At 44.6% G+C, this 144,179-nt stretch overlaps 2 protein-coding genes and 1 long non-coding RNA gene across 4 annotated transcripts; 1 reads left to right on the top strand and 2 right to left on the bottom strand.

The window, feature by feature from the left end:
- Positions 1-10,589: 10,589 nt before the first annotated feature.
- On the bottom strand, positions 10,590-47,058 carry LOC142059776 (uncharacterized). The gene is made up of 2 exons (XR_012661513.1): positions 46,680-47,058; positions 10,590-14,699 (listed from the first exon to the last, which is right to left on the bottom strand). It is a non-coding gene; the product is annotated as an uncharacterized LOC142059776 (long non-coding RNA).
- A 35,454-nt stretch (positions 47,059-82,512) lies between these two features.
- HSF2BP (heat shock transcription factor 2 binding protein) lies at positions 82,513-116,202 on the bottom strand. 2 transcript variants are annotated; one of them, XM_075098823.1, is made up of 8 exons: positions 116,113-116,202; positions 113,701-113,851; positions 108,839-108,942; positions 104,587-104,736; positions 100,769-100,907; positions 98,531-98,648; positions 91,632-91,735; positions 82,513-83,231 (listed from the first exon to the last, which is right to left on the bottom strand). In XM_075098823.1, exons 1-8 carry the CDS (start codon positions 116,146-116,148, stop codon positions 83,023-83,025), a joined length of 1,011 nt encoding a protein of 336 aa, XP_074954924.1. In that variant the 5' UTR covers positions 116,149-116,202; the 3' UTR covers positions 82,513-83,022. The 2 variants fall into 2 exon arrangements, with proteins under 2 accessions (XP_074954924.1, XP_074954932.1); XM_075098831.1 differs by having other exon boundaries at positions 113,701-113,848; positions 116,113-116,200.
- A 71-nt stretch (positions 116,203-116,273) lies between these two features.
- Positions 116,274-141,234, top strand: RRP1B (ribosomal RNA processing 1B). The gene is made up of 16 exons (XM_075098809.1): positions 116,274-116,630; positions 121,119-121,201; positions 122,206-122,263; positions 122,988-123,073; positions 124,101-124,162; positions 126,377-126,506; positions 127,971-128,035; positions 128,580-128,743; positions 129,323-129,417; positions 130,243-130,340; positions 130,864-130,883; positions 131,323-131,448; positions 132,248-132,984; positions 135,774-135,920; positions 136,673-136,739; positions 137,869-141,234. Exons 1-16 carry the CDS (start codon positions 116,498-116,500, stop codon positions 138,057-138,059), a joined length of 2,262 nt encoding a protein of 753 aa, XP_074954910.1. The 5' UTR covers positions 116,274-116,497; the 3' UTR covers positions 138,060-141,234.
- Positions 141,235-144,179: the final 2,945 nt, after the last annotated feature.

Genomic DNA, 144,179 nt, shown 5'->3' with positions numbered 1-144,179 from the left:
GGCGAGAACATCTATTACTGCATCTTCACAAGACAGAAAGGCATTATGGAGGAGCCTACAGCGGGTTCCTCTGCTTTCAGAATCTCCAATTTTTTCGTTGTTTTTCATAAACAGGAGGCTTGTTAAATAACGCAGCAGCCACATAAGTGTTTAGAGAGAATGTACTCATGCAACAACCTTTATGAAAAGGAGATATTGGTTTGGGAATTGGGGGTTAGAAAAAAATGCCAAGACCAAACCCACAGAATGAGGAATGAGTACTGAAGGCATGAAAGGCAGCACAGTTCACCAGGTGATCCAGTGCCGCTCACTGAAGCCATTCACTGAGGAATTGCCAGTGATAACGAGCTCCCAAGAATATGCATCTAGCTTCATAAACAGAAAGACAATTTCTCTTGATCACGTTAATGGTAAACTGTTTGCCTGCATCAGACAAGAGCAGAGTGGGAATACGTGGCTGATCACCCTCAAGAGCCTGGGGCTTGAGGTCTCTGACTGCTCACTGCATTTTGAGGAAAACCTGGGAATGCCTGAAGGTGAACTGGAGGAGGTTATCCCTGGAGCCTGGGTGGTGGAGATGCAGTGTCTGAAGACACTGCAATACTGGACAGGTACTACAGACTGCGGGACGTCACATCCTCCTGAGCGGAAAGAAACTTGCAAAACTTTGCTGCCTCTCACCAGAGAGGTGGCTACTGAGGAGTGATGCTATTTGCAGTGATGAAGGAGCACCTTTTCCCAACAAATGAGTCAAGGATCCACAAGAACTTGGCATTCTCTGTAGGATGGGCTACTCCAGCTGGAAGCACCACCCTGAATCACCACCAGCTTTCTTCACCCAGGGCTTTGCTCTCAGGCCTACCACATGCAAATAACATGTGTGCAGACACACACCTGCATCTGGAAGATGAATCCCCTCTCAGTCAGCTTGCTGCTGTACGTGGAGGCAAAGCACCCAACGCCTGGCATTACCTACGCCTAGCAGGGGGGAGGATGAGCTACGAGGAGACAGGTGCAGACGCCCCATGTACGGAGGATTTCCACATTTTGTCAGTTCACATTTCCATTTGGAATGAACACTCGGAGGATATGTCCTTGCCAACTGCACCAGCGTATCATCATGTCCTGACACAGAGGGACCAGCAGTTCTGCACTGCCCCAGCAAATGTCACTGGAAAGGACAGGGAAACTGCAGAAATATCGTTCGCGTAGGCTGGTGGCCTTTTCAGTCTCATCGGTGAATCGTTTTACATAAAAGCCATTAGTGGACACAGTAAAAACACAGCGAGTCATAAACCAGTCATCTTAATAAACCTAAGACAAAAAAGGCTAGGTCCCAGCCTGGAGTAATGGTGGCAGTTTTTTGTCACTAGAGTCGCATGAGAAAGCTGGAAGACTCGTGCTGGATACGCGTCAAGGAATATGCTGGAGCAGGGAGCAGCTGAGCCATCTTGGGGAGGGAAAACACAGCCAGGCTGTGCCCCAGTCCTGAAGCTGTGGGTGCCAGCCATTCCCCCAACAGATTGGAAAGACCGAGGAGGGACAGACTAAAGCACACAAGGATGCGTTGCAGCTCTGCTTCCTGCGCACCAGTCTGCCCTCCTCCAGCACCTGGCTGACGCGGCCGTGATCACAGCCTGTCCTGGCATCAGTGCCTGGTGCTCAGCGTGCTGCTGGTTAGTTATCTTCCCCTGACCTGTATCTCTCCCAGCCTGCCCTTGCACCTGCCCAGGTAGGAGACTACACATGTGCATCGTCCCTACCCCTCAGGCAGAGGGGAGCCACATATTCCCCATAGCCAGGATCACCCCAGACCTCTTTGGCAGCCACAACTTTACAGCAAATGTAATGAGATCTTACCTATGTTTCTGTAACCTACAGTCCCCAAGAAAGATGGGAGGAGATCCTATGTTTGTTTTTCAGAGACATTCCTTCATTCTTGCCCCATCTGGAAGCTGAGCTGGCAGGAAAGAAAGGAGATCAAGCGCTCATGCAAGCAGTGAAGAGCAAGCCATCCGCACTGGAATATCTTGTTTGGATAGGACCTTCACAGCCATAGCTGGTCCACTGGCCATGAGCTTTGCTGTAACTACTGCACCAGTGTAAGGGATGTTGCGCTTGATCAACCCTCCTGCATCTGTCCCACCAGTGCTGGCCCACTGCGGGCAGTGCGGCTTAAGGCACCCTTGCCTTAGAGAGAGGACATTTCCCCCTACTCTTAGTTTGCTCCAACAGTGCATTCCTACCCACAACATAGATGCTGTCTTGGGATGGCAGACACCCCAATAAAAGAAGGAAAAGAAAAAAACAGCTTTAAAAAGTTTAAAAGAAAGAATATCGTCAGTGACCCCTGCTGGACACAGACACAGGTAGTCCTCTTGGGCTTCCCACAATAACAAGAGTTAAACCAGAATAATAAAAAAAAAAAGCGGAAGAAACAAAAATCGCAATGTTTCCCCTTCTTCCTGTGTATGTTTCAATGCTTTATGGAAGCCTGCATTTTTCTCTCTGCCTCAGTTGCCAATTGCCCCTTGTTGCAAGCTTTTCCCCTTCATCACCTTTCTCTCTCTGCCTTTTTTCCCCCATCTGTAAGGTGTTAATGGATCTGTCCCTCCTGGCAGGAACAGCATGTCTGTATGGCACAGGGAGAAGTGTGGACATGTGTAAAGCACCACTGTGCGCTGTTGGCACAGCCCCTCGTTGGGGAGGTGAGCGGAAAGGCTCTGTGGCTGCTTAGGTTTGCTCCGCACAGCAGTCCTGCAGGCACACTACAACAAAATTGCCTTCTGCCATTTGCCAGCAAGCACGCTCTGCCCAGCAGCAGTGACCTGCTCTGGAGGGGCCCTTTCCTGGCAGCCTTGACCTTTCCCTTGCTGCCGGCTGTCTCTGTGGTCTCCATGTAGCTCCTGCCAGGGCCAAGCTCAGGAAGCTTTATATACCTTGCCACCTCCTTCTCCCAGGAAAAGTCCTGGTCCCTTACCCTCTGCTGTTGGATCTCCTGACAGTGAAAGTCTTTGCATAGGCATACAGGGTGCACACCTGAGCCAGGAGGGACCCCGTACTCTCCTTCCTGCCTTTTAAAGCCAGCTCTCGATGTCCAGGCAGGAGCAAGCCAGGCTGACAGTGCGTTCCACCCTCCATCCTTCCTGGCCCCGGGGGCAGTCTAAGGGGAAGGGTTGCTCCTGGGGTTCCCAAATGGCTCGGCTTTGTCTCTCAGTTACTCCCTGGCCAACGCAGTTGGTTATCCTTGAAAGCACTTGCAGCTGTCAAGTCTTTCATTAGCTCTTGAGCCAGGATAATTGGTGTGCTCCAGGTTCAAAATAGTTTAAGACAACTGCATCCTGTCCACCTAAAAGTCACCCTGCAGGTTCTTGCAGACAGCCCCCGGCAGCTGGTTAATGTTTACATGTGCTGTTTAACAGCTGTATTTTGGAAAGGGAGAGGGGACTCCTGTAACCTGTAAGCTTTTCTCGACTGCCTTGGAAAAAAAGCAGCATGCTGTCTGTCCTGGCTTGACTGAAAATGCCCTCAGCCAGTGCTAACTGTGCCAAAACCATAATTATCTCGTCTTCCTTGTTCTTCTGGGATAACCGAGAGCTGGTTTTTATAGGCGATAATAGCAGTGCTGCTTCTTTCCCTAACAAGCTTGTGTGAGCTGCTTCTGACGTCTCCATTTCTTGAATCCATGCTCACAAACAAAAGAAATCCCCTACCTGCTCCATAATTACGTGGTAACCGCTGAGCAGAGAGGCGGTATATTCTGCCTGCTTGGAGGCCGATGGGCTTTTGGCTATAGCATCGCCTGCTGTTCAGAGGTAATGGAAGAAGGTGCATACTGCTGCCAGAACACAGATCATGGTGGTGCGGTCTTCAGTTTCCAAAGCTACAGTGCCTTTCTGCGTAAGCAACCCCATGCAGTCAGTAGATCAGTGCATCCTCATTATTCACCCTGCAAAAAATATGAAGTGTCTGCAAAATTTGGCTGAGTGCGTACAAAGGATTTGGACAAGTTCCGGTAGCGGTCCGGGTACCCCCACAGACTGGATGTGGTGAGTCTGGCAGGGTTGACTGCCCACCCACTACGTTAGATTTTCTGCTCAGTGACCAGCATTAAGTTTTGACTTTAATTAATCTATGCACAAGAAGAAAAGAAAAAAAAAAAGGGGCACTTCTTTTCTTTCTCACTGCTGTGATCTAGCATTCACCTTCCTCTCTCCTAGCTCCTGGGGAAATAGCCTTTATATCAAACAGTCGTGTCAGCACAAAGATGTGTTTGCCAGGTCAGTAAACAGCAGTTACATGTGAAGCTGCAAACAGTCTGAACTTCTGTTTTAATGACTACAGAGTTTGAACAAATATAGGCAAAGAAGAGTGCGACCCCTCTGCTTCCACTGTCACCCCCAACATCAAAGGCCCTGCTGAGTCAAGACCGACACAGATGTCTGTGGATAGGAACATCCTTTTTGCCACTAGACCATGAAGCAGTAAGTCATGAAGGAGACTGATTCATGAAGAAGACTTCCCTAACACACAGTCTTTGGAGCAGGACCAAGCCCCTTGGTCCTTGGTTGTGTGGAGGAGCCCCATGCAGTAAATGAGCCACAGATAGTCACTTACAAGTAACCTGCATTAATAAACAAAGGAGGACACGTAACCCTTCTTGCCCATGCTGCTTAACTGCTAGCTCACTCTGTGGGTCTGTTTTGGACTGCCCCAGCTGGCTCTCTCCAACACAAGTCTGCTTGGAAGGGGCCTAATCCTGCACAGTGGAAAAGGGAGTGAGCAAGTGGCAAGTGCTGCATGGGGTCAGTCTCTGGCTTTTTTTGTTTTTTTTTCTTGACTAGTGGGAGTGAGTGCCAGAGGGGCTGAGGTGCTTTTACAGCTGAAATCAGTGAGCTGCTCCCCAGTTTTCAGGATCTGGCCCCTAGGATCTGATGCACAGCCCAGAGCATGTACACTGATTCAATGGGCCCTGGACAAACAATGCTGATTCCCCCCTCCCTGCACACGTGGCATTTTTAATGTCTACATTGTGTTAAATGGTGAAAATGAATGCTCCCCTAATAACTGCTCGCAGGAAAAAGTAACATTATAGTCAAGGTGTCCTGCAGAAATACCATGAGTCACAGGAGGGGTAATTCCAAGACAATCTTGCTGTTAGCTGGGGTCTGAGCTATGAAGAGTTTGTGCAGCTCTCTGAAAACAGATCCTGGCAGGACTCTAAGAGTCTAATGTCCTTTATTTTCCCTTTTTTCTACAAAGATGTGCCTGCCTTGAACCCCAGGCCAGCTTTATTGCATTGCCTGAGTTTGCAGGGGTAGAAGTACCCTTTGGATACGTGGCTTGCATCATTAGTCACAGACTTTGAACCTTCTGCTCCCATTTCCTCTGTGGCAAGAGCCCAATCTCTTTCTTTCTGTCACTACTCTGCAGGGCTCAGTCCTTTTGCCACTGCACTGAACAGCACTGCAGCACTGTTTTCAATAGCTCGTCAGGAATCCAGTGACCCGGCTGCAGATGGAAATGCCCAAACTATTCCAGTACATACGTGTTAATAACATCCAAACAGTGTTGAGCAATAAAATGCAGTGGGGCTAGTGCCATACTCCTGGAGGACTGCAGAGCCCTGTCTGGGGGGTAGGCACGTGAAATGGCCAGCTCTCTATACCATGCGAGCTTCACTGATGGGTTGGACATGTCGGACAGATGGGCCAGGCACCAAGCCTCATGCATTTAATCTGTCTCTTGGATTGGAAACTTCCTGCGCCAGGGGTTGTGTCACACAGGCAAAAAGTTAAGCATGCCATTGGCTCTTTGTAAATACCACATCAGCAGCTGGCATTGTCAGTGGCCAGAACTTCAAAAGCACAAGCCAAGGGATTGGAGTTCTCTGGGCATGGGGGGGGGGGGGTGGAAACAGACAGGGACAGGATGAGAGGCAACAGAACTGGGTTGGAAGAGGGAAATTATGATTAGGAACTAAAAAAATTTCTTTCCCTGTGAGGGTGGTCATGCACTAGACCAGGCTGACCACGGACACTGTAACCTGCAGCCTTGGAGATACTCAGAGCTCACCTGGATGAGTCCCTGAGTCTCTTGATCTATGTTGGCCATGCTTTGAGCAGGGACTGGGACCAGGCGTCACCCAAGGTCCTGCCTGACCTGCACTTGTCAGTGGTTTTATGACTCTGGCCAGTGCTGGCCAAGACACAGTGATTCAAGAAGACATCCCAAGGATGGAGACTGAGCTAAATTCTCCTCTGCTTTATAACTATTAAATGAGAAGGTACAAAAATCATCTTGCTCACCTCGGGGACTGTGGGGAGCTACTCTGCATCAGGGGTTGTATCTGCTATTGCTTGTCTCTAAGCTACAACTTTAGTAAGGCAGGATTTCTCTTCTGGCTGATAGCTTATTCACAAGAAACATGGTTCCAATCAGCCGTGGAGCATGCAGTTCCTGTTCAGCAGCTGACATTTCAGAAGGGATCACATAAAGCCGTTGGGACCCTGCAGCAGCAGCATTTTGTGGTCAGGGCACAGAGCTGAGCTGTGGGAAACCCGTCTGCCTCTTTCAGACCGAGCAGTGCTGCGGGATGTCCCATCACACAAGGAAGTCTCTTAACTCCTAGGTCATCCTCTCTTTGGTTCCTGGCTATTTAAAGAGCCTGTGGAAAGTGGAACAACTCCAGCAGGAGGGCCTGAGAGCAACCCGCTCCCAGAGAGGGCAGAGAAGCAGTCAGGACGCTGTGGAGGAGGCTGGAGACGTGGATTTCCCTCAAGGGGTGAAGCAGTTGGCTCTGCATCGCCCACATCCTGTGTGAGAGCCCTCAGCCCGGGGACATGGAGGCACCGGCATCTTCACGCATCCTGCACCATGTCCTGCCGCTTCTGCAGGGAGCACCCACAGCAGGAGGGGAACGGGCACCTGGGGGTGTTTGCTGAGAATCAGATGAGGGGCTCCATCCCAAGCAAAACTTAGTGTTCATTTTTGCTGCCAGAAGGACAAACCAAACAGCCCCCCCAGCAGGAAGGGGGGGGGCACAGTGATGCCCGACACACCTTAGCCAGAGAGCAAACAAAAGAGGGAGAGGTGATCAGGATTTATGACTGTGACCCTTGAAGCTTTCAGCACGTCTTACTCTATATAATGGGTAATTTTCTTTGAATGAATTGCAACACCCTAACAACCTCCTGCACTCATTAATGGGGTGGATGGGGGTGTGCCTGTGCATCTGAAAATAAAAATCAAGGATTAAACTGGTGAAAATTATTTTAAAAAAATATGTAGAAGAAAAGCAATAATATGAGAACTGAGCACCAGCATTTTCACAGGAACCGTCTGCTCTTTCCCTTTGGGTCAGTATATTTGCCCAGCACATAAACAACATTGCTCACACAACTCACAAGGAAATCTGACCGGCAGTGCGGGCTGCCTGGGAAGGGAGATATTTTTGTCCTAAGGCCCAAAAGAGGAACAAACAATATTGAACAGAAAGCATAGGTGAAATGCAAAGCAAAGGAAGGCAGCTCCGGGGCAGCGCGGGGAAGATGGGTACATTGCTCAGCGGATGAAAGCAAGACCCCTCACGTTCAGAGGGAGCAGCCTGGAGAGATGGGAAGTGCGAGGCAGGAGCGGGAGCCAGAGGTGGGGAGAGTTGAAGAAGAGATGAGCCCCACAGGAAGGCGAAGAGTAGGAGGAAAGTTGAGCAGAGTTGTGGGCAGAAGCTGCTCAGCCCAGAGATTTAAAAGTCAGGATGAAGAGCTTGACCAAATGTGGAAGGGAACCAGATGGCAGAGGAGGAAAGGGGCGGCCCCGCAGGTAGGGAGGGCACCAGCACTGCTGGACGTTGCCGGGGGACCTGCCATGCCCAGCACAGGGTGAGCACAGAGAGAGAGGGGAGGAGAGGCAGCAGAGCAGTGCTCCCATGGAGGTGGGAGACCTCCTGACATCCCCAAGAAGTGCTGGGTGCTGTGGTGGTGGGAACAAACAGCCCTTTCAGGGACCTCCGCAGTAAACAGGAAGGAGGAGATAAAGCTGCAGCTGGAGAGTCTGCTTCGTTTTGAGGGAGATTTCCTCTGTCTTAGAAAGACCAAGCCATGCTTGCAGCTCAGTGGCTGGGCCTGAGGGACACACAGCCTATGGATGGAGGGGAGAGCCCCGCTGGCCCCTCGCAGGCAGGCCTGCACTGAGGTGCTTTGTGGTAGAGTGATGAAGGGTGTGGGTGCAGCTGCCCTCCCTAATAACAGCTTCACCCTATCTGTCGTGTTGGCACCTTCTCCATGCTCAGACCCCACCATCACAAGCCACCCTGATTTCACCTCCCAGGAAGAGCCCCCTCAGCATTTTGAGATCAGCTTCACACATCCCAGCCACCAGAGGAGAAAGTTTGCCTGCAGTGGCCTCCACCAGGGCTGCTGCCCAGATGCAGTGGCTCAGCCTTGCTGGGTGGCTGCTGGCAGTGCTACTCATACCTTGGGCTGCCTTCCCCTGCATGCTCAACCCTTGTCCCATCCAATCCCATCCCATCCCATACTATCTTACTTCATCCTATCCCATCCTCAGGATAGGAGCAGGAGCTGTGGGAAGAGCTGGCTGTACAGAAGCAGCAGCAATGCAAAAGGAGAAGCAGAAAAATATAAACTGAAGACCCACTATGAAAGTACCAATAGATGGGGCTGTAAACGTCTGGCCCCAGGGAGCACACCTCTGCTGGATCACATCTCTCACCCTGTCTCCTAGTGCCTCTGTGTATGGAGCCAGGTAAGGAGCAGTAAACGGTGCTACATGACCCAGGGAAGCCACGCTTTAATGGTTTTGAAGAACTCTCACACATGGGCTTTCTTTGAATTCTCACCCAGATTTGTTCTTTGATCCTCCCCAGCGATGGCTGCTGTCAGCATGTATGTCCTGGGCGGCACAGGCAGGGAAGACAGGGCTGCGGGTGCCTTCCTTACTCCGCGATGTAACCTGACCTGGTGGGAGTAGGGGAAGTCCTCCTGCAGCCTTTCCTGCCATACTGCGCTCACCCTTGCTATCAACAAGCAGTGGTAATGGAGGGGAAGTGTTGGTTTTCCAGCAAGGATTATTTTCCTAAGGATTCCCATCCCTTGTGAATCACTGGAGTTTTTTCCACTGACTGCAAGGAATGAAATCCTAGCACTGAGGTATTAAAAATTGTGTGCAGTGGTCAGGAATGCTGCTTTATTAGCTTTTAGGACACCATTTGGTTATAAGACCACTTTGATTAGAGTGGAGATACAGCTAATTACAATTTAAAGGGCACATCTTCAAGTGAAACACATGGGCACAGTTTTCTCTTTCCGAAAGCTCTGCACTACCCCAAAACAAAGTGCTAAGCTGGTATATATTCAGGCCACTGTGGGCTTAATTAAATCTTTTTGTCCATGAGAAGAATTTAAAGTTGGGCTTCAGTGCTAGATGACCATGATCCCACTATGAGTTTTGTACACAGAGGCGCTTTGCCCTTTCCCAGAGCTCACCGTGATGGGGTGATGCCAGTCACGGCACAGAGTGCAGCACAATTTCGTAGCGCAGTCCCTTCCTCCCAGCTTCCCCAGATGTCAGCAGTCGAGCACTTCCATCCCACACTGTCAGAATGACATGTCAAAGTATTCTCAAACAAATAGACACCAAGTAAAAGTTCAGGGTTTAAAAAACCAACAGTTTGTGTGCAGCTGAAGAAATTCTCTGGGTGGTTACTGCATATCTTTAAAATACCTACTCTGGAGGAAAGGGCTGCATTTACCTACAAACATTCCTTTTCCTGCAAAGAGAGTGCTTTTTCTCTGCATTCTTGGAAAGAGCCCTCCAGATGGGATCATCCTAGCCATCACATGGGAAGGATTTTCAAACCACACTAATGTGTGGCAAGATGGAGACTCTAAGTGCTGGTTTAGACATTCTGGAGAAGGTCAAGACCCTGTTTAACTTCCATTAGCGTCACTCCAGTCACTTTTGATCATACTGAATAGCAAAGGAAAAAAGAGAAGGATAAAAATAATCTTAAAGGCTTTTAAAAAAATACCAACTTCTTAAAGAAAGCAGCATTTGCTTTAAAGTGGTGTTAAAGGGAAAGAAAGTGTGAAAGAACAAACATTTCTTCACTGATTCCCAGACTATGGTCTGGGTACAGGGACGACTGAGGTGTGGTTCAGTACTTGTTGGATACTGGGACCGACTGAGAGCTGCCCTTAGCACTGCTGACGTGGCCGAAAGAGATGGTCAGATACCAGTGGGGAGGTTGGGGTGGGAAATGCCCCGTGGTCCCCCTGCACTTCTGGAGTAGCACAGAGTAAGCAGAACGAAAGTCAGGCTCTGTACTGCATAGCAAAACAAAGGGTTGGAGAGAAAGGCCGTAAGAAATGTTTTCTGTCCAGAAGGAAGAGAAACAGCGGTCGCAAACTCAGAGAGACCACAACAGCTTTGTGCAATGCATAAATGTCACATTGCATTTAAAATACTTGATCATCAGCCTTGTTCAACCAGCAATAAATGCACTGTACTACTTTTTCATATGTTTCCCTCAAATGATCATCTAGCAACAAACACTGTGTTCAAAAAAGCTCCACAGTTGCAGTTCGAGATTTATTTTAACTTTTCAGAAAAACAAAACCTCAGAATCAAAACAAAAAGATCCAGAAGGGACTGTGGGAAACTTTTTCCTAGATAAACGTGAAGTTATATTATTTTGCTCTTTTCACCCTGGCAGTGCTGTTGGGATGCCACCCGGAGAGGATAGAGGATTGTGTGGTCTAATGAATAACAAGGCCGGAGGACCTGAGTCCAGACATTGCCAACATACAGAAGCACCTCAGACAAATTGCTAATTTCCTGTGACTTATTTGCGTTTATTCAAGGGACAGCAGCTCAGTCCCGGGAATGTGGTGAGCATTTAATCAATTAAGGCTTGATTGCTGCTTCGAAATCCTGGCTTCCAAAATGGAACATGTGGGGTAATTGCAGAAAGTCCTTTATTCTTCCCATCAGCAGGGACCACACCGCACTTGCACACATGGCTCAGATGCTTCCCAAGCCTGGTCGGTCCCCCTACCCGTCTGGGTGACCTACTGATGTGATGGTTCATGGCTAGAAGAGATCGGTGTGCTGCCCATCACTAGCTGGAGATTTCTCTGAACCCCGCCAGATGGGGCTGTGAGAGGGGGGCCACAAGCAAGCTGAGGACATGCAACCAGAGGAACAGTTTGCAACCCCATCCCTGAGGGGTAGCACTGAAAGGAAGCAGAGGACATGGCTGTTTTCCTGGAAGGAAGGAAGGGACTTGACTTAGAGATAGAGATGGAGGTCAAGATGGAGCAGTCTGCAGTGACTACAATCAATGGAAATGTCAGTGGCCTTTAACAAAAGTCCCCCTTCGCTTTGCAGACCATATAGCCAAAACACTCAGCTGGATGGCGAGCGGAGGCAGCAGCAAGCTCTGTGCTGCCCTCATGCCCCTGTCAGCACTCATCCTGTCAGCTCCCCAGCGGGGGAAGCAGGACCACCCGCAGGGACCCTGGCTGCTGTCCTGGGCCGCAGAGGGGTGAGCCCATGCCCCCCACACAGCGCCCATGATGGGAGGCAGCGCAGCCAGCACGCAGCCACAGGGCTGGAATGGGGTCGTCAGTCAGCTGTGTGGAAGGAAGCCAAGTGAAACTTTTTTAGGCGTCTCAGACGAGAAGAAGGTTAACTATTAATACTAGATAAAGCATTTTCCATCTAAGTAGAACATTTTTAAATGCCCCATTCCCAAACAAGCATTTCTGAGAAATCTGAGCAAAAACGGAGTGTCAGAACCTGTTCAAGCTCCTCCTGCCTCTGTTTTGACCCCCCTAGGCCTCACTTCCCCCTTTGCCTTCTTTCAAGGAAGAAAGGAAAATGTTGAAATTGGAAGGCTGCCAGCAGGACTGAAATTTCATTTTCCAGCAGCCTCAGCAGCCACACCAAACCCCGCAGGGCCCTAGTGCCGGGTGAGGGTGTGACCTGCGCGGACGGTCCTGAGGCACCACGGGCCTGGCGGCTGCAGCCACTGCTGGGCTCTGCTGGGGACCCCGGGGCTCCTGGAGGTGGCATCAAGTTGGGTGGCATTTCTACCCACCCACAAAGTGGTGGGAGCTGTGGGGACTGGGAGCACTTGCAGGCACCAGCCTCTTCCTCTGGTGGTTGCTCGTCCACAGGGTGTTAGAAGTGAGCTGATGGCTCCAGAGGGGCTCGATCCTTTTTCCCTGCCAGCTTTGTGCAATCTGCTGTTGAAATCAATGCTCCTGGCTATGGTTTCCCTTCTTCTGCGGGACTGTTGCCCACCTTCAAAGCTAGCACCCATGTGCCTGATCTGCCTGGGGTGGCCTCATTTTGGAAGGTGCCCAAGGAGGACAACCCATCTATCTACTACAAAATGTCCTATGTGACATTTCACCATGGCCCACCATGTCCAGATGAGACAGGCGGGTTTGGAGCCCGTGCTGGTAACTCAGTTCCTCGCTGCAAAATCCCTGCGGCCAAAGCTCTTGCTACACTCTGTATTGAAGTGAGGAGCTGAGCTTGCGATGGAAGTCTCCAGACCAGATAGCATCCACTCTCCACTGAGCACAGCTGGGGTCAGCATAAATCATCCTTTCCTGGGAAGCTGTTGAGCCAGAAGAAAATTGTGCCTCCTGAGTGCAGGAATAAAGCCTCTCCCCTTGCAGGCGAGGCAAGACGATGTGGCAGAGGTCAGGTGAAGCAAACGCCCTGTTGCTGCTGGCAGCTTTATGACAGCAACACCTCTTAGGCTTCCAGGCAGCGCTGAAACAGTGTATGCCTTTGAAATGCCGTAAAGGCCAGGGCCGCCTTCTCCACCTTTGCTGGGCAAGATGCGTGAGTGCAATGACTTCCCGTATTACAGCACTGTCTTCCTGCCAATCCTTGCTCCTGCTGACGTCTGACGAAAGGCTTGTCAGATAACCTCAGGGGTCAGCCTATGGCCAGGGAGGAAAAGACCAGCAGGGCGAGCGCTTGTTCGCTCCACCACCACAGGCCTCAGTGCGTACAAGAGCAGGAGTGGGGAGAAGCCGGTTGAGAAATACGAGGCCTCATGGAGAATGCAACAGCTCCCCGGGAAATGCCATCAATTCATGTTTCCTAATGAATGTCATTGTCACATGACTGAAAAAAGGAGAAGTGGGTCAGTGTAGAGGCTCTCTCATTACCTTCTCCCTGTCTCTCCTCTTCCCCCACTCTCTTGCTCGTCCAAGGTCCTGTCAGCTGGGATTCACTTACTTGTCCCTCTTACCAGGCTGTGGCTGCCACTGTTTCTCATGGTGGAAGAGGTACGTTTTAAGGTACCATTTACTCCCTGTTAGCTTTAGCAATGATTCCCAAAGTACAGAGGAACTTTCTCTGATAATACTCTTTTTTCCAGCAGCTGAGCCAGGACCCCTTCACAACCATGGAGCACCAGAACCTGTCAGAGGCCTGTGACCATTTTGTGCCATTCCCTCTCCCTTGGCAGACATGTGCCTTGCTGGAGCCTGGCACCAAGGCCTGGGGCTGCCCAGGGCAGTGGCTGTGCTATGCTGCCCTGGGAAGAGGCTCAGCTCCTACATGAGCAGATGACACCAAGCTGGGTGGAAGTGTCGATCTGCTGAAGGGCAGGAAGGCCCTACAGAGGGACCTGGACAGGCTGGGTCATGGGGCCGGAGCCAACGGTATGAGATTCAAAAAGGCTCAGTGCCAAGTCCTGCACTTGGGTCACAACAACCCCATGCAACGTTACGGGCTTGGGGAGGAGTGGCTGGAGAGCTGCCTGGAGGAAAAGGACCTGGGGGTGTTGGTTGACAGCCGGCTGAACATGAGCCGGCAGTGTGCCCAGGTGGCCAAGAAGGCCAACAGCATCCTGGCTTGTATCAGGAATAGTGTGGCCAGCAGGAGCAGGGAGGTGATCGTGCCCCTGTACTTGGCACTGGTGAGGCCGCACCTTGAGTACTGTGTGCAGTTTTGGGCCCCTCACTAACAAGGAGGACATCGAGATGCTGGAGCATGTCCATAGAAGGGCAACGAAGTTGGTGAAGGGTCTAGAGAACAAGTCTTATGAGGAGCGGCTGAGGGAGCTGGGGTTGTTTAGTCTGGAGAAGAGGAGGCTGAGGGGAGACCTTATCGCTCTCTACAACTACCTGAAAGGAGGCTGTAGCGAGGCAGGGGTCGGTCTCTTCTCCTTAATAACAAGTGATAGGACGAGAGGAAACAGCCTCAAGCTGCGCCAGGGGAAGTTTAGGTTGGATACTAGGAAAAACTTCTTCACCGAAAGGGTTGTCAAACATTGGAACAGGCTGCCCAGGGAGGTGGTTGAGTCTCCATCCCTGGAGGTATTTAAAAGAAAGGTAGATGTGGTGCTTGAGGATATGGTTTAGTGGTGGACTTGGCAGTGATGGGTTAGCGGTTGGACTCGATGATCTTAAGGGTCTTTTCCAACTTTAATGATTCTATGATTCTATGATCCTACGATTCTATGAGGGTGGAGGTAGCTGGATTGTCTGGAACACAGCTAGGGGGTTGAACTTCTTCAAAAGGTTGACTTATTCTGAGAGCTCAAGGCTGCCTCCAGTCATCTGCAGCCTCTTGGGCGACCCCCACGTACTCCAAAGCATCTCCAATTGCTGTCCATCAAAGGGGATGATGCAGCCCGGGCATATTCAACATGACTGAGTGAGAAAATGGGAAAAATAGTTCAGTGACAGGCAGCAGTTATTGGTATGAGTACCTCTAACAAAAATATCCCAGTGCTACTGCAGTTCTTAAATTCTTAATCCCTGTCCTACCTTGCAGCTCTGTGCTAAAAAAACAGCCCACTTCTGTTTCCTCCTGAAGATCATTGGCTGCCTCAGTGGAGAGAGGATTTGGCAGATTATTCTTCTGGAAGAATACTTTCACTTTTATAGGGACACACCGCAGACACAAACATATACATGCCATGCATATGTATATTGGATAGTCATGCATGCAGCTGCCCTTTTGTTTCAGCTGTAAGCACACTTCTCCCACAGAGTGCTTCCTCCCACAGCTTGTGTCACAGCCTTTATCCCAACTCACTGTCTCCACAGGGCTTCCCTCATGCCTCTCTTAGCCTCAGGCTGAAATGCACAGGAGCTCCCGCACACCTCCTGTCCCTGCCATGGTCTGCACAGACCACCGTGTGCAGCATCCCACAGCTTGCCTTCTGAGATGTTCAGCAGGCTCCAGTAAGACGGAACTGAAATGCCTTTAAAAGCATTTAAGGGGTATCACCCTACAGCCTGCAGCAGAAGCACAGTCTGTGGGGCTAAGGAGCCAAAGTCCCTCACCTGTGACCCCCCCACGTAGGTAAGCAGACAACAGAGAGTTGAAAAAGTGGTCAGGAAAAGCCCCCTCACAAAACCTGAGGCACTGAACTGTGTTATATTCCATCAGGAAAAGTGCTGCCAGCCCGCTAACTGGGGAGGAGGCATTTACCACCCGCAGCAGAAAGCGTGGCTGCCACCCCGTGCTGGAGGCATCCTCCCCCAAACAGCACTAAAAGTCACGTACTGCCCCCTTGGATAACCTGCCTGGGACATACTGAGCTCCACTGTGATCCCGCCAGGAGATACTGTGGGTAGGAGCCCACCGCTGTTGCTGGGAAGAGGCCATGTTCCCACAGTGCCCAAGTCAGCACTGGAAAGCCACTCCTTAGGGAAGATTAATAATTCAGGAATAAACTGAAGCCTCTATTGTGTTCTGAGTAGGCTGTCGTATTTATTTATCATGACAATGTCTGAGCCCCTTCCGGTAATGCACTCAGCTATCTGATGAATGTTCAGCATGTTTGTCCTCTTATCCTCCTCTCAAAAAGAGAAGTGCCAGCCTGCCCAATTGCTTGGACAGTGGGAAGCACTCGCTTAAGTGCTGGACACCATTTATCAGATAACAAGGTAGTCGTATTATAGGCATTTAGAACAGGGTCTAACAACCCAAGGTAGTCATGAACAGGCACCACTCATGGTCCATTGAAAGCTTAGAAACACAAGCCCTTAAAGAAGGAACACAAGTCCTTGAAGAAGGATTCCCAGTTGGTTTGGTAGCTCCCTCTGAAATCTGGTGTAGCTGTTGAACACACATAGACTATTGGGACCAATTTAGGCTCTTCAGTTTTCCTCAGTGATTCCTGGAACTGTTCTGGGATAGCTTTTTCTGGATAAGCCTGCCAGCACCCCTGTCCCAGAATACACATGTGACTCAGCTCATCCATTTCGGCTGAGGTGCCCAAGAGGAGGTACTGTGCTTTAAATTCACAGCTGTCACTAATACCAGAGAGATGTTACATATGGACAGGCCCCTGTGAAAAACAGAGTGTCCTGGAAACGTTCATGGTCATCTCCTATTGCAGGCAAAGGGGTAATAAGGCACACCACATTTCAGGAGCAGGACCCAAGCTATAAACAGAGGAACAGGCAGAAGTTAAGGGTGAGGCATGCTTACCTCCCCATCAGCTAAACCAAGGGGCTGCAACTCCTATGGAAAGTGCTTAATGAGAAAGGAAAGAGTGACTGAAATATAACATAATCCACATTCAGGATATTTTGTGAAACCAGCACACTGAGAGATCCCTTCTGAGAAGCCTTGAAATGGGATGACCTGAAGGCGGCTGGTTTACAGGAATACGCAGCACGTAGCATGGTCTCTCCATTAGCTGGATGGAGGGAACGGCTTAGTCACTGTTAGGGGAACCATTCACAGAGAGCTGAAACCTTCACCCCCTGTTGCAACAGAGGAGCTGTTGTTTTTTTCTTGCCCACCGCTTATGTCACCATTTGTCCGTGGCAGACAACTCTCCCCCACTTCCCAGCAAGCTTTCTGTGTCACTGAGTCACACCGTTCACGTCCCTGCAGGGAGGTGCCCAAAAATTAATATCTCACGGGGAACATTGCAAATACCTTGGCTGAACAGCTGCTGCGGCACAAGGGAGTACATATTCATGGGGGCTGATATTTGGGTAACGCTGCAGCCTCTTGCTGAAATTACAGCTCTTTATAAGAAGCAACAAGGGTCCTCCAGGGGCTTGACTCAGTGGCCATGAGGTAAATGCCTTTCATCAGAGGCCAGCCGAAAAGCTTGCTGAGATCAAAGGAGACTCATGCTGATCCCAGTGGGTTTTTACACAGGGATTAAGGGTCTGGGCTTAGGTTTGAAGAGGAATTAAGATGTTACTTCTGTTCGTGAGCTAACAGTGGGTCCATCATGTCAAAGTCTTCCTGGCAGCAGTACCCTTGCAGCTAAGGGTTTGAGAATTAAAACCTCTGAGTAAAAGGATTTAAACCCACATTTCCCATCCCATGTGACACTGCATAGTGCGCTAGGGTCGGAAGAGATGATCTCATTCCCTCCTGCTGAAGCCGTTCCACTTGACGTAGATAAATTAAGTATTGATGCAAGTATTGATTACTGTTGTGCTACATATTGGAAAACCTGTCCTCATCTTTAGTGGACATTTTTCCATTTCACTATAATTAGATATATCCAGGCAGATATTCCTCCCACTGAGGAGGCGAGGCTGGATTGTCACAAAGTCCTATAGATCAAGACTAGGGCTGGTGGGGAAGGCGGTAGAAGAAGGCACCACTGCCTTGGTAGGCAGGAGAAGAGCACTGCCCAGGACACACAGGGGCTGGCAGCGAGAGCAGTGCCACCAGCAGAGCCCACGCCTGAGGACTTGCAGCTGCCAGTTTGAAGAGCAGGGTGAGCGCAAGGGGGGAGATCCTCTGAGAGGGTAACAGTGCATGGGAAATCACTGGTTGGGACGAGGAGGACCCCAAGTAGGATGTTTCTAAGGAAAACGCTCCTCTGGCACTGTGCCTCTGACTGTGACTTTTCTATTAAACAGCATTTATGAAGCCACTATATGAGGCCATGTCTGCAATGGGAGTATTTTACCAACATGGGTTCAACTATACTGGCAAGGCAGATGGTTTTTATTGTTCTATGGGTCAACATATTATAGCTACATGCATCTCCTCGAGCAAAGCCGGGCAAACTATTGCAGCAAACTGGTGGTCACTGTGATTTTGTCAGGGAGTTTTCAAACTGCCTTGGTGAGGATCACACCTCTTCATACCACAGCTTAACCCAGCACGTCTGTAGTATAGACTTGGTCTGCATTAATCACATCCTCTACCTGCGCACAGACGCCTTTTGAAAACACCTTAATTCTTTTACGTTTTGGAAGCTCTTCATTTACAGGATGCAAACAAAGTGGAGTCAAAGAGTTTTACAAATACTAAAGCCCTGAAAACAGAGCAGGGCAAAACAGTTCCTCCCACTGTGCAGTTTGATCTATGACCCTTTCAGATTTTGCACTGAAACCCAAGGTTAATACAGGTCTTACAGCACTGAGCCATTTTCAGCAGAAACTGAGTGGTTTCAGTTAAACACATGCTAAAGTGATATACAAACACAACAGTTTCATCTCTATGAGGCAAAATTAGAAGGAAATGTACTTTTGGTCAAAATAGCTGATGGATCTTTTGATCAGAACTAGATTTTCCAATGAGACTGCAATTAAGGTACACCTACATCAGAGGTCAATCTGCCTGGGCCACTCACAAAGCGTAGCAGCAATCTACCCTGTGGTTCTGGCCTGGTATCATTGATAATCTCTGGGCTTTTTGAGATAAGTCATGGAGCTGTGTGCCAATGCTGTTCACTGGCATAGGGTGCATTCACTTCAGAATTAGGAAGTAAACAATAGGTAAGATAAGAAATGTCACGTTATTCACAAACAGTGAAAACAAAAATTAAATAGGCCAGTTTTTCATAAGATCACATAAGCTAGAGCTCCACTGTTTGTCAATAAAGGCATCCTCGAGCATTTACTGGCACTGAGGGAGACAACTGAAATGTTGCAATTTCTGCCTCTCTGTAGGGTGAATACTTGCACACAGTAGAGCTTTTTGCTGTTCTTATTCTTCTTTCCTGAAATCAACTGAGAAGTGCATGATTTCTCACTGAAAACATCACCAGTTTCTGCGATTCTGCCAGAATCAATAGATTCCAGCAATGCCTTTGATGTGGAGATGTGTTAGTGAAACAAACTCACCACAGTCTGTTTTTAATGCTTTCGGCATGTATGGTCTCATTGGAGAAGAGTGGAGAGAGGGAAATGAAACAAAAACACAAAATGCATTTTACATGACACCTTATCCCACCCAGAAGCAGAGAAGCACTTAAATCTCACAGTTCCTCTCTGAATGGTGCTTCTGTCAACAGTTTAAAGCAACATTGCCTAAAGTGGCATTTATCTTTGGGGCTATCTATCAGATTCCTTTCTAATTTTGTTATGTGCATGCTCCTCGCTATTCACGCCATACATGGCTAAAGGGAATCTTTGTTGCTTCTCCACAGGTTATGGAAAGGTTAGGACTGAGCACTGTACATCCTTTTGCTTCCTAAATATCAGACACTTAATCCCAAAGGCTCTGTCATGGAGGCAGAAATACACCTACAAGGATACCTTCTCTCCAGTCTGCCTGTAAGCTTACCTCTGCATGCAAAACCTGGTGGCTGCATGAGAAGCCTTTTCTGGAAGCCTGCCCTGAGGTCTGCAGTGTAAGGATGAGCTTATGCAGGATTTCAGGCAGAAGTGAGCCAGTTTCTTCCTGCTTTAGGTTTGTGTTTAAAGCTTGGCAAGAGGGATTTATCTTTGCACTGACTTGTCACCAGGTATTCTGAGACAGGCAAATGAAATCAGGTCCTGGAGTGACCTGGGTGGTGCTTCCAGTTCTGGCCAGGTGTCCTTTTCAACTCGTTGCCCTGCTCCCATTCCCCTAGGTGTACGGAGTTGTCTCTTTTGGTGGACGTTTTGAGAACAACCACACAGCCCTTAACACATAATTAATCTTAAGTCCATTAAAACTGGAAGGCAAATCTCTGCTGCCTTTGGCTCATCAGTGGACAAGTGTTGGCTTACCTAAGGTGGCAGAGGGACATGTTCAATAGTTTCTTCACTGTGGCCTATCAGACAAAAATTAGGGCCTTGGTGAACAACATCAACCATTTCTAGTGCGTTACAGGTGTTTGCATGCCAAGGAGGCGACACGTCTGTTCCCTCCACTGCCCCCAAGGAAGAAGGTCCAAGTGCTGCACGGTGCCACAGCACTATCAGTAAGGTGCCTTAGGAGGCAAGGCCCCGTCTGCCACTGCTGTTTGAAAGGGACTGCCTTAGTAAGCAGAGCCCCAGCTAGCCTGGGGAAGGACTTGGCAAAGATGGAGCAAACCCATCCTTTACACCAGCACACACAGAGCTGAGTCTCCATGGTCAGTTCAACCCCAGGAAACCCACTGTCCTCTGCCACTGAGGGGCAGAAAACCAAAGAATTGAGCAGGACAAGTGGTAGCTTCCTTCTTTAATGACCTGATGGGAATTGCTTGCACAGAGAATAACCATTTGATGTTGAATGCCATCCCAGGCCTCTTAACCATGATACACAGATGCACAGAGAATCCCTTCTGTAAGGATACCTGTGCACATGTCCCACTCACCATGCAAAAGCTCAGGCTACAATGAATTGTCAGGATGGAGGAACTGAGCCTGGACTTTGGGACAAAAGTAACTCTTACGATCCTTCAGATGAGGAGACAGAGGAATAACCTGCATCGACAAAAGATCTGAAGAAACAAACTAAGAGAAAAGGAAAACACCACATGTGGTGAAAAGCCTGCATGTTCCTCAGCTCTCAGAGCTTCTCCACCTCCTTGAGAGAACACGAGAGCTTGATTGATTCTTCCGACTACAGGAGAGGAGGCGACCAGGGAACACTATTAATACCTCCGACTCCAAGGAGTGAGCAGTCATGGTTTGCATCTCATGAATTTCAGTAGGAGTCTGACCGAAACAGAAGGCTCCTTTGCTCTTTATGGCGCACAAACAGCTGTTCGAGAAGAGAAAGATCTCTGCAGTGGATGAGTCTGCCGTAAAAGTCATCCCTAGATTTTCGGGAATTTCAGGCAGTTGGATCCCTTCTATACCACAGCTGTCCAAGCAAAGCCGAGTGCAAACACACACACCCCCTCTCAGACAGACGCCAGTAAATCTGATAGAGAAGGCAAAGTTAACACCAGGCTAACTAAATTAACTTAATGAAGTTACTTCTGATTCACACCTGCGCGCCCAGGAGAAGAATCAAGACCTGCACGCTCAATCTATTTCACTGTGTCATGGTGTTGCAACGCTAGAGCAGATTAACGAATACATGCTAAACCAGGGACAAATGTCTAGGAACAACTTCACAGATAAATGGTTAAATTCTGGGCTGTTTTACAGTGGTGTAAGTCAAGAGAGACAACATTACCATTGGTGGCACCTCTCTGGTGGAGATGCGCTGGTCTGACACACAATTCATACTCACACCAAGGTAAGCAGGAGTAAAAAACGGCCAGCACCATTGGCCAAACAGCACATGAGCTCAGATGTCCCTGCTCCATACCTGCTCGCAGCAGATAACATTTCCAGCAGTTCCATTTACTCACTCCTGTGCAATAGACTCCAAAATCTTGTAAGAGCCATTGAAATCTGGTAATGGGCAGTTAAAAGCCAGCAACAAAATGGGATGACTGCTATTTTGCATTTAACAATTAGGAGAACTATTAATCCACACATGTCACGGGGAGAAATAGCAGCCTTTCTCCTACATGAACAGTCTCACGGGGTTTTTCTCAGCCCTTTGAAATGTCTGTACGCACGCTGATGTGCCTATGTGGGTGTGTAATCGTGCCTCTGTGCAGAGTGGGACATACAGTGAGACACGTCTTCATTGAAGACAGGGTCACTTATGAAGGGGTTGGGGTTTTTTTAATCTTTCCCTGACCACAGCGAACGTTTAAGGGCTGTGAGAACTTCCTTTGCTACTTGTGTGCCTGGTAAGGACACACTTCTGAAATAAAAACTGGAAAGGAGAATTGCTCCACCAGCGCTCCTTCCTCCTGCCCCACCAGGGCAGCCTCTGCTGCAGCACTTTTTGATGACTGGCTTTTGCTACCTCATCCTCCAGTAAAGCCAAGGCAGCATTTTACTGCAAAGCCCTGTGTGTGCCTGTGCATGCGTGCAGCTGAAGGGGACTTCTCTCTGGTGGGAACTCAGAGTAGGATGGGCACAAAAGCTGCACAGCCACGTGCTTGGGGATTATGGGAAGGAGAGCGGTGGGCATTATTAAACAGGAGGATGAATGTATGTGTCCACGCTCCCTGGAAATCCCCAGGCTGCCACTGCAGCCTGCCTAGGGAAGGGTTAAAAGCAGAGCTCTGGAAAGTTTGGCCAGATGACTTCCTGATGGAGTTTATACAAGTATAGCGTGCGCAAGGACGTATGTGCCTACGTGCCACTTCTCCCGAAGCAGCCTGAGCTGAGCAGGGGGAGGAAAAAAAATAATAAAAACATCACAGATGGGACGAGGCTGAAAACAAGCGCCTGATGAATGTGCAGGGTCATGACACCCCTCTCATTACAAACCTGCCAGACAAATCTCTGTGATGCCTCCTCTGCCGTGTAGCCCCCTTGCAGCGGAGCAAGGGCACAGAGGGCAGAGGCTGGGGTGAGGCAGGGCAGGGGGAGGCAGAAGAGGACATTACCATGGGTAATTCACAATTTCCCAAAACAGCTGCCAGTTGTCCAGCTCTCAGGACATCCCCAGCAGCCAGGGGCATAATGCAGTCATCTGCAATCACTGGGATGCCAGGGTGATGCAGGGGTGATGCAGAGGTGATGTCAGGATGATGCCAAGATGATTCCAGAGACATACCGGGGTGATGCTGGGGTGATGCCTACAGGTGCAGTCAGGAGGTGTGTTGGTATGTAGGTACATACACACAAGTTGGTGTTGTAAGACCTAGCCTGGTTAAAAATATCAGCGAAGCACTAACACAGGCTTGTTAGCACGGCTTGTAGAAACCTGTGCAGGGCTTTGGTACTCAAGCTGTCCCCTCTTCCCTGCTAGCTGTGTGTGTGCTGCCTAGATGGCAAGCCCACAGGGTTACCTTAATACACTCTTATGCATATCCTATTGTGGAGTTGTGGTAGTCAGAGCTGCTAACCATGAGGGAAGTGGGCTTGCATATACACAGAAACTTAATTCTCACTACTATGATTTCTTCCAGGGAAGGCTTTGCAAAGATGGCTAATGACGGCTTTAGTCTTCCTGTAGCTGGCTACCCTGCACGCCTTTCATCCTGGGCTGTACCTAGTACTCTCTGAAGCAGCAGGAATTAGTTGTTGCACCCAAGAGGTCAGTAGTTCATGCAGTAATTTAAAACAAGCTTATCTTCTAACTCTTTACTCCAACTTTGTTTTAGAGTGAACACTTCAGTATGACAGCTATATGGAAGTGGAGGTATCTCCTAAGACTTCTCAGCATGTGTAAGAATAGGGGAGTGCAGAGCTGGCACAGGACCCAAAGCAACACTTGAGGTTAGCTTCAGCTGCCTTGAGACTGTGAGCCATGTGCTGAGTAGGAGCCCTCGCTGGCCTCCCAAAAGAGAGGAGGGGGACAAGGAGGTAGAGACAAATCAAGGACTATGTAGAGTGGCAAGAAACTCCGTATTGCTCATATTTAACAGTAGATCAACCTTACTCTCAATTATGTCATTTCTCTAGAGGACATTTGCCGCCTCCTCCTTCAAAGCAGGGTGAGAGGGCACCATCTATGAAAGGATTAAGCATCAGTCCCTTTAGGGATGCTTAGTCAGTGAACCCATGCTTCTCATTACATACTTTCAACCTGCTGTCATCTGATAATCTTGTGGAAGGGTTTACAAGTCTGTGCTGTCTTAGAAATTCCTGCTTGTTCATTGCAGCTGTACTCAGAGGGGATGCTCTGTGCACAATAAGTCTTCAGTGAGACCATGGCTAATTGCCTCAGGAGGTCAAAAGGAAGGTCTTCTAAAGTGCTACCATTGCAAATCCTGCCTGCATTCCCGGAGTCAAGCCAGGTTGCTTACAGATCCATCACTAGCACCAATAATTTACACAAGGTGAAGCAAAAATAAAAAAAAATACAATTCTTTTCCCAATAGTTGTGCTGACATTAGAAAATAAGACATGTAAATAGTAGAAATTTGCCATCTAAGTAAAATGTGCATTTTATTAATTGATTTCTTTCAGATCAAAATCCTAACACTGAATACTATCATTTGACTATCCAGATTCGAAAAGTCACATTCTTTTATTCAGCTGGTCCCTATTATTTTTTTATTGAGCCCTCAAACTTATCTTTGACTAGAACAACTACAAATACTAAATTCTTGAGTGCAATTCTCTGGAAGGCAGTTTTGAATTTTGACTTACTCTGTCCCTTTTCTGGATATTCCCACCTTTATATTTCTATCAAAGATCTCTGTCATTTCTATCTTGTTTCTCTAATGCCCAAAGCAAAACTATTGCGTTAGTCCAGTGCAGCGCAAGTAGGGGAATTAGGAGGAAGATATGTTACATTTTGCACTGGTATCAAGAAGTCTGCTGAAAATAAGAAGCCAGGGAGTTGATTTTTGCAATGGCAGATTCAGAACGATTTTCTACCTCTTTGCATTTTACCCTTTCTACAGGATAGCACAGGATCAAGCCAGGATGATTAGCACGAGGATGAAGTGAGATAGCGGAAAAGAAGTGACTTCATCTCAATGCAAGCATTTCATACCGGATTGTCTCACGCTTGAGCTGATGTGTTAAAGAACAGAGCTGTTTACCTGTGTGTGGTAAACTTAATTTACACTGGTACACAGCCTGCATTGCACTGTAACCAGAAGTGTCCCTGCTCCTGGATCGCTGCCTGAAACACAGTCAGCGAGCACAGGGCATGGTTCGGACTCCCTACCTGAACGACAGACATCTAATGCCAGCAACTACAGTAGTTTCCCTGTTTGGTTGAAAAGGACGAGCAGCATCGAACAATGGGCGGATTCATACCAGATTTATTCCAAAACCTAAGAATGAAATCCATCTTTCCTAAGAAACAAGCTCCCTTTTCAAAAAGAAGAGTAATTTAAGGTCAAATACTTTCATCCTAAGCAACATAAAATGAAGAATAGCAAAATTTGGTTGGCATCCTGTGTGGTTTACCAGTGGTCCCTCAGTTAGGGGGAGGAATGCAACGTCCCGCCTGCACAATGCAAAGGCCAGCAAGCCCTGTCGCAACACCGCGTGGCAGCAGAATGACATCAGGTCACATTACATGGGAGCGTGCCACGCAGAAAAGGTCATACCCTGGGCTCCAACCCAGCCTGCCCCACTTGGAAAGAGGGTTTCTGTACCCAGCGCTGGCTGCCTTGTTCTGGAAAATGCCTGCTCAGGCTCAGCTTCCCACAGGGCTGTGGGCAGATGCCACCCAAGCCCCCGACAGCAGCTGATCCCTGGCAGGGAAGCTCTGAGCAGGCACAAGCAGTAGGGAAAAATAAAGGAGTCAAAAGAGAGGGCTCATTTCTTAGAAGGAGAAGAATAATGGGTCACTCTGGGTCTGGCCAGCCAGTACAAGATGTCTCACAAACACCAGACCTACCTGAACTGAAGTGGCTGCCGAGAGCTGCCCAGAAATGAGCTTGACCCTCTTAGGACAACCACAGCTGACAGAATCCATTGCAGGACAACTTCTCCCTCTCTTTCTTTTGTTTGGGGCAGTGCCTGAACCACTGCAAGCTAAATGTAGACCCAGAGAGGCAGGCAGATACCAACAATGTCAGGCAATGCCCCCATGGAATATAAACAGTCACATCTGTGTCTTCCCCACCTGGTACAAATTGCTGTGTATCACCTGTCACCACGTTATAAAGCAGCGAGCTGTGCCCTTGCAGGTGCCAGCTCCCCGTGAGACAGCTCCATGACCCTTGCCTATCCATTAACCTCTTTGCAACAGCAGTGAGGCTGGTGTCTGCCCAGTACCATGGACCCCTGGGGAATGGTGGGCAACATGGACCCCAAAGCATGGCTGCGGGGCATGGGCCAGCATTGCCAACCCAGAATGATCTCACGTAGTCTTGAAGTGAAAACCAACCTTCTTAGGCAGGAACTGCTTGATTTCACATGAAATATCCAGGCACCCTCCAGCACCTGTGGCAGTGACCACCACTGGAAGCTGAGCTGGTGTCCCCTGTTGGTGCCACACTGTGCCTTACTCTCCCACCCATGCAACTATCGGTACCCAGAGGAGTGTGTTTCCAACCTCACAGGGACTGTGCCGTACCTAATTTGTTAGTTTTGTGCCTTCCAGTTTCGATGCTTGTGGACCTGATGGTCTCACTGCTGCGGCAGGTTGAAAAGGGAAGGACATCCTAAATTCCCCTGGTTTTGTGGACATAACAGGGCTCATGTGGCTGGTAATGAGGTCTGGTACATCCAAGGCATGGTTCAGCGCTCATGCTGAAACACTCAAAGCCTGGCTTAGGGCAGGAAAATAAAACGAAGATGCTAAACCACTTCCACTCCCCATCTTTAAAAATACCCCATGGCTTTCTTCCCTACATAAGGTGCAACACAGTCATTTGCATCTGTTAGGCAGAGAGGCAGAGAGGGAGGGCACTCAAACAGCTCACAATGTTTCTTATCCATTTGGCACCCGTGCAAATGGTGATACCCTGGCAGAGTGCCAGGCTCAGTGAACAACCCTTCAAAGAGATACATTGTCAGGTGTTGGGACCCTAAAATTAATGGAACAGAACAGATTAGGATAGGATAGGATAGGTTATTTCAGTTGAAAGGTACCTAAAACAATCATCTAGTCCAACTGCCTGACCACTTCAGGGCTGACCAAAAGTTCAAGCATAGAATCATAGAATCATAGAATGGTTTGGGTTGGAAGGGACCTTTAAAGGTCACCTAGTCCAACCCCCCTGCCATGAGCAGGGACGTCTTCAACTAGATCAGGTTGCTCAGAGCCCCGTCCAACCCAACCTTGAATGTTTCCAGGGATGGGGCATCTACCACCTCTCTGGGCAACCTGTGCCAGTGTTTCACCACCCTCATTGTAAAAAATTTCTTCCTTAGACCTCCTTTAGTTTAAAACCATTACCCCTTGTCCTATCACAACAGGCCCTGCTAAAAAGTTTGTCCCCATCTATCTTATAAGCCCCCTTTAAGTACTAAAAGGCTGCTATAAGGTCTTCCCAGAGCCTTCTCTTCTCCAGGCTGAACAACCCCAGCTCTCTCAGCCTGTCCTCGCAGCAGAGGTGCTCCAGACCTCTGATAGTGGCTCTCTTATGGACCCACTCCAACAAGTCCACATCCTTCCTGTGCTGAGGGCTCCAGAGCTGGACACAGCACTCCAGGTGGGGTCTCAGCAGAGCAGAGTAGAAGGGCAGAATCATTTCCCTTGAGGTGTTATTAAGGGCATTGTCCAAATGTCTCTTAAACACTGAGAGGCATGGGGCATTGACCACCTCTCCAGGAAGCCAGTTCCAAGCTTCCTAGATATCAGCTCTGTATGGGCCACGAAATCTAGCCCCTGCTTACACACACAAGCATCTTTCACATCCTTTCTCATGCCTTCCTGTGGCCAGCATAGCACCTGCACCTCAGCATCCAAAGTACATCTGCCTTCCCCATACTGGACATTTAGATAGGATACTTGGCTCAAAGCTTAGGCTGCTTAAGCTGGGCTGCAGATAAAGACCTGTCTCTACTGACGTCCATGTCAGTCTTAACTTTGGCTTCAATGAGGAGTTAACATTGCCCTATACATTGATGACTTGCTGTTTGGCAGCAACCATGCAGGACATCAGGCAGAGGCCACAGCCATTCTTGTCCTTATACTGCTCTGACAAGCAATTTGCTGTGTGACTCTCAGTCACACCACTTTTTCATGCCTCAGTTTCCCCCTCTGTATCTAAAAGGAAGCCCAAGTTGAAAAATGCACCTTCCCCTTCTTTATGAAGTCCTTTGATACAGACATCTAAGTACAACATAAGAGCTAACATTGACCTTCACTTTCCTTTACTGTGTCCAGACCTATTTAGTGCCTATTTATGGCAACCTGGTCATTAGCACTATAAGAACAAATTCAGCACAAAGAAAGCTTTAAACCACTCAAGTGGGGTGTGCCGGGCTCTTAGAACAGCTATTGTACAGTACTTTCCTCTTTGCCCTATCAAAAGACAAAAGCTGCATTTGATGATTGAAGACACAGAAACCAGAATAGCAACGGGAGGTCCTCCTGCAAGAAAGGAATTCCATATTCCTAAACCCCACATTTCTCCTTTCCTCCTTGGACCTCCCCACAGGGGGATCGGTGCAGGACTTTTCCCCCAGCTTCCAGCTCACTCCTTTCAGCCCCTCAAATCAGTCCTGGGCTAAGCTATTCCAGCATTGTCAAAGAGCTTGTGATTTGCACATTTTTTTTGTCGGTCTGTTTTCAGATAAACAATGGAGCAGGCAACTGATGTGAGATGTGGACAGTCTCTTTGTCAGGCAGGGAGCTGCTGCCACTTGCTGGCATCCTGTCATGTACAAGTGAAAAGGTTTTTCCTTCTGCAATTCTTCCCATGGAAGGTTTCATGGGTGAAAACACATTGAAAGGAAGTGATGCACTTTGTGCTGAGCCTGGAGGAATTTTTCATGTGTGGTTTCAGGTTCCCTTATAGCTCTCTTAGTACCCGTGGGCCTTACTATTGCAGTTTTCCTTTTATTTTCTCTCTGTCCCTCTTCCTGGAGCCGGCCTGCTCAGCTCTGGCTCTAAAGCCAGGGGAAGACCAGAGGCCTTTGCTTCACTGAAACTCAGAGACAATGAGAGGACCTGAGTTAACCAGATCTTCCACAGCTCTCAGGCTGAACTAAAATCAGGCTGGAGTGGGATATTCATGTTCAGATGCGAACAACAGTGAGATTGCTTCAGAGAGAAAGCCACCTAAGAATCCTATTGTGAAAACATAATGTCCTGGTGGGTTTAATTTTAATGAAAACAATTGTGGTAGCAGCTTGATATCCCTTGAAAACCCATGCACAGGTGTTGCTGTACGCTTCTATGGGAGAACTTATCTTGGGCCGCATATCTCCGGGACACAGGGCTCTACCCACCCTGGGGACAGTGATGCACAGACATCAATATGATGGATACAAAATGTCCGTTTATTTAGCTGCGTCACATGCTTATATAGCTCTTGCGCTTCCTGTTCCTGCCACTCCTATGGGGAGGAGTCTATCTTTCCGTCACATCCCGTGATCTTCCGGTCGCCGATCCCTGTCTATTCCCCTACACACAGGCACCCACTGTACGTACACTATCTATATATTTTGTCACTCAGTCATTTCTTGTCTTTCATTCAATTCCATTTCAAAATGCCCATCTGGCCTATGTTTCCAGCAACATAGCAAACTAACTCCAGTCTTGATCAGTCCTAGGGATGCACCCACAATTCTGTGTAAACAATGCTGCGGGAGACATGGGTTTAGTAATATTTTCCAACTCAGCTATGATGGGAATGGAAATCCATACCCTCCTCAAAGAGGCACTAGGTTGGGCAAGTAGATGCAGCGAGGAGGGAAATATAAAAGCGCAAAGACTAGGTCTTACAAAATGGGCACTTTACTCCAGGTGTCAGACCCCGTTGATGCTTGGAGGATGCTGTGTTCTCTGAACAGACCTCTTCTGGCACCCATGTTTCCTGGGAGAAGAGGCTTAGAGGTATTTTATGGTTGACACAAGCTGTAAAGAGGGGATTCATTCCTCCCAGAAAGTGAACCCCAAAATGACTGGGGAACACCTTTCTTCCCAGGAGGTGAAACTATGCTGTGGATCATGTAAACGCAGAGAAAGCTCCATTTGTTTGTTGACTGTTGGTTTAGCTGGAGATTAGATAAAGCTTAATTAATGCAGTCCAGTTATGCTTTCTAGGTTAAATTCTCGACACACAGATAAAAATTATTACAGAAAGTCACAGGCTTACTCCAGCAGAAGTCAAAGGAAGAGAGGGCCTTTTTACAAAACAAACCTTATTAGCGAGTTGTTATCTGGTCCATGCTCACAGCCTCCTTTGCTTAGCAGACCAAGAGTATCACCCTGGGAAAAGCCCCAGAAACAATCTCTCAGGCATGCCCTTTTATGACCCCAGATATCTATTTTCTACATTCATTTGCAAATATTCTGCAGTATGTTGGAGTTGATCTTTTATCATTAGGAAAACATCAATTCATTTACATGTATGTTCACAGAATCACAATGACTTTGCAACTGTCTTATCAGAAACCTTCAGGGTCACAGTGACCTGTAAGTACGTATTAACAGCAGCCTCATTCACAAAAATCTTACCAAAACCTCATTACCTTCCAAGCAGATTCTGATCAAACAAATTAACGCACCACGAGCCCTTCTTGCCTTTCACCTGATTTACAAACACAATGCCATCTTCTGGGTCAGATCAAATCACTCCTGTTTCTGTTACACTGATCAACCAAGTTCCCAAAGAAACTGGAGTCAATTCTTTCCAAAGCCTTTTTAGGAGTCTAATTCCTGCCTGGTTATGCCACTACAGCTACCCAAAACATCTGTATGGTCAAGTGGCAGCCAAATGGAAAAGAAATGGACTGAAGCCAGTATGGTGACCAAAGGAGAGAATAATACTAAGCAGTAGCATGACTGCCTCAAGCTCCCCAAAACACCTCTGGAAACAGGACTAAATAACAAAAAAGTACCTTGAAGTTTGAAACACCTCAAGATTATGAACCAAAGTAGGCAACACAAGGGAGAGGAAGGGAGCCAGGTGTAACAAAGGCAGAAGAAGTTTTCTGAGCCCTTCCCCAGAGAAAACAAAGCCTGCAACCCAGGGCTGAGGATAGCAAAATGCAGCGGAAAGACGATGAGAGAAGGGAGCAGCTGAGGCCAGCTGATATCCAGAGCTATGGCCACAACATCAGTGGGAGCACAGCCAAAATGACATGAAATCTGCAGCAGCATTGCCAAAATAGCATCCCCCTGGCTGAAACGCCACGAGCCTCTGGGTCAGCTACAGGCCAGCTACCGCAACCGAGTCAGGCAGTTCCCAGGGGCTATGCCTCCTGTTATCATGCTCAGTGCTATGTCAAACCATTTGACGGGTCCATAGCACCTTTCAGCAGGACAAGAGGGTCACTAGAAGAGCACGGCTTGTGCAGCGCAAGCCAGGGGGCATGGTGAACAACCTGGTGAACAACCCCTGCTCTAACTCTGCTGCATTTGTAGCTGAGGAGCCAAGCGTGTGCTCCCAGCACAGTGAGGACGGGCCTCCTGAGGAGAAGAAGCAGCTGAGAAGAGGAAGGCATTCAAACCAACCAGAGGAGGCTGTCAGTGCTGCCTGTGGAGCTTGCCAAAGGAGCAGAAAGGGTAAATGGGAAGAAATAATGATCAGTCAAAATATTTGTATTACACGTGGAAGAGAAGAAAATGGAAAGGGAGGTAAAGTATAGCATGCTAAGACTCCAAATAGGTATTTCCATTTTTCCTCTATAACACATCCCCACCCTTTCTGCCCATTTTCGTATGGAAGCCAAACACTCCAATTCCCGATCCCACCGACTTTAATAACTTTCAAACTTATTGGCCAATTTTGATTAAATTTACTGAGACACAATGATATCAAGGATGATTTCATTCCCATATGAGTTGCCGTGGTCAGGCAGAAAAGATAATGTATCCTATTTGAGAGACCAGTATAAACTCACCATTTACCAAGCATCCGAGAATCCATGTGTGCACGTGCCTCTGCAGGGGTGTGGAAGAAAGAGGACGAGAGAGGTGTCCAAATGCCAGTAACAGCTCTGGTCAAGTTCATACGGTCGTAGATGTTGAGGCCAGTCAAGCTCTAGACACTGTCTTGCTGATGATGTGTTTGGGAGGCACGCTACTTGCAGCGGCACAAAACAAGCTCTCCTTTTGCTTGCATGTGCATCACACATTTCAGATTATGCCCTCAAGTGCTAAGGTTGGGGAAGCACTGCCCTAACCCCTAACCACACACCTGCAGACACCTGCCTGCCCTTTCTATGTGGGGGAAGAGCCCTTTCCTGTCTCCAAAGCACAAGCAAGAAGCTCCCACCTACAGGCAAGTGGGAGGCGACTTGACACAGGTGTTCTCCTCCTGCTGTTTGGCTATATACAGGCAGTGCTAAAAACCAACCTGCATAAACCACCGGAATAGGAACAGAAAGCATAACAGAATGATCATATGCCTGGTAGGAGGCCAAATGCTGACAGTAAAGCAGCCTATACGGGCTTGTTAACCTACTAAAATAACATAACTCTTTTCCCACCAGCACATTCATCCATGACTTCTGCCACAACAGGTCAGTAAAGATTTATTTACCAGGTCTGCGGCACAAAGGGTAGGAAATGCTAGCTGGACCCTGCTGGGAGGCTGGAGAAAAACGCAGCAAACAGCAGCAAACTGTTGTGCTGGTGGTGAGCATAAGTGCTTCAGTGCTTTTCCTCTTGCTGAAACCTCCGATGGTGGCTATAAATCTTTTGCTGCCACTTGCAGTGGGTATTTACTAAGTACAGCATCAGCACATGTTGTACTAGTCTGTCAGTCCTCAGGATAGCCTAGCAAAGGAGCAGAAATAGTTTTGCAACAAAGGCAGGTTCAAGGAATGAATGCCTCAGCACTGATGTCTCCACTGCACTGGCTGCCTGTGGAGTTGGAAAACTAGGAAACTAAGGATCACAATACAGAGAACAAGGACATTAATTCTGCCTAAATAACAGACTGCATTTCCTCTACCCGGCTGTTCTGGGGAGCTAATTACACAGATTCCCAAATCAAAGAAATATAAAACAGTCTGCAAACGATTGCAATGTTGATGTGTTGGCAGTCCAAACCATGACATATGGTCCTTCAGTATGCCATCCTAGAGAACAGGCTCACGAGCAACGCTCATTACGCAAAATAATGTCGTAAATAACAGAAAGAGGCTGATTTTAGAAATGTACTTGAGGTGGCCTCCCTGCTTAGCCCCACAAGAAGACAGACAGTGTTTCACAGAGCTGCTGCCAGCCTGGTGATAGGTTCCCAAATGTACCTCCCTTGAGGGGGAAGGAAGGTGAATCATATCCAGACAGGATCCCAGCTCAGTCAATACCCACACACAACCTTTGCTAAAACAGCACTAAGGTTGCAAAGTCAAGATTTCAGCACTAACGCTCGCTGAGTACCGTGTGGATGTGTGTGCCACCAGCCCTGTTTCAGGAGCTCCCCATGGCAGTGTGCGAGCCCTCACACCACTCATCAGCAGGATCCAGACCTCAAAGTTCACCACCTGGACCCCGGCTGTGGACCTTGTGGAGTAAGGGATGTCTGCACAGACCACCTGTAGGCCAGGAGGGGAGAGGGGTAAGGCATGAGCGCCTGAAGGGCTTTCACATACCTTCGCCCACAGCAGCCGCATGGAGGTTTGGTCATCTGCGATCCCAGCTGAGGAGGTGAGCATCGCTCCTGGTGACACAGGGCTTGCGCCATTCCCCAAAAGTGAGACCCTTCCTCTCTCCTCCTCCTTCATGCTGCCCTTGCCTGAGCTCTTCCTCTTCATCCCAGCAGCACCTCACTTTGTACCTTTGCCACCTGACCCACCGCCATCACCCCACCTCGGCCCCTGGTCAGCCCCTCAGTTTGTATATACCCTCCACGGGCACCCTGGTACTAGCCCAGCCAGCATGCCTGGCTTCGAGCAGAAACCCCGAGGACCAGACCAGCACTCCTCCCTGGCAAGAGCAGAAGTGAATTTCCCTGGGCAAAGGTTAAGGACAGAACTGATTTATTTTCTCCTTCCCCTTGGGGCTACAAAGTTCAGCTGCACAGAGCAGCATCTGCACATCGAGCAGCTTGGGGAACTGAGATCAAAATTTCGGCCCAGATGACAGGTAACCTGGGCTCCCATTCCTGCATCCTCAACCCACCCTCCTGCCCCATCAGAACCACAGGGTGGTAGGGAAAAGGCATGGGGGAGTGCAACCCACCACACCACTCCTCCCTTAAGGTCATAATTTTGCTGCTTGTAGCCCTGGGCGATGGATTATTTTTACGTGCCCGACACTTGCTCTGGACGCAAGCAATTTGCTGTGGAGTTTATTATTCCAGGAGAGGCTAAAGGGGCACAGTGCCATTGCACTTGCCTGCCTTACTGCACACTGAAATCCCAAATTCTGGCACGCCGAGGGCCCCAGGGTGCCCTCCTCCACACTGCCTGTGTCTGGGCTTCAAACAGGCAAACATAACTCTGGTAATGCAGAGGAAAGCTTGAAGAGACCACAGGAGCCTTGTCCCTCTTGGGAAGGAGGCAGCAGATAAACAGGATTAGGGAATTTTGCATAGCTCAACCTGCCAATTTCTGCAAAAAGGAAACGTAGGCAGTGCCTGCAGCCCTGATTCAGAGAAGCCTTTGAAATGCCTGCCAGGCAAAACACGTTAAGATACGAGCTGCCTTTCCTCCATAACAGGGTGCAGTGGAGGGAACAGCCCTCCTCTGTGGAGCCCACCCAGCGCCAGGCACAGTTTGTGGTGTGTAGCTGGACGGTGAGAGCCCTGGGAGCCAGGCAAGGCAGGCCTGATCCTGCGTCACTAGCTCCAACTACTGCCGGGATTCAAACAGGGAGGTCAGCTGCAAGATGTTCTGTTATGGGCCGAACCTAAAAATGTCACTAAGAATTGGTTTCACAGGGAAATCTTGAAATTTTTTCACTTGTTGGTTTTGGTTTTTTTTAAAGAGCAGACCTGAAAACTAAAATATTTGAAATGGGGTAGGAAGGGGTTGGATTTGGGGTTTTCTTTGGAGAACGTGTTTAGATCTCCAGGTGAAAATGGTTAGTTTTCAACTTTCCATCAGAAAGGCAGCTATTCCATGGGGAAATACTGGCCTGCACCTGCTAGCTCTGACACCTAGTCTCACAGCAGCCTGCATATTCTGCAGTGGTTTGGACTTTGTCCTGCAGGAACATGGTATTAGAGGGGCCACCCTAGCATCACATAACTCCGACCTCAGGAGTCTCGCACCCCCAGGATGAGAGGACATGTCTGTAACTTGCCTCTGCTCCGGGACAAGAGGAAACTCCATCATCTCTCCCCAAAAGCAGAGTTCCCGGCATTCTCTCCCCACTCCTGGTCATGGCACCAGAGGATAAATGCTGATTTTTCAAGTGAGCTTTCTGCAAGCAAGCACACTGTGAAGCCCACAAAGGCTCCGTTCATTAAACCCAGGGGGAGCATACTGGGAGAAAGGGCAGGAGCACTGTAAAAGTAGGTTGCTGCTGTGTGATCAGCTCCATGGTGGTCCGACCCAGCTCGTACAGTGTCACTGGACTGCCGTGTTGGTAATACTTGGCATTATCACAGGCAGCTGTGCCTTTTTGCCCTTCAGGCTTGGCTGGGGATGGTGCCTTGAAAGCACAGAGCCAGGTTTGAGCAGTTTAGCGGAGCTGGGGAGAGGGGAGAGAAGAAAATCAGAGCAGAAACTACCACAGCCTAAGCACTCCTTGTGGCACACCATAGGGGTGCTCTGACAGGGACAAGGACCCCCACTGAAACAACAGTAGCATCCATGATCCTGGCCAGAGGACAAGCAGCTCTTCCCACTGCCTCTGCCACAGAGCCAGAAATCTCCAGTGAAGAGCTGGGGTAGGCACATGGGGACAGAAACTGTCATGAAATGATGGAGCTGGTCTGGAGCATGGCAAAGCCCAGCCCAGGGTTTTTGAGGCAGGACCAAGCCGTCCCTTGGAAACACGGATGAAGGGATGCACAGACGAGGTCTGCAGCAGTGCGCGTGTCCCCTGGGGTGGGAATGAGGCGACTGGTGCAGGTGGTGGTGGTGTATGGTGGTAAAGATTTCCTGAGTGCCCGAGGTGCTCATACAGGAATTGGCCATGTCTCTACAAGCGAGGGGAGCGGGGCAGCCCTCAGGCAGCTGCCAGCAGCAGAGAGTGAGGCTGGTGTTCCCCAGTGGGGAGCGTCAGGTCGGTGTGGCCAGTCTCGTCTTTGCAAGAAGGCTGAGTCTGCAGGCCTTGCACCTACAGGGCCAAATCAAACCCCAGCACACGTGAACACAAAAAAAAAGCTGCACTCCTGGAGTATTTAGTTCTAACCAAGTCCATCTAAAATGAAGAAAACTCTAAGCTTTTAGTTCAGATACATTTTTTAATTATTTATTTGCAGATTTATTCGAAAAGCTTTCTTTCAAAGTTGGTCTGGACAGCCTTTCATTAAAACTACTTTTCTCCTGCACAAGTGGCACCCACCACTAGCGAGTTATATGAGCAAAGAATTAAGTGAAGAATTATGTCTAGTTTCCCTGCATCTGATCTGAATTTTCCCTCTTTAGCATTGTATGATATTTTTCCTCTCCCTTAGGGTACGCTTGTCCTTGGATGAGATTTTAGTGTTACTCTTAAATCCTATTTGGATGGGCTTTTAGCAAGCACCAGACAGCTGAAAGCTTGGTTGCACAGCATGCAAGATAGGACCATTTGGTACACGCTGCATAGAGGAGGCATGGGGAGAAGCTGCTTCTTCAGACAAGGTCTCAAGTGTGGTGGGCAGGTTTCCAAAGCAGTCCACCCCTTCCCTGCTCTCCTGGGCCTGGGGGGCTGCAGGTAACCTGCTTTGTTGGCCCATTCCACAGAGACCCATGTCCAGTCACATCACCCACCTTCATGGCCCAGCTGTCGCAGCGTGTTCAGCCAGGCCCTGTTGGCTCTTAGGAGCCAGCAAGCACAACAAGCACAATGGCGAATCGGCAGAGGCATCACCCAGAGGCGATGCCCAGAGCTGGGAGGAAGGTGGAAGACCTGGGGTGGAGGAAGGGATGGTGGCGCCAACAATGCTGTTCAATGACATGCCGATGGAGATCCTGGCAGCTGCCATGCTCGCTAGCAGGCCAAGAGATGGCCGTGCTGATTGGCAAGCTGAGCTGTGTCCTGTGCTGTCCCAAGCATTGATGCAGTTGGATGCTAAATGTTCATAAACATTGGACCTGAAGCTTTATCCATGATGGAGCCCTGAGAAGAAACTCAACTCCCTCTCCAAGTCTTTCTCTCTCAGCTATAATGTATTTCAAGTTACATATATGCAGAGGTTGCTTAGGACATTAGAATCAGGCAAGAGAAGCTGTAAGTAAACAAAAATTGTCAAAGAAAAGTTAAAAAAAATCAAATATCCCACAGCAGTCCGAAGTAATAGCTCAGCTGCTATAAAAAGTGAAATTAAACAGGTCAATCTGTAGAGCTGTGCCATCTTATGCCAAATAAAGGACCTAGCTTCTCATCTGCTAGGCTATTTCAACATTTGCTTTTCCAAGAATCCATCTCTCCACCAGTAGTGATGTCAAATAAATCTTCACTAAAATGTAAAAATGTTTATGATTATACTTGCTGACCCGTCCCTTTATTAAATGAGGACAATAGGATGATGCCCTGATATTTGCTAATGGGTTACTCCCATCTAGCCTTTTCTTGTTTATCCAGATCATCTGTTTTCATTTCATCATACAATAGTTGCCAATAAAATTAGGTCAATTAAATTAAAGGTCTATTATGTTCTTTGATATCAGGCTGAGACCTTTTTTCTTTCCTCAGTCAATGCTCTGAGAAGATTTTTGACAGGGCAGCTGGGAAATCTGGAGTAGATTCTCATCTGCTGTAAATTGGTTTAACTTTTCAGAAATCAATAGAGTGACATCAGCTTACCCCAGCTGAGGGCCTGAACCCTGATGTGTATGAATAAGCCTCAAGCCTGTCTTTGGGCCAAGATTTAGATCTGGAATTACTCCCTCAGGCAATCTCAAAGACCTTGTATACTTAGCAAAGTGTTAGCAGTTACCTATAGCATATACGGTGCTGTTACACCATGATCTCTTCCCTATGTAAATATTCCTATTCCAGTATAAAAATGACCTTTTAGATTTAACTTTAAATGTGAGCTATTCCCAAGAGGTGTAAGTGAAATCAATAAAAGACTCTAATGTCACATAGTAGTGACTGCATGAAGCTGCCTGCTTTGGTTTTCTGATATAAAACATTTTGCTGCATTTTTTTCCAGTTTAGACATGACCTTAGTATCTCATTCAGTGGTTACTGAAATAAAAAGGCAAACAGAGGAGGCATGTTCTATGTCTTAACAAAATCCTAAGCTTGAAATGCCATTAAAGTCTCTTAAGAACGGGTAGTGCATATTACAACTATAAATGGTCTAATTTGCAGACAACCCCTTCATTCTGCAACACCTTTGAAAGTGAATTCTCATTTCTGGACCAGGCTTCCAGTGAATTTTTGCCAAAATCAGCTGCTTCTTTGAAAGCAATTTTAGCTATTCATCCTTTATGAAAAGGCTAAGGCAGGGTGCCCATAGTTTATTTCCCTGCCTTACCTGAGACAAATGCTTTGTGAAGAGCTGAACACGCCCCACACACGGAACAGGTAAGTGAGGGGAGCTCAACCACTTTGACTATCCCCAGCGTGACTCATGACTGGTGGGGTCCCCAGTCCTGCCTCATCTTCTGTTCACCCATAGCACCTCTCACATGTCTGATAAAAACACAACAGGGAACAGCCTCTCTTGTGGTGGGGCAGGACGGATGCCTTCAGTCAGACAGAGATGCTAGGTTGCAAACAGGGGATCCAACCCATCCAAGGGAGTGCCTTGGGGCAAGATGTCTTGTAGGAGACATACAAATTCGCTTGTACCTCCTAAGCAGTTGCAACCGGTAGGTAAGCCATTAGAGGCACTGGGGACATGGCTTGGCAAGGTTTGGGGGCTGCAGTGTGAGGCCAGGCTCTCAGTCACCAGGAAGCCTTGGACTGCAGCCTCTAGCAGCAGGACGCGTGGCCTGCCTGGTGGAAAACCTGTACTGTGGCAATCGCAGCAGGGCGAGGGGATGGAGGAGCTCCTTCTTTAGGCACAGATGTGTAGCAGCTGCTTGTGCAAAAGGCCTTGTGCTGGCACATGGTCAGGGAGAGAGATGAAGCTGCCAGAGCATCTGGGGACTACCTCAAAAGAGGCTTACCAAAAGGTGTTGGGCTGCAGTCCCACAGATTCCTGGTGGAGTGAGGGACACCAACTGGAACTGGCCGAGTGGTTTCCTTCAGTCTCATCTCATAAGGTGTGGCTGAGACTTGCCTTTCTAGAGCCTGAAATGGCAGGGGTTGGGAAGACAAAGAGTTTCATATCTGTCTTAGAGGCCCAAGATATTCTGAATAACCCTTTAGATGGCATAGAGAAGTAGGTTTGCTCACATCACCCCAGGATACATTTTCTTTTTTGTGTTTTAGTGTCTTCCCCTAATAATAAAGAAGGACTGCCAATCTTTTCTGTAAAATTCTTACAGGGCTAGTGAAAATGTTGAGAATAAACCTAACCAAGATACCATCATCTAGGTTAGGTGACAGTGCTGGATGCTTTTTTCAACTTGAAAACAGAGAACCTCCCTTAATCCTCTCTCTGAATGCTCTGTTGCTCTGTGAGAAGACATCTGTAAACCTTTAACTTGTCATATCAGTACTGCTATTATATTTGCATCTCCAGCCCTATCTTAGCAATCATTCTGAAGAGCTGGTGCACACGTAGAAACTGTTTTAACTGTCTTCCTGCAGACTGGATGGTAAAGGTAGCACAATCCTCACCAAGCCTAGACAAACTCTGCTGTGAAAGGAAGGCAAATAAAGACCTGGAAGAGCTCCTTCACAGAGATTGAGAGGAGAGAAAATGTTTACCCGAAAACCTTAAAACAAACTTGGGAATTAACACTGAACAGATTTGTGTGTATTTCAAAGTGAGAGACTTTGTAAGCAAAGCTTTATTTAACTCTCTGCTGTCACAAATTCAAACAGAGAAACAGCTCCTAACCCTAATTAACTCAAAATGTTTGACATCTTAGAAAAGCTTTGAAGTACAGAAGGGCTTTCTATCAGCCAAACCTACAGTGCAGACCAGAAGCTTCCCTATTCAAACTTCAAAGTTTTTCAGTTTGCATCAGGCATTGTACAAACTACATGCAACCTCACACAAGATCCAGCAATGTATTTTGCTCCTAGAACGCACTTTTTCTAGCACAAAAGCTTTAAAGTAATCTCTGCATTTCTAACTGTATGCAGAAATCCCAACTTCTTTTCAGACCCAAGGGACATGAAAATGAATACAGGACATATTACCACACTGGCAAAAGGCAAGGCAAAAATGTCCCTTGCATGGTGTTGCAAGGGGGGTAGGACAAGTGGTCAGGGGCAAATCTTCCTCTGAGCTGATCTCCTCTCTGCCTCTGAGCAAGGGATGGACCAGAGATATCCCAAAGTTTCTTGTCACGGCAGTCCCTATTCATTTATGGGTTTCCGACTGTAAACAGTCTCTGAAAAAATGCGAACAAGACTTGGTTGCTCGTTGCCTGTTAGTGACCCTGATGCATGCAGTTTCGTCAGCTCTGTGTAGAGCTAATTTTTGCTGAACAATCACAGCTAAGCTGCTGGAAAGCAGCATGTCATCAATTTCAAGAACTGTAAAGGTGAGCTTCCTCCCAGGAGATCCACACCCCTCCTGTAATTGTCAAATTAATGGAGCTACGTTGGGGTAAAAGTGATGTAAATGAAGAGAACACTTACTTGGCAATTTATGTGCTGTATCAGGAAAACATTATCACTTCTGACATATCAGGCAGATTCTCTGTTCACTGACACCTTTGTAATGTAACACTGATTTTGATTAAATCCTTAGGCAATGATTACATCAGGAGAGCTACACCACTGAAAAAAAGCTGCAGCATTTCCCACACGTGGTCCACGTTAAATATCAGTGATGTTGACTTCCATGGGGTTATTTCTGTGTAGAAGCGAAGCAGTAGAGCTCAGATGCCTGCATTTTTGTCAAGGCAATGCATAACTTTACAGTTACTTCTAGTAACTCACATGGAAACAGCATCTTGAGGTGCTTTACTACACTACAGCTTACAAAGCAAGCAGTGGTAGTCCCAGTGGTGCCACAGGTAACTACTGCTTCTCATCATGTGAAGCCTGAGAGCCACAGCCAGGAGAGCTTGGTGTCACAGCAAGAGAGAAAGGGAAGGGCATGCTTATATTTGACATGCTTATGGAAGGAACAGGATTTGACCAACAAAGGCAGCAGCAGAATGACTTCTCCATCTCCAGATATGCATCATGTCTATGGTTCACTGATTCACTCACGATGGTGGATTTTAACAGGAAGTAGAAGAATAAAAGTACAAACTTGCTGAACAAGATAATCTGAGTTTGTATATAGAAATCTTTTCCATAAAGACAGATCTTTCTTTAGGTCTTTAGATCAAGGCCTTCATATCAAGGTACCCCAATAAGGGTTAATGCTCCCTTTGACCAAAACTGAAGCTTTGCTGCAATAAGGATTAGCCTGGGAGCTGTGGAAGAAAATGCACCACACTCAGGGTAAGCCAGGGTGGTGTGCTCGGTCACGGGGCTGCCCAAAGGGTTTGCAAATGAGGGACATCTGGACTGCTAAGTCACACATGCAGAGAAAGCCTCTGCTGCAAGCCATGGCCAGATGGCAAAAGCATGCAAGAAAAGCTGTGTCTCATGTGCCTCTCATACAGGACATGAGATTTGAGAGTATAATACAGGAAATCTGTGTTGGAAGAGGTGGCTGAGAGGCTTAGCCCTGACTGATGGGCGAGGGGTGTCCATTGCTAAAAACAGCAGAGGTGTGCAGCTCCTGTGCAGGATGGGGCATGCAGCAGCAGCTCCCATCTGTGGCACCCACACACCCTGGGGGACCCTGTCCACCACCTGGGCAGCACCCCATGTTTGCTGAGGAAAGATGCTGCAGGTCATCTCTGGCCTCTCCACTGGGTTCTCTTCAGGCCAGAGCTGCCGATGAAGTCAGCTGCCTATTTTAAGAGGTCTGCCTTGGCTGGTCTCCTCTCCTGGCTGTTGAGGCTCAGCCTGGGCCTTGCTGCACCTCGCTGCGGGCATCTCTGTGTGGGGAAGTAAGCACTCTCCCTGAAGGCTTTCCCCTGGAAGAGTGGAAAACCACCAGCAGGTCTCGGCAGGAAAGCGCAATTGTTCTAAGAGAAAAGAACGATGAGATAATGCATGGACAGGGGTGGGTGGCAGTGAGAGGAAGGAGCAGTCATTTAATAGTCTGATTTACTGAGCAGGGGTTATTTACAACAATATCCACAGTGCAGTGATAGAGCTGTGGCTTTTGTGGGGGTGATGTATCTGAGCCCAGTTCTAACAGGCAGGGGGGGTCCTCTGTCACAGGTCCTGGCTTTCCTTTCCTGCCAGGTAGACTGGACACCTGGAGTGCTTTTTTCTTCCCCTCCTCCCGTTTGCTAATGGGAAGAGGAATTCCACCGCATTAATCTGGGAGCAAAAGCCGAGAGAACAAAAAGCAAACATTGCAAGACTTACAAAATCACAAAAGCTGGCAGCACTGTGTAGATTCGTCTGTACGTTACTCATTCTAGAATAACTAAGGAAGACTTAACCAGCCCACTGGCAGAGACAGGGACACGTGGTGCCTTGTAAAATTCAGAGAAAGAACAAAGTAAAAAGGTAGCACAGCCCAACTCCCTGCAGATGCAGAATTGCAGCGTGAGAGTCTTGTGGATCTAGTCTCTCCCTGTGAATGCCCTTGTTCCCTGCTGTATCCCCAAATCCTTGCAGATTTCAGCACAAACAGGTACTCCTTGAGGCCTTTACTAAACTGCAGAGGAAACAAAGTCCATATGACAGGAGCATGAATTAAGAAAACCGGCTTATTAACTCCAGGCAGTGGCCAAGTCAATGTGTCTAGACTGCATCCAGTAAATGCTCCTTGTGCCATGTGGGAAGACCAGCTTTGATTCTCACTGCCTCTGGCATTTCAGTGGCAAGCAGCATTTTGTTCTATAAACTTGTCCTTAGTTCACTCACAGTTTTCCACAATGCTCTTGGGACTTGTTTGATATAACGATCTCCTCAATGTCACCACAGTAAGGACGTGGGAGCCACATCCTGTGTTCCTCATGAATTTGATACTTTCAGGGCTGCAGAAATATCCACTCTGAGGCTAACATCTCAAAGAAAAAGTTAAAGATGCCCTTTCCAAAACGTATCATAGTTGGATGCTTTGAGTCTTCTCTCAAGTCCAGAGCTTCAAAACCAGTTCCCCATGTGGAGTCATGGCTTAAATGAGAACAACAGTTTGCATTTTGTTTCAGGACAGCCGTTTATTAAAAATGCCAAGACAAGCAACTTTCCAGGGAATCACACTAGCCCCATTTCTACCTGCTGAAGGACAGCTGTCTTAACCAGCCACTGCTCAGACCCTTCCCCATAGAGGCATACCAAGCCTAACATCCTGCAGCATCTAGGTCTCCCCTCTTTCACTCCAGTTTGGGTTAGGAAGCATTGAAAGAGGCCTGATATATAACTGTAGGAAACAAGATATTATTAGACACAGTGGTTGTAGTAATATGGTACCTCTGCAGGACAGAAATAAGGTGATTTCTTTTGACAGGAACCAGCAGCAACAGAACCACTGACACTGTTAAAAGTGTCTGTGGCCAAGGAGTGAGAGCCATCTGACAAAGCTAAGTAAATACATTACAGCAACCAAGATAATCCCAACAATGTGGCAGGTAAACACAACAGGTTTTTCTCTGTCTATACGTACACACATGCACATCCATATGTACACATGGACACATGCAAGTATATATGTTCAGGTAGAAGCATTATTCAGACAGAGGTCTAATTTTAAGCTGATGATGCCCGTTAGTGCAAGGTGCAACCAGCAGTTTGGAAGCACTTGGAAGCATTTCCTTTTGTGGGTGCAGAGCTGCTAAATTGCATTGTAGAGGAAGCAACGGCTCTCTCTTAGGGACACTGTGCTGCACAGCCCCAGAAGGCAGGCTGGAGTCTCCACTTCCCCATGTGCCTTTCATTGCAAGTCAGAGCTAGGCTGCAGTTAGGATTTGCTGCCTTATCACCTCCCCCTGCTCCTTTCACTGGAGTTTACATCAGCCTGCATCTGGCCTGGCTCATTTAAACAAAGCCATCAAAGAAAATGTCACTGTGTTTCCCATGCACAAATGGATTTAGAGAGCCCAGCATAGCAAACAGCAATGTAAAACTCACTTGCTTCACAAGTACAGTCCTGCTGATGTAAATCAGAATACATATGCCAAGGGAAAGTTTAACAGTCACCTGGAAAAAACATTAACTTGAGTTACATCTATTTTCTAATGGCATATTGTGTATGTAACAAAACACCCACAAATAATTTTGGGACCCGGGATGTTCCCCCTTCTAATTGTTTTCACCATGGGGGCCGCCAGAGCTCTTACGTGCGCTTTCGACTGCCGCTGTGAAATATGTGTTCCCTGTTTGTTCTTGTTCTGCCTCTGCAGGAAATCAGAGACTCTGGCTTCCTGTAGGCTGCAGATGCTTTATTCTTTGTATTCCCCAAATAGGAAGTCCTGGGGTCATTCTGCCAAATCTATGGAAACTTAATTTTATTTCAACACAGGATTAATCACTAGGAAGTGTCAGGACATTGATGGTCTGATAACAAGACAGTTACAGCAGAAACCTTTTACGGGCACCAGGGCTAAAGCATTTGGCAACAGACATGAAGCTGTAAGTCTCTGCATCAAATGGGGAAGGAAGGCTACCTGATGAGAATTAATGCCGGCAATTGTAATAGTGGTGGTTTTTTTAGTGCCCTGTAAACCTTACCAAACTTTTAAGCCTTTTAATTTTAAGAGGAAGGTAGATTGTTTTTGATGACTAACCCCTGTTTCTGATGACTAAGCTCTATGTTTTTTCTCTACAAATCACAACAGTCTGCAGTGAATGTCCTCTCACTTACCACAGCCCGGCAATGGCACACCTCCGCTCAGGAAGGATTCTGATTTTGCACCCTTGGAAGTCACAGATCAGTCCCTTACTGCCACTGCATGTCAGGAGGTGTGGATTTCTCAGGCTAATGGCTACAATGGGAACACTCGAAAAACCAATTGCTAAGTTTAAGTCCATAGGCTATTAAATGGAGTTTCACCAAGTGTGCTCAGACTTTCTGTTTAAAGCACTGTTTAAACACAGCTAATGCCACACTGCTGGGAGGCTAGAAACTATTATTATTCCCATTGTAAAGGCTGGGAAGAGTGAGGTGCAAAGACCGGGAGCTTGGTCTACTGCCCAAAGAGTTGGGCTCTTCGTCAGCACTGAGGGACTGACAGCATCAGTCTTTCTGCAGTGCCCAGCTTTTGCTCAGGGTTCCAGAGTGCTTGCAGAAGAATTGCATCCAATTTTAACTGATCAAATCCCAACAGCATGACCTCCATAACAGTTCCTCCTGGATTTCCACCTGTGTGGGCAAGCTGTTATAGGCCCTGTCTCTCGTACTGCACCCTGCTCGGCTCATTAGACATTTTTACACTTCTTCTGAGGTCTAGCTTTAGGGACAGGTACAACCCTGTTTTATCATGGCACTGGGCTGTGTTCATCTTAGCCGCAGTTGGGACAGAAATGCAGGTCTGTAAGGGATTAGCATGTTTTATGGCAAGCAGTTAAGGACAAGACAGGGTTGTGCAAAACATTTCATGAATATAACGTGACCTCCTGCCTTAGAGGAAGAGATCTGTCTAAATCATAGGACTTTGTGAAGACAGTATGCTTCTAAAAACATAATTCAGTTTATCATTTTCTACAAGAAGTAAACAGGGAGGGAGGAAAGCAAGAATCCCTTCACGGAGACCAGCAGGCATGTGGTGCCCTGCCGGAACTCCTCTTGCACGGTATACAAATGGAGCTGTCACCTCCTCCCTTCTAAAAGCACTGCAGCAACTGAATATTTCAGTTTCTACCCTTTTGAGCTTGTGTGAAATCTGCTACAGAAAAGCAGTCAGATCAGCCCACTGTGGTTGGCATGCCTCCTCCATCTCCACTGTCTGAAGCCAGAGATAAGAAAAAACAGGTGAGTAAAGGGGTGCCCTCTGCATCCCATGTGGCTGCACCCATCTGCCATCACCCTTCCCATGCAACAAAGCTGAGATGCTCACCAAGGTCTTCAGCAACCCCACAGGCCATTTCCCCTGGCAAATCCAACCCCACAAAAATGTCCCTTGTTAAGCAAGACTAAAATATCAACACCGTGCCCTGGGAATAAACTGTTAGATACACAATTGGTGGAGAGGGCAAGCCTTGGGGCAGGATTGCACCAGTCTTCTGTATGAACCCAGCTCGGCAAAGCTCCCCGCTCCTTGTAATTAATCCCCTTTTCATTCAGTGATGTATCATGGACATTCACCTAAATCCAATAATAAGCCATGGGATTTGAGCATGAGTTTAATATTAAACCCATGGTTAAATGTTCCGCTGAATAGAAATGGAGCCAAAAATTGGCTTATGTGCTCTGCAGAATAGGAGCAGCTTGCTGCAGTTCAGCGTCACTGGAGAAAGGAGATTACTCTGTGAGGATGATTCACTTCACTCAAGCCCAGACATCCCCAAGCTCTGCAAGCCAGATACCACCCTGCTTGTAAAGGAGACTTGAGAAAATGAGAGGCTGGAATTGAGCAGTGATGCATATGACGACTGCCAGAAGACACCCAGGACGTGAAAATAACAAATGCAAAAAGGTTCACTGCAGAGCGTCACTCCCTCAGGGGTCTACATGAATCTGCAGAAACGCTGCATGAATAAAGCGGTGACCTTACCTAACTGACGTATGGCAATTGAGTCAAACCACCGGCACTTCAGTCAGCTTCACTCAGGAGCACTTGTCTACACTACAGAGCCTTTACTAGCAGCTAAACTGGCTGATTTATGTCAACAGCATCTCCTAAAGCAGACTACGCTTATATTTGGAAGGGGGTGTTTTGAAAGATTTATCTTAATGTACTCCCTGAGTAAAATAAACTGTTTTTCTGCTAGTCTAAATTCGGCTTACTCAGTGGGTTTTCCTGACCTACCTAACCTGGTCTGGAAAATAATCTCTTTTCCCCAGAAAACCTTCAGAACATCAGCTTGACTGAGGAGACTGATGCAGCAGCAAACACACATAAAGACGGCAGCCTAGGAGAAATGAAATATGAAGACGACAAGAGCCAGGAAATTTGGGATAAAAACCAGGCAAGGAAAGGCTTACCAATGGTAAATCATTTTTGTTACAGACAAAACCCTACGGAAAAAAAGCTAAATAGCTTATCACAGAAAGAGTCATACTAAAAGCCTGTCACAGAGAGAGTTTACATTAGGGGACAAACAAAAGACATCAAGAAACGCATAAAGTGTTGCCCTGAAGGACGTGTCCTTTTCAGAAATGGCCGGGCTCTGAAGGACAGAGCAATCGGGGATGAGAAGGAAGCTGAGAGATCTTGCTTAAAGGATCCTGCTCAAATTTCTTGAGATATCTGTTTCAGTATTTAAAGTCTGAACTGGAATAGCCCCCCAGAAAGTGAATAACAGCATTTCTTCAACTGAAGGGTTTTACCAGAAGCCCTGTGAAGATTTATGGTGTGCATGTGTGTAGCACAGGGCATGAGCTGGTTACAGCCCCCAGTGGTGGGTGCAAGTGGGCTCTAGCTGACCTCCATACCAGTCAGATTGAGTTGTGGCAAGCAGAGATCTCCTGAGCATGGGACTGTCACCAGTGAGATGCCTTCAGGGCCAGACCAGGGCCCTGGAGCAGGCTGCTCTTGCAATGTGACCAACATCTTTGTGCAGCTGTGCAGAGCTGGGATCAGGGAAAGGGGCAAGGGGTCCAACAGGGGATATACTGAGAATAAGATGACCAGTGAGCAAGAACTGCATTTCACAGAAATAAAAAAAAAAAGAAAAAAAGAAGGATTTCAACACTTGTTCCCCACTCCATGCCAGAGCAGGAACTCAATTTGGGATGGCCCCAACACGGGGAGAAGAGGGAGGAAAAGAAAGCGGACAAAAGGACATGGAGAAAACATGGAGAAAGCTGGACAGGAGTGCCTTGGCAGCAGGCAGCTCAGGCTGGGGCAAAGCTAGCATGCCTGAGATCAGATGTGAGGAGCACTTAATCCTCATCATGGCCATTCATTTCCTCACTGTTTAAAAAAAAATACGTATATTTAAAGGACCTCTCAGGGAAGGCAAGTTCTGTGAATCAGTGTCTGACTATTAGTCGCTGGCCCACATGAAGGCATTAGCAACTTGCAGGACCCCTTTCACATCTGCTCCCCAGGCACCCTGTTAGCTGTGTGCCATTAGAGCTAACCTCACCCAACCTTGCATCGCTGTCATGTTGACACAGCGCTAGTAATGTCTCTCATGGACCTGAGCTCACCCCGGGGAGCTTTCTTGTCCTGCCTTGAAACTCTTTTTTCGAGGTCCTCGGCTTGTTGAAGTGTAAAATGCTTCAGCGTCATGATAGAGAATTCTTCAAAAGGAGGTACTTTCTCTCTACGCCACACCATCCTTGGAGCTTCTCACAGCAACCAAGTTCCTACCCTAAGGTTCCTTTCATCATAACATTGCTCTGCAGAGCACCCCAAAATATATACTGCCAGTTTCCAAGAACTATGGATTGCCAAAGGAAACCTTCAAGCTGCCCAACTCCAAGTTCTCCTAGGTATTAAAGCTTCTTTACCCCTGAGAGCTACCATCAGGCTCCACAGTGCTTCTCCCAGGCTGAAGGGTCACATCTGATTTCAGTCTCCGTCAATGAGGCCCTTCCTGTACACCACAGCCCTGGCCCTGGGCCAGAGAGGGGTGGTGTTCGGGCAGCGTGACCGCTGCAGCTTCCTCGAGTTCCTCATCCCTGCAACAAGGGAAACCCTCGAAGGAGAAGGGACATTTGGAGCCCTTGTGAACTAGGCACGTCCTGAGTTTTCCTGATGTCATCTTCCAAACTGCCAGCCAAAGGCAGCCCCAGGAGGTGAAGACCAGCAGGTCAGCCCAGCCCCAGGGAGCATGGCCACAGCGTAAGGTGACATTTGAGACTGTGTTAAGTGATAGACAAACTTCACAATTCAGGTGCTTTCTGGTGAGAATTAGGCACATGGAAGCACATTTGTAAAGGCATCCAGCGGGGTTTTCATAAGATCCCAATCTCCCAACACACTTATTTCAATAGAAGTTGGGGACTAAGGGGCTTCCCAAAGCCCCATTGCTCCCCCCTCCACCTGGAGCTCCTTGCACATCTGGCCTTCAAGAGTCACTAGCATCACCCACCAGCAGGCTTTCAGCCCTGAAGGCTGTGCCTCCACCACCATCAGCGTCAGCTGTCTGCACTAGCAGTTTGCCTGGCAGGACAAAGCTGAGCCTGAGCAGTCATGCTCACACGGTTGCCTCTCTGTTGAATTAGCCACAACACATGGCCCAACGTCTGTGCAGCTTTACTCCACCACCCTGGCCTCATGCCATCTTCAGGAGGATGTGTAGCACCTGATCTAGCGTGATAGCTGCTTTAATAACATTAACCCATCAAAACCCACATTGTCTGGTGAATAAGAAGCAGCAAAGGTATTCAAAACAGCAGCTCACTGTTTTGTGCAATGGTTGCAATGGATTTGGGTCAGCACTAAGAGCCCTGAAAGTTGATTTACTATCTCATTGAGCCACGGCCTCCGCTACTTGGGAAATTTGAACAACATTTCCAGAAGTACCTAAGTGCTCCTGATAAATTTTATTGCCAAAAATTAATTTCCTTCATTTCCTCCTTTTCCTCCCACTTTCTCCCCTTATTCCCATTATTGTTTCAGGAGCAAAGAATTGATGTCAGTACCATGAATAGCTCTGAATTTATTTGCTTAAAGCTTTGGGTAGGGAGATCTTTTTTTCATTGGAAGATTATATTGGATTTATTGTCTCCTCCTCCTTTCTTGCACCTATGCCTGGCCTCTTCCTCCCTGCACTAGCATCTGAAGACTCCCCCTCAGCTGCTCTTGTAATGGAGGCATCACTACTGAATCATCCCTTCGCATTCAGCTCATTGCTAATCCACCTCTTGCTGATGCCTTCACAAGGGTTGTTCACTTCTTCCTCACATCCACCTCCATTGGTCTGTGGTTTGGGCATTTCTACCCTCAGTCACTCCTGTTACCTCCTCTCTGAATTTCCTCTCTCTTTCTTGTCGCTGGAGCCTCCATTACTGGAGATGGCGCTCACCCCTTTCCCCTACCTGCTGTTTATTTGAATGCCTTCCTCAGATGTCCTCCCAAGCTTCTGGCCTTTCTCCCCCACCACCCTGCTATGAAAGTAGCTACCTTATCGTCATCTTTACAGTCACTGCGGATGCAGCAGGGACAGGCTTGGCAACCTTTTGTTTTGATAATTTTCCATGGGAAACAGATTTCCCTGCTTTGTTTTTGCTTTTGTTTCTCTGCTGTGGCCACCGGAGTCCTGAGACCTCCTCCTTCACCTTCTCCTCATTCTTGTTCTCCTCCGCCTCCTTCAGAGGCAGCTCCAAAGGAAGAAGGCCCGGCTGCTCTTGGAGGCTGGTGATGCAAAGTCAAAGCCTCTCCAAAAGCCTCTCTGCATCTTGTTACGGCTGACTCAGGAGACAGCCATAAGCAGAGCTTCTGCACAAGGTGTGGGAACAGGGAAGGGAGGAGACCAGTCCCTCCCTCGTGCTCCTAGAGATGCTGCTCAGGTCTGCAGGCAGCTGCCTCCCTGCTCTCCAGCAAGGCAGACAAAGTAGGGCAAAAACTGCTGCCCCTTACACCATGGTGTAATCAAAAGAATCATTATCTGCAACATTGCACATGCTATTTAGCATATTGCAATGAGTCTATAGGCAGGTTGCTTGTACTTAATCAAAAACATTGGTTTTCCCACCTCTCCAGGAAAGGAGAGGACATCACAGTCCTTCAGTCCCCCAGGTCCTTTCCCCTCTCCTTACCTACCTGCATCCCTTTGATACCAGCTGTAGGGGCTGGGGCCTCTGAGGGTTTTTTCCTCAGGCTGCCTCTGCTTAGGTGTCTGGGAGCTCCGAAATACCTGGGATGAGCATCACAGGAGGAGGGAATCATACCGAGTGTCTTTCAGAGAGGAGCTGGGGCTCCTTTGAAGAGTTTCAGTTCCCAGATCAGAAGCTGGTTGTTATTATGACAGGTGAAACACACTTCAGAGGAGTGGGCTGCGGCCAGACACATGACTGATAGCCGACAGCTACAACAAAGGAGGCTGCATGCTCTTTTACATCAGGGTCAGGAGCTTTCACACCACATCTTCAGGGAAGGTCTGAAACCACAATCGAGATCAGACCCTTTCTCGTCCAAGCAGCAGCTCTCCCCTCCAGCATAGTCAAGGCCTCCAGAGCAGGAGAAACTCCCTGTGCATGAGCACATCAAAACAGGCTGTCACACCACTAAGTCTGCCCTTACCAGCACCTTCACCATTGTCATTGGAGAAGTCTAACATGCAAAATGGAGGCAGACGATGGATAGGGAACAGGACGCACTCCTCTTCCAGCTCACGCAAAGACCTTTCTTTCAGAGGTATATGAATATAGTCTGTGTAGACAGCATATCAGCTGGCAAAAAATCAGTCACCCAACTAAAAGGGAAAGTTATAGGTTGTTTTGCCAACAAAAAAAAAAAGAAAAAATAGGTTTAAGTGGCAACAAATAATTCAACCAATAGCAGCAACAACCTTTCAGCAACTTGCTGGCTATTCAGTAGCTTTTGGTGCCATTTTTATTAGCTGTATAGAACAGAGATTATATGACCCTATCCAGGTAACACTGTTAAACCAGAAAAAGATACTACTGCAAAAGAGCCTTTTCTGTGGCTTAATTACATGGCCTTGATCCAAACTCCACTGAGGTCAATAAGAATCCTTGCCACTGGCTTTAAAGACTTCGTACAACCAAATACTCCCAGCAGGGCTTTAATATGAAAAAAGACTGAAGTTTAAGCTGCAAAATACAGGATATAATCTGTACAGCAGGAAAGCTGCTGATATAGTCCCATGGCACAGGCAACTGTCATTGATGGGAAAAAGAGATTCTGACCTAACAGGAGAGCTTTAGGGTTTGCATCTTCATTTTCTGTTGACGGACTCAAGAAATGCTTTGGGATTTACATTACTAAACCGGTGCCTAACTAAAAAACGTACACTGTCAGAGGGCCAAAATACATGTCTGTACATCTGGGAGGGGTAGAGTATGTTGACACCCAGAGCTTGTTTTCTTACTGTGCCAAATCTTGATTAGGTTGAAGTGATTGGAAACACTTCCATGGGCTTCAGCAGGCTGGTGATTTAGCTCACTCTGTGGAAAGGGCTGGCACTGTGGAGGGAGCACTATTGCACACCCTGGACTGACTGTTGCTTTGCAGAGCCCTTTTTATAGATGCTTCTTGTTATAAGCAAAAGTACTTACATTAACATTGCAAAACCAAATAGTCTAATGTTGTTACATTTTAAGGCTACATTAACTTGAAAGAGCAGCCAAGTTTGTTGACTAAAATGATTTACACAACTCTAAGGCCACATAACAAGTATTTCTCAATGTCTCAGCAGCAGCTCAAGGGAGCAGAAGCTAAAAATGCCACAGTTCAACAAACAGTTCTGTGTTCCTACTGTTGATAAGCACATCATGTTTCTCTGCAAATAAAACAGTGAGGGGTTGCTTAAAGAAACAAACAAACAAACAAACCAGAAATAAATAAATAACATGAATAATTTCTAAGTACACACTGTCCTGTTTCCCTCCTTCCATTTCCCTCATATAACTCCATTAAAACAGTCCCAACAAATCATCTGCAACATGCCCAGGATTCCCTGATTACCTTCAAACAGGCTGCTGGCTGGCCAAGAGGCAACCCCTAGTGCGGTTGTTTCAACGCAACAGCCCTTTGCTTGGCAGGGACAGGAAAGTCCAGGTGTCAGTAAACTCCATTTACACAAGTTAATCATCCAAGTTGCCCAGGTTGCCTGAGAGATGCTGAATGTCCTCCACCAGGTGCTGTGAGGTAAGCACCTCACAGGGGCCAGCCCTAAGAGCACAGGCCTACACAAGGCCATGGGGCCTTACATGTAATTCCAGTTTGCAGGTGCACCCCCTCATCTGTCAAGTTGCAATGGGAATAGGTCCCATTGGTTATCATCGATTAAGAGCTCAGTCAGGATCTCTACTCAGCTCACCAAAGGGAAGTGTCCAGTGCCTTGCCAAGGAAGCAGGATAAAGTGTAGGTGGTTCCTTAACAACTGAGACAAGGGAGTGGTAAAGTGAGCAGCTGGAAACTGAACTGAGGAAAACATGCTAGCAGACATCTAAAACTGAGAGCAAGCAGTCAAGGGACTCATTACCAAGGCACACCGTGCAATCACCATGACTTGGTGCCTTTACATCTAGACTGGCAAAACTTTTCATAAGAAACACTGTTCAACCAGAAGCTGTTGTGCTTGACTTTAGGAACTGGAGGATAAAATTAAAAGTCCTCCATCATACAAAGGTCAAGCAAGGTGATCATAAATGATTTAAAAACATTGAAGACTACATATGCAATCATTTAAAAGATTTGAAAAGAGTTTCTCTCTATGAAAAATGTCGGAGAAGCAGAATGGGAGAGTGTGCTCCGCAGCTCAACTGCAGGCAGGGAAAATACCAAGAAGCACTACACTGCTCTGACTGTTTTGGTGACTTCTATGGCCATGGCTGCCAAACAACAGAGATCCTCACTGACGTGTTGACTCCCGCAGGCCTAGTGAAGCATGAACACAGCCAGCTTTCACACCTACAGCAAGAGATGAGAACCAGTGTTTTATGTCATCCAGTCAAATAAAACATAAATATGTCCTAATGGAGGCATACAAAGTACTTGCTTTACTTCCTCTACTGAGCCAGCTGAGAATAGATTTTGCTGTTGCAGTAAAAATGGTCAAACTGCCAAATGTCACATCTGGGGCATATACCTTCTGTCACATACAGTCTGTCTTTTCTCTTGGTTTTTCTTTTCTCTGTAAGGTAGCAAGAAAGCTTCACTGGAAGTAGACATCTTGCAAACTTGATTCTTACTCAGGTCCTATATCTTTACCATGCATATTCATCACACCGATCTATTCTGCCATAAGAAGATGGCTTGCCTTTTGCCTGTGATATCATCATTTGCCAGAAATTATTTTAAACAGAACAGACAATGAGCCTGTGACTTAGAAATGTTTTCTGATAATTATGTTCTGACACCCTGAGCCAAAATGATATAACATCTGTGCTCAGACAGTTCCTGCACAGATGCTGAGACCTGTTTTCCCTCTGAACATTCGGTGAACAGTGCAAGACAGAGCAGGAAAACACCACTTGGAGTAACACTGGCAGTATCTCCCCGATGGAAGGAGAAGTCCATGGGCTGAACTCTCTTTACATAAACACCAGTAGGGGATAAGTCAGTATTCTTGAAATCGGTATGTTACCTTATTTCAACATCAAACTAAAGCTTGATGTGAAAGTTCAGTCAGAGCTGAATCTGGCTCCATGATTTATAGTGTTTACTTAACTTAGGAGCCAGCATGATAGTAAAGTATCTCAGATATCTCTTTAATCTGGATAGTTTATACCCAAAATGACATTGAACTGTTGGGGGATAGGAAGGAGACAGAGTCACAGTTTGGACCAGGTTTTATTGGGTGCATTGGGAACTGCCTGTTGGATGCCCATCCTGGGGAACAAGACTTGGAGAGTGGCTCCAGAGCAAGGATGAACTCTGGCCTTGGAGGCAGAGGAGAGGCAGGAGAGGAGCAGGGAGGGGAAAAACATGTCCATACAGAAGGGCAAAGGCACTTGGGATTTCCCTCCAAAATGTATGCTACAGGGCAGAAGGCTCAAATAAGAAAGGCAGGGGCCAAGCTTGGCATAGCAGACAGCTCAACCAACTGCACTGCCCCGGGAGGAGACGGGAATGGCTCCACAGATGACGCACGCTGCCTGCACTGCTCGGCTTCCTCTCCTGCTCTCTCCCTCCATGCCAAAGGACACCACGCATCTCCTTTGCAAGGGATACAGCCCAAAATCCGGGAGCCAAACTTCAAAACTATGCGAACATGTCCCCCACTGCAGGCTGCGAAATGGGGTCCTGTCACCACAGCTGGCGGGACTGACTCCTGCTTCCAGAGAGGCTGCTGAGGGGCTGGCTGGGCATGGGGAGCACTGAACACCCCCAGGCATTCAGCATCTGGCTATTGAGCCACACATGGCCCCTGATGTAAAGGTTGCTGTTATTTTGGATTCATTAATTACTGGGCTGAAAGCTGCTTCAGTTAGTAATGATCTTCAAATTATATCCAAATGGTCTTCAGTTTGGGGGTGGCAGAGAACAAAATCTCAACAATTTGCAGAATTCCTCTCCGGGAAACATAGCTATGCATCTGGATTTTTAAATCTCAGTTTGCATGTTATCTATAATATAAACATACATTTACACATATATATATGTAAAACTGAAGAGACTTTTTTTAAGGACATTTAAGTGTGGTAGAAAGTTGTCGCCCTTCCCTTAAGGCAGGGCCTTGAAATGCCTCTCAAGGCCCGATAGTATTCCCTACCTTTCTCCACAGATGTCTTGAGCAGGCAGTGGAGGTTTATGCTTGCTTGAGAGCCAGAGCTCCTCGGGAACTGCCAAGGGACTCATGCTGCCCGCCTCACACAGACCTAGCAGGGGATGGACCTGCCATGGGTGAAACTGTGTGAGACGAGGCCTGGTGTCCCCAAGGCAGGAGTGCTGCTGGTGCTTTGTACAAAAAAAGTGAGGCTGTAGTCCAGAGTGTGCTGCAGCTGAAGTACTTGGGTGTAATATCAGGGTTGGCACTTCTCAAAACTGCCATAGGTCCTAACACAGATCTGCTGTGGGTGGCACAGGCATAAGGGTATGCTTGGACCAAACCCATATCTACTCACAACTGCCATGTTGAATGGTCTGATTTGTTGAGATGGTGACAAGACCTAACGAGGCCCAAGGCTTTGCTTTATCTGTTTGCTTGGTCTTGATTAGCCAGTGCCAAGATCTCCTCCAGGACACTGTGACAAGCACCTTGTCTAATGGCTCCCCCTGAAAAGCCAGGATTTTCTGAGTCCTAAAACCAGTCATCTCTGGACAGCCTAGGAGGCAGACACAAGTGATTCAAACAGCAAGCAAATGCCAGAAAGCGGATGATTTCAATGCATTACTGAATACACATTCGACAGATAAGCCCAGCAACAGGCACCCTGTCTGCAGGCTGACTCCCAACAATCAGCTACCTCTATAGCTCCCTGTCATTTGACTGCACTGCTGCAAATGCATGAATAAATAGTTTCCTATAGCATTTGTGCAATAAGCAGAATATTAACATGTGGCTCTCAAGACGACCTTTATCAAAGGAAGCAGCATTTATGCGGGAGAAACTTATCTAAAAATAAACTATTATCATTCATGTATACATAGAAATACCAAGGGCAAGATATGACTTTCTATAATGTGAAATGACTCATTTTCCCCCTGAAGTTTTAGTGAGTGTCGAAGATATGAACTTCTAAGAGTGAATCACTCCAAATAGCCACTGGGTGACTGGCTGAGTTTGAACTAATCTTGGGGAGGAGAGCTGACGTAAGGGCCATGGGACTTGGAATGCATCGGCTATTTGCAGGCAAGGATGGCAGACATTAGCACTCAGTTGTCACTAGTAAATCTCAAATTGCTTTGACAGGTGGCAGATTGTGAGATGTGAATTGCTACAGCTTCCAGGGGAACACTTCTTTTCATGGAAAGTGGGATGAGGCCGAGGGAACAGCCCATATTTCTTCTTTATACATATGCGTGTGCACACACACACATGCACGCGCATATATAGCTGTAAAAAATAAAGCACCTCTTTTATGGATCAGTAAACTAACTTGAACCCTCATTTGTACTTGCTAGCTCAACGCCAAAGTAAGAGCTCAAGCGTTTTGGAAGTGTAGGTGGGTTGCCAGCCTCCAGAACAAGCCCAAAAAAGTTCTGGTGAGTTATCTACAAACTTTGCAAGCAGGGTAGAATTCAACAGCTCTGCAGATATTCACGGGGGAGTGTGGAGCCTCCTTTTGCCAGGTTCAAGCCACTCCTGGGACAGCCAGTGACCACAGTAAGATGCCTAAAGTGTTGGGTTTTTTTCCCACTTACCCCAGTGAGGTTTGTCCTCTGTGTCATTCCCAAGTGTCCATGTCAGCACAGTCATTGGTCGGCACCCCAGCAGATAGCACAAGCCCTGGGGAGGGGTGGCATCCCATCTTCCTGGACACGGACAGTCTGGCCAGCATATTTATTGTGACAGCACCAGGGGAAGAGCTTTCTTCTCTCTTCTCAGTGGCATAGGTGGAAATTGAGGGTGGCAGGACTGAGCAGGCATGGCTGCAGTGTGCTAATTGGGCACACAATAAATTCCCAATTCGCTTAGGAGTGCCTCCCCCAGGGCACGGACATTACCTATACATAAATATCAGCCTCATATTGAAACATGTCCTAAGGAGGCAAGTGAAAAAGAAGTGAGCCTTGACTTTACAGATTAGCTCACAGCTTTTTGCAGTTTACCTTTAAACAGTGATTAAAGCAGCCAGACTGCTGAGGGGGGAAAGATCCCCAGGGAGCTCTCTCTTCCAGAGGAGTTTAGCAGCCTCCATAAGAAATGTAAGTATAACTGTACTTGGCAATAACACAGGCCAGCCACGCAACACGTCACACAGTTAAAATGGGCAGCAATGCTCCAATGCCTTGCTAATGACTGCACATGCAAACTGCGGTTCGACGATCCGCTACGTATAGCTCCCTGCATATAGCCTGGTGCCTCATGTATGCGTGGGTTCCTTAGCTCCGTGAACTTGGTGAACAAGGGTCCCACATAGGATTTCCACCTTGCCAAGAGACTGGTTGATGCAATTATGTCTTTCATTTTCCACTTCCAAGGGGAGCAGTCAGCACAGCTTGCCCTGTATTTTGTAGGGATGTTCATGGAAACTAGTTACACTGGGGTACAAATTTTGCTGTAAGCTACTAGAAAAAATTTAAATCAAGTCAAACTGATTCAAGGCAAACTTGTTATGAAGAAACGTTTCCTCAGAGGACAGAGTTATCAAGCAGAAGGTCTTTCAGAAAATGGGAGAAACCTCATTTGACTAACGCAGTCTGCCAGAAAGGATGAAATCCTGGAAAGATTTTGAAAACGAGAGGGAAATGTGCATATTTCCAGCACTGCCACAGAGACATTGTGTGACCTTGGAATAGTGGTTTAACCTCCCCTTTGAACCATAACTTCTCCCTTCCTCCAAAGGCAGAGACATCAATGGAATGCCTGCAGTGCCTCCCACTATATTAAGGGCATTGCTGAGTCTAACACACTGGAGAGGTAGGGATTTTAAGCAGATGAGTATTTTGCTATAAACATTCTTTTCCACTTTGCTAGTTATTTGCATATCTACTTGGACAGCTATAAATTTGTTTGTGATTATTAAACGAGAGAGCAATGCAGCTTTACTTCATCCTGTATGCAAACTCTTTGCACAACAAAGATGGACTCAGCCCTTGTCCTACTGCAAGAGCTGCGCAGCTGCAAAGCCACAGTCAGCTGCTGCTAGGAGAGGGAAAAGGGTTGTGAACTCTTAGCCAGCCTCACACAGAAGTAAAACAGGAGTGCAAACCACTCAATTTTTTGCTGCCATGGAGTTATTCAGCTGCTCTTCCCAGTCCCATGGTACCTGATGGCCAAAGCCACAAAAAAATGCCAAACTAACCCTATGAACCCTTTCAAATATTAATAAATTTGCATTTTACCTTCTTGAGAAGAGTCTCCAAAAAACCATACAAACTCCTCAAGTAAGTGGCGTCCTCAATAGCTAGTAACTCATGTGGTTTCTAATGAAATTAAGGCTTCTGGGTCCTTTTGGGAAGAATTTAAACCATTCTGCTCTTACAGTGATGCAGCTTATCTAGAGGGAAAGATACTGTATAAAAACACAGATGAGCTGGTTTCAAATCCCACTGCACCCCGGCTCTCCTCTGTGATTTCAGACAAACCAGGTAAGCATTAACTACAGTTTCCATTTTCTGCCTGAGGTCATTCAAAGGACTGTTATACCAATGACTGAGAAGAGCTCATAAGCTACACAGGTGAGATCTATCACCATTTGTACAAGTGAGACAGGAGACTTCAGCATAACATGCTTATTTAACAGAAAGCCAGGTTTCCTCTCTTATATAAGGCAATAGCTGATACCTGAAGAACAGATTCTTGTGTGAAGAATTTTGATAAATATATTCCATTTTCAGTAGCTGAGATTCTCCTCTGGAGAATAATTAAGTATGCAATATATGGTCTAAAACAGCCAGGAAAGAGACTGAAAGTATATAAAATTGAAAGGAAATTATTTCAAACTGGAGTGCTCTGACTCTGGAAACTAAGTTATAAATGCTTTTGAGAACCTGCATTTATTACTTGCAATAAATAACTTTTCTTCCAAACACGCCTTTGTGTGAGAGATAGATTAGCAGTGCAAGTGGAGCATATTTCTGCTGTGCAGAAGTTACTTATTTTAGAATAATGGACGTCACAAATTGGCCCTGCATAGCAACACTCATTGGAAAAAGATCACAGTTCCACTTAACACAAAAGTGCAATCTTGAAGCCCATTGAAAATGAAGTCTCTTCACAGGGCAAACACTGAAGTAGCTCCTCATTTGCGTAAAGCTGGACAATTGCTCCACTTCCATACACAAAAAATTGCTTAGATATCTGCTATGCATGGGGAAAGGCTCACTAATCACATTACAGCAAGTGAACATCCCAAGGTTAAATCCTGCTGCTGTGGAGTACTTCAGTGCTTTATAAAGTCATCTAAACAGGATTTATATCTGCAAGTCTTTACGGTGCAGTGAAGATTGGGAGCTTACCTTTAAACTTGGGGCACTTCTTTTTCCTTGTAAGAAGAGCATGGTTCTGAAAAACAAATTTAGATACATAAGGTCTGATTCTCAACTACATTAAGCCTGTTTTACAGCTGTGACAGTGCAGTGAAAATCAATGGAGTGACACTGGTGAAAAAAACTCAACTTAATGATGAGGAGAACTAGTCCAGGGTCTTTAAAAGGTAGTTCATGCAGCCATTCCTTCAGGTATTCTTCGAGTCCATTTTGCTAGCTGCTATGTGGCAGGAGGATGTAGGAAAAAAAGGCCATGAGGTGGCAAACCCTTCCACCCTTGTTTGCTTGTTTTATGGCATTCCTGTCTTTTTGCCTTTGCATCATAAGTCTGCTTTCCTTCAAGGAAAAGTAAACAATGAGACCTAGATTTATCCTCACTAAGCGAGCTGCCTTTCCTTACAGTTTTTTTCTGTGAGAAGCAATTACACCTGAATTTGTTCCACTGCTTCTTACCGCCCTGGGAGGACAGCTGGGAGCACGGGCTGTAAGCCAGTGAAGCTCTAAATGGGACCAAGAGAACAGTGCTGATTTACACCCACAGAGGATCTGCCTCATGAGGTTTGCCATCAGGCATGCTATTTTACTTCTGCAGTCTCCACTGGCAGACACTAAGTTGCCCCTTAAAAGCCGGCAAAAACTGCTCAAAATCTTGCAGACCACTTCAAAGTCACCTTGAAATTGCTTGTGAGCAAAAAGGGGGCAGCTCCTCTCCTTGCATCCCTCCCAGTGCCTGCTGCCTCCCACCCAGCCCACACCAGCTCTCACCTGCACTCCTCCAGGACGCCCAGCGCAGGGCCGGACCCAGCCTCACCACCCCGACACCGACAGAGCCAGCTGATAAGGCACATGTGCTGGGGTTTCTCCTCATTCATCATAACAAAAGCTGCTCTTATGTGGCTGGGGCCCAGACACAGCAGATCTGGGCTGGTGTTCAAATTTGCTATGGACTCCCAGCATGAGATTAGGGGAGACATTTGAGCCCTCTGTGTCTCAGTTGCCTGTCTCCAATGCTGACACCATGGTTTGTCCTCTCATCCACCCCAGCTTTTGGGGACAGAGGCTTTCTCTTTATGTGTTCTCCCTGGCAGGGCCTGCCCCATCCCACTTCACTGCCTGAAACTCCGATCAGAGCTTAAATAGCAAAGGTGGGTTGTGCACCTGTGCCCGCATTTGCTTTCTCACAGCAGACCATTTTCCAGAGTTTGGGTATAATAAGGCCACGTGGCAGGAAAGCTGGCTGGGTGCTGGGAATCTGCTCAGCAGAGTTGCTGGCTGTGGAGGAGGTTGGCACGAGACAGCTGGCAGCAAAGAATTCTCCAAGTCAGGAGAGCATCTGAGCAAAATGAAGTGTATATGAGCACGAGCTTGCTTAAAAGAGCGTGCCACACCTGGAGCCATGGAGCTGGAGAACTGAGAAGGGAAAACAGACAGGATGACCCAGCAAAAGCCCAAGAGTCAAAAGCCATGTAGGCACAGGGCAGCGCAACACATCAGCTTGAATTTTGTGAAAAAAGGTGTGAAACTCTCTGATTTGGCCAAGAAACATTATTCCCCTTATGCATTTTGTGTCACACGGTTGCAGTTCTTTCACCCAGGACAAAGTGCTCTTAAACTGGGATTTGCCATCTCACGGACGCACGGCCCTGCAGCTGAGGGCTGCGCCTGTGCTGGAGACAGCCCTGGGGAAGGGGGAGCAGGAATCCCTGCGCAGCAGGGTGGCTCTCCGATCACATTACCGATAAGCACTGCTGCAGCTGCAAAGTATACGTTTGACTGGCAGAGCTAAATCACCCTTCGTTAGATTAACAACCGATTCAAAGGCCACGCAGCTGTCGTATCATCCGTCCCATTCCTGGGGTCAGTCTGTTTTAATTTTAGCAGCCCCACATACCTTCAGGGCTACTTACAAGGTTAGAAATCGGGGGTTTCCAAGTGAAAGCTGTGGGTAGCCAGGCCCACCCAGAGCTTCTTTGTTCTGGAGATGACGCAGCTAACTGGACATCAGCAACTGGAAGACCCAGACAGCTCCACGAGGTGGCTGTGAGTCATATGCCTGGGGGGTTCTGATTTGGTTTCTCTTCATCTGGAGGTAAAAGTGAAGTGCCATGACTCCAGGTAAAATGACAAATGACAAAGATGAACTACAGGGGTTCAGCCAGTGACAAAGTAATTAATGAAGTAGGGAGCAAACTCTGCCTGGAGGACTATTCTGTCAATCCACAGCTGGATGAATTACTCCTCCTGATAACATGCACACGTTGCCCACTGACAGCAGGGTGGGCTTGAGATTTTCTGCAATGTACAACAAAGTACAAGATTCAGGACTAGTTTGTGGGCACGTGGGGCCAGATGAAGGAATGAGGTAAATAAGTGACATGTCAGGAATAAAACAGGGTAAAAGCTAGCTTTGTCAGTGGCATAGCCAGAAGCAAACACAGGTAAACACAGCTTACCCGCTTCTAATTCAGCCACTTCCTTCCTTCACGTATGAGGAAGCAGCCAAACAAGTGAGTTTACCCACCTCCTTCCTTACCACCTCCCACCAAGCCACACTGTATTATATTTAGTTGAACAGCCAGCTCCAGCACTGACCTTTAAAGCACTATGCAATCCTCATAACCCCCCCTGTAAATAAAAGAGCCTTCTATCCTAAGGACAGGCAGCTGGAGACACCCAGGCTATGTCTGTAACAGCGTATCTGACGTGCACAGGTCCATCCTCTGGCACTAAGGCCAGCCAGCATGAGATGTTCCACTTCTAGACTACTGAACTTTCTTATCTACCAAAACAAGGCAGTTTCATCTCAAATGTCTACGAGAATGGTCTCCAGACCCTGCCAGCTTCCAAACCATGCCTGGGAAACATCTGAAGGACCACAGCTGTGCTTTGGACATCCTAACAATTTAACAGTGTAGATAACTCAGTCTTAGTATCTGGGAATGTGCCCTGGCACCATTTAATTAGGTAGCAGAGAAGTAGCTTGAGGTGCTGAAGTACTGCACCTCCAGCTAAAACCAGGGGACAGTTTCAGGGAGCCACCGGCAGCTAGCCCTTCAGTGGTTTGAGCCAAGCACCAGCATCCGAGGCACCAAGAACAAAGCATCTTTCTAAAGCCTCTTTGTTGTGATTGACTCACTCGAGTAACAGAAGATGTGTCAGCATGTCTTGGATGCCTCTTATATCCTACTAGAGAATGATGTGGGAGTGAAGCATCCTTTCTCTCATCCCCATTGCACCCCAGTTCCCACACAAATGAAATCTGAGTGCACAAGCTGAGCTGGACCCATGCTGCAGCTTGTGGAAAATGCAGATGCAGCTGCAGTGATCCGGAAGAACTGGGAAACAGTCTCCTAAGAGCTCCACCTCTCCTCTGCCTTTTGCCCCAACTTTACAGACAGTCGTCTTCTGTGGCTAGGTCATGGAATCAACCCTGAGCTTAATTGCACAAATGACAGCATGCAACTTGCTAATTAACAACAGACATGTCAGTCTGCTTGCACGGAGCTGCACACATGCCATGCATTTTTAACATCGCTTAGTAAACAGTGGTGACGAAACATGATAAAGAATGCCAAATGTTTAGCGCTGATACGATGCCCAGACAGGTTTGAGTGCCGTTGCCAGACAAGGGAGAGGGTGAGCTTTTTTTCTTTGCCATCACAATAACCCAGCGGTCTCACTAGAATCGTATCTGCAAGATCTCAGAACTAAGCAGGATGTCCTGTTCATAAATCAAATCCCAGCAGACCTCTCCCTTGACAGGCTTTTCCCTTCCTGGACTGGACTTTCTGGAAACTTAACATTTAAGATTCTAATCCTGCAAACATTTGTACACAAGTTTTCCTACCTAGAGGTCCCAATATTGAAGTTAAATCTATGCACGAATGTTGACAGTACAGGCCCGTGCTTAGGAAGAGATTTTGTACTGTTTCTTTTCAGCAAGTTACCTATTTCTAAGCAAGTAGCTGTAATTTTCCACATGACCTTGTAACTCTGGGGCAAAAAGAGAACCATATACGCCCACCACATTATAATCAGTTGTCTTAGCAGCCTTGCCCTGTACCAGATTTGGGATGTGCCCTATGGAGTACCTCAGATATTGCTCCGGTCTGTTGCACTTCCCTCCCTATTATTTAGGCAATAATAGCTGATGGGGAGGGTATTTCCTGAGAGTCATCTGGAGAAAATGAGGTCTCTGCCTTAGGCCCATAATTCAGCGAGGAATGTACTGCCAGGAAGTAAGTCCCACCCTGTCCCCCTACGCTGGACCTATTGCTGTTACAGCAAACCAGCAAGTGGCTGCTCGGTTTGGGGTTTTCAGGTGTAAAAAATATGTCAGACCTATAGTTGTGTTTTCTTGAGTGAGTTATTTCTCAGATTTCCAGAGTGACTGGTGATTTTGCAGACACAGAAGGTTGCTCCATTTCCAAGGGGAAATTTTGCCCCAAAGGGTCCATGAATTGTGTGATGTCAGGCTGCAAAAGGGGAGATATACAATAGACAATATATGCAATATACAATAGACAGGATACACAATCAATATGTGATTGCTGTCACATGTCATGTATTGATTGCTGTGGCCTTCACAGGACACATAGGAAGGCTTCACAAGCAGCAGGGGGGTGCACTCTGCATTTGAAAAATCTCTTCTATATATAGGGACAAAATTACTGATCCAGCTACACACCTGGAACCACTGCTCTGAGCCATAAGCTGCCATCCATAAGATGGGTTTATGGCTATACTGAATTCCTGGAAAGCTGCACAGTAATCAGAGCACACAGAGGTATCTGCCACAATTATTTTATACCAGTGTTTCTTTGACCAATGTGTTATTTGCTTTTCATAGAACCCTTTCTTGCTTAAAATTGTTACAATAGCAGGACTTACTCTTCTCAGCAGTTATATATACATATACATACATACATATGCATATACATATATAGGTATATATTTTCTTTTTTCCTTACAGAGAGGTAAAAAAAAAACCCACAGGGATTTTAAAAAACTTGGCTTCAAATCTGGAAGAATGCCAGTAGTGGATATGCTGGGGAGAGTTTTGTTAGCTTTATTAATGTGAACTGTGAGAAAGAGAAAATACTCTTTTCAGATCTGTACCTGTACAACTACAAAGACTGTAGCATAGCTCCGGCAGCCTGCAGAACTCATTGCCACAGGACAGCAATATGTTCACAGGCTGGGTAGGATTGATGTGGTGTATTTGAAGCCATGGGATATTCTTCAAAAATACTTGTTGCTGCTGCAAATTAGCACGTTTGTCCTAACTTTACCAGAGAGCTGTTGCCATCAGCTGAGGTCTTAGCTGCAAAAGTTCCTGTGGACATAGTAACACCAGGACTAACAGGCTATGGTTTCACAATATAAAGCCATCAGTAGCAACGCTGGCCCAGGCAATTAACATTGCTCTCCCTGCCCCTCTGCCATCCCCTCATACTACCTAGCACTATTGTCTGTGGGGCCCAGTTTTGAACTAGCTTAGGGAATGGATCCAGCCGAAAAGTAATTTCAAAAAACCGTAACAAAGAGTCCTTGGCTTTTTGACCCAGCTCAGGTGTCCTACCTGCTTGACAGCACTGGCCAAAAGCAGGTGGGCAGCACAACAGAAGGCAGGCAAGCCCCAGTGCCAGGAAAAGGTGAAGAGCTGAGGGTATCCACTGCTGAAGCCAAGAGTGCTGCCAAGGACATGGCAGTGCGAAAGCACAGCCCAGCAGAGGTCTCCTGGCTCTCCACGAACAGAGCAATTCTTTACGATGCCTCTCCTGAATGCCCTTCCAGCCTATAACTGCCTGTGTTTCAGGGATTTCCTGAGCCGGCTGCAGTGTCTATAACCCTTCTGGTGATGCTCAGTGGATTTTCCTCCACAAACTTGTCTAACCTCCTCCTGAATCCACACAAGTTTCCTTAGCATCTGCAATACCCCCAAAACAGAGAGAGCTGCTCCACCACCAGGCCATGAGATGGGACCACCCCGCCATGTGATGGAAGAGGGCCCAGGCAGGGAGGACATGCCTCCTGGCCAGGCTAGCAGGGCCCTGCTGAGGGAAAAGCAGCACAAACCATGTGTCAGGCTGACTCCTCACCATGATGGTAGGGTTCCAGTTATGGGGCAGGAGAGACTCCGCAGTGCCTTCTCCTGCCAGAGCATGAGGTAGTGGCCAAGGAACGTGTGATGAAGGCCAAGGGGCCAGCTCATGCTTCAGAGTACAGATCAGAGCAAACAATGGAACTCAGGAAGAAGTGTCCCATCCCTTCATCCTCCTAAGAAATGTACCTATTCCCCAGTTTCTCAGCATTTTCCTTGAGAGCATCTGGTGGCATTTCCTGCTGGAGATAGGATTCTGGCTTATGGGTTGTGATTTTGCCGCTCTCTTTGCACAGTTCCCACCACAGTGGAAACAACTTGCCTGCAGAAGACACAGTTCTTGCTGTTTCTTTAGTGCTGATCAATTGCACGTTTTGGGTGGGACTGTCTGGATTACTGCTGATGTGAGTTATGGCAGAGCGTCAGGTCATTAAGCATCCAGAAAGTTTCGACATCTTGTACCTGCCACTTGGACAGCAAATCCTGGCATTTCACATTTCTACTGGACAAAACTTTAATCCCTTTACAAAAGCTGAATTTTCAAAGACACCAAATCCTCTAGCATGACAAAACTGACAGCATTTCTATATTCACTTTAGTTTGTCTCTCTTTATTTGAAATTGCATCTATACCCTAGCATGCTGAAACTCTGATGTACAAATCAATTGCAACTGAGTCACTGGGTTTGATAAAAGCCAACAGACATCATCGTAATGGGAGCGAAGCCCCACTTTAAGCCTCTACCGCCCTGCTGAGTTACAAGATTAGTTAAAGGAATGTATAAAGCTGTAGTGAACGAAGGAACCACTAAACAAATTGCTAATATTTAAAGAAACCTGGCCAAAAAGAAAAACTAGCTAGTGGACTAATGTTTACATTGTAAAATGTAAATCCAGTGTTAACTTTCTCCAGAATGAACAAACAAATATTTTAAGCAAGCAAAAAAATTGCACATACTTTCAGCAAACACTGATATCTTATACTGGGGAAATTCTTAACATTCTTAACCCAAGGGTGACACAATGCCTTGTAATAGTTATCCATTAGTGAAGCTTATCTGGGCTCGCTGATAGCCTGGTGTTCCTGTAGCACATAAAGAAATGTGTATTTCACCCCATTTATCTTGGACACCAAGCTTATTTAATCCACTTGCCACCTTAGGAGGTGAAACTGCCTGTATACTCAGCATAAATCTAGAAACACTTGGGTGTTTTGAATGACTTGGGGCTACAGTCAGGTTTTGGAGAGCTGGCGAATCTATTAACTCAGGTGCCTTAAGTAGGGCAGGGTGAGTATTTTCTAAATATCCACCTCAGAAGCTGAGGGTTTGGTCCCCCACTTAGAGTTTTACCAACAGGAAAACCATTGTAAGTGACTTCCCTCAAATCTTCAAAAAAAATTCCCATAAAGAAGGCAGGATTTCTTCTAAATCTGTGAATCTGTGCTGCCCCACAAGCAGATGCTCCAGTGCTGCTGGAGAATGTATCCTGTGCTGAGAATGGGGGAGAGGAAGGGTGGATCCTGACAGAGAAGGACAAGCCTCCTACCTGGGGAACCGTAACACAATACCATGCCCTGCTCTCATGCACCCAGGGAAAAGCAGAAGAGATCTTGACTAAAACCACCTTCATGGGCCATTAAGAGTGTGTCAGTGCTCCCAGCTGCTTTCATGGTGGTGACAGGCTACCTTGCTGGAATGGACCAATATGGGCCACAGAAGAAGGTTTTACTGGCAGAACCATGCTGTGGGCTAAAGCTGTGGTGACACCACTATTCTGATCTAGAGAGATCCTCTTCAGGGCAGCTGGAAGACCACCTAAAGGGAAGGCTTTTTCTAGATGAAATTAAAATGTATCAGTAACCACAAAATATATGTGGCAAAGAGTCAGGCAGATGCTGTGTAGCCTCTTCCCGTTACACTGCATAGCAAATGCACACCACAAGGCAGAGCTGATGGGAACACAGGAGGGCACAGGAGGGCTTACAGTCCCCTTGCACTCATTCCTCTTGTTCCCCCCATCTAATCCCTAGCAAAGGGAATATCTATGTGTCTTTCTACTGATTTTCCCACCCTAATACCCATTTGTGGTCATGGATTCAGGCCTGCCTCCACAAGCAAAACACTGGCAAACTTGGTAGTCAGTTTTAAGTGTAGTTATTGACAGAACAGACCTGATTCAAGTGATAAAGGTTTCACCTGTTTCTGCCTTTTTTGATTCAGAGACCATTTATATCAGGTCACATTAGTGGGCCTGTGTCTTTTCTACTGATGTGGAGAAGGGATAACTCTTCCTACTTAGAATCATAGAATCAGAATTGTTTAGGTTGGAAAAGACCTCTAAGATCATCAAGTCCAGCCACTAATCTAGCACTGCCAAGTCCACCACTAAACCATGTCCCTAAGCACCACATCTACACATCTTTTAAATACCTCCAGGGACAGACTCTCAACCACTTCCCTGGGCAGCCTGGTCCAATGCTTGACAACCCTTTCAGTGAAGAGATTTTTCCTAATATCCAATATTCTAATATCTAATCTTCTCTGGACACGCTCCACCAACTCAATGTCTTTTTTGTAGGGAGGGGCCCAAAACTGAACATAGTATTCGAGGTGCGGCCTCACCAGTGCCGAGTACAGGGGCACAATCACCTCCCTGCTCCTGCTGGCCACACTGTTCCTGATACAAGCCAGGGTGCTGTTGGCCTTCTTGGCCACCTGAGCACACTGCCGGCTCATGTTCAGCTGACTGTTGACCAGCACCCCCAGGTCCTTTTGGGCCAGGCAGCTCTCCAGCCATTCATCCCCAAGCCTGTAGTGTTACATGAGGTTGTGTGACCCAAGGCACTGAGCCTTGTTGAACCCCATACAGTTGGCCTCAGTCCATCGATCCAGCCTGTCCAGATGCCTCTGCAGAGCCTTCCTACCCTTCAGCAGATCAACGTTCCCGCCCAACTTGTTGTCGCCTGCAAACTTACTGAGGGTGTGCTCGATCCCCTCATCTGGATCATTGACAAAAATATTAAACAAGACTGGCCCCAACACTGAGCCCTGGGGAATCCCACTTGTGACCAGCTGCCAACTGGATTTGGCTCCATTCACCACAAGCCTCTGGGCTCAGCCGTCCAGCCAGGGTTTTACCCAGCAAAGAGTACCCCTGTCCAAGCCATGAGCAGCCAGTTTCTCCAGGAGAATGCTGATGGAAACAGCATCAAAGGCTTTACTAAAGTCTAGGCAGAAAACATCCACAGCCTTTCCTTTATCCACTAAGCGAGTCACCTTGTCACAGAAGGACATCAGGTTAGTCAAGCAGGACCTGCGTTTTACAAATCCACACTGACTGGGCCTGATCACCTGGTTGTCCTGTGACAGCACTCAGGATTATCTGCTCCATAACCTTCCCCAGCACTGAGGTCAGGCTGACTAGCCTGTAGCTCCCCAGATCCTCCTTCTGGCCCTTGTAGGTGAGCATCACATTGGCTAACCTCCAGTCAACGGGGGCCTACCGAGTTAGCCAGGATGAATGATGGAAAGTGGCTTTGTGAGCTCTTCCACCAGCTCCCTCAGTACCCTTGGGTGAATTCCATCCAGCCCCATAGACTTTTACGTGTAGCAGGTTGCTGACCATTTCCCCTTGGAGTATGCAGGCTTCATTCTGCTCCCCATCCCTGTATTACAGCTGAAGGGTCTGGGTACCCCAAGAACAACTGGTCTTACTATTAAAGACTGAGGCAAAGAAGGCATTAAGTACCTCAGCCTTTTCCTCACCCTTTGTCCCTATGTTTCCCCCTGCATCCAATAAAGGATAGCGATTCTCCTTAGCCCTCCTTTTCTTGCTAATGTATTTATAGAAACATTTTTATTGTCTTTTACAGCAGAAGCCAGATTAACTTCTAGCTGAGCTTTGGCCCTTCTAATTTTCTCCCTGCATAACCTCATGACATCCTTGTAGTCCTCTTGAGTTGCCTACCCCTTCTTCCACAGCTCATAATCTCTCCTTTTTTTCCTGAATTCTAGCCAAAGCTCTGTTCAGCCAGGCCAGTCTTCTTCCTCAACGTCTTGTCTTTCGGCACATGGGGACAGCCTGCTCCTGCACCTTTAAGATTTCCTTTTTGAAGAATGTCCAGCCTTCCTGGACTCCTTTGCCCAATTTATTTTAATTGGGAATAGCAGCTAAAAAGTATTATTTATCCTCAGAGCAAAAAACACTGTTATCAAAGCTCAGAGACAGAACCTGAAGTTCTTTGGCTAGGCCTTTAGTCCTCGTCTGTGGTCCAAGAATTTAAAGATGTTGGTGAGTAAGTCAAACAGATGTGTGCATTGGGAACAACGAGGAGAGAGGGGAAAAAAGTAGAGAAGAACTGTGTTATACTCTTTTCACTTCCAAGAGCCCCACATTTTCAAGCCACAGAATGTAATTTTCATGCTGTCTCTAGACATAAGGATAACTGCTCTTCAGGAGCTACTTTGTGTGTTAAACAAATAAGACATTTACAGATTGTTTTCTCTCACTATTTATTTGCTATGTCCTGAGCTAATGACCTTAAAAATTGCTCTCTCTGATGGCATTAGTGTGAGATGATTTCCAAAAAGCATGAAATTGCAATAAACTCTCAAGTTTGCACAGGTGCGTTAGAGATTAAGAGATCAGCCCAAGAGCCATTAAGATCTATGGCAAAATGCCCAATAGGACCAGGATCAAACCTTCAGAGTGTTTTTAAAAATGTCATCATTATAGAGAGATGCCTTGCCTGGCAATCCCAGGAGTTCAACATAATGCTGGATTTTAACCATACCCTGCTGCAGTACTCCTCTGAGATGGCAGCTGCTGGAATTTCCTATTCATCTCAAAACAGATGAAGCAAATATTAATTTTGTTGGAGCAAAGATCAGTGGAACGTTCCCACTGAGATGTCAGTATATACTACAGAAGCCTTCAAATTCTTCCTAACCTGCAGAAAGATGGCATCTTACAGTTGCGAGGAGCCGATTTACACACACTGAACAGGGACTGGCCATCAAAAGGTGGCTTTGAGATCAGTAACTGCCTTCTCTGCAGTCACACAAGTTTTGTTCTTACCCCACCACCTTTCCACATGGAAGGACTCCAGCCCAGGAAGCTTCGGCTAGCTGGTGTGGCCAAGGGTAAAGGTTATGTCCTGAGCTGTCTGTCTGCACAGAGATGATGTGTAAAGAAATCAATCAAGTGTTCAAATTCTCCCACTGCTTTCCCTGATCTTTTCCTAAACGCTCAGACAAGTTTCCTTTTAACTACCTGGGAAAGAGCTGTAAAGCATCTCAGCCCAAAGAGCCATGAGATACGCTCCAGGCATAGATGGGGAAATGCAGAAACATTGGTGCTGCAGGAATGCAGGTGGAGATTTCCCTAGCAATGCTCATGCATGGGGTTTACTGCATAGATGATAGGTAATGAGTAGAGTGCTTGTAATGGCTTGGGAATGCCTTTCAGTGCTTTCATCTGAAAAATGACATCATCAATGCTGAGGTTACATTTTGCTTCAGTTCTCTATTGGCAAACTCCTGTTTCTGTCCTTTTGTTCTGTTACTTTTGCTCCATATTGTAAGTCTTACCCCACAAAGGAAAACAAAAAATGAAAACTAACCCGTTTTTTAAAACTTTCCATATTGCTCTTCCCAAGAGAAAACCTGGGATGGGAAACCCATACCCTGTATCATACTGTTGAGCACATACTTTGAGTTAGTTCTTCAAATATTTCTGTAAGACAGAAAAGTCAAGCAGGAGGTGCGAAATGACTAGATCTGAGGGAACACATGCTTAGCGAGCTGAGTCACCCCTGAATCCAGCCAGCTGCCTAGAGACGGCTCCGCCACTGCCCAACTGCAAATTAGTTCTGGCCTTGTGCAGAAAATCTGTTCAACAATACATAATAGGTGTTACTGCTGTAACACTTTATTGTTCCTGATGTTGTCCTTGTCCCCTCCCACCATGGCGGAGGCATCTCAAGCCCTGCAGTTGATAGCATTATCTGCATGATACTGAAGGTGCTTTCTGCATGCCTGTTCGCACAAGTCCAAATCTGACAAGCATGAGGTCTAGCATTGCTGACAAGAGACAGCTATATCCCAGCCGCTACAGCTGTTTTCAGCCTTTTTCAATAAAAAGGCCATATGCATTTTCTAGCACTTAATGCCCAGGAGAGGAAAGAGGGCAGAACAGAGGAAGGTGCCTATTTTTGTGCAAAGCAGTGAAAAGGGCAAGAAATGGAAAAAGGTTCTCACCATCAGTCACAGACACCTAGGAGACCTTCTGCTCTGTCCTTGCTGTTGCATCCTTGGCCTTGGCTGCTATTCTGAATTCAAGGACAGTGAGATTTTCTAAGTAAAAAGACAAAGCATCCCCTGCAGGGCAGAGGAAGGGAACTACAGCGAGCCCTTGGGAGACGGTCAGGAAAAACAGAAAGTCACAGCACCTACCTTTCTGCCTCCCTTCCTCTCTCTGCATGTTGTGGCCATGGAGCAGACAGAAGAAGGCACCCTGTCACAGCTGGGCAGCTCCTGGTGCCCTGGCTCGATTCCTCAAGAGATACCAGGTAACTTTACGCAGCACTCTGGTCACTGCTGCTGCTGTTTTCCTTTCTCAGTACTGCTCTATCCCCTGCAGCAATTCAACGCTCATTGCTGATGCAGAGAAGCTGAAATACCAGCTTGTTTGTTTAAGTCAGGATTTGCAGCCCCTCGGGGATAGCATCACTGCAGCTACACTGCTGTCAGCTTATTAGATACACTGTCCAAAGCCACCAGCAGGCTCAGCGGTATGGGGAGGTTGCTCTAAGACCTTGTGAAATGAAGGAAGGAATTTCTTTGAGACCTGACAGGGAGATGAGGGCTGCAGAGGCAGCACTAACACATGCTGTGCTTGGCTGAAGGCTGATCCGCAGCCACAACGATGCCATAGACCCAACCAGTTTCTCCAGGCTCCCGCTAGCAGCAGGAACAAAATACATGGGACATTTTCCAGTTTCCAAGACACAGTCCCAGTCTGAGATTGCCCGCTCCCCAACCGTATCTTTTACTTTCCAAGGAAGCTGAGCTCTTCAAGAATGGACAGATTCAATACTCCGAAAGCATCCTGCCCCGACCCTCCCGGGGAGGGAAGGGAGCCAGGCCTCGCTGTGCTGTGGCATGAATGAGCACACCCACAGGCCTCCTGGAAGCCTGGCCCATGAACAGCAGTGCACCAGTGCTGTGGGCAATGCAGTCACAGACGGTGGTTTCTGCTTCTGGGAGCCAAGCTCCCCAGGGAACAGACCTACCTCTTTGCCCTGCCTCAAAGGACAAGCTTTTGTTGGTGAGCTGCTTCTTCCTTCCTCACTCTTTAATTTCCTTTCTTACTTCCTCCGTAAACAGAATCTCCTTCTTCCTATGTCACTGTGCTTAAAGGTTGAATCCTTGGAAGCAAGTTTCTTCTCTTCCCCTTGGTGCAAGAATGTCCTTTTGTCCTTTTGTCTTTCCTCAAAGTATCCAGAAAGCATTGCTTCATTCTCATTTAGGATCTTAGGATCCCCATCTAAGATCTTGGCAGTCTTCCATTTGGAGAGGCAGAGGAGCACAGGGCTGGAGTACTTCTCCCTCCCATAACCTACGGTGGTGAGAGCAGGAACACCAGTTTCAGTCCTCGCTGCAATATAGGAGCTGCTTCTTGGCACCCGCATCCTGCTTTCACAGCATGAGCCCAAGAGAGTGGACACTGCTCAAATCCAGGCTGCTGTGTGCAAGCTGGGCTGCAGATAGGCAGGAGCCACATGTCCAGGGCCTTCTTTTCCACTGAGTTCTCTGTAACCTGGCAGGAGCAACATCTCCTGCGCTGAAAAGGACTCATAATACTTTGCAAAGACGGGTCCTCTTAGCAGCTTGCATTGGTCTCACTCATTACCCATGGGTTGACTTATCAGGTCAGCAGAGAGGCCACGTCACAGCTACACAACCGACTGAGCCAGGAGCCAGATGGAGGCTGGGAGCAGTAGCCTGGGTATCCTCAATACCTCAGGCTCACTCTTCTCCTTCCCTCCGCCACCTATTACTTGGACTGCAGTACTAGCCAAGTGAAATGATAGCCCCTTTGTGTCTGGCAGAAACTTTAGATACTTATCGCAAAGACTTCTGCAACCCAAATAAAAGTGGTCAGACTAAGGCAGAAAGGAGGGGAGTTACACGCAAAGAGAACCAAAGCAAAAATCTAATCTGGAAGACTGAACCCTCCAGCGTACTCCCTCTGAAATCAGGAATGCTCCAAAAGAAGCTCAGCCCCTCAGCAAATTTGGTCCACATGGCTTACCTGGGCACACGGGAGGCCTGTGACGGCACAGGGAACCGAGTACCCATCCCCTGGGTCCCAGATGAGCACCCCAGCAGCTACGCCCTACCTCGTCCTGGAGGGTGGTATCTCAGGCACCAGCAGGAACTATGGAGACAATCTCCTGGCCACCAGTGGAACACAAGCTGTACGATCTTCTTATGCCCAAAGAAACTGAAATGCAGGTCTAAGAAACTGTAATTTAGTAGCAGCAGAGCACTTCAGTGGAAATGATCAGTTCATGTACTAATGTTTCATTTTTTGTGGCATTAAAGCAGTGACTTAGAAACATCTTCCAGTCCTGTCCTCTGTGCTCCTCTTGTGACAGCCTTACCAGTGGGAAGGTTGCCAGTGGGCCACCGCCTGCTGTAGACAGCCTATACAGCAGAAACTACCTAGCACTACAGAACACTCCATTATAATTAAAAATTAATGGCAAATGCACTTTCTCCCTTTCTCCATCCTGAAAAATGTGTACCTTTCTAGGGCCAAAGGCTTGTGAGATACCAAGCCCTTTCCATTACATGCTCAGTACATCACTCGAAAGCTGCCTCCTCTGTGGCAGCTTCCACATCTGTTTCACTGTGCTCTCATGCTCATAATCTGCCCTTGAAGCCTCCCCTCTCCCTAGGCCACTTACAGCAGCGCTATTGTTTTTAGCAGCTCAGCTTCTCATCTGACTTTAAGATCCCCAGAGGTAGTCTCTTTTTTTCTGACTGTGTTCCAGGTTGCCATCGGTGCTCATGAAATTACTCCTGCACCTTTTGGTCCGTTGCCACTTATAACCAAGAGGGTACCTCCTTTCCCTTGGCTTCCTTATCTGAGAGCTGTCTGCTGCTAGATTAGCTGCCTGGGTACTGGAGACACTGGCTATGTCTGACAAGCAATCTCTGAAGGTTTCCGGGGCAGTATTATACGCTGTCAGCATTGTTAAAGCTGAATAGCTCGGCGGCAGATCAGGGCTGCACAGGACATCATTGCTACAGAGGCTTCCTGAAGGGGCTTCCTTACTGGAATGAGGGTGACTCAGTCCTACTCAGCTGCTCTTGTTTCAGAAAGAATAAGCTTCTGCTGCAACAGGAAAGTAATGATGTTCATGAAAATCACTCTGCAGAAATAAACGGTTACTGGAATAAAAAGAAGATAAAGGATACGTCTGGGAAGAGCAGCAATTGCTATTGGTAGCTTCTTGCTGCTGACCAATTTCCAAGTGCATGGAGAGCTCTGCTTCTTTGTGTGAGGCACAGGCTGAAGTGTCCACTGTATTTTCCAAAATACAGCTGCACCCAGCCAAGCTGTGACACGCAAAAACCAGTCACAAGAGCACGTGTATTTCTCTATGTGCATACTGGGGATCTTGCAAGCACTACAGCAAGCCTTCACAGGCAAAATAGAGGTAATCACCTGCCCACCTCCCCATCTGCCACACGGGTGTTCTGACTACAGGCCCACTATGCATTATAGATCCCCCAGAAGTCCCATTTTCCCTGCGAGCCGCTCTGCGCTCACAGCTCCAGTGCCAGCAAGGTCTGCTGAGACTGGCTGGGGAGTCTTTGCTTGCCAGCACTCAGGTTCACAGTGTCTGTCTGTCCTTCAGGGTGGCCACCCTGTCCTTTGCCCCAGGTTTGTTACTCAGAAAAGACATCGCACATAATGCTAGCGCCACTTTCTGGCACACGCAAGGCTCTGGTGCTCTCAGCCACCCGACCAAAGTAAGGCAACTCAGGAAATTAATTCAGGATCGCATGCACCAGTGCCCTCCACGTGGGTGGACAAAAGCCTGCTCTGCTGCTGGGAGAAGATCCTGGAGCATTGCTCAAATCCTAGGCATGTCCGCCCCCACCCTGCTCGGCTGCTCTCCCCTGCCCTGCCTGTCACCTCCTCAGAGACTTAGCTCCCTCTTATCGCTGGCACCCAGCCTGTTTTCAAGCAGTGATGTCCAGTCACAGCCTGGCATGGCAGCAGGGGTGCCTGGCTGCTGACTGTGGGCTTCCCAGGGCTCTGCTGGGCCGATTATGGCTCGCCTTAACCCTCTTTCATGGCTGTTCATGCTGTGGAGGCAAGAGACACTCTGCTTCAAAAGCTTCAGACAGCTCACCCACGCAAGAAATAGTCCTTTTGTCAGAAAACCTCCCTGATGTTTCCTCTCAGTGCCGTCAACAGTAGCACGGAGGAATGTGGAAGAGCTGCCCTCAGTGCACCAAAGCCAGCCGACACCCGCTTAGCCCAGCCCCAGGGTGCCATTGACCATGTTTAAAAGTGGCTGAGGAGGCCGACGGAGACGGAGCGAGGCCCGATGGGTCCGTGGAGCCACGTGTGCAAGCTCTTTGTCACCACACCACAGCTCCTTCCTGGCCCACTGCAGCCGGCCCTGTGGAAACCTCCTTTTCGGCAGAAGCTGCCTTGCACCACCACCCCCCACCCACCTGCACAAAATCAGTCTCTTCCCTGTTTGCTGCACCCCTCATGCCAGGCCAGTGAAGCCCCACTGGGAGCTCCGCCACCTCGCAGGGCCCCAGGCCTCTCTGCCCTTAGCCCCTCAGTGCTCTGCTCCCAACATAGACCAGCCTGAAGGACCCATCACCCTCGTTCCTCTTTCCTTGCCATCACCTTGGCATCACCTTGGCATCACCTCATAGGTCTTCCACCTCTAATTAGATGTTCTGATACATGCCTAGGAGTACTGACACAGATCCAGACTCCCATCACAGCGACTCTAACAGGAAGCCCTGATGCTCCTTGGGCTTTGAATGCCCACCACCCTCTTCCCCATGCCAGCACTCCCCAGAAACCCACAGGCTGAGAAAATGGCAGGAACCTTCCTGAAGACCTACCCTTGTGCTGCACTGAAGGCCCCAATGAGCCCTGCAACAGCTGTAAAAATGCCAGGAACCACAGGAGCACGTCCTCTGGTAAAGATGCTGTATGCTGGCAAGCAGCAAGGGGCTGGTTGCATTGATCAGCTTTCACACATGCCATGGCTAAGCCAAAGTGCCCTTGAAATTGCTTTTGGACACCACAGATCCTGCTCAGGAGGAAGGGGTGCAGAGCCAAGAACTGGGCTTTTCCTCCTACATTCTCCATTTTCTGTTTTGTGCTAATACAGGGTGGCTGCTGCACTTTATTTGACCCCGGTGGCAATACAGCTACAGAAGAAAGGAGGAATTTACCTCTCTGGGGAGAGCTTCAAACAGCTCACTTGCTTTCCTAACACCCAACCCATTCCCCTGCCTCAGTTCAAAGCAAGACCCAGGTGGCATGAAAGCCACTTAACGCAGCTCAGTTGGACCTGACCCTCCCCATCCACCTGGCAGAACCACCCAGGTCACACAACATCTTGCCCTTCCCCAGCCCTTGCCAAGGCCCACACCAGCCTTGCCCTCAGTGATTGCTGCCTCTCATGACTGCAGCCCAACAGCACAGAAAATGAAAAACACATGCATTCCAAAAGACTAAGCACCTGGCATCAGAAGTGCTTTAACTGCAGTCACGCCCACAGTAAAAATTATAGTCCTATAAATTACATGAGGAGCTATAATTTGGTCAAAGTCTTTTTAAGGTTTCCGACAGAGCAAGTTATAGGTTGTAAAGGTCATCATAAAGCACCAGAGAAGTTAAAGTATGCATGACCTCAAGAGTTTTCAGATTACTTCTTATTGGCTGTAACTTGTAACTTTCGTATACGAGAAACAACTAGCAGTTGCAAAAGTTCCTGCACACAAATCAGGAATATTACCTACAGAACAACACAGACATGATCAGCTGCAGCTGCAAATTAGATGCTATGAAGGGAAGGGAAGGGGCATATCCCTTAACTTGTAGCGCAAGGATAACAGAGGAAACAGAGGTTCCTTATTTCTCCTTAAAACCCCTTTCTCCTTCCCTCCAGCATCCTTGCAAGACTGGAAGCAGTAGAGGAGATGAATCATACAACATTTGCAAAACTTATAAAATCTTATCAGTTCAGAATCTTATCAATTCTGAAGTCCAGTTTGTGCTAATCAGTACATATCACAAGTGCAAATGTTAACCCAACGGAGCAGCTAAACGACTGGGGCAACCAGCTGAAATGGAGTAATCTGAAGGTTCACTTGTGGCCATATGACCAAATTGCCACCCTCTTCCATTCTTCTTCCTGCTTACTTCCCTCCCTTAAACAACTGTTACGGGATGATGTATCTTGAACTCTAGCTCACCACCTTTGTCATGAGCTCCTGGGAGCAGGCCAGTGTTGGCATGTAACCAAACACCAGCCTTCCTCAGGAACTGGGCAGCTGGTTGCCATTCTCATCCAAGATCTCACAGTCCCCTTCAGAGAAGCCAGGCCACTCATGCTGTCATGCCCCCCACTCAGCTGGGGTACAGAGCCACTGGGGGAGGTCTGCCTTCAGACCGGGCCATACCTTCTTCTACTGAGGTTTTCCAGTTTCTTTTCAGCCAGGTCATAGTCCAGGCCAAACATCAACCTAAGATACCACATGAAGAACTGGTGGGGCAGTACATTACGTAGCTAAACTTCTTAAGTTACAGGAAACACATTTAGGGGATCCTCATTTATTTTTCCTTTGCATCTAACTGATCATCAACATCAAATATGAAAACCCAGAATTTCCCGGGAATGTCAGCAAACTGATGCAATTTCAGCAGCTCTGTACACAGTATATAAAACCAAAAGGAGTAAAGTTCAATTTTAGCTGTGCAGCTGATACTGTGAAGTAAACAGGTGCTTTCTAAGGATTTTTAAAACAGATTTGTCACCCTTTGAGACAGCTTGTCATAGGAGTCAAATGTTGCTTTCAGTTTTATGAGTATAAATCTGGAGTAACTCTGATAATCTCAAAGCAAATCTGGAGTAACTCTGATAATCTCAAAGCAACACCAAATTCACGGTATCTTCTTCACTGAAACTCTGAGATTGTGCAACAGAGGACATGGCAACGACAGAGTAACTCCGGACTTTGAACACAGCTAGAGAAACTCATGCTTTGACTGTGTGAACCGCCTCTTCTCCTGCAAGCTAGTAATGCAATTAATCAATTGCTACACAGAAGAATCCCAAACCTTTCAACAGAATACAGAAAAAGCAACATCCTAAAGCCAGTGTTTTCCAAAGCATATGCTGAACTCTTGATTTGAAACCAGTAAAGCTTCCTAATGGCTCAGCTTCAGGCTGAAGCAAAACTCCACAGCAAAGTGGAGCAAAAGCAGAGATTTATAATGCATATGTTAACCAGTCTGTAACTGCAGCAGCACCTTATAGTGTCATATTGTGTTCTGTACATCACCGATTCTTCAATTTTGTAGATAAATCTTTGATATGCCCTGAGTTTTTGGAGAACCACCTGTGATTTAGAGACTTGACTTTATTCATAAACTGCCAAAAAAGATGTGTTTCAGGGGAGAGGGAGACTCAAAGGAGATCCACAGTTACTCAACAGCCTAATTTCTGGCGCAAGCCACATGAAGCCAAATTAAGACTTTAAATGCTCTTCTCCTCCAAACAGGGACTTCTCAAGCTTATCAATAAATGAGATTTTAAAATGCCATCTGCGAACCATAGGGTAACCTGAAAACTTGCTCTGTATCTATTATTGCAAAATAGACATCAAAGGGTAGGATCCATCCTACCTAATTTTAGCCACCTAAACTAAACAGTGGGCACCTTGTCTCAGCAAGTCACTGGAGCTTCCTCTACAGTCGATGCCATGAGACTCCCACCAATTTTAGCATGGAGAAAGAAACAATAAAGAAGGCATTGATACAGCTGATTGGAGAGTACAGATCATTAGTTTATGGTAGATGCTGAAGTCTAGGAGAATCCCACCATGACATGCCCAACAGGATGCATGGGGTGTAGCAGACACCTGTAGGAAAGCAGCAGGCTTCACTCCCACAGCAAAAAGGTTCCACTAATTGCAACACAGCCCTACACCTGTAGAAGAGGAGGAGGAGGGGGCTGCTCCCTGGCTCCATCAAATGGATTGGGGAATAAAGGAACTTGAAAACTGGCAAAAAGATATGAGAGCTCACAACGTAATCTGCAACTAGTAATGTCCAACTTATTTTACTGAAATATTTAAGTATGAGAAACCTTAATGAAATTTCAAACACACTGAAATGTTAAGAGGTCAGGCTTATCCCTGGCTTCTATCCACTTGCCTTACTTCACCACAATTTGACTCCAGTGACGCTTTTTTTTTCCCCCAAACCAAAAAGTATCATGGATTTGCCTCCCTGTGATAACAAGTTCCCCTCAAATGTTGTCTTTTTCTTTTCCATAAACCCAAATAAAGAATTAAAACCATAGCATTAATTGAAAACACCTAGACGAAGTAAATTTAGGGAAAACATAAAGACTTTCCTAGGGGACTGTTCGTCACAGGTTCACTCTGATGCTCCTGACAATTTTGCTCTTTTTTTTTTTGAAGATACACTGTATTTCACAGATAGGGTGACTTTTTCTTATTTATCAATCTTGCATAATGAAAGAGTACAGAAAAAAAGACCTTCTCAAGGTCAGTGGATCGTTGATGGCCTGATTCTGAAGGAACAGTCCTGGTGAGCTACACCTGAAAATAAAGTCACCTGGGAGACTTCCAAATTCTTATCATAAGATTTGAGCAGCTTGCTGGGGAAAACTGTAGTGTCTCGAATCACCTATTCTAGCATGGCTTTTAAGTGCTGACCATACCAGTGGATGCACAATTAAAATGCCTGTCCTGAGCATTTTGTTTCCTGATTTCATACAGAAATGAGGTGCAACTACATTGCCAGTCCCTCTCATAACACTGAATCTGTAAGTCAGCTCCCAGCAAACTTGACAGAGGGAAAAGACCTCAGAGATAATTAAGCTCCCTCAAGCTCCATGACCAGCTAGGGTAACAGCAGAAAAGACCTAAATTAAAACCTTCACGAGGGCAAACCTGGAAGAGCAGTGTATACCCTGCCTGGTGGCAGCTAACTAGCCCATTGACACAGGTTACTAACCTGGCCACGAGCATCCGTGTCACCCTCAGCTCACGTGCTCCATGCTACCCCTTGGGTAGACTTGGTTTCAGGGGGAAGGGCTGAGAAGGACTGGGAAAGTTTCAAGAAATATCTCAAATCCACAGGCCATGGGGCTTCACCAGCTCCTCTGCTCACAGAACTACTTTTTTTTTTTTTTCTGTTATGCACTGGATTCCAAAAGTTTCATGGAAGACCTTCATGAGCAGATACCAATTAAATCGAATGTGGATGCCCTTTAGTGTTTCTTAAAATTGAACACTTTCATGAGTTGATATTCCACAAAATTACTGGTTATCATTTTGATCCCTTTAGGATTAACCTCTAGGAGGTTTAACTAGGATAGCAAGATAAGAAAACAAAACCAAAGAAAGCATGCCTAAAGAAGATGTAAAGCCTTCCAAAAATCTGCACTTGGTAAGTTCAATGTAGTGTTGAATCAGACACAGCAGAACCCCACGCAACCCTTTCATGTATGTGAGATCTGTATCTTAATCTTAATTTCAAACAGTCCCAAATCAGACCGCTACCATTTGTAGCATTTAAGCCAATTATTTCCAGTAATTTTAAGCTGGTTTATTACTTTTCTAACTCTGAACATTCATCATTCTGCAAACAGCCTAACGGGAGAGGACCCATATCTTAATTTATACACTCTACGACGGTTGTCTTCTAAAACTGCCTACCAATCACAATATTTAAATCCTATGAAGTTTACTTTGTGTTTTCTATACATTTGGATTAGAAATCCACATTGTATTTTGTTAATAGGCTGGGTTCACAACAGAGGTACCGTAACTTCAGTATGGAAATAGCTGCTACCACAGCATTGCCTTTCTCATTTGCACTCCCCTGAATAGCACCACCTAACCAGCTGCGTTTCCACCATCACGTAAATGGATACTCTTTCTTTCTACCAATAAAAAGCACACAAATGTCTGTATTTACCACTGAGGTAAGCAAGCTGTACACAGAAACTCTAACACACCCAAGAGTTGTGAGGGAACGCAGTGCTGCTCACAACAGAGAGGCAGTTCGTTTTAGCCTCTTCAGCGCACAACTAGGTACCACAGACAACAGTAACTCGTTTCCTTTTTTCAGGGCTTTTGAAAAAACAATGGCTCAGTTTCTAGTATGTCTGGCAGCCACAGGCTGGGTTGACTTGCAGTTCAAGTGAAACTGAATGCAGATTTTGAAAGCAGAATCCATTACACGGTACAGAATTTCTTTTATTAGAATAGAAAAAGAGAGGTGAGAAATAACAACAACAACGGAACTTGAGATGCATTCTGACACAGAAGAGTTATGAAACGCAACAAAGCTTTCCTCACAGAACAGTAATTCTTAAGGATGGACAAAAAGGATTATTTACTACTGCAATAAACTATATATTATCAATGAATGAGATGACTACTTTACTCCCTATATACGGTAAACAGACAACATAACCTGGATCATTTTGGAAACCCGTAATCAACAAAATCTTATTCAAAGAAATTAAGTCTGTCCCATCTTTATCAGCTCACCTAAGATGACATCTGGGCAGCTAAAACCCAACACATTTTCCCAAGTATTATTTTAGTCGGGTTACCTAATTTCCGAAAAAGATTTTTGTCAGAGGAACTTTAAGCAGAGGTTTTTTCAGTCAAGCCCATCTCCAACAACTCTTGCAGCATAAAAATATAGGAAAGACGTAAGCAGTTGGTATCATCGAGCTCTTCTATGCTTCGTACTCAAGTATTTTAAGATCTTCAAGTAGTTCTTTTGCAAGTGCTTGCAGATCCGCATTGCGGCTCTTTGACAGTGCAATGATACGCTGAAATGGCAAAGTATCACGCATCTCAGAGGCTGACTTGGCTAATACTTCTGGCTCCAGAATCACAGACTGGAGGAGCCGCAGAGCATGAAGACAAACTTCTGTATCCGGGTCTAAAATGGGGGAGGAAAAAATCCAGCGCTTATTAGAAGCGAGTCCAAAAAAGTAGCATTAAAGCTCTACAGTTCCATTCCCCATGACCCACCAGGCAGACAAGGAATAACTGAAGTTTCATAATTCACAGCTGCCATTTGGTGCTGGCTGGCTGGCTCTAGAAGGAACCTGAAAACAGCATCTTTGCCCTCCTCAGCAGCTTGTGCTTAGGGGAGGTTTGCCCCTCAAGGAGGGAGAGGTAGCCAGGAACCTTTCTCTTGTTTTTCAAATGTAAATCAGGGAATTTATCAACTTGAATTTATCCAGTCAGTAGCCAAGATGTACTGTTGGATGCAATCCAATTTAAGAGCAGAACAAGCTATATCCCCTGACTATTCAGACTTAAAAAACAAACAGAACAACTAATCAAATCCACAGGAAATCACCAGGCTTTTCTTTAATTTCTTTTTACACAAGCCTTCATATTCCTTCAAAGCTCAATAAAATATTAATCTTCATAAAACTTTCTGGTAACCATGTATCAACCTTCCAAGTGTTTAATTAAGTCTACACAAAATTGAAATGGGTACTGAAGCTAAGTGCTGCTGCTTACGAATGCGTCAGAGAAATGCAGCAAAGACCTTTGACTGACTTAAGCTAGGAAGACGTAGAATAACTCCACTGTTAAGAACACAGGGTGCATTTTTAATTACTGAAACATTAGGAGCATTATATTTTAATCATTCACAACAGTCCATTTGCATTTCATTGTTTATAGCTTTATCAAAAGCATCTGGTAGAAAGCCCCATTTTTGCACTTCTCTGTTCTGCATATTCCAAATGAAAATACATTATATTTTTATGGCTGAAGTAGTTATTTGTTCCACGTGCCATGCATTTTTTATGTGTTTGTCAGTAGCATACCTAGTCTTCAGCAAGCTTTTGATAAAGCGCTGTGCAGAAATGTTGAGAAAAATTAATTCAGATCACTTTGCGCACAAAATCACCACAGAGACCAAAAATCTCACTGAAGGAACATAAATGCAGTGCAGCAATAAACCACACTGTACTGAGTTTGAAGGAAGCATTTGGTGGGCTGAGGCAAGTTCTCTCCTTTCCTGGCCTATTTAATACCTAACACCAGTGACCTGAAAAAGGACTAAGGAGGATTATTCACTAAGGCACATGGGGAAACGTTGAAAGCACCCAGAGGAGAAAACTGAGTGTGATGGACAGTGAAGATGACTACAGCTTTAAGCACAAAACTGATTGTCGAGACAGGAATTTTTAAGTAATTCCCACTAGCACATGGCTGAAATACAGTATTAAACACTCTGACATCTGATCTATGCCCACAAGCCAGGCACTATCTCTCTCTCCCTCCATTTTCCAGTATAAATGAGATATGTAGGTCTTTTCTACCATACCTTCTTTCCTACTTAAAGTGTAAACCTCTTAGGAAAGGAATTCTACTTTCTCCTGGGAAACTAGCAGAGTGGGGTATAATCTGAGGACATAGAAGTTGTCCAAACCCAAACAATAACATCCATTTCCTGATTTTCTGTGCAAGGAGAATTTTAGCTATTAGGCATACTGGACAGCTATAGACATTCAAATCAGCATTTAAAAAAAACACCAGTGATTAGTGCTGCACACCCCACAGACCTGGTCATACCCACAGCACAGCCACTCCTATTGCTGCCACCTGGGCTGAAAGTTCTACAGTCTCCATCATCATCTCCAGCAGTACCTGCAGGTGCAATTTTCTGAGTGATGAGCAGTCATAACTCATGGAGAAATGCTGCAACTCAGACTCCCAGACAGCAAGACTTTATGTCTAATTCCTTGGGCAGCAATACCTCAGTGAATCCTTTTGAAAAAACGTGGGTGACGGCTTTGGTTTTCAGATTTATTTTGACCCCATCAAAATATGACTAAAAGCCTTGAAATTCATCCTCCCATTCCTTCCATTTTTGTCTTCATGCCTGCAAAGATTTTTTTAATTCCTTTTTTTTTTTTTGCCAGATACAATGTTCAAACTGCACATATCACCTGCCCTCTTTCTCTGTATTTAGTATTATTCTACATTTATTCACCCAAAATAGCAGCAACAAACCATAGCCCAAATAAGCAGTAAGAAAGAAGCTTCTGGGAGTGAAATTTATGTAGTTCGTTACAATCTTCCTCCATGTGACGTTATTCCTCCATGAAATAAAGCTTTTAATGGCTTGCAGTACCGCTGGGAAGCTTCATATATGTAGGCTGTTTTAAATTCCTGGATGAAAAGTACTTTGTTATTAATACAGTTACAGGCATCTAAGTTACTACTATTTGCAAGTGTTTAAAGGCTGTAGAAAGTAAAGAATTGATCAGGGAAGGAGTGTTAGCAGCGGAGCTAACAAAATTAGGATCTGTAGGAGATCAGGAAATGACTTCCAGCTTGACAAGCATGAACATTTTCCAGTAAGAGCAAAGAGGTTCTAGGAAGAATCTCCAGCAGCAGCCAGGGAAGCTCAACGGCTTGAGTCACTCAAATGAAGAACAGATTAGGCACTCGGGCATACAGCAAAGGAAGGAAATGATCCTGCACCAGAAGATGACTTAATACGCATTTAACCTCTGATTGCCATTGTTTTGCATGTATTTTGAGACACTTCGAGTTAAATAGATACATATGCCTCAAAATATACTCTGTTAGAATTACATGCAGTTTTGAGAATAGTACTTATTATGGATAATCATGTTTTCTAAGAGGACTTAAAAAAAAAAACAACAACAAACAACCCTCTAAGTCTTTGGCTTGTTTCTCCAATATCATTAGGCAGTTTTTCTAAAAAATCCTGTCTAAAAAGTACTCAGAAGATATGTAAGGAATCTTCATTATTCAGCAATATACTTATTTCAATAGCTTCCAGTTTTAGTCATTTCTACACTAGTGAGTAACATTTTGTTTGTACAAGATCAAAGAAATCCTTTAGCTGTAATCAAATCACTGCATCATATCCTCCCAACAACGAGCACACACATCCCTTCAACTAAAATTTCAAAACTACAATAATTATTTCTGGGGAATAGGGGAAGAAATTAAGCTGCTTGCCTCAGTCAAGGATCACAAGCATAGTATAAGCCTAGCACCATCATAAAATGCTGATGCAATTTTAACAAGGTGTTGAAACTGCTGGAGTTTGCTGACGTTCTGCTAGCTGCCAGCATTACTGTTTGATGTCAATGGCTTTCAGTCACTGACAAAAGCAACTGATAACGTGGACAGATTTTAGTCACATCTGTCATTAGCACTACGCTCTCAGATGAACTGTTCCCTACAGCAGGGTTTAAGTAATTGCATTACATCAATGCTAAATAGCTTATCCACAATTGGCTCTGAGTTGTGTGAACTCAATTTACACGTGCCCATACCATTCCCTGGCCACCTGAATGCAAGATTTATTACCAGCAAGCTGTTTACAGCTATGTCTATGTACAAAGGCAGTATTTCAAAGGCTTCCCACCACTGTTGTAAATGTCATTCAGTTCAATTACTGCCTGATTCTAGCATGAAGGGGCGACCTGCCACTCCCCTTCTCCTTTTTCTGAACCTGTAGACTACCTACATTCATAGCATGTCTAACAGAGAGAGCTAGGGCCACAGCTTGCCCTATGTAAGATCTGTTTTCATTGCCAATGCTGGCGGAGCTAAGCCAGTACCTGCAGCAGAGTTTTCCAGACATTTTCACAATGCTGATAGGTCTGAGGAGACAAGCAGTGTTGCAATAAAGATGGTATGTGGGGAAGAAGCAGGGAGGACACCTTGGCAGAAGGAGTGAGCGAGCTTTGCTGCTGCAATTCCTACAGGCACAAACGCACTTTCTCTCTGCAACATATTTTCCCCAGCTCCTCTATACCAGATGGGTTTGCTTCAGTCTCCTCTGTGGCCAGGTGGCTGCTCCCACATGCAGTTCAGCTAACCAGAATTCCCCACTCTCCTACAACACATGGTTCTCACACTTTTATCAAGGAAATCCCTGAGAGAGACTCCCAGGGTCCAGATCGAAGCAGCAATTCAGTCCCAGTTTGCCAGACTGCTAACTTAGGGGCTGCAAGTGGAAAGAAGCTTGCACAGATGTCACTCTGCAGCCTGCAGATTTGTGGGTGAGCTGTTAGATACATTGTCCAGCTCCTACCAATCCTTGCTTGGGCTTCTGAGGATTCCCACAACAGTCTACTGAATGAAAGTAACAAGGTAGGAACAAGTCAATGCTTTTCAGTGACGGATGTGTTTACCAGAGTCAAGGTTTCTTACATATATCCACAAAAGGAGAAACACTGTGCTCCTCAGGGGAACATCAGTTTGCATGAGTCTGCTGTTAGGCAGGACGAGGACCTAGTCAAGAAACTCCTGCTAAGATGGCAAGGACAGCCACACCGCACCCAGCCAGAGCTCCATCTGGGCAAGTATCATTTGCAGCAGCTGCTTAGAGGGGAACATGGAAAAGGGCAAGCATTCAGCGAGACTTCCCCTGGCCACTCTTCCAGCCTCTCAGCTAACTGTGTTTCAGGGACTTTCTGCGTCAGAGCTGACATCTTCCCATTTAATAAAATGGATGTAGTCTTAAAGGGCAAGAAGGGTGATCCTCTTTTTAAGATTAATTTCATAGTCTGAAGAGTATGAAACTTCTGAGCAATTGAAAGACTGGTAACTGAGGTTTTGATTTACAAACGAAGAGTTGTTTTAATACAGACATCAGTTTATAAATAGTGGGGTTCTGTTTGTCCAGATGTATTTTAAATAAAATGCTGTCATGCAAATAACCTGAATTTTCAAAAACTCTCATAGCCATAGCCAATTTGGACAGAAAAGCAAGGCATTAGAAACCTTCAGGTTTAGTATTGAAGGTTGCAGGCAGAATTAGCAAAATGAGAATATGCTTCATACAGGCATTTATAATAGTGACCGTCATTTGCAAAGAATTTGGATAAACAAGGTTAGATTTTTGGTGGAGGAAACTGAAGGGAAAGATCTAAGATTAGTCATACTTCTCTTGTTGTCTTTTGTTTAATGAAGTACCTGGAGCAATTTCCCAGCTATAGATGAGAAGTGTCCCTCACCAAATCTCTCTGAATTCCACACTTTCCCATGTATCCAAGGAGAGCAATATTTATAACTGCCTTCAAAGAAAAGTGGGGAAAACCAAAATAAAGATACAGGATAATAAAAAAAACCCAACCAACAAACCCAAAACCAAAGAGCCTAGACCCTTTTACTCCAAAATTACATAACTTCTTTTTCTATTGCTGAGGACAGGGCTTCTTTAAATCTGAAATTTATGCAAAACCCTTAGCCAAGACAGGGACAGCAGCTGATGGAGGAAACTAAAGCTGCCCATTTTCTCCAAGATGGAAACAGCTGCTCTGCAAATAAATGGTGCTCCACAAGATGAGAACTCTACAGATCCCACAAGCTGCTCCATGGGCAGAAATCTGAGTCATCATCCATGTGTTTTACGCTGGCACCAGGCTTTGAAGGTATAGGTTGGCATAGCTGATACCTATGCAAGAACACAATAGCCACATAAGCTATCAGAATATATTCCTCAGTGATCAGTGTTGCTTATTAAGGGTGACCATCTTTTAGACAGTGTTTAAAACGGTGGGGAAAAAAAGAAAAAATAACCCACCTCATAAAATGCTAAAACTACAGAGATCTGCATTACCTTCCAAAAGTGTATTAAACATTTGGTTTTTGCCTATTATCAGCATAGCCTCCAGCAGAAAGCGCTATTAAGAATTCCTGTTAGCGAGTGTGAAGTCATACCAGCTCATCCAAATTTTCCAAAGACAGTAGGACAGCCGAATCCAGTTTGCTGTTAACATTCTTACTCCATTAGAAAGCTTTATTAGATTTTTCCTTCTTTCTCTTCCTGTCCATGTATTCAATGTCAAGGCTTATTTCTGCCTCTTTAAAAAGCCTGCTAGACAACCTGAATCAAATCCCTCTTTGCTTCAGATACAACAGAGGGGAATAAAGAAAATCAAGTTAATTATTTGCTCTCCTCACTTAAGGGAAAGGACATTCTTCTTCAGGGAACAAGAATAAGAAGTCTGGGCAGAGACTGTGAATTCAAGAGAAGGATTTTGAGGGGTTTATCAGCTGCGTACAAGCCAGTGGGAGAAAAATGGCTTTGATGTATAGGCTGAGGTCAAAGACACTTGTAGACTGATGACGGAAAAGCAAACAGGATGATTCTCTGAAAAAGTCAGAGGATGATTTCTGGGGCCTCTCTTAGTGGGAACGCTGATAAAAGCTTACAGAACTGTGGAAAGCTGAATCATCTCAGAAGCCTTAATCAAAACACTCTTTGAAGAAGCTTCCTGCAGGAAGGCAGCATATGCAGGATACCCTGCCAGCAGAGTGTAGTGCTTTACTCTCTTGCATGGAAAAAACTGTTAAGACCTTGTGCTGTGGCAGCTCCAGGTGTTTGTAAGCTGAATCACGGCTAACAGAAGCTGAAGACGCTGGCCACGGAAACAGGAGAAGAGCAAGAGTAGGAGGAAGCTACGGAGTTTTGCAAGTTAGAACATTTAGAAATAGATCAAATGTATAGAAAACTACAGACATCTCATAAAAAATGAAGGGAACAAGATCGGGTGTTGGATCTGACCTCTCATCTGATACACAAACCAGTCAGCCCTCTCCCTTGACAGTAAGCAGGCTTCCTCCAAAGTAAGAAATCTGAAACAGCATATGTGGTTTATCTGAGAATCTTCCTCCTTTGCTGTAACTGGAGAACTTTATTACCAAAAGTGAAGCAATTAGCCATGCCCATCCTTCCTTCTACAACCCAGCCATACACAATTAACACTTTCAAAATACAGAGCAGCCTTTCCATTTCTTACTGCCATTAGCAGCTGAAAATTAATTATAACTGTGCCCCATTTCATCCTCTTCTGTGACCTAGAAGCCTTCTTTAAACAATAGACTGCCTCAAACAATTAGCTGCTTCATTTTATCACAACATTTAGAAGGGTACATTTGGGAACTCACAGTTAGACAGGGTTTTGAGGATGTTTTGGTTTTGTGGTTTTTGTTTTTTTTTTTTCCTAGAACAACAGCTCGTGTATATATTAGCCAAACATAAAGTAAAAGGAAAATCTGGACTAACATATGTTAAATTTCTAAGCACAACAGGACAAAGGACCATGCATTCAGTGTTCTCCGATAATATAATTTTTCTCAAACTATATTAAAAAAAACGTATAAAACACCGGTGTTTTCCAGTAGTCTTAAAAGAATTATTTAATTTTCTGACATCTCAAAAGAGAGACCCTATGGCATTGCAAAGCAGGAAATTATTTGGTGAAAAGCACAAGTACCTACATTTTCTGTAAAATAGTTGAGGGAAGTGTGAGCAATACAAGTAGCTTCCGGTTTACCTGTCAAAGTCAAAGCTTTTCCAAAATTTCAATATCAAATTAACTCCTTGATAAAGCAGATGCAACCTCCCTCACTTCAGCTGCTGTTAGTATTTACTAGTTGTATTTAAGCAGCGTTTTGCAGAGCAGCACAGAGTGCCGGGATGACTAATCTCCCCAGTCCTATGAACTGTACACCAAAATCTTCTCATGGACAAGCCACAGAAACTTGAGAAAACCAAGACAGAGCAACCCTAGGAGCAGTTCATAGGCAGGACAGTGTCACAGCTCTGTTCTTACTGCTGTCCTCGCTCTCCCTTATGAGCTGTGCACACAGCTACCAGCCAAGTCCGACGCACACTGGCAACGTCAATCTCTGCTGGCTCCTACGCAGGGATTTGAAGCCTCTGGAAGAGCAGAGCCTTGATGTCACTCATGCACCTGACAGTGGCAACAGAAGTCCTTGATGTCCTTGAAGTCCTGCACTGGCCAAAGGCAAAGCTAGGAATAGTACTCAAGCCCTGCAAGCCCAAATCCTATTAGAGCACAAGGCCTCTCTTCAGCTGTAGAATTGGTCACTTTTGTCACAGGTGAGTGTAGTTACAAAGATTAGCTTCTCTCCCCAAAATGTGTCAGAACACAGTTACATTTTCTTTTGCCAAACCGTAGTGAACTGATACATAGCTCCCCTCAGGGTTTATTTTAAAGTTGGTATGTGAAAATACAGGTGGCTTTTTAAAAACCATTTTCTCAAACTTTTCCATTCCCTATTTTTAATTCTACCATCCATAAATTTTATATTAACGGAATATTACATACAGTGCCAAAAATGTTGTGGGAAATGCGCATCCCCTCCCTCTAGCTATTTAACCTTTTTGTCTACTTTTAATTTGACAAAAGCTATGCGTAATCAGGTTACAGATATGCATTTCTGTTTTGTTATTTGCAACACCTATTGCCAATCTACAATTCCCAAAGTCACAATTCACAAGGTTCTTGGAGCAACTTACCATTCAACAGCCACCAAAGCAAAGGAATAAACCCTGGACTTTCACTGATGTACTTCAAGCCTTTCAAGTTGATACTCACGTTGTAAAGTGACATTAGGATTAGCCTAGAATTGAAAGAAAAAAAGATGTGATGTCCTTTGACTTCTTTGCATGTTTTAGCATCTTTTGCTATTTATGCCAGGAGTGTACTGATGCAGAAGCTTTTTCTAATAATTTATATTTTGATAAAAGAGACAGATCTCAAATAACATATAAGCAACATTGTGCAAAACCTTATTTCTACTGTTAAATCACGTATTTCAAACACATGGAAAAATATCCCACGCGAGGGGAAGAAAGTCTCAAACTCCATGAGATTCATTATGCGAGATGTGCAAAACCAGGACTTGGCTTTACGTGACCACACAACCTATGCAACAGAGCTTTCACGGTGATGATCCCCACTGGGCAGAAGACCATCTCAAATAAGCTGTTTGCCTTGACAAACAAAAGGGCCACAAGGAAACACAGAAAGCAAGACTGTAAACTGAGTGCTAGAAATGTCAAAGGAAGTCTCTACTCCATCTGTTGTGCAACACTGGCCTTTCTGTACACTGATCCTCCAGTCAGCTGAAACACAGACACATTGCTTATGCCATCCTCTTTCGCATCTCCTCCCATTCCTCCCGCAAATGGGAAGAGATGCAATATATAGCCAGCAGACAGCAAACGCCAATGTAGTCTCTCTCCACTGGCAGGGGAAGTTACTACACCTACGAAAGCATTTGGAAGAAGGGGAAGGGCCTAAAGGAGGGAAAAGGAAGGTATTAGTAATCCCAGCTCAGCTTAGCACACTCCCTCCTAAGCCAGAATTGTCCCTTCTGCCATGGGTGCAAGGCAGAGGACCAGCTTGCTCTGCCTGCTTTCCAGCCCCTCACAGTCAGGCAGGGCCATATGATCTGGGCCATTGAGCAAGACCCTGCTGTGAAAAAACACAACCGCTTGTCTCTTAAAATGTCACCACAGACTTTCCTATTTACTTTGCCTTCAGGAATCCAGGTTGCTTACATTCAGTGTACAAGTGGCATTTTTTTTTTTCAAGTCTGGAATTCAATTTGGCTGTAAACTGTGCTCTTGTCTGAGCGGAGATCAACACCAGGATAACACAGGCCAAACGGTACTCTCACCTGCACCTCTTCAAAACTGCCTCCAAATAACATTTGGGCCCACTCAAAGCCATTTGTTTTCCCAGAAGGTGATTTCTTTTGGTCTTTTATTATAGTCATTGGTGGTGAAAGAGGAGAGAACCCATATCCTGTCTTTCAGGTAGCAGAGAAGATCTATGTCCTGGCAGCTAGAAAACGTTTCCTTAATTGAGCATTGAAAAAAAACAAAGATGACATCTCTGACAAACCAAAACCAAGACTGTCCCTTGCACGTCAGTGTGTAAACGATAAAATAAAAATACACATAGTAAGTATACGTTCATTTCAGCCACGCATTCAAAAGCTTCCAAACCCAGGGTTTCCTAATTTATCAGCCTCCTAAAATAGGAACTTCATTAGTCATTTGGGGGCTGCACACATCACAGGTTATAAATTAACCCAAAGTCTCAACTTTTCTACAGAGAGAAAAACAGGTAGGCTGAAGAAGGCTCTGCATTTTAAAAGGACTGCTTTAGCCTGCCGATCCCACCAGCTTCTCCCACGGCAGCTCACACTGATGTTACTGCAAACACGAAAAGCTTCAGTATGATCAGTAACTTGCAAAATCTGAAACACATCAGGGAAAGGAGGTTTGGCTACTGTACCCCCTCAGCCTCAGCCACGACAGAGCTGAGGTTATGTTGTAAGGTTGCTAGAAATAGCAGCTTTGCGTCTTTACACAGATAAAGTGCCTGGGTCAAAATTTCCTTTCAGGTGCTTTTGACTGTCAGACAAGTATGGTCACTTGGGGCTCAGAATGAGTCTCCCTGTCCAAAGCTATCCAGAACAATTGGTAAGACTCAATGCAGAGCATTTCGTTGGGATTAAATCTTCTCCTGAAGTTTCCCCTGAACTAAGTTCTGCTCTCAAACATTTGATGTTGAGGTTGTTATGCCACCTTCCGTGTCGCTGACACAAGTTTGTTTACGGTTTTGGTGGATAAAACCTTGTTTTTCAGGTAAGCAGAGTCTCAGTGGGCTTAATGCAAATTATTTCAATTTCCCTATAAATTCCAGTAGGAATGGGACCTGATACTCAAAAGCAGAAAGCATCCAGGAAAAAGTCTCCACTGGCATTAACAAGACAAACTAATGCTCAGCCTCCTTCAGGATCAGATCACTGCTGTATTACGAACTTCAAGCAACAGGCCCCTGATGTTCCTGAAAAAAAGAGTCATACTCGTGAGTCAGAAGTTGTCTTACAAATTCTTTCACCCTTCTAGTGATGTTCTCCTGTCCTGCCTTTTATGCAGACCATCTTTACAGCTGTGGAATAGCTGAGGGGACAGGGCATTAGTGCACTTTATGATGTGCTATTCTGGATGCTATTACTTTTTATGATAACACACAAGTCAATCTTCTGGACAATGAAAAGGGAAGATGAATGGGTAGAGCTCCTATAACATTGATGGAATGTGTCATCGTACCCACTCACAGCTAGGTGCCAGATTGCATACAAAACAACTAGAGAAACAGGAATGGGCCAGAATCATCTCTGTTCTGGGGCTGGCTTGGCTGCTGCTGCCTCTCATGACTGCAATAAACCTGCATGTCGCTGCACTGCCACCATTTCCAAACAAAAGGGAATAATGTTATTTCAAATGGACTTCAAACCTCACAGCCTATTCTCAAACGAGTTCTCATGGCTGCAGCTACAATGCTACCAGCACACTTTCAGACACTCTCCATGCATACCTTCAGAAAGCAGGAAAGTAACCCATTGCAGGCTAAACTGAGTTGTAAGGGGCATAATTTTTATTATGTGCTGCACAACTGTGAGTTTAACCACCTAGGCTCTTAAGGAGTAGGAAGAAATAGTACATTATTAGATCTACTGCATCAGAGGCCACTGACAAGCAGCGAGGGATGCTGTGGAACTGAAATGGCAGCTTGTAAAGCCTCTGCAGCTCTTACTTGGCTTCCAGAACCCAAGCCCTGACAAAGGAGCACAGCCATCATTACCTATGACCAGCCAGAATGAAAATGATCAATAAAACAGTATCTTATAATGGAGAGTGTTAACATTTCTTGCCACTGTCTTTCATCCTTCATCTGTTTGATATTTGCAGTTAGAAACAAAGTGACCTAAAATATACTGCTGGGTTTGATTTCTGTTTCACTTGTTTGCGTTGTGCAGATAAAAGGGACTGGTGGTGGTGGTGATCCAGGGAAGTGCTGTGGTTTTGGAGTGTCGGAAGAAGACAATAACCCAGACCACAAGCCAATGTAGTAGCATATTAGTACTAATTAAACACACTCACCTGAGCACAACACAGAAGCATTTCCAGGCCCTTTATACCCCCTTCACCTCTAGTACTTGCACATTCTAATATGTATTATTTGGGACAATTATTGCAAAAGTGCTTGTTGAAGCAAACCTGACACACATAATTACTGGATAAACTATGCTTTCTGGTTTTGTTTTGGGGTTTTTTGTTGTTTTTTTTTTTTTTTTAATGTAGAGGACTTTTTAATTACGCACTTCATAGTCTTCCTATTTAGGCAAGTCAAATTTAATTAACATCTTGTACTACTGTATCTGTCAATGCTTTCTTTAAAATCTAGAACTAAAAGCACAGCTAAAGCCCCTTCTTGCCTGCTTAATACATGGGATTAGTACATAAAATGTGCTGGTATGTACTAAAGCACATATTCTTACTGGCTACTTTCAACTGCTACACAAGCAAAATTAAATATTCCTAACAATTTGATTATAACTGTGAACAACTGTGTAAATGTTTATTGACTGCCTAACAATTAAAAATGTTGAACAAACCCTATACCAATGAGAAGAAAACCTGAAGTCTTTCACACCACTGCTATTTCAGAAAGGCAAAGACACCCATGAGATTTCAGACCCAACACTCATGTAGATGCCTTGGATACATTTATTACGTACTCATGGACTACAATGGATATTGTAGCAGTGCTGGAATAAATTACACCTTTTCCCTGTAAGTTTTTTATCTATATACCGGTACAAGTAAAACATGAGATTGCTAGAACTAGAAGAGGAAAGAGGACTCCTCTCTCTACCAGCTTACTTTGATACTGCTGTGTGTGGAATTAGACTCACAGTTTCTCCTGATTTGTCACACAGTAAAGAAAAATATTTCTGAAAATAAAAGCTAGAAAAGAATTGTAAAACCTCAAAAGGAGCAAAAGACAAACATATCCTTGGCTTTTTATTTTCAGTTTTTTTAACTGATTAACTTTTAAGCTGATGATGTCCTTCCATGTAATACTATGGCAATGTATTGAGAAAAAACACACTGCATTTCCAAAATAATGTACAGACATTTTCATTCATGAGGTATAGCTCTAAAAATGTATCTATATGTATGCATGTGTATGCATGTATACGTATGTAAGTAAGAGTGTGTGTGTGTAAACGTTATTTATGACTCCAGAGCCTGTCTATACATAATTTGAAATTTCACTACAATTTATGTTAACTATCATACCCTTAACCCACAATTGTCTTTCATTTTACGGGCGGGAGAAAAGGGAGTTCTTCTGACACATCTGCTTATGAATATGTTGATTATTTAACAAGCAGCTAAAAAAACCTTACATACAGAGAACAACTTAAAAACGAACAAACCAAGCAAGCCCAAAACCTCCTTTGCTGGACTGGGAGTGTGTAAAATCCCCAAAAAGGACAGGAAAGAGATCCAGTGTTGGTAATGGGTTTTAAGAACTGAACAGTGACAAGGCATGTAGGGAGCTCATTGACAAAAAGGAACCTGACCATGGAGATGAAAGACAAACACAAGGGAAACATTTTGCACTAAAACATTTGAGCAAATCAGGATCCCTCGTTCCATGACAAGGCCATGAAGAAATCTCCTTTCTTGCATTTGCTCTAATGTCACAATACAGCAAATTTTTTACCAAACAGCAAGTTCAGAGTAAGAAAAAAATTGTTGGTTCTGTGGAACGTCACAAAACATTATCAATGCACTGAATTCAAGCTATTGTAACATATGCTTAATGTTTCTCACTTACTAAATACCTCGTGCAACCTCTTTTTTTAAGCTTCACTCAATTTGTTAGCCTAAGAGGCTGGCCCCTGTTGAATCCCTATCCACTTCATGGGATTGCTTTATGTATATTTTATCAGTATTGCTGTATGGCAGCCAAGTTCACATCACCATGTGTAATTCTTCTGCAAAGCAGGCAGATTTTGAAATATAAAAACTACCCAAAACGTCAATTCAAAAGGAAGGCCCTCAAATCTATGACATTGTCCAATTACATTAATACAGTCTGAAATTATTAAAAATAATTTATCTGGACCCATAGACACACATTCACTTGAAACGCAGAGAGAGTGTGTGTGCATGCGTGCATTTAGGTACACTTTCCTCTCCCTCCTCCTCTCAAAATAAAGTCCTTTCACTATTTTTTTTTCCTTTACAGATTTTGAAACAGTATAGGTCCTCTTTTCATGTCTATTTTTTGTTATATACATGAAGGCACAAATTACCTTTTCTTAAGTGAGATTCTCGTACAAACCTTTTAGTTGGGGCTTTAAAAAAAAAATCCCACTGTTGCAAGTGTTAACTACCCTGTTCTGAGTGCTGACCTTCAAGCCCAAGGCTTGAGAAACACAGCAAATGATGGACATCAAAGTACCTAAACCACTACCTACAGCACAGGTTATTCAGGTTCCCCTGGCTACCCAATGGGGAAAGGCAAGCACCTACAGAGGACAACTCGTTCCCCCTAACCTGGGCTCAGCGAGCCATCATCTGACAGCCCCATCTCCTTCCACTGGCTGTGAGAAAGAGTCCAGACAGCAGATACTTGACATCTAGCTTTCTGGTAGCGGAGGTTAGGCAAGACAAAAACTATCCAAAGTTAAGATGCAGGCAAATTATTGAGGCTGACAGGGCTGCTGTTTGTCAGCTGAACTGTGACAGCTGGCTTGGGTATGAATTCTTAGTGTGTGTGCATGTGTGTCCCATTTATGAGAAAAACACCACAGTGACTTAAGCCATTTTCATGAACAAATTAACCAGGTATATGGGGAGGGGTGGGCAAGTGCCCACAGCTTAGTGGATGAGCAAGTACTCATTAAGGCATGGTAATTTGCTCAAAGCCATATATCCTCTGCCTGTAACAGCTCTGAGAAAAAGGTGAAGATATTTTTCCAGCACCTGAACTGTGTAACATGATCTTTTCTTTACAATGCTGTATTACGAGGTCCCTTTATAGGCATCACCTTTACAAACATAAGGGCATGTGCTTCTAGCTACTAAGTAGCATAAACTAATTTAATACTTGCTCTTAGCAGATACAGAACTCACTTTCTTCCCTGAGCAGATATAGCACTTCACAGTCTTCACATTGGAAGAGAATAAATATGACTCCACGTTTCCCACACCCTCTCTATTTTAAAACTTGACCTCATACCTTCCTGATCTGACCCTCCACTCACCAGCCCCTCCTACGGTAGTAGAGTGCATCCCTGCTCATCTCTACATTATGGTGCTTAAGAAACTTCCAAAGAGACAAAACCTGGATGATACTAGCCTTGTAGCTGAGCCTGGTATATCTGCAAGGAATGCTACTATGAAAAGAGTTTCCAGAAATTATGTTTCCTCTCCAGGGAAGGACATAATGGGAGAGTGGGAAAACTACTGTCATCACTGTGATCTACACTGCAAGATAATGCATTTCATTTGAAAGGGGAAAAAAAAAGTCATCATACACTTTAAATTTGGTACAGAGTCCTGGCTTCATGTCTCCCAGGAGGCGTATCATCGTGTCCAGTAATTCACGACTTGAACTAACCAAGAACTCACGGCCACATGCTAGCGCAGCCACATCTGTGAGAGAACATAAAACATCATCATAAAAATAATGTTTCAAACAAAAGTTTATGCTAATTGTCAGAACCACTAAAAAGATATGTCAGCTCTAAAGAATGAACTATGGCATCTATATAAACTTCAAACTGTATTAATCTACACAGCAAATACTGAAGCAGCAAATTATCCTGGTCAAAATCCTTCATAATTCTGCTTGGGTAATTAAATTATCTACTCAGAGTGGCCTGCATCCTAATAGTAACACAGTGAATAAAACAAAAGGTTGGATTTATCTGCAAATAATGTGGGACTGAAGCAAAGCTGACCATTACAGGTTCCACTACAAAGAAACAAGATTGCAGATTGTTTTACCATCGCTCAGTCCAATATACCTGGCACGTTACACAACCAAAACTCTCACGGAAATCTACTCAAAAGCTCTTTTCCTACCCCTCTGCAAGCCATGCATTATTCATGCACAAACCAAAATGCAAAAATATTTCCAGAGACTACTGCTCCAAAGCAGACTTTCCTTTAGTATTTTCCTTTATGCTTGTCCCATACTTCGGGCATCCTTATGTGTAAGACGTATCTTCCAGCAATCCAGGCTTGTACTGAACAACTGGCCAAGCCTCCTCCAACACATGCAGTGTGGTGTATGTAACTAGTGACAGAACCTGGTCCCCTGGCCTCCCATTCAGGGCAAGTTTGTGGATGATACAGTTCCTCCAGTTCCATGCAGCCTCAGGTTCTCTCTCCTATGCATGTACATCATGGCGTCTTTTTTAAACTCAGAATAAGCAGAGCTAACTATGGACACAGCATATAATTAAAGGCTGCTATCACAAAGTTTGTGCACACTGGGCCATGTTAAGACTGCACTGAGAACTTCTGTTCTGGTGTTTTCTAACTTCTGAATACTTGGCACTTCATGACCACCTCCTCAGTGTTCTTTTAATACCACTTCCTAGTGTAATACTACCTTACAGCCTAACTAGAATATTTAAACTGCTATCTTCTACATTGTTCATCTGACTGTATCCTTTACCACATTTGAGTTTCAGCAGCCTCCTTTCCCAAATTACAGGGTCAAAGAAACAAATCTTGGTAATATCAAATTCATTGGCAAAATTTATATTGGCTTCAGTGAAGTAAGATTTTGTTCCACCATCCTGATTCCTCCTCAGGCAGAACCTCAACACCCCCTCAACCCCACACCAGCCTTTAAATATTTTCTTTGTTCAAGCTTTACTTCTGCTATGCTTTTTTTTCAGTGAAGCAATTGGAGAGAACTGGATTCCGCCTTGGTACAGTAGCACAATGCATCACATACGGGGTTTTATTACAATCTTCAATAGCAGCACAACACCCAAAAACCACATGTTCAGAAAAGCTGTTAATGAAAGATTCACTTATTTGTATAAATACCCACTGTTTCATCTATCTTGCATCATCTCATTAGTGTCATTTGACAGTTGCAGTTTCACAAAAATGCAGATGATGTATCAACCCCATTTCTCACAGCCTTCCAAGCCAAGGGCAGCCTGATTAACATAGATATGTGGATTTCTACTTATTTTCTGACCCTAAAAAGAAACATTTAGTATGGAAGTCAGGTTTATTACCTCTTACTTGCCTTAGCACTGTGGTCTCAGGACAGTGAAGGTGGGGTCCATCTGGCAGCAACAAAATTCTTAAAACAGTTTCAAAATGCTGAGCACATACCTTAAGATGGGGCTGATCTACTCAGGTCATCTGCAGTTCATACATCTTGAAGATGTTAGCATTACTGGTGGTTCAGAAAGTAAATTGCTTGACATTTACAAACTAAGGTGACCATACAAGACTGCTAGAATGGTCCTTGTTTTACTCCAGATTGAACGGACACGTACGGGAATTTCAAACTCAATGGCTGTTACCTGTCTAATCCTTAACAGTGTCACAGACAGTACAATGCCTCAACAGAAGTGTCAATGACAAAATCCGCTAGAACTTCAAAAGACTAGGAAGTCACCCAAGATATCAACATTGACTAAATACTTGACTTTGAAAAGCAGTATTTACTGCAGCACACATAAGGCGACACAGGAATTCCCAGGACACGCGGAATGCTATTCTGAGAGATAACATTAACTTACTTGTTACAATCCCAGCTAAAGCTAATACAAACTGATTTTCATCAGTATCCAAATCTTGCTGTTTTATGTCTTCGCTTAATGACTTCACAAAGCTCTCCATGGTCTGTGCAGTGATTGTGAAAAACTTCACTGCTTTACTCTGCAAGTACGGAACAGAAAAAAAAGTTATACAGACTACAGCAACTATAATTCTTAGATGCTGCAGTAAAACTGAACAACCTTCAAAATTACTAAAACATCCAGTTACTCAAAAAAAAAACCAAACCAGAAAATAGCAGGTATGCACAAAGTGACATGTTTGATCCCCTAACATTTGAAAGAATTTTGTCAGAAGAAAATGGGAAACTACTCACTGCTACATTTATTTATAAAACTAAACCATGTGTATTTACCTCCTCAATCCACAATAACATATATCAAACAGCAGAATTAAAGCTTATTTTGAAAAGTGAGGATATGATCTCTTTGCTTTGCAATAGCTGCAGCAGGTGCTTCACATTTGCCTGGGCTGCTACAGCAGCTTTTGTCCAAACCCTAACCAGCTGAAGCCTGGAGAGCAGCCGGATGTAGTGACTTCATATGAATTTCCTAAGAAAACCAAGGAAATACCCAGGAAAAAAAAAAGCAGAATTCTATTGGATTGTAACAGGAGTTGTTAATTACACAATATAGAATGGAGAACAACAGGCTAGGTAGCAGTTCTTTAGAAAAGGAAATGGGGGTCTCTCCTGGGTTGCAGGCTGAACTTGTCAGCAACGTCGCACGAGAAAGACGATCATCATGTCAGCGCGTACAAACAGGAATACAGCCCGTATTTATGTTACGCAGTCTTCTCCTCTCAGCCAGACTACTGCTCCATTTTGGGGTATCCCGGTTGAGGAAGCAGCCACCTGGTACAAAGTCCAGGGCAGGTCAAAGAGCCTAGTCAGAGGTACAGACAGATTCCACAAAGAAGGACAGAGGGAACAGTTTCTATTTATCAATAATTCTGACCTGTAAAACATTGCTGAAACACTATTTCACACAGAGGATGCTGGTTTTCATAACAAGAATAGCACAGCAGAGAGCCCATAATGCCAGGTTTCCCAGTGACTTCAATAATTTTGCCAGTTGTTTCATGAAGCAGCTGAAACCTTTAGTCATTCCTAGCAGCGACCCAATGGGACAGCCCAAGAAATGCCAGAACTTCTATTCATTTTGCAAAGTGACTGAAAATTTTAATATTTTGTCAAAACTACTGCTTTCACAATTCTTACAAATCTACTGGTAACATTTATTTATTCCTCCACTGCTGCACATTCACCACGTCAAGGATGTACCACCCCTGTGGGGAGACTCCAGCAACAGGGCATAGGAAGCTGGGTCAGACAATACTCAGTATCTTCGTGAATGATACTGTGGTCCCAGAATAACAGGAATAAAGGGATCATGGGGAAAGAGAATGGGAAAAAGCTCACTTCTGCATGTGCTGGATGTACTTTTTATAGTCATAGGGACACCACACATCAAAGATGGCAATTTTAACATAAGCAGTGACTATAGTTCAAGAAGCAGAGGGCAAGAGAGAAAATGAAGAGAGCCTACTATAGCAAACTAGTATAAGCGATTATGAAAATATGTATTCACATGGGAGCATAATAGAGTACTAAGCAAACCAAGTAGTTGGTATGTTGCACAGGAAACAAGTAAAATCATCTGTCTGCCAGTCTCTTGAGGTGCTGCTGGTGTCCACTCTCCTGAACCTCCCTTCCAAATAGCCATTAATTAACTAGCAGTGAGGTCTGAGGAGCTGCAGCAGAGACCAATCAGGTTTATAAATAGCAAACACTATGTACTCTGCGCAGTCTCTTATTAGTTTGACGGTATTTTCATGGGACTGAAGAATGTCTCACCCGCAGACACTGAGATAAGGACAGTTCTGAGAGTAGTCACTAAGGTGCTTGAGTTCAGATGGTACAATGAATCCTTCGCTGTCCAAGTCCTGCATGAATACATTACTTAATGTGCAAAATTGCTGCCATAAAATGTAAAGCCATTTGTCACCGTAGCAGATAACTGAAGTAGCAGACCCCTCGTAGGATCCAAAATTTCTCAAGCTGAAGCAAGCCTTGATGTTGTTCCAAAATCAAAGTTTCAGTTTGATTTTCCATGTGAGAGCCCTGACACGTGGGTATCTGGTTGAAGTTTTTTTTTAAAGACATCTAAAACAATCTCATGGGAATTAATTCACTTCTTTTTTGGCACATGCAGGTAGGCATCCTTGAAAACTCTCTCTCATGCTGCTTCTCTGGATGCGTCTTCAAGTTTTCTCTAGAAACATTACACATGGGCAGAAACAGTAGGCATCGCTCCCCCACTGCCTTGAAAGCTACTTGTGTTACGTTTCAAATTTGCTGCTCAAGTTTTGACTTTCCCAACCCGTATGGACAAAAATAGTATACTGGCCCCAAACATCATTTCAGCCAATCTGAATTCTAGAACTCTATGAAAGACCTACTTCTGTATCTGTGCAAAGACTGAAAAAAAAACTTGAGCATTGCTCCCTGAGCCATGAAACGATTTTGAATTGATGCCACCCACCCCACGTACTTAAATATGAGCAACAGTTTCAAAGCACCCTTAATGTTCTCATACATTTCTGTAGTTCATAGCACCCTCTCAGGGGAGAGGGGAAGTTACTACAAGCTGTACAACTTGTCCAAAAATAACCCAAAAACTTTGTATGACAGTTCTCCATCAACTTTCAATAACTTGACTCATTCCCAGTTGTGATCTGTGGTTGATGCAATGACAAACAATCCGCTTATGTTTTCCCTAGTAGTCTTGTTGCAAACCCAGGCACATTTCTTATTGTGTTATGTGCACCATCACAGGAAAAAAATGCCCAAAAATGTTGCTATGACCTTCACCAGAAGTAGAGCAGTTCAACTGGCTCTAATGATTGCTGGGAATGACTATAGTAGAAGTATTTTGCATTCCAAACAAACCTAGAAACAATAGTATTGCATCTTCACAGTTGGACTTTTTACCCTTATGCATATCATCAGATAAAAGTTTTTGTTTTACCTAATTCTACTTAATTTTGACACTTATGACTACTTTCAACAAGGCTTCTACTAATTTTAGTCTCATCTTTTAGAAATACTGTCATTTCATCACTGCTAGTGTTTTGTTTGTGGGAAATATACCATTTCAATACTCTTTCACAAGTCACTAAATATTGTTGACTCTTACAGTTATAAACTGTTCTGAAAATACAGAACATATTTTTATAAGTTTTTGTTGCTACATGGGGGCTCTATAGTACCCACTTGCCTTTTTAACTGCCTTGTACAGTGTTTTTGCAGACTTTTTTTCCCTTCGTAACTGCTACTGCTTGCATATTGAATCATCAGAAGTTATCAACAAAAGGTATCACTGTACAGCTTTCTAATACCCAGGCATGGCAACAGCTGCACGTGCCCAAGAATTACTTGTTTCTTCTGTTAGCTTGCAAAGATATTTACATTGTCCTAGCTGTAGCCTCGCGTCCAGTTTAACTGTGTTTGGTGGAAAAAAGATACCTTATGTTACCTTGCTTGGTAACATAAGAATTAATTACTGCATTTATTCCCAGCCTGCTTCCTAACACTTTATAGTTCCAACACTTTTTAAACAAGAATGGATGGTTCCCAAAGGATATATAATTCAGAAAACATTTTTGCTGTCCAATTAGTTTCTGAAATATATCCTTAAACTAAAAAGTGTTACAGAGCAAGGTCCTTATTTTAAAGGCCTAACAGCATTGTCACCAATAAGTATTCACCTGCCATACTTACTCCTCCTAGAATGGTTTTAACAGCTTCCTCATTGCTAGATACACCCCACAGCAATGTGCACACCGCTGCACCCATTTCTGTGCAATACTCTGCTTGCTGCAGGAGCTGCTGCTTGGCCTCATTCAGCTGCTGGCGGAAGTCTAGTTTCTCCTGCAATAGTATAAAGAAATTTTGGTTACACTTCTTATTAGCCAAAACAAGTTTCTAGGCTAAGGGACAGAACAAGAAACAACATCATGGCCATATGTGAGAGTGGGGTGGGGATGTGGCAAACTCGAGCCATTGTAGATACGTACCTTCTCTCCTGAGCTATGTCTAAGTAGTAAGTACTTCATGGAGGCTGACAGTAACCAGAAGCCTGTCCACAAGGTCAGACCAAGTGACCTACCGAGACTGAGTGGCACCTAGAGAAGTCTGATAGGAGAGTCTACTCCTCCTAAGCAAACAGCTACACGTCTCTTCAAGAGAGAAGGGATTTCAGCATCAGAGGTCAACCTTCCCAGACACCTTACAAAAGATACTGGAAGCACAGAAAGGGAGGGTTGTTCTGTTTTTCAAAACAGACTTCTGCCTTAGCCAACATGGCAGAGTTGCTAGCTATCTAGCACAAATACTATTGTCTCTTCCAATTTTTTGTCACTACTGGTCAACATGACAGTAAAAAATTAAGACAGAGTCCCTGGAAAAACACACCTAAGGTTTGAAGTTTGGAGGGCCTTTTATACCAAGAAAGTGCAGGCACTATTGCACATCCACCATGTGAGCGAGCTGCTCAGTGGTTCTTGCCACAAAGCATAAAGAAAGAACAGAGCAATCCAACAAGAGCAGGACCCAATTTCAGTTTGACAGTACTTTTTTCCAGCCACGTGGGAAGTTGGCCAGAAGAACAGAGATTAAGTATGATTCTAGGTCTCAATGGCTTCCTATCGACTGCCACAGGGGTAGTGAAGCTGCTGCACTTCTCAGCTTAGAGCTAGTGTGGACCACGAGATCAAAGCAGGGATACCGCAGTCTGTGGACTCTCAGGGTGGGCAGGGGCTCCCTGCTAACTCTGAGTGGGGTGGTATTAGACAGTGCTGCAGGGTAAGATAAAGGCCAGTCAAGAAAAAAAGATGCTAACTCAAGTATTAAGAGAAAGAGACAGAGAGAATCACAGATCATATGATATCAAAAGAACAGAAGGATCTTGCTTTTCCCATTTTGTGGGCATGGGATTTTCAGATTCACTGCAGAAAGCACCCTCCCCAGCCCAGCCTCCCCTGTGTGTTTAGCTATCAAGTTGAAGTATGGGGAAATGAGAAGGAATCTCTTCTATATCAATTTTGAAAGCAAGTAAACGGAACAAAACTTTCAACCATGTATTCCCATCAAGATTATTTTAAAATAAGTATCTTGCCATTTTGGGGGTTCACATCAATGTTTGTGTTGAGGGTTTGGAAAGAATAGAAATGTAAACTCATCTGAAAACGTATGTACCATGACATCAGCCAGTACAAAGCTGCTTGTACTGTCATCAATTACCTACCTAGCCTCCTGTATCACACCTGACAGTCTGATTTACATTGCTTTATCATGCTTCTAACGGAACATACAGGCTAGGATTTGTAAAGTTCAAATTCAATTTATCAAGCAGATTTCTGTGCATATTTACTCTTTGGAGTCTCTTTCACCTTATAGTTTAATATATGCAAAAGACTGGCACTTGCTGCTGATTCCCTAGGCATAGAAGTCCCAGGAAAAGCCTCTTATATCTTAATACTTTGATCATTTTTAAGCAAGTCAGCCAAATTTTATCTTTTGCATAACTCACTACTAGACCTATCACCTCTTCTGCCACCATGTGCATCTACAAAATGTCCACGGGCACCTTCTTGCCTTCTTGTCTAACCCCTTTATTGCCTCTCTTTCTTTTCTGCACTGTCCTTTTCTTAGAAAAATGTGTCTTTTAATACATTTTATTTGCATTTGCATTTAGATGCTGATACTGAATAGTAAGACATAAAACCTCATAATACCAAAGCTAGATCCCCCAACAAGGATGCAAAGCCAGCACAAGAAGTGCCAGAATTTTTAATAGATCAAAAGCAACATCAGAACAAAGATATGAAAAAGGAAAACAAAATAGTACGTTCAAGAGCCAGGAAAATAAACTGAGCCTGCAAAAGCAAATAACCTAGCTGGAAGCAACACTCCTGCAAATTCACATCACGAAGCTATCACCATGCTGTGCAACACCACCATCTTCAGGAAAGGGTCAAGGCACAAGAATACAGCAGTGCTTAAGTACATAACTATGAAAAGACAGACAAAGAAAACATTAGCCAAGAACAACATGTGTACTTCAAGTTTTGCTCAGGTTCAGAAAGCACAGCAATTCCCCAACCAGCGATACAGCACTGCACAGAAATTTTGGAATGCAAACTGTTGATTTATGATTCCTTAAGAGAAAGGACACTGCTCATCCAGAAAATGAATTTATTTTGTGTTTGTTTCAGTGAATAGTTTCCTTTTCCTTCTGAAGATAAATATGTAGAAAATACAGAAACTATATGCAAGGGTGCCTGTAGCACAACAGCATCCAAATGAAAAACACCATGCAAAGTGATTAACAGGAACAAAAGTCACAAATATACATACACCATCTTTTATCCCGAAGAGCTAAAGGATTTCACAATGTACATAAGCACAATCCACTCAGATACACCTTTGTGGCATATAACAGAAGCCATTCAGACAACCAGTATATACTGCACAACATAGATATGAGAAGAGCAGCTTTGATCAGGAGCACCAAGATTAACAACCACTTTTAGTAAACTACCCATGTTTTAAGTAAAACTTCCATCCAAAAGAAATCACAAACCTAAACCACCTGCCGCTTATTTTGTAATATTAACAAGAATAAAGGGTGGGACCCACTTTGTTAATATCTAAAGCAGCAACATTAAATCTTACAGAGATTTTATCCTGGATGCTCATACAACTAAAGACCTGGGTGCACAGCAAAACTAACCGTGTACCTATTGACAAACTGCAATAGCTGTCCCAGAAGATACTTATTTTGAAGTATGGAATATCCAGATGGACAACTATTCTACCATACTTTACATTCATACCCAACTTCATTCCAGAATTACTTGTCCACGCAGATGTGCCCTAAAATTGCATGTCCAAACTCCTCATTAATGTTTTTCAAAAATTAAATCTTTTCTGTAGATTCACCTCTCTCTGTGCAATACCAAGGCTGGCAGATGCTAACTTGAGAACCCCAAGAAAGTTAGCTTTCTTCAGTAGTCAGCAAAAGCTATCAGCTCCAAGGAAATGAGCTTTTGCAGCAAATAATCACGACTGATTCTCACACCTCTCAAAAATTAGGCTGCTAGGCTGTGTGATCCTATTTGAACCCCAATGGCTTCACAGAAGACCCACAGTCTGAGAAGTCACGGTCTTTGCTATTCCTTCATTGCTAAGAATCTCCCCTCTCATAATCACTATATACAATGTTGACAGAGTAAAAGGAGCCCTGTAATTGTTCTTCGACTCACAGCTGTACACAGCAATTGGATCAACAGGTGCATTGAGAAAGACTATTAAAACTAAACAAAGGTACACAGCTTGCAGCAAGCCAAAAGAGAGGTTGGTTTCATTTTGTACATTGCATTTACTTTATCTTCTATTGTCCTCTTTGAAAATACGTTATAGTTGCATTAAATTCAAAAGATCTGATTCTGCCAAGGACCTTTTGATGCCAGCTACACCACAATCTTCCCAAATACCTAATGTTTTACTTCAACGTGTTAATATAAACAAAATGGTTGATTTTTAACCTTACGTACACCAAAATGAACCTCGCCAAGAAACTGGTAATGTAACCCCATACAACCACACCTCACACAGTATAGACGTTAAGAGACATCTATGCAGTTTTGCAAGGGTTATGTACTTAAGCGGGAGACTGACTGTCAGTTGGTACCTCTATTCACACACATGGAATACTTCTTGGTCCTGCACCATATTATGTTTTGTCTAGTTATAATATTGACCCATTTGCTCTAGAAATATCAAGTGGAAAAAAACCCATCACTTATGAACTTACAGGTAATATAGTCATCACCTGACTATTGAATAGAAATCCCAGACTGTTTTTCAGGCACGGCATGTATTTTGTGACACGAACGTGAAAAACCGATCATTACTGCTTTCACTATTGAAACTCAAGGATACAGATACAATATTCTGACAGCAAATCTACCTTCTTCTCTCTCATGCAATCTGCCTGGGCTGCTTCCAGACGGGCTCTGAAGTGTTCACAATCCATTTTCAGCTGCTCTATTTCCTCCTCCTTTTTCTCCATGTCTGTGATAGGATAAATCAGATAAATGAAGTAATAAGTTATGACAAACGGGCTTGCACTGAAGAAAAAAAGAATCCATTAAGTGCAGCTTTAATTAGGTGCTTTAACTATTTGCTTGTGTTACATCTCCTCCTCGTGGCTAAACTGGTCTATCGCAATTTGCCACAGTTTAACAGTTCTCAGAAGAAACTAAACAAACATGAAACATGATGTTTCTGATTTAAAACAGGGAAAGACTGAAATTATCACATGTAGCTGTTAAAATACTGGGTGCTGATAAGATACCATTCTGGAACTGAGCTCCAGCTCCTTAGGGATTTAGAAAAATTTACTCAATTTTCTACTGTTTATTTTCATGACAGCTTTCACATCTGTATCTTTGAAATTCAGTGAGTATAGTGAAAAATCTAAGAAAGAGTACCAAGATCAGTGCAAAGTGAGTGTTTCAATATACAATGTACAAATTATATGAATAGTAAGAACAAAATGCAACTACCTCAAACATTTTAATGTTTATACAGAATTACAAGACATTATAAACTATTTAAACATGTCAGCAACAAGCAAATTTTATGATTCCCTTAAAAACTGATCTCTGATGTTATCAGAAATATATTCCAATTTAGACACTTTATTTTCGTGAATGGAAATCAAGTTAAAAGTATTACATTTCACGATCATGATGTCCATTTAAAAAAATTAACTTTGAAGGATATTTTTAACAATTGTTGTGTATTGTATTTTACTTCAAAAACCACAGTTCTGGATGCTTAGTATTTATACTGAAAAAATGAAACACATTTAAATAATTCTAAAAAAGTAACAACCAAACAGCATCTACTGTAATTTTGGTTAGCTTAAAAACCAAGGTACACCCCACTTTGAGCACCATACCTTTGATCATGAGAGTACAGTCTATGGCTTAACATACTTCAAATATTTCCCTTTACATATGGTCAATATTTTTTAATATATGTACCAAAAAGCGTATCAAAATCAATCATAAAAAGATAATATCATTTTTTTAAAAAGTCCTTATTATCCAAACAGTTTGTATTCTGGCATTTTATTTAGTAATTCTACATTACTTGGAAATAAGTTCCTTTCTTTTTTGTTCCTAACTGACAAAATGTTATCATCTCAAATATATACACGTTGCTTTGAGTAGCAGGTATAAAAGAAAATAATCTAGCCACAAGCAGCTTTTTTACAGAGGTGGAACACTCAGCCCTTGCGTGATCCCAGGCTAGCAACACTAAGACTTTTTAACAGAAACCAAACAGGCAAGGCAAAGGTCTGCTCCTCGGAAACATGTGTGCCAGGGCACGCTCCCCAAGCATTCCGTTCTTTTCAGCCTGCAATCCAAAGGAAAAGAATGAAGCAGGGAATGGATTCATTGTGTTTGAGGAATACCTCTGGTCCGTGGCAAGAAAATTTCTTTCCTTCTGTCAAGTAAAGAAAATTCCATCCCATGCACCTATTACTATGTGGGTGTGAGTCTTAGTACTTGACAGGAAGATGTCTTAATCATGAGTAGGGCATGCTCTGCTCATCAGTAACACACCAAGACCCTGTTTACCCTTGCCAGGTAAGTACATCCAGTGAAAATCTCTTTCACTGCAAGGAAACAAGCTCTCTAAATGACAAGAATCACTTCCAGGCTTTGAGAGGATGGATCCACCCGGAATACAGCATCAGCGCAGCCACCAGACACACAAAGATGCCACATCCTTCACTGGCAGACTTCAAAGGTCCTGGAACCAAATGAGCCAGGAGAAGGGGAATCATTAACTACTTAATGTTAATACAATGCTACCTGTACATTTTAAGTCCTCCAGAAAAAAGAAGGATGTATCAATCTCCTCTGAGGTATCATGATGTTTTATGTCAAGGCAAAAACAAAAAAAAGGGGTAATATTGGAAGTTGCTCAGAAGAGACCTACTTCTAGCTGCGCCTTATTCATGGAAACTCCCCCTACTATACCCAGTCAGCTCTCCCAGCTGCGCACAACTTTGCTTTGAAGAGAATTCAAGGTTGCATGCACCAGTCGCAGCATTTGACATCCTCTTGACACACAGCAGCAGAATGAGCAGCAGACATTTTGCTGAAACCAAAGACTGCAGCTGTCCTGCTCACTCCGCACAGCACCATCCTGAGCCCGCACAGGGAAGCCTGACAGGCTCTCCCACTGGCTGCAAGTCCCAGCCCCTGGTAAGAAACTTCCTTCCCTCTTCACACTAAAATCTTCAGGCTCAGACTGTCTACCTCCACAAAGTGAAGAGCAGCTTTCATTATCAACTTGGATGAGCAAAAAAATATGAAATGGCATCCTTATACAAACAGGAAATACACAACTTCACCACTGCAGCAGTAAATCAGGCTCTGAAAAGAAGTGGTGTTTCCTCCCGAGCTACACAGCAGACTCAAAATCAGAACAAGGCATTGGGCACAACGAAAAGAAGGTGTGAGGTGGACTAATTCTCGTTCATGCTATAGGTGACACCAGGAGATCTTCTGGACCAGACATCTAATCTCAAAGCTCTGAGAGGTGGAGAATTGAGTACAATTACAACGAATGACAAGTGAGGGAATTCCAATTCTACTGATCCAAATGCTAGATCCATGTTAAAAGCAATTTTTAGTATTTCCCCAGTGGACCAAGTTCCACTAGGCATACACATAATACAAAAATTTGATAGAGCTAGTTTTCTAAGATTCCTGGAGCCAAACGCTCTTCCTGAAGAGGGTTCTAAGCACAAAACAGACCTTTCTTTTTGAAATTAAAAATTACCCTGGCAAAAGCCTTAGTGAAGATCCTGACATCAGCCCAAAAAGTAGGTGTTGGTTGCACTGACCACTGCCAGCTCAGATTTCACATACCACCTATGGGATGTTCCCATAGGAAACGGTCTCCTATTGACCTAGATATACAAGTGAAACATGCAAAGATCTCACGGTTTCTCAAAGCTATTCAAGACTCCACCAGTCTCACAACTGAATGGACCAGAGGTGTTGAAAGTCTCTTGCTATAATCTGCACTTCCTGAGGGACATGAGAACCTGCTAACCATTTCATGTTTAAAAATACTTAGAAAACTGCAATAGCTGATGAAAGCCTAGAGAGAGGTACAAATCACCTGTTAGGCTTCTGTAAGAACGAAGTGAGAAAAACCATCTCCAATAGCTGCCAGGACCCCTAGAAGCTTCAGATGTCAACCCCTAGAGACTGTATTTAGTACACAGCACCAGAGACCTCACCATTCTGAGACTGAAGAGTGCTTGTATCCCTGTGATGTCCAATCTTTTGTGACCTGTATGCTCCAAAGCCTCATTGCATGCTGCAGAGGTAGGAGCAGAGAGGAGCAGCAAAAAAATCACCACTTGACTTGTCCAGCTGTAGGGGCAAACAACGGCAAGAGCCTGAATAAATATTAAAACAACCTCATTAACTGCAAGAGGAATCTCCACTGCAGGCAATATACTCAAGAGAGTTCAAAGGCTGACTCAGCTTCAGGTACTCCTCCAAAGGACCCAGAGAACGCTCGACAGTCAGAAGACTATTTGAGGGGAAGTCCTAAAATCCCCATGTTGATGCACAAACCTGCTGCTGGAAGCTCCTGACAGTGTCTCCTTGATGCCCGGGGCAAGAAGCTTAAGAAGGATCAGTGAGAAAAAATCTTGAGACTGAGCACCGATAAAAATAGGTAAAACAAGGATCTGACTAGCTGAGGAACTTGAACAGTTAATGCAACTGGAAACAGTCCTTGATGCCTTGCAATAGCATAAAGAGAACATTTCCCAATCCTATGTCACTTCTTGTGGCACAGATGATGTCTCAACTTGCAGCAGCAGAGGTGGTACAGTCTTCTCATCTCTGTTAGGATTTGATGGCAGAGAAGAATCTTTGGAAAGAGTGGATCATTGAGGCAGCTGGAAGCTCTGCCCCAATATATTACTTGCTATCAGAGACAGGCCTGGAGGCTCCATCTTACTTTTTCTTAGCCAGCTATTGCAAATTAATTTTCAATTAATTACTTGATATTATAGAAAAGATACACTCTCTATAATCTGTCTCAGTGCTTGTCCCATGTCTTTTCAGACAAAACCAGTTCCTAGGAGAGCAGGTGAACTGTACTGCAGCATGTAAACTACAGGCTGACTCAGATTTGGTCCTGATGGCATGCTGGGAGTGGTGCAACTGTTGAAAAAATAATGCATGGAAAATCATAACACTGAAAAACTGGACTTTGGGGTCACCAGTAAAAAGACTTTCATAACAGAGAGTCTTCAACTTTCTTTTTATTATGAATATTTATGGCAATAAAAGCATATAAGCTAAAAAACAAGACAGGCTAAATACGACAATGTTATCTCTTCCTTTAAATTTAACTTTTTAATCCACAGCTATTTACCACGGGTTTTTCACTGTGCATCTGAAGTGACATTTTGAAAAAGAGTATGCTTTCACCATTTCTCAGACAAATCACTTTTTTCCTGATACAGCTTCCCTTAATGCCTGAACTAAGTATGCTTTTATCCACAGTAAAATATTTGTAAAGATTAATGTGACAACACTCACTATTTCTAATGCAATTTGTAATTTTCTTCATTAGAAACAGATTAATTTATTGAAACAGTCATTGAACATCATAGTTTAACCTGGAATACCTCCACAAACTCTATAACTATTCACAGGGGCATGACAGTTTGTTCTAAGTTTTGGCAGAATCTTTAAGAGCTTGTAACATGGTACTACTCACTTGACTCAATAGCATCCAGTTTCTGGAATGTGCTCAGTATATCCCCATTTACTATTTTGGGTAAGAAATCCCGCAATTGCATAACCTCGGTTGTCAGCCTTTCCAAATCCCTCCTTCTAACTTTAACAAACTCCTCATTGGTCTCAGCCTTCTGAAATAAAGAAAAAACAACAACAAACAAACCAACCAACCAACCAACAACCAACCAAAGACACTCTAACAGCCTTGCAGTGCTTTTCTGCTTGAATCCCTTCTCTCAGACAAAAATATTCCTCTGTATTACATCATTTCAGAAATTCACAACCTTTTAAAAGAGAACTATCCAGTAAGAACTAAACCCAAAAGTCTCTGAGATGGACTCTTTGACTGTAATCTAATTTTTGCCACTCTGGCCTAAAGCAAATTGTATTACCTCTCTGCATCTGTTTCTTCACCTAAAATGCGTGCAGTGTACCTCAGAATGCTGTAAAAGTTAACATTCGCATTTTAAAACACGAGCAGCTATGCGTATGCCATGCTATTGTTTCAAGACTGTTGTAAAGGATACAATAACTCAGGTTTTTAATTAACTCAAATATTTGCAAGATCCTCAGTCATGCTGCTGAATTACAACAGCTTCTAGAGGAAATCGTATTTTTTCAAAAGAATTCATCTTTTATGAAAAGCAAAAAAAAAAAATCTTTGCAACTATTTGCAACCCAATCCCACACAAAAGTAATTTAATCCCTAGTTAAGACAAAAAACGTTTACTAGTTTCCTCTTCTGTCAAGCTACTGCTATAAAATAACTTTAATTCCACAGTCCAAGAACATGTGCATTAATTTTCAAATTATAAGAGAAATTTCTGTACCAAAAAATTCCTAAACTCCAGTTTCTGGTGTATGTGCATGGGCACACTGCTGTATCTTAAAAAGGCTACCATATGCACACAGACATATAAAAAGATTTAGCGCCCTTTGCCTAAAACATTAATCATCTAATATGCTTCCCCAAAGCAAAATTATAACATATCTTAGTACTGTTTTGCACTGTATTGAGAACAGTGCAGAAGAAGAAAAGATCCTTTATGTATCACATCTTACTCCAGAGGGAAGAGGGTACTACAGAACATCACAAGAAACTACAATGCTACCCTGCCATTTCTATCCTTTCCAACCATATCCTACAGTTCTCTCTTTCTGCTCCACTACTTCCTCAGGTTAAACATTTTCTTTCAGTTTTGCTTCCTGTTCTTTCATTCCTAGCTCTATTTCAAACCCAGACAGTTGTAGGGACAGAACAGGCCAGTTCCAGCTTTCCTGGTTCAGAGGCATCAGAGCCACAATAAAGGTATAGAAGACAGATTTTGTGTTTAATTTAACTGTATGGTCTAAGCTGCATTTAGGAAGTGCTTATGGCAAAGTTAGCATGGCCAAGCACCACCACATTACGATTCAAAAAAAAACCCCAACTCATTCAGGTCTCAAAAAAGTACGGAATAAACACATGGCAACAGGACTCTACAGAAGAGTACCATCTGCATGTCAGCAAACAGCAAGGACAGCAACATAATTCAGCGTTGCTCAAAACTATGGAGCACAATTTGGTACAGGAATAAAAACAGCTCTGTTCACTAGCAGAAGCTAAAATCAAATAAAATACACTACTGAAGGAGTGGGACTGAGATATGAAATATACAATAAAGAGAAAATCCTCATTCATGGTTCCCACTGTAAACACAGATCTTTGCTATACTACAGTCCAACTGAAGAGTTTTATTTTCTCTGCTTAAGCAGCTACTCAACATCTTCCCCCGCTATCATAGTATGTTAAAAACAAATACAGACAATGGAGATCAGCAGTTTTCTGTCCAGCCCCTTAACAGTAATGGCAGGTGCCTGGTTGCAGGAAATTTGCCTTCAGTCCTCACACCTCTTGCACAACGGTGAGGTTACTCCTCAGTTATGTGCCTTCGCTCACGACCTGCCCGACCCGACCCCCCTCCCCCGCCTGGCAGGGGGCTGAGCAGGGCAGAGGTCCCAGGCAGCGATGCACACTCAGCACAGACCCGCAACCAGCCCTTCCCCCGCCCTCCGCCAGCCCAGGGCCGCGTCAGACCGACGCTCCCCCTCACCCAGGGGAGGGTCCATCAGCCTCGCCCACAGGTGTATGACGAGCCAGGGCTGCGGACGGGGGCCCACCCGCGCAGCCACCGCGGGGGCCGAGCTCCTGCGGGCCCCGCACAGCCAGCGCGACCGCCCCCTCCGCCCCGCGGAAGGCCGCTGCGTGGGCCCTGCCACCGCCCCTCAGGGCCCCACGAGTGGGCAGCGCTCACCGCCGCGGGCAGGGCCGCTTCTCCCGCGGGGAGCCAGCCCACTCCCCCCGCGGCCGGGCGGGCAGGGGCAGCCCTTCGCCCCCGGGCGGCCGCGCTACCTGCGCGTCGCCAGCTAGGCCAGCACGGCGCCTCATGGCGCCACAACCGCCGCCAGACTCGTGCTCGTGGGAGGGAAAGAGGAAGGCAGAGCGAGAAGGACGCGCCCCTCATGTCACGTCGCGTCACCGACCCCGCCCTTCGCGCTAGCCCCTCCCTCCCCGGGGCCGCGGGTGGCAGGGCGGGCTGCGGGAATCTGGGGCGGGGCTTCCCCTCCCCCTTCCCCCTTCCCTCTTCCCCCCTTCCCCCCTCCTCCCCTCCCCCCCTCCCCCCGCCACGGTGCCCGCCCTGCGATGACGGCACAAACGGGCGACGGGGCTGGCGCTGACTCCATCAAGCAGCTCGCGGCGCGGCGCGGACGGGCCGTACCGAGGCCGGTGAGGGGCCATGGCTCCCGCCGCCGTGCAGCCGCCCGAGATCCAGTTCGCCCAGCGGCTGGCCGCCAACGAGAAGCGCATCCGGGACCGCGCCGTGAAGAAACTGCGGGGGTACATTAGCGCCCGGACCCAGCGCCCCGCCGGTACGGCCCGCCGCGCCACGCCACGGCTCGGCACGGCGCTGCCCGGGGGCGGCGGGGCTGTCGGGGCGGCAGCGGCGGGGACCGGGACGGGGTCGGCGGGGGGCCGGGGCCGGCGGCGCCGTGGGGGCGCGGGTGAAGCACGTGGGGCGGGGAAGCACGTGTGGCAGGGAACCGGCACCGCCTCCTCCTCCCCCGCCTCGTCTGTCACCGCGGGGCCGCCACCTGCCCGGTCTGCTGGTGGGGTGTGGTGGTGTTTGTTTTTCTTTTTTTTTTTTTTGTTGTTTTTAATTTTTTACTTTTACGCCTGTATTTCGTCACAGGAAGCGTTCGCCTCGGTGACGCGGCAAGCGCGGAGCGCGCTGCCGGCAGCCCTTAGCGGAGGGCCTTTCGGCTCCTCGCCCCGAAAGTCTCCCCGCGGCCGCGGCGGGCGGGCGCACCAGGGGGATCTGCTTGCGACGGGGACCGGCGGACGGGGACCGGGGGTCCTGCTGGCGGCATTGACGTTGCCGGCGTTGGAGCCACATGGCTCGCGCGCTCGTTCCCGGGAACGCGACGTAAAGGCGCTGAGCTGACCCGGGCTGAACCCACCGCGGTATATGGAGCGTATAGTTTTATTTTCTGCTCCGCTGCCTGTTGCCGTGACTGATACTCAGTAGCGCTGGAGGGAGCTGAGGAAAGCTCAGGAGTGTTTCGGCACTTGTATAATTGCAGCCGACTCTCTGTTGCCCGTTCACGTTGCCTGCGTTACCGGTTACCTCCACATCCACGGTATCAAAAGCGTTTTTTCGACAAGGTTTATCATCCTACTGGGAGCTGCGTACTGCCCCCTTAGAACCAAGAGTCCGGTGCATGGGCACTTCAAGTGGTGTCCCTGCAGGCAGCTTGTGTCAAGCCGTGCCAGTCTGAAGCTGCCTGTGCCTGAAGGTGCCTCCTGTGCACCCTCTCCTCATGGGCGCGGGTTATAGAAGGCTTACGAGGTCAGTCATAGCACCGTGTGAATGCAAGGATCCAGTTCAGTAAACCTTCCTGTTGGGGTGATAAGGAGCACGGTGCGGAGCTGCCCAAGAGATTCTGTGATGTTTCTGGACTGCTTTTTCCAGCGTGCTGTGTTGCAAGCTGGACGCAGGATGGGAGGGAGACTGGTCGTGAGCATTTGCAGAACACTGTGTCTGACCTCGTGAACCTTCCTGCAGTGTTTGGGAAAGTGGCACTGAGCTTTATGCATACACATTCCTTTGGCTTTGAAGAAGCCAGCCTAGAGCTGGCACCCCAAGAACTAAACTGAAACTGGAACGCTGGTTGAACCTGAATTAATTCCTTGAAAAGATGCTGGGGAATATATTTTGTTTCTCCCCTTTACCCTCTCCCCTTTCCAAATAGTATGAGACCCATTAACCGCATTTGACAGAGGGAAGAGCACATAAGAACAGCCTTACAGGGCCAGGCCAGAGGGATAAATAGCCCTTTATCCCAGTGCTGACAGTTACCATAGAGCTAGGGGATGCCTAAGGACTAGTAAAGGCGTGCGAGTGTACATTGTTTTTCTTCCAAGTACTTTCTGAGCCTCCAGCTATTTTTAGCTCCGAAGACTTCCTAAGCTGGACGTGGCTTCTCTGTGTTCAGTAGTGCTCTGCACATTGCATTGCAAAGTGTAGATTCCTTTAAATTTGTGGAAGTAGCCTGTAGATGGACAGGAGTGCCCTGACCACAGGAAAAGGTTGCAGGTTAAGCTAATGCCTTAAGATACCAGGAAACCACTTGGGAAGTGAACCTTTCGTATGTTAAGGTCAGCCCAGCATGAAATGTAAATGGATAGGAAACAAGGGTGACTAATTTCCAGAGCTCTTAGATTTACTTACTGTTGTGTACTACTCAAGCCAGTGATTTTAAAACAAAAGTTAACTTATTTGGGCTTGGAAAGAAAGCGTTATGTTCATGAGAGATTCTTTAAAAGTTATTTACTAATTAGCAGTCTCATATCCATCCAGCGTTCTGAGAGAGATGAGGCTCACATGTTAGATAACCCAGCAAGATACCCTAATTTGAACAGTTGAGAGCATGCTAAATTTTTGAAGAGGTGGTGGAGTTCACCTGACGTTCACCTCGGTCAAATGTTTCATAGGTAGGCAGGACTGCTCATTATGGGCTGTGCTAAGGCTGAATATGGGTCATGCTGGGGAAACTTCTCTGAAGAGCTAGGACTTCCAATTTTCAACAAGAAGTTAAACTCTACAGAAGGCACAGAACTACTGAAGCCCTGAAGTTGTCCTGTGTGTAGATGAACCTTTTAATGGCAGCGATGTCAAAATGGCATAAGTCCCAAACAGAAATGCTAATAAGGCTTGCATTAAAGTAGCATGTCTTCAGTGAGCGGTTGTAACATTACTAATCCAAGCTCCCACACTGTACATGGGGACAGAGTTACAATCTAAGCGCTAAAACCAAAATCTTTCTTAAGGTAGCTTTAAGTTAAAGAAGGCCTTCAATTTTGCACGCGGTGGTTGCTAATAACGATAGATTCAGGTTTTTAAATTACTTGAGTGATTATTATTTGCCAGCTGTAGGTGGCAGAGCACATAAAGTTGAAGAATGGGAAACTCACTCGCTTTTTGAGTGACTGGGATAAGAGACTTGCTCTAAAACCTTTTGATCAGGGTCCTTTGTCAGATGGACAAAAGGCTGCCTAGGACGCTTTAAAAAAGCTCTCAATGTATGAAAAAGGAACCCCATGGAAGTCTGTGTTCCCTAGACAGGGAAGAAGTCCTCAGGCATCTTTATAGTTAGCAGCTGACATCCCCTGGACATAAGCCTTACGTCTGATGCCTCTGTAGAGCTAGTGCTGCCTATGTGAGGTTAAGCCTGCTTCTTACTGCTATGTACATAGCATTAAATTCTGTTAAGAAATGTTATTAATTTTAATATTTCAATGAATATTAAATCAGTGAATCAAATTTTCGTATTTAATCTATCACTGACAAATTCATAATTAATGCTTAATATTACTAGACATATTGTTTCCTACGTAGCATTTTGCATATTTCCTTTGCTTAGCTCTACTTCCTCTCTTTTTAACCCAGCATGACTGTAGATGATTTAACTAACGTGTACAATTTTTTTGTCCGAGTGGAGAATGATGCAGTAGTGATAACTGCTTTCACATCATTTGGCCCCAGGAGGAGGTACTCAGTTTAGATCTAGCACTGGGTCTCAGGCTTTTTGGCTGACGCGCCCCTGAAAATTTTTCAAAAGTGACAGTGATCTTTTTGGAGCAAATTTGAGTTTACTGACAATGATTACCTTTTTGACGTGATTATTCTTGAAATTACTTGAGAGTACTTAATAGGCCATAATTTGAAAGTAGCTGTGGTAGGTTATTGTAGCTACCTTACAACAGTATGCCATTATAATTTTACTTCCCAAAAATGTATTTGATGTCATGAATAATCCAGTTTTTAAAACATTCTTAGACAACTGATAGTAAAATTTTATTTTCCATGTAATACTTCCCTTTTGGAATGTGTGATTTTTGACTAGAATGTGTATTTTTATAATGTTAATATTGAAAATATTTGCTGTTAAAATTCAGATGATACTATACCTCAAGACTATGGAATGAAAACTGCAATGAAAATATTTTCATTGTAGTTGCTCAGGCTCTTTGGTTATGCATTTTATTATAGAAGTAAATTTTTTGACTGCTAGAAGCTTATTCTATCAAAACAAACCCCTAGTAAGGAATAAAACTATTGGTAAAGTGAGACTTTATTAAAAAAAAAAAGCTTTGTCAGTTATGCTTGAAGATTTGCATATCACCTCTGCAAAATTAGATATGATGCGCTCATTAAAAATCTCTCAGACTTGGTGCTAAAAAATATGCCAGATTTATCAGAATTATCTTAGTATTCATTTCATCTGTGATTTCTTTGAAATCTATGGTACAAATAGAAGCGTACTGTCATGGAATCACTGAACTACTCCAAGTTGCCTTCCAATCGCTGAATCACAGAACAGCAGGGGTTGGAAGGGACCTCTGGAGATCATCTTGTCCAACCCCCCTGCTTGAGCAGGCACACCCAGAGCAGGGGGCACAGGACCGCGTCCAGGCGGGTTTTGAATGTCTCCAGGGAAGGAGACTCCACAACCTCCCTGAGCAGCCTGTGCCACTGCTCTGGCACCCTCACAGGAAACAAGTTTTTCCTCATATTCAGGCAGAACTTCCTGTGTTCCAGTTTGTGCCCATTGCCCCTTGTCCTGTCACTGGGCACCACTGAAAAGAGTCCAGTCCCATCCTTTCGACACTCGCCCCTCAGATATTTATAAGTATTTATAAGATCTCCCTCAGTCTTCTCTTCTACAGGATAAATTACAGCAGGAACCAAAAGTATAACAAAAAAGAGAAGAAAGCATGGAACAGAGGGAACTGCATGAAAACTTTTTGATGTAAATGTGGGATTTTTGGTTTTCATTCAGACTTCTTCTGTACTGTAGGTGGCTTCAGCCAGGAAGAACTGCTAAAAATATGGAAGGGCCTGTTCTATTGCATGTGGATGCAGGATAAACCTCTGCTGCAGGTACAGTAATTGGTTTTATATTTGCTTGAGTGAGTCTTTTCTAAAATACACTCTAAGGACATACTAATTTAGAATATTGAAAATGACCTTAGTGAGTTTTGCACACCTCTTTTTTTTTTTTTTTTTTTTTTTTTTTTTTTCCTTCCCCTGCTGCTCCTGTGTGACCTGTGTGGGAGAGGTGACTGTAACTCAGTGACCCTCACCACATGAACAGAAGCCTAAAACGGTATCATGTTTGGAGTCACCCGCTGAATGGCAGGTGTAGCTGTTTACCTTCCAAAACCAGAACTGACATGTATACCATTATGAAGTGCATTGATCTGGTGGGATTACAGCAGAAACAGCAGGTTGCCCTTAACTGCAGCTACAACGTACGTGCAACCTTTAGTTAGCCTAGTTGGAAACTTTGACGCTTCCTTTTCTTTTGTTAGTTCAGTGGCACCTCCTCTACTACCAGCTTTGTCTCTACTACTGACTTTTGTCAGCTACTACCAGTTTGTCTCCCTGCTTTCAAAAGATACCAGTTTTGGAGTACCAGATCTTAGTAACCTCACTTAATCAGTTTTCAAATCACTTGTCAAATCAAATCTCTTTGCATCACAAATCAAATCTCTTTGCATGAACAAAGTTTATCTCACACATAGCACAGGGAGGTCCACCTACAATTAAACTATATGAAAACGGTACCCCTAAAGTTTTACATCATTTGTCAATTCAAATACATGGGATTTTTCTCCTCCTTAATTTAATTTTGTCTGCTGTCAAAAAGATGATTTGTGCAGAGATCTGAGGAAATGAATAAGGCTTGATACCCTTGAATCTCCTCCTATAACTGACCTAATCCCAGCGGAAGGATAACTGTAGTACTAAAGCAAATGTTAAGAGAATATTTTTAATTTTGAGGGGTGTTTCATGGTATTCATACTTCTTGCTGTTTTCTGGTTGCGTGTTTATTGAGGAGACCAAGCTCTGAAACATGCTATACAAACTTTACTTACTTTTAGGAGGAACTTGCAGGCAATATCTCACAGCTTATCCACGCGATTCAGAATACAGAGGCTCGTAAGTACTATTTCATTACCTAGCGCTTTGTAAGGTGTTTTCACCTTTGGCGATTTTGAGGCCACTATCACAGCGCCAGAACAGAGACAGCCAGATAGTGGTGCTGCTTTGGTTTTTTTCATTGCTTTCTTTCCCAACTGCTGCGTGTGATTGCGTTAAGGGAAGCATGAGAGGCGGTTTGTTTCTGGTCATTGCAGGGGAAGAGCTGTGTCTCCAGTGCGGTAAAGGTGAGACTCTGCAGGGTGGTTAGCAAAGCAAACTTGTCCCCTTACTTTGCCATTCTGTATAGACGTACTTGTTCTGTGTATTTCCTACTCAAAACCAACCTTGTTTCATGAGCTAGTAAGCACCTAGTATTCAAAATGCGCTTAAAATAGAGTGCTCAGTCAGCACCAGAACTTGCATGGGTAGAAATAAGTACAGAATGGATATTTTGCTCAAACTTGTGTGTCTATAACACAAAATAGATACAAAACTCTCCCTGTAATTACACTTGTCTTTAAAAGTAACTGTGCCTTTTCTTGTGTTGTTCTGAAGTTTAATTGACTTGTCCTTGTGCCTGTCTCAAGCATGTCTTCCCATCGCTCCGTCCCTGTCACTAGGCAAATCACTAGGGAAATGCATCCCTTTCTTATGTTGAAGTGATTTCTCGAGATTATTTTGCTAACCTAAAAGAAACTGTTGTGCCAGACATGCAGATATTTTTTTCTTAACTCTCTTACAGGACACCTGTTCATTGGGACATTTTGGCAGACTATGAACCGTGAATGGATTGGAATAGACAATCTGCGTCTTGATAAATACTATATGGTAATACCGGCTCTCTTGTAGATCTTTTCTGGAAGAAAAGGCGTGGTGGTGGTGTGCTGGAAGGCAGCTTTGTCTGCACACGCATTGATGTATATTGTAAGAGAAGACAAGTGACTCTTCTTCACGCATTGCAAGAGATACTTGTTTTAAAGGCTTTCACTCACCACGGCAAATCTAAAGGCCATTATGGTTTATGTCATGCTGCAAGTGCTTCCTTGTTTGCCTTCCTTTATAACATTGCGATGTTTCTCATTGATTTCTGTACAGAATATAAATACTGTCTCAGAGGACACCGCATCAACATGAGTTATTTAGATCAGACTGTTTAAGGGTTTTTTTTATGACTGTGTATAAAGTAGTTGTCACTAGAACCCCAACTTTCCACCACTAAAGTATCCACTGTAGTACGTTCAGCTATCAGAATTCTTTCTATAGGAAACACTATATTAAAACAAATAGTAAAATCAGTGAGTGAAGAATCTTAAAAGACCTGCCTTTGTAAAGAACAAAATCACATTAATCTTTAAAGAAGTTAATTGCAAGCATGTTCACTGCTGGTTTTTATTTCTCCATGTTAGCAGAAATCAGGTATTTCAGTAAGTGAAGTGTTTTGAGCCAGTTTAATGTAGCTATTTTATATACGGCTGTCTCTCAGTGCAAGTTTCAAGTAAATTACATTATTATTGTTACCATCTGTCCCGTATCGTTGTCTCCAGTTTAAGCTATGGGGTTTTTTTCAGATTTGGCATAAATCGGGGTGATGGAGCAAGAGAAAGCTGTATAGTAGAAATGGTAATGGATTTTTCTGGGCTTAGAATATGAAATTAGTTTACTGCCTTTTGAGCGGCACAGCATCTTTCTGTTGTTTGACATGATAGACAAGTCTGTCAAAATGTTCATATGAGGAAGCTTTCCACCTTGTTGTGCTACAAAGAGGTTTACTAAAAAGTCTATTCATCTTACAGTCACAGTAAGTCCTTTATCTGTTTTCGTGAACAACACGTATAACAAAATTTGTACTTTGCAGCTAATGCGTATGATTTTGAGGCAATCCTTTGAAGTGCTGAAAAGAAACGAATGGGATGAAAGGTAAACACATTTCTGAATGTAGTTGCATCATTAAGAAGTTGCCCAATTTACCTTTATCAATTTAATAGATCCTTTTTCTCCATAGATGGCGCTGTCATGAAGGCTTAACACTAAGGCTTATTTATTCTCCAGATCATTTATGATAATGTGGTTTAGAAACAAAGTTAGGTGTTATGTTTCATTAAGGTAAATATGCACTGCAATCGATAACACTCATGTTCACCTAAGCCACTTAGTGTGTGTTTCACAGAAAGAGATTTGAGAAAGTAACTCATGTATGCCTATGCAGAACCTGAATGTAGGAACTTGTTGTGTAGTATTCCAAGCAGTCGTGAAATCTGAGGGCTCCAAATTTATAGTGGAGTTTGCTAGATCTGACTGATTTAGCCAGGAGAGCTATCAGTGGAATATCACCTGTGGAGAGACTGGATGGGAACATGCATCCCAGAAAATACAGAAGAGGAATTTGTGTTTTGGTTGTGTTGTTTTTCTGATTGTCTGTGACTTTTTTTTCTAATTTTTATTTTGCTGTGTTTAATCATGGTGACTTCTCTTTTGACTCTTTAATTGTAAACTCCTTAATTGTAAACTGGCTTCCCGTTCGTTGTATGCATCAGTGGTTTCGTTTGTATTTCTTCCATATTCTATCAAAAGGCAAGTAATTGCAGTCATCTTGCTCGATCTAGAGCTCTTGTGCCACTTCTAAGCTTGCTCTGTGTTTAAACTGATGAAGAGCTTTAAGTCTTTTAATTAAAAGTGCTTGCTAACCTCATGTTAAGGTTATCCTTTCTCTCCCTTGCTTTCTGAAATGTGAAATGCATATAGGCATGGTTTTGTGGCAGTAGAGAGGAATGCAAAGCTAAAGTACACCCCATCCCCTCTGTTCTGCCTTAATTTTGCATTGGGCAGATGCCCACAGGTTGAAGAGATGAAAATGCTTCTTGACAAGAACAGAAGGTGTGGGAGGAGGTTTGATAAAGCTGAAGCCCTTCTTCCCCACACATATTCCCATGGCAGAGACATAGTCACCCAAACTGATCTCTGACAAAGTTTCTCAGGGCTTTGGCCTCCCTTTTTCCAGCTTCACTGGAAGGATGGCCTGGAGGCCCTTCACCACCAGAGGAGGCAGTATGGGAAGAGAAGATCATGATTCCTTTCCTCGCAGGGTAAGGGAGCTCAAGAGCTGCCTTTCCCTCTATGTGGAGCCTAGAAGCTGCCTAGCATATCTTCCATTTCCTTTAAAATGCTTTTGAAGAAAGGAGTATTAAAGTAAAACTGAAATAATCTTTATCGTTTTTGAATGCTTTAAATTCTCTTTGGAACTGGAAACATTTGTTATGGGCAAAATTCAGGAGGTCCCACAGACCACCAGGGGAGAAAGCATGGAATATACAAAGCTTCACTTTCCTGAAAGATGGCAAGGATAGGCCTCAGGGAGGGAAAAAAGAAAGGAAAAAGAAGTCCCAAGTTCTGCTTAGATGCAGCAATGACAGCATGTCTGCTTGAGCCATGTCACTCCAGCAGTGTTTGTTAGTACTCCAGAAGTCACTAACCGAACAGAGCCAAAGTCCTACTAGTACACAGCTCAGTCACTTCTGGCCTGAGCTATTGGGATGATGATTATTTTATGCCTAGCTTAGCCCTCGATCTGTTCTTCAGTGTAATTGTTTCACTGTAAGGGACAGTGGATAATATGCTTTAACAAAGACAAAGTCTGCACAGTTTAAATGAGTTTGAGAAGGATCAGTACTAAATTTAATCCTTGGGTGTCCACCAAAATGAAAATCGTCTTGTAAAATGGAAGGGTACAAGGTGTTGCCCATCAGGGATGGACAAATGAGAGAGCTGTGTCTTTGGAATGCCCTGCTCAAATGGCAGAATCCCTCCTCCTACCCATCAATCGTATGGTCTAATAAACTTCAGTCCAGATTAAGGTGTGAATATTAAAATGTGATTTTCACTTGCAAACTGGATTATCTGATGCTACAAAATCATCTAGACTGTAAGAAGTTCTGGTTATGGATGGATTTCTTTAAAAGTTTGCTTTAAGATGTGAAAATTGGTCACTGGATTTATTTCTTACGAGTGTTGGACGGCCATCTTAAAGAACTAGTAAAACTGTGAATGACTAGAGTTTGTTTTCAAAGCAAATAGAACATGAGCAATTTAATGTGAATATCTTGTCCTTTATTTTTTTCTCTTTTTTTTTTCCAGTCTAATTGAACCACTCCTGCAGCTACTAATGAAAGAAGTTATGGAGCCAGATAGCAATGCTCCCATTGGGATAAAGTTACATTTCATTGATATCTATCTGGATGAATTGGCTAAAGTTGGTGCAAAGGAGGTTAGAAAATACATTGTAATGTTCTTCCTGATTAATGTTAACTGTGGTATGCAGCATTTTAAAAGAAATATAATTTTTAGATTATATATGTTTTAACAGTTTTAAATGTAACATAGCAACATTGAATAAGCGTGAAGAAAGTGACATTACAATTTATGCTTTTACTTTTGTTCATGTCTCAGTGTAGACAGTGAGGATATAGTAGTTACTCTCAAGTTTCTGAGTACTGGTATACTGCTCCAAATTAAGGTTGGAAGCAGCAATAGAGAAGTTACGCCATTCTCATTTGTTCATTTCAACAGAAAGGACTTAACATCTTTTCCCTTGCATGCACGTGTTTGCCAGTCTTTGCCTTTGCAAAAACTGACATAAAGCCTGCTCTTGGCTGATTGTGTAATATACCTAAATACAGGAAGAAAGTGAGCTTTCAAAGGTGTCTATTTTTTACTTATTGTTGGCTTCAAACATTGTTGCCTGTGCATTGAGCCATTTACCATTTACATCCAGTTGTTCATTTTGCTGATGACATCTGTCTTTCTCTGCTGCACGCTGCTGTTTCAGTTGCCCTTAATTTTGGTTGATGTTACAGTGCTGCAGAGTTTTGTAGCAGCTGAAAGCCTGTTGCTGCAGGTGCCACTGCTGAACCTCTTCCGAAGAGTCTATCTCCTGTTACTGCACTAGGGCGAGCTGCCTGCTGCCCCACACTTCGTTCCAGGCTTCTGCTTATTTACCTCCTCTTGTTTCTGGCATCTGATAAGTCTCGCAACGGATGACGCTGTTAGCAATTTTGCATTTGTATTCTGTGCAGTCAAGTACTGCAGTCAATCCTGCCTGCAGCTTTTGTGGTTCTGGACTGTGGAGTGTGAGAGAGATGTGCCTGTGAGAGAGGAGTGCCTGCACTTGGAGCCCAAATAATTTCTGCAGCTCCACAGTCACAAAACCCTCGCTCCATGGCTAAGCCACTCACAGGAAGCATGAGGGATTAGCCCCCTACACTATCTGAAATCACAGCAGTGGCTCATAAATTGAATTTAGGGAAGGATTTTTATCTTTAGTACTACTGACTATCTTTTGGCCCAAGCAGTCCGGTTAAGAGAAACCCAGATCTTATTCATGTCTGCTACAGAACTTCTTTGTGAAAGAGCACAAAATTATTTATGTTTTTCTCTGCTTCATACTTCAATATCTAAAAAAAAGAAGCTTTGTTATATTTCTGTACTCAGTAGATTAAGGTCTGCCAAGCAGTCAACATTTTTATAATGATTCCAGGGAATATCTGGAAGTTAATGGTGTAGCAGTGGTAACAAAAATTCACTGGATACTCCTGTCAGTTGGAGTTAGATGCTATGCTGAAAGACTTTGACTTAACTTCTTAAAGAAGATTGCCATACACCAAATATTCAAGGAATTTGAGTGTCCACGTACAATATTTACTAATTATTTTTTTTCTTTCCAATCAAACAGCTCACAGCAGACCAGAATCTGAAGTTCATTGAACCTTTCTGCAAAATTGCTGCCAAATCAAAGGAGTAAGTTTAATGAAAGGATACATATTTTTTTAAGGATTAAGAAATTCTGCATATACCACTCCACACGGCAATAAATGGATTGAAAAAGAGTCATAGTATAACTTCAGAATGTAGAGAAAGAAGGGTATTTTACTAACGATGTGCATAGTCGTTTGAAGATAACTTGTGTTTATCAAAGCTATAGATAATCTTCATGGATTTATAAGAACCATATCAACCTCTGTTGGTTAGCTTTGTCTGGTTTTTTAATTTTTTTTTAACATGCATAGAACAGCTGAGCTGTTTAAATTCTTTGTTGCAGTGTAATTTAGAGCAGCATATGGTGAAATTCAAGAGGGAAACATTGGCAGGACACTATTTGGATTAAAGCACTGCTGTTTAGGAAGCAGCAGGTTCACCTTCCTCATCTGGAGGGCTAGATGCTCTTCCACTGTCTTACCCATCTTCTCTGTATCCCTCAAATTTCCATTTTTTTTTAATGTTAGAGGGGAGGGTGTGTATGCTTCTGCCTTTTGACTCTTATCCCTGCTCTCTTGTAACACAGTCGATGTGTGCTGCATGCCGTAGCCACTCGTATCTTTGAGTTCATAGTTGATCAGTCCCCGTACGCCATCGAGGACCTAATGAAAGAACTGGGTAGCAACAGTGATGAGGAAGATGTCTCTGAAGAAGGCAAACAGGAAAACGAAGAAGTGTTTGAAACCAAAGGTGAGAAGGAAGTTCTAAATTGTCTTGGTAACACTTGCTAGGATTTAAAAATCTGTTTCCTAAGAATACACTTCTGCTTTGAACCAGTCAAACGCATGTTCAAGGTGTTGTAAGCGTAACTCTGTTTTCCTCTCTTCACATGTACTTAAACAAAGTGACTGCAAAAATCAGTGGTCTTTATAAACCCAGGCAATATCAGCTCTCTGCAACAGTGCTAGATGATAACCCAGTCTGGCTTTTGGCTCTTGGATGTCCATAACATTTTTGAAGAAGATGAGGTTTTGGCATTCTGTGGGAATTGTAAATTTAAAAAAAAAAAAAAAATCTAAAAAGCTGAGCAGGAGGGGTTTCTATCCAGATATACTCTGGTATAGAGGCAGTTTTTTAAAAGGTGCTCAGGTAATGCCACAGTTGTGTATTGCATAATGGTGACATAAAGTTGTTGAATCAGTCCACGCTGACAAGATCGCATGAATTAAAATGCACCTGATCATCTGTCTGTCAGAGTAGTATGTGCTATCTCAGTTTTTACAAACTAAACATTAATATTCAGGCTTTTCTTTTTTATATATGTAACAGCAGACAGATGTTTGCCAAGAAAATCAGCACAGAGCTCTGACAAAACAGAGGATGTTTATGAAAATGCTGATGATGGTATCGGGACTGTTCTTCAGGTTTGTGACTTGCTTTGTTATTGATAGTCCCCCACTGTTTTCTTTTTTCCTGTCCATGTCAAGAGGTACAGAAGTAAAGGGTGTTTATCAGATAAACACATTACAAAGTTCTAAACTCCTCGTGCTTTAATGTAAGGAGGTGTTTATGTAATGTGTCCTCTGTGAGTAGTTTATAAGAAAATAAATTCATGTCTAAATTCTTCTTTCCTCTCTCACATCCCTTCTTTTTTCTGCTCCTCCCTTCCTGTTTCAGGAGTTCAAAAATAAATGGCAAAAGCCAAGTCACTGTGGGTGGTGAAGCAATTGGCATAAGTTCATTGACAATAAGAGCAAAAGTGATAGATGATGGAGTGCATAGGAGAAAGGGTAATGTGTTGCAATTCGGGTTTGTTTTAGACCCTCTTCCAGTGCAATGTAGTGTATTTGACAAATCCACCAATCGAACACACATGCAGGTAGATCTGCTTCATGTGTTTGTGTCTTTTAAGCAAGAATTATGACACGATGTGGTTAAAATCTAATATTTGGCTAACTACTTGCGGGAATTTTGAAGTTGGCTGGCTTCTCTCTTGAGCAAGAATTAAGGTTAGGAATGTTTGAGAAAGTGATACTGATTTCAGCTGTTCTGTTAATGAAGCATCTGTAAAAGTCAGTATACATGTGTGAAGGGTGTGTAAATTTCAACAGAGGAAAAATACTTTGGGTTTAAAGTAAGTGGCTTTTTAAAGGGTGTGTATGTTACTTCAGGTGTTGATAATGTGAGTCGCATTGGGTTATATTGCATGAATAAGCTAAGAAAAGCTGTATCATACTTTCCTCCAACAGTTTGATTATAAGGCTGTTGCTGACAAACTCTTTGAATTGGCGAGCAAGAAAAATACACCTTCCCTTAACAGAAAGCGTCTGTACAAGCTGGTCAAAAAGTGAGTTCTGTTGGAAATACACCTTGTATGTGCCACCTTCTCCTAAACAACTTTCACTTTGCTTTCTTCCCACCCTTGCTTGTCCTGGTGACAGTGTCATGAGGGCACGCTTGTCTCACAGCCCCAGATAACATGCATAAGGTTATATAAGATAAGGTGCCTGAAGCCTGTGCTACTGTTCCTCACTGTTACTAGACAACTGCAGCTAGCTGAGGTGTAGCTACACTGGGTGCATTTGTACTGCAGGATGTGACATTAGATTGTGTGTGATGCAAATTACAGATATGGGAAAGGTGTTAAATTGCTCTTTTCTCAGTACTTTCAGTGATTTGGTTTGAGTTTTTTGATTTCTGAGGCAGATCTTTTCTGGAATGAGCTCTTTGTAACTTCCCGTGTAAAATATGTTGTTCCCATTTTGACAAAACCTTAATAAGTACAGTGACACTGTGCTGCTAGTGTTATTATTGGTACTAAACCAGTAATACTGTTTTGTTTTTTCTTCTCTCCCTTCCACCACCTCCAGGTTCCAGGACTTAGCAGAAGGTAAGGACTGAGCAGCATACAGAGACAATAATTTCTTTCCATTAACACATAATGTTCCCATACAATGTGTATTGCAAATCTTTTTTTTTGTTTTTTGGTTTTTTTTTTTTAATGTGTATTTCAAGGATACTGTTTTGTGGGGGGTTTTTAACCCACGCGTTACACGTTTTTGGTGAGATGGCCAAATCCCCTTCACAATTTGAGCAACCCTGTACTTTGTCTTTAAATGAAAGATGATTATTTTTACTTAAACCAATAGGAATCACTTGTATGATTTTCTTCTGGGTTGAGTGGGGAACAAGGAGTTGATTGTCTTTCTGTGGGAGTTATGCTGTATATGAACAGAGTAACTGTTCATAGAAATAGAACTACAAACAGAGAAACTGTTCCATAGAAAATACTGTTAGTTTTCAGATACCTTATTCTTCCTTCTCAACAGGCATCTTCCCCCAAGATCTTCCTGAAGATGTTTCTACAGATGAAGATGATGATGAATTCAGCAGAGGAAGGCGAAAGAAAAAAGCTGTCAAGCCTTGGGAGAAAAACAAGTTGGAAAAAGTAAAAGGTAAGGCAAGATCAACCTTTGGAAGAGAGACGATCTGCAGTCACTTGTGTAATTTGGCAAAGTATCAGATACAAGGTGTTCTGAAGGAGGCAAACCTGTTGTTCAGGATGTGCTGATTTGTATCATGTTGCAAGGAAGGGTAAATGTTAAATTACGGTCTCTTTGAAAGTGGCGGGACCTTTGTTACCAATTTTGAGGCAAGCATCACCTAAAAAATTTCAGTCAAAATCAGAACTGGAAGCAGTTGCTTGCATTGCTCCATTGAGCAGTTCCATTTACTGTAGGAAAGCAAAAACTTGTCAGTCATCTTAAAATAGGATGGCCGTTAGAATAAAGGGATTTGGGGGTGTTTTTGGAAAGTGAAGAGAGTTACTGGGAACGACATGCAAGTATCTCTAGCATCACAGCTTATATTCACATGGCACAGGCCCAATCATGCCCAAAAATATCTAACCAAACTACTGAACCCCTGAGTTGCCCTTCTGATGGGCTTAACAGGTGGGTAGTAACTTTTTCTAGCAATATTACTATACAAAATAGGGTTACCTCAGGGAATGGCTTAGCTGTTAGCTGTGACAAGGCAAGATCAGCAAAATATTAATTAGGCCAAGCGTCAGAGGAATGCAATATCCTGATCAGCTGTAATAGTAAAACTGAGCTGCTGATAGCAGAAAAATGGTATGCCTATCTTAAAAGAAAAGGAAAAAAAAAAGGCGGGGGGGGGAATAGAATTCAGTTGTTGTAAGTACCTTCGTGTTTCACATCTATGTTACATGGCATTCTTTTTGGGGTGGATTAGAGGATGAACGAGAGATGTCAAGTGTGAAGGACGCAACACTTCCCCAGAAGAAGAGGAAAAAAAGGAAGAAGAGGGATAGCCCAAGCGCTGATTCTGGAGCAGCTGATGGAAATTGTGAGAAGGAAATAGCTGAAACATCTGGATCTAATGTTTTTAGCCAGGGACAGGTGCCAGAAAACAACAAGAGAAGGAAGAAAAAGAAATTGCTAGTAAATGAGGCAAATGAGACCACAAATGTAGCAACTGACACCAGAAAAAATCACAGTATCTCTGCACAGAACAGTCCAACTCACGCAGAACAGAGTAAAAAGAGTCAGTTGAAGAAAATTAATCCAAAAGTGCAAAATGTTCCTGTAAAGCCAGCGTGTCAGAATGGAGCGGCTAATGCCAGTGAGGCAGAGGATGTCAGTCCATCTGTCACACCATTAACCTCTAAGGTTGTGAAAAAGAATCAGAAAGCAGGGGCTGTCTTGATGAATGGGGATACCCCTTTGCAGCAGACTGGCATGAAATCCAGCAAGGAGGGCTTGCTGGGGACACTGTCAGGAGATGCAGACTCTGAATCTGCACCCTCCAGAAAGGTCAAATTGAAGACAAAGCCAGTTGGTTTGCAAGGGATGAAGGTCTCCAGCCAGAAAGCAGCAACCTTGAAAAAGAAGAGAAAAGTAAAAGAGGTGTTAAACTCTGTCGAAGCCAATGGAGTTCTGGAGACTGCATGCAAGAAAAGCAGGAAGGGGGTATGTAGATCTCATTCTTTTCTATGCCTTTTTCATGAATGGCCAGGCTCGTTTTCAAATTTGGCTTTAGCTTTCTGAGTGTGGGGCTTCATGGGCAAGCTGCATGCTGATTGTCACCAAAAATGACTTAGTTACCCAGGAATCTACACCCACTGCCATGATCTTATGCCTTCCTGTGCAACGCAACTAAAGCCTGTGCCAGCTACTCAGCTGAAAGAATTCATCTAGCTGAAGCTTGGGTTGTTAGGGCATGGGATTGTCTTTTTTTCTCCTCTTTTTTTTTGGTCCCTGGGTTAATTATTCCTTTGCATGGGATCTCTGGTTGAGTTTTCATTGTGTTCACAAAGGGCATGTTTTGGCAAAAGAGTGAGAATGGGGAGATGGAACATTCCTTTCTCAGCAGCAGCACACACTTGGATTAGTATAAGCTCCTTGTGAAATTGCTCTCAGCAATTCCAATAGTTGCTTCTTTTGCTAGCTTGCATTTCCATCTTAAACAAATTATTAGTGCTTTATCGGGGAAGTACTTAGGCAAAGAGCGAACAGAGAATATCAGAGTGTGAACTTCAGTGTCATCAATGGCTGTATGATCACATTTATGAATGGTCCAGTTTCTTAAAAAGACAATGCTGTTTTTTTGCTAGGAAGGCAGGATTTTAGCCGCCTTCAAAAACTTATGTCTTGCAGTTTGGGAAGACACTAGTTTTGTCCATCCCTACTTCCCACCCTCATTTTCTTCTTGGCAATGAGTAGAATAGGGTTGATTTTTCTCAGCAGTTTGAGAGTGAAGAGGTATTTTGTACCATAGCATGCTGGTTTATTTCCTGGCTTTAGTTATGTAAGACTGGTCTTTTGCCCAGAAATCATGAGGGGCATGTTTTGATTCTTGATTTCAAAGGCAGCATGCACCCCAAAAGAATTAACTTGAAATATTGAGAGGGAGAAGGGAGGAAGGGGAGAAGGGGGAAAAACAGGTGAGGGGATCGAATGCACGTTCAGTAAGTTTGCAGGTGACACCAAATTGGGGGGGAACGTTGATCTGCTCAAGGGTAGGAAGGCTCTGCAGAGGCATCTGGACAGGCTGGATCGATGGGCCAAGGCCAACTGTATGGGGTTCAACAAGGCTCAGTGCCTTGGGTCCTGCACTTGGGTCACAACAACCCTGTGCAACACTACAGGCTTGGGGAGGAGTGGCTGGACACTTGCCCAGCTGAAAAGGACCTGGGGGTGCTGGTCAACAGTCAGCTGAACACGAGCCAGCAGCGTGCCCAGGCGTCCAAGAAGGCCAACAGCATCCTGGCTTGTATCAGGAACAGTGTGGCCAGCAGGAGCAGGGAGGTGATCGTGCCCCTGTACTCGGCACTGGTGAGGCTGCACCTCGAATACTGTGTCAGTTTTGGGCCCCTCACTGCAAGAAAGACAATGAGTTGGTGGAGCGTGTCCAGAGAAGGGCAACAAAGCTGGTGAAGGGACCAGAGCACAAGTCTTATGAGGAGCGGCCAAGGGAACTGGGGTTGTTTAATCTGGAGAAGAAGAGGCTATGGGGAGACCTTATCACTCTCTACAACTACTTGAAAGGTTGTAGGGAGGTGGGTGTTGGTCTCTTCTCCCAAGTAACAAGCAATAGGACAAGAGGAAATAGCCTCAAGTTGCATCAGGGGAGGTTTAGGTTGGATGTTAGGAAAAATTTCTTCACTGAAAGAGTCGTCAAGCATTGGACCAGGCTGCCCAGGGAAGTGGTTGAGTCACTGTCCCAGGAGGTATGTAAATGACATGTAGATGTGGTGCTTAGGGACATGGTTTAGTGGTGGACTTGGCAGTGCTAGGTTAGCGGTTGGACTTGATGATCTTAGAGGTCTTCTGCAACCTAAATGATTCTATGGTTATTTCACAACTGTTTACAGAATTCAGAAAGCTAAGACTTACGCTTTTTCACTTTATTTAAAGCAGAAGTAAATTTCAAATTGAAAGAGACCATATTCCTGGACATTTTCCACAGTATAGCTGCAATTCTTTAGGAATTTCACATCTGTACATTGACGTGAAGCATAGCTGAATTTTCCCTCACAATAGTCTACAGATATCTGGGCCCCATACACAACAGGTTGGAAAGCTCTGGAGTGGTGTATTTCATTAGTGCACTGCCAGTACAGGTCCTAAGAATTGCCTTGTATTGGAAAGAAGATTTGCTTTAAATGGCAATACTCAGTATGAATTTGAGGCAGTAAACCAGTAGCAATACACACTATCTGGATTTCTAAGAGTGTACACGGGCTTCCTATTCCACTTTTTTCTTTCTCCAAAATTTCCATCTTAGTGTAAAGCTGAGTTTGTTCATTAGTTGCATATCTTATCCATCCAGAGGTACCACAGAAGAGATTTTGCTTAAAGGCAAGAAAAAAAAAAAACCATCAGCGCTTGCGTGCAAGAGGGCTGTGTTGATTGTAAGGCAGCCTCATGCACGTAAAGGAAATATTTTCCTTCGCACTCTGAGGCCAGGCAAAAGTATTACGAGTTCTTCCTTCATTCTTTGCTTTGCAATGACCGTGCTATTTCTGCACAGAGCTTGCCTTAAAATTCTGTTTTCGGTCATGCCAACTGAAAAATTAACTCCTGAGAGTTAATCATGATGATTAGCTTATGTGAGTACGAACTAGATCTCCCTTCCAGCTGCGGCAATATTTACAGAAGCAGTGTGTGGTAAGCTCTGAGCACTGCTTGCTGTACTAGGTATAGTTAACTACAGTTCTTTTGTACTGAAAGCATTTTTTCCTTCCCCTTCTTTATAGGAGAGCAGCGCTGCTCTGTCACCATTAAAGAAAAAGAAAGCAAAACCAGGAAGTGATTTCGTAAAATTTGAAAAGTCAACTTTACCAAAGCCAGTATTCTTCAGGAAAGCCAGAAGCACCATCTCTTCCACCAGGGCATCCATGCAGGTAATGTGGCCTCACAGATGGCAACTGGATCTGGGCACGGGTCTCTTCCCAAGCTACATGCTCAAGCAAAGGGCGTGACCTCACTCATGCTGTCTTTTCCACTCTGCGTTAGTCTCCTAATATGGGCAGATAAAACTGGAAATGCTGTTGCATTTCCTTGTAGACAGAGTCACACATGGCTCCAGAGTTTCAGCTAATGAGTTGTAGGCATCTTCAAAATCTCTTCTTCCTTCCCCCCTGCTTTTCATAAGTACCTTCTTGTTGAAGGGACACCATTCTGAACCCACTCACTACACAAGAAAGCAAAACCATAAACTGACTTTCAGTCTTGCTAAGGGACTTTGAGCTCCACTTCATCCCATTCATGAAGGCTGGCAACAGTAAAGAGCTCCAAAATGCTGCCCTCTTTTCTAAACCTTTTTCACATATAATACTGTTTAAAGCCCTCTTTGCACTTTGAGGCCTGAGTGCAGTGGGGCCAGTGTATTTAATACACAGATATCTCATTTGTTGTTGAATTATGTAATACATTAGGGAGCATATGTGATTTCTCTACAAACAGAATATGTTTGCTTTTGGCTAGAATAACAGTGCTGTCTTAGCAGGGGTCTGTGCTAAAGGATTGGGGGAATTCTAAATGAAATGAAGGAAGTAGGCTGTTGTGCATCAGTTTTGATGGGAGGAGGGTAAAAGATCTCGTAGCACTGCCTCAGGTATCATATTATTTCATGTCTCTATTTTGCTTTTTATAGCTGAACAAGCTGCAGTCGTCGAGCTCCAAAAAAGTCACATTTGGCTTGAATAAAAACACGACTGCTGGTGAGTCTAATGTGTCTGTGTGTCTCCACAGCCTCTCTTGTAGCTGAGGAATGGGGAAGCTGTACACACTCATACACACACCGATACGCTTCACCTCTCTAGAACAGCATCATTCTGATCCTTTTCTGCCTCAGTAATTGTATATAGTTTATAAACCACTCTCAAGTTCCTGTCCGAAGGAGATTAGATAAAGTTTAGGATACTTGTCCCAACAGCTAGACTTGCATGATTCCAGGGTGCTGCATTTCTGGCGTGCAGATGGACCCTTATGAATAGAAAACAGTGCAGCAGAGCGACAAACTCTCCTTCCTGAGGCACCTGTTCTGCAGGGCACCTCTTAGGGAAACACGTGCGCTTCAGTCTTCATTGATCACTTCTGTTTCGCAGGAGAAAGGTGCTGATATGCTGATGAGCTCAGGCTGTATAATAGTAAGGTTTCAGTTTTACCTTGGCTGCCTGATGGTTTATTAATGGTAATGAGTAGATAAATGTCAGTTTCCTTCTGGATCCTGCATGTAAGCAGACAGTGTTTTCCCTGGTAAATGAATGTCTTGCTCCACAGCAAAGGAGTTTATTTTATGTATTCATTTAGCTATTTTTTTAACTCTCTGAGATGTGCTATAGGCCAAGTTCAAATAGAGAACAGCAGGTTTAGACATATGTCTTTACGTAAATATAAAACAGCTGGGCAAAGAGAAAATGCCTACCTGCCAGCAGAAGGAATAACCAAGAGTCTCTAGAACAGTGCTTTTAACAGTCAGAGTAGAGCCACTTCTTACCCATTGTCATCTTTTAAACTGAAGTGTGGTGTTCTTGAGGATAGCTGGAACACCTGTTCCTGAGGAGTAGGCCCAGCGTCTCTGGTAGTCTATGAAACCATGGGGAATGGTTCACAGCCTCTCTAGGGATTGCAACAGACCCCATTCTCAAAGGGACTCTGCTAAGAGATGTGCTTCACCACCATCTCTCCATTTTATTTTTTTGGCAAAGTCTTGGGCTTCTGATCCTTACTGATGGACTTAAGCATCTAACGCAGACTTCCAGGGTTGGACAATTCCACAGCTGATTGACAGGCCCAATTATTCCAAGAGTTGTATTTCTTTTAAATTGTTTGCTTGTTTTTCAACAGAATTTAAAAAGACTGACAAAAGTATACTGGTGAGCCCAGAAGGACCCTCCCGTGTGGCTTTCAATCCTGAACAGAAACCCCGTCATGGGGTGCTGAAGTCACCCACAGGTACCCCAGCAGGAGAGCCTCAAATGAAGAAACCATTTACTATATCAGCTAAGAAGAGACCAACAGCTATGGACTTCTTTTAAACTAACAGATGTGGCCTACTTTTGTACAGGACATTTTGCTAACCTAGAATGTTCTCTGGAGGTATTTTGAACTTCTTTATTTTTTTAAGTTAATACGAATTGTATATACAAAACTCTGATTGTGACCCGGGTCATCGCTATTTTGACACCACTTCAGCTGTATCTGGAAATACTTGTTTTGTCTATTTACAGAAAAGGAACAAAATCTAATCTCTGCTCAGGTTTGGTCTACAAAAAGTGTGGTCTCTGGCCATGTCATTCCTGAGAGATTTGTTCATTTAATTAGGGAATGTTCAGGGTTTGATTGTTCCGGTGATTTTTTTTCTTTTAAGCCAGTTTAAGAAAACCTGCACTTCATGCCATTAAACTGTCTTTTATTGGACAGGGCTTAAAATGGAAAAAGACAAAATAGATTTTAAACCTCCCAGTTGTTCATGTATTTTAAAATTTTACCCATCATTTTTCATGTGTCACCCTTGACATCCTGTTACTTCTTCTGGAAATAATTATTACCTCATGTCTCTGTAAAGCCACCAAACTCCAGCTGTTATTAAACAGATAGTAAGCAAGCTTTCCCTGGGATAAGAAGTGCCGAGCCGCTCAAGTGGACGCTGTTGCAAATAAACCTTCACAGCTGGTTGCCTGCTGACTTGGGAACTTTATTTTCAATTATTTTCGGTAACACAAGTGCCAAAGCTGGCTTACGCTTGTCATATTGTAAGCTGGCTGCTTCTATTTACTGTAACTGAAATAATACTCTCGCACGGGAGAAATCTTTGCTGTTTCCAGCTCTTCCCCCCACCCCCACTGCTGCCTTTCCTGAAGGTCTGACAAGACTCCTAGTTTTCAACTTTAGCAGCTGGTGTCACCACATTTTACCAGAACACAGATCTCATTCAGTGAATGAACCTCTGATTGTACTAAAGTGAGCTAGATCGGTGTAGCACATCTTTGGTTAGGACACACGTCTCTAAAAACTTTGGTGCCTCTCAATACAGGGTAAAACTTTACAGCCCAGACAGCTTGGTTTTGGTTTTGTTGTAGAACCGGAGGAATTCTTTCAGCAGCATTTCCTTGCATTAAGTTTTTATCTGGATATTTTATTACTACTGTGCATGTTTTTTTTTTCTTTGCGTCTTTGGTAAAGAATGAGGTGTACCTCTGTGAGAGACCATTAATGTATTCGAACTGCGAGGAAGGGGAGACAAGAATAAATACATTAAGTAAATAAAAACACTTCTCATAAGGTTGGAAGATTTGAAATCTTTATTTGAAAGTTTTGCTTACGTGAATAAGGCAAAGGCTTTGCAGCAAATCTCCGTATTAGAGTTCAGCTTCGAAGTGCAACCTGGTGCCAAAGCAAAGCTATTCACGAAGCTTCCCACCACCAGTTACTTCTGTGATCCTGTAAGAGAGAGGGTAGGTCTGCTTCATTACCTTGCCTTATGATAACTGGTAAACATTTGGCTACTTCAGCCAGCAAAATTAACTTGTGACATAATTTATTTGCATACTTCAATACTACTTTTTACCAGTTTTGATGCTGACCTCTGCCAGCTCACTCCCTGTAAGCAACTGGATCAAAACTGCTTTTTCATGGCTCATCTAGAATGTCTTCAAAATATTTGTGTACTTGTAGACTGCCAGTTGGTCTCAGTTGCTCAATTTCAATCTATGCCAGTTCTTGCAGTAGGTTTGTGACAGTCCATGGTTTGTGGTACTGCCAGAAAGTCATTTTGCTCATCTTTTCTTGTTTAGAGCGAAAGACTGAATTTTATTTGGTTTTGGTTTAATTTGTATTTGTTTGCCTGATCAGTAAAGAACTCTGGAGAATACGTCTGATACTCGCTGTTTGAGCAATTATTGTTCATTTATTTTTTTAAAAAAGTCTCATTGTATATTAGCATAATGTATTTTTTTGGCAAGACGATGGTAAGTAGGATTTAACAAAGACTGTTCGATATGCTGTACTGTTTATCTTGTACTGTGGATGAGAAGTCTCGTGTGGAATGTGCATAAAAGCATTTGTATGTGCATGGTTGTTAATACATTAGGTTGAAGGTGCCATATTCCTCCAAGGATAGAGATGCAAACAATCAGTAGGTGGATCTGGTGTGCACAGGAAAATCCAGGGTCAGGATGCATTGGGGTTTGGTTTGGTTTTGGTTTTAATGCATATAACATATTATGGAAGTGTATTTTAATGGTTGTCTGGATCTTTCTCTATTGCTTGTGGATCCATTGAACCTGTTGCTTGTCCAAATTGTTTTTTCCCACATTGCTAAATGGAGAGGGCAGAAATGGCAGTCGTTTTTTGGGGGCTTTTTTTATCGAAAATTTTAGTGATGTGATTGCTTGTTGGGATTCATGCATAATCCATCTGTGCCATGAAGCTGGTGGAATGTTCTGTAAATATACGTATGTCATGTGTGTCTTCAGTGGTGTCTGGAATTTCATTCAGGACAACTTTACAGCCAAAAGCCAAGCACTGTCAATGCAGTTTAACTGGCATTGTTAGCTTAAATTGAATACATTACCCAAAATATTTGGATAGTGACAATTCTGATAAATGTTGAACACACAAAAAGGAGAAATAAATGTGACATCTGGGATATCCACTGCACAGACACAATGGTACTGTAAGGAGAGATGTATTGGTAGGAAAAGAGGAAAAAAAAAAACCTGGTCTGACCTGTTTGTTGTCGCTTCATAGGTTTTTTTTTTTCATAGTGTTATTCCAGCTCTGCAGCTGCCAGTCATGCTCTGACTCAAAGTAAGTTCATGTGGCATACCTTTTAAAGGACAGTATTTTGTACTGATTATCTCTACATTTTTGTTATGAATTTGTTCAATTTTGTACTTCTCAAGCTCTGATAGTTTATAATTCTTTATAGCTTCAATAAAACTGAAAAGCACAAAATTAATTCAGCAAAGCAAAAAGTTGAAATTTTATTTAAATTATTAGGTATGCAAGATGTTTTGTAGTCTATCAAAGCTATGTAACTTGGAAAGCATCAAATGCCCTTTCTGTCCTTTATTTCCTGTGCTTAGGCTTAATTACAGGCAGAAAAATACCCCACCATGTGTCGTTTTATGTACCTCTGCAACAGCATTGTTAATACAAATACAGTGTCTAAGCACTAACCTAGTCCAATAAACCATCTTTTTTTGTGGACATTGTATTGTGGGTAAATCTGTAAATTTGGGGAGTGGGAGATGGGAAGGTAGCACCTGGGGGTCCACTTCAAAGTACAAAGTTGTTCTTGCATGTGCGCACGTGCTCTCTCTTTTTATTTTAGTTTATTTTTATTGTATAAATAACCAAAGCTGATGAAAACTCAGACATGTGTCAGAAGTGAGTGGGATTGTGATAGGATACACCTCGTGATAGGATACAAGGTGTTCATACACCTTGAGCTTGTGACCTGTGTATTTGGGCCATAGAGTAGATACCAGCAGCTGAAAGATTGCTCAGGAGAAACTAGTCTTTCCTTGACAATTAAAATTGGTAACTGAAGCGATAATGTGGTGAGAGGTGTTCTTGAAAGGTATACTTGTGCAGGTGCCGAAGTAGGTAGGAGATGGGCACTCTGAAAGATGTTTGCATGTTCATTAGCAGTAGCACGCCATATAGAGTTAGGTGCATACAGGAGTCCCACGCAGGGTACTGTGTCTCTGTCTCGGGTACTGGCAGGCCCAGCAACTGCGCAGGATCAATAAAAAAATGCATCATGTTTTCTTGACAGGCACATATTTATCAGAAATGCAAAAAACTTTATTCAGGCCAAGAAAAATTACCTATCCACAGCAGTGGCACCAGTAAAATTAAAACATAAATCCTCAGGTAAAATGAAAACAAATTTCCTTCAGAACAAAACCCTGTAAAAGTGACATTCTTGTTACATGTTTAAAAAAATCCACACATCTAAGTTTCTAGATGGTAGCATGTTTTGGCAGTGTTGAGGACTATAGTGATAGCATACAACCATCAATCAGGTGCTGCATGTGCTCTTATTATACATGGTGTCAGGTGGAAATCCCCATTTGTAGTTTAGCCATGGGGCTGAGATATGGTATACAGTACTGTGTGCCACCTTCATGCCATGTAGGATCCTAGTCACTCTGGAGGAGTGCCGTGCAGCGAAACTTGTGGTCCCTGCCCTGAGCACACTCCAAAGGATTGTTGTAAGGTTCAGTGCCCCTCACCATTCTCATGAGATCCGTGCAAGCAGGTTGCACCTGGATTGGCATTTCGGTGATCCGCACTGGCTGGCATGCCCAAGAAGGCAGAAAATGTCTGTCTGTGCAACAGTCTGCAAGGTTAATACAAACATATTTTACCTTTTGTTCCCACCATCCAAATCAAGGAGAAATGTAGTGCCTCTTTCAAGATCAGTATAGTCTGTTGCAGAACTAGAAGTGAACTATACGAGCAACACTTGCTGGGGAAAAACTTACTTTAAAAAAAAAGAAAAAAGCATGGATTTTGGGACTTCAACATAATATTGCAATATTTGTCATGTGATATTTTGGACAGATAAAATTAACATAATTCTTGTTATCTCTAAAATAATTTCAGCCTGTTTGACCAGTATGCTGCACTCACGCATCTCTAATGGCTGCATCCCAGATCATATAAATTCTAACTCGGATAACAGTAGTCGAAAGACTTTTTTTGCCTTTTGTCCCTGAGGCAAGGGAGGGGGGAGTAGTCCGTGTTGTAGACCCAAACAAACATTTTGTATGTGTAAAACCACAAACCAGTTTGAGGAGGAGAAACAAGTATTTCATTTGTAAATACAGTGCAGTGTTGCAAATAATACAGTTAACTACTGTAAATAAAATCCAAGAGGTGGTCAAGATACTTCTAACATCATTTTGCGCAGTGGCTTCATTAATATAGCCACTTTATTGGCACGTCTTTTTATTAGACACAGAAGAGGAAAAATCTTCAGTTCTTTAGGAAGCCTTTTTAAAGGGGGTTTATGAAACCCCCCAAATACTGTTTTTAGAACCTTGGTGATATTAATTTTGTCCTGGAAGATGAATTATTTTACAGCAATTGGGTTTCAAAAAAGGTGGAGCTGACTGTGTTCAGTAGAGCTGCTTATGTTCCTTATTTCTGAGAGGTAGGCTTCATGTTTTAGCACCACGATACTATCTTTCTGATACTGGCCCCACACCAGAAAAAATACAGAAATGCTAAAGGAGGCATTTGTGAGATTCTTTCCTACATAAGAAGCCTTTTGAACGTTTCTTCTCAGAGAAGAGCTTTAAGGCATGGCCTTAAAATCCTTCCTACAGTCAGTTGTGTGTTGATTCCTTTTGGGGAGTTAAACAGAGAAGACGACTGATAAGTAATATCATTCCTTTAGGATTTGTACGCCATTCTTTCAAAATATCACAAAGTTTTGGATTCAATACCAGCAGATACTAGCCAATTTCAGAGTTTTAAAAAAATCTCCAATGGCTTCAGAACAAGCATTCTACAACATTCCATATAGAACGTGTTACCTTGTGCAACTGCACAGCTCCTCAGCTGAAGTGTTCCTTATTTACACTTCTCTTTCAGATTATTGTCTTGCATAATCAAAGTAAAGCCCTGGGATGTTTGAATTTGCTCACTGTGTGGTTTCGACTGTGGGTACAAGTTCTGCAGTCTTAGAAACTCTTCTGTTTGCATTCCTGCAGTATTTGTTGCTGAAAAGCTGCTGTGGCTGTTTGCATGATCCACCTTCCCGGAAGGCTAACGGCAAATACAAAGGTGAACGTAATACTCAGCACAAAAATATGCATACAAGGACAAAGAATTAAAACAGAAGGGAAGAAGACTGAAATTGGAGGTCGAGACCCTCTTAATAACAAAAAAAGCCAGACTTCTTGAAGTTCAGTAAGGTCTCTGGGTGCATGATTTCCTGGACTTTTTCTTCCATTGAAAGCTTTGGTTTAATCAAGGCTTGGTCGGGCTCCAGCCTGGACCATTCTCTGTGATCCTGCTCGGTGGAGGTTACAATACTAAAACAGTGCTCAGTGAGGAAATTTTGCTCTTTACAAACTACTGGAGAAAATCCCTGATACCATCCTACCTCTTTGACACAGATTTGCAAAAAAAGTGGAAGT

Source organism: Phalacrocorax aristotelis, chromosome 1 (assembly GCF_949628215.1).
Source record: "Phalacrocorax aristotelis chromosome 1, bGulAri2.1, whole genome shotgun sequence".
Lineage (NCBI taxonomy): Eukaryota > Metazoa > Chordata > Aves > Suliformes > Phalacrocoracidae > Phalacrocorax > Phalacrocorax aristotelis.
This window is presented reverse-complemented; position numbering and strand designations above follow the sequence as displayed.

What these genes read in the sequence shown, in the direction of transcription:
- HSF2BP (XM_075098823.1), bottom strand. Translation starts at nt 116,148, where the DNA reads ATGAGGCGCCGTGCTGGCCTAGCTGGCGACGCGCAG. An exon ending in ACTGGATGCTATTGAGTCAA is followed by an intron (nt 108,943 to 113,700) that starts GTGAGTAGTACC and finishes ATCCTATCACAG; the next exon opens with ACATGGAGAAAAAGGAGGAG. An exon ending in TTAAAACCATTCTAGGAGGA is followed by an intron (nt 100,908 to 104,586) that starts GTAAGTATGGCA and finishes CCGTACTTGCAG; the next exon opens with AGTAAAGCAGTGAAGTTTTT.
- RRP1B (XM_075098809.1), top strand. Translation starts at nt 116,498, where the DNA reads ATGGCTCCCGCCGCCGTGCAGCCGCCCGAGATCCAGTTCGCCCAGCGG. An exon ending in CCGGACCCAGCGCCCCGCCG is followed by an intron (nt 116,631 to 121,118) that starts GTACGGCCCGCC and finishes TCTGTACTGTAG; the next exon opens with GTGGCTTCAGCCAGGAAGAA. An exon ending in CTGTACAAGCTGGTCAAAAA is followed by an intron (nt 130,341 to 130,863) that starts GTGAGTTCTGTT and finishes CACCACCTCCAG; the next exon opens with GTTCCAGGACTTAGCAGAAG.